The 144179-nt window shown below is 46.7% G+C and overlaps 2 protein-coding genes and 3 pseudogenes across 2 annotated transcripts; 4 read left to right on the top strand and 1 right to left on the bottom strand.

Moving 5' to 3' along the window:
* The first annotated feature begins 16228 nt into the window (after nucleotides 1–16228).
* LOC146186984 (uncharacterized) lies at nucleotides 16229–17143 on the top strand. Its single transcript, XM_084608155.1, has one exon. It carries the CDS (start codon nucleotides 16229–16231, stop codon nucleotides 17141–17143), a length of 915 nt encoding a protein of 304 aa, XP_084464281.1.
* A 10145-nt stretch (nucleotides 17144–27288) lies between these two features.
* On the bottom strand, nucleotides 27289–141397 carry LOC146186980 (uncharacterized). The gene is made up of 5 exons (XM_084607534.1): nucleotides 140954–141397; nucleotides 34816–34851; nucleotides 32204–32385; nucleotides 28917–29076; nucleotides 27289–27493 (listed from the first exon to the last, which is right to left on the bottom strand). The coding sequence occupies exons 3-5, from the start codon at nucleotides 32354–32356 to the stop codon at nucleotides 27351–27353; spliced, it is 456 nt and encodes a 151-aa protein (XP_084463660.1). The 5' UTR covers nucleotides 32357–32385; nucleotides 34816–34851; nucleotides 140954–141397; the 3' UTR covers nucleotides 27289–27350.
* Nucleotides 42570–43349, top strand: LOC146186983 (uncharacterized; annotated as a pseudogene).
* On the top strand, nucleotides 104942–132667 carry LOC146186982 (uncharacterized; annotated as a pseudogene).
* On the top strand, nucleotides 132687–136736 carry LOC146186981 (uncharacterized; annotated as a pseudogene).
* Nucleotides 141398–144179: the final 2782 nt, after the last annotated feature.

The raw sequence follows: 144179 nt of genomic DNA, 5'->3' as shown, positions 1-144179 counted from the left end.
TGAAAGGTACCTTTTTTTTTTGCAGAAGAGAGGTAAGTGGACGAGCGATGTCTGCGAAGTTCCGAATTAAGCGGCGGAAGTAGGAACAAAGGCCAAGGAAGCTTCGCACGTCACTTGAGCTACGTGGGCTAGGGAAGTTGCGCACGGCTCGAACTTTGTCAGGGTCGGGCTGCACACCATTTGCGTCAACCAAATGACCCAGGACTTCGATTTGGCGCCGGCCGAAGCTGCATATTTTGGCGTTCAGTTGTAGACCGGCGCGGCGGAAAACTGCCAGGACCGTAGAAAGTCGATCAAGGTGGGTTGCGAACGTGGAAAAGAAAACGACAACGTCATTCAAGTAGCATAAACATGTTGTCCATTTGAAGCCACGGAGGAGTGAGTCCATCATGCGCTCGAATGTCGCAGGAGTGTTACAGAGTCCAAATGGCATCACCTTGAATTGATAGAGTCCGTCGGGGGTGACAAATGCGGTTTTCTCGCGATCGCGGTAGTCGACAGCAGTTTGCCAGTAGCCTGAACGCATGTCGATGGAAGAAAAATTGCTGGCACCATGCAAGCAGTCGAGCGCGTCATCAATTCGCGGAAGAGGGTAAACATCCTTCTTTGTTATTTGATTAAGGTGGCGTAGTCGACACAAAATCTCCAACTTTGCTCTTTCTTTTTGACCAATACGACAGGAGACGCCCAGGGACTGCAGGAAGGCTCAACAATATTTTGCGCCAGCATGTTGTCCACTTCTTTCTGTATAACATGCCGCTCAGTAAGGGAAACACGATAAAGCCGTCTGTGCATGGGGTTGGCGTCACCCGTATTGATTCGATGGGCCACAACGGATGTCTGGCCCAATGGTCGGTCCCCGAAATAAAATATGTCACTGTACGACAGCAAAAGCTCGGAGAGAGCTCTGGCTTGGTCATCTGGCAGATCCACGGCTATCATATCTGAAAAGAGGTTAGAATGAGAATAAGCCGATATATGCTGCTCCGAAAGATCCTGAGGGGTTAGAGCAGCAACTTCGCAGTCCGCCAAAGGAAACAGATCAGCGAGTGCGATACCATGGGTTAAAACTTGAGTCGAACGGCTGAAGTTCAGTACGGGAAGATAGGTGCGGTTAGCAGTGACAGTCACGACGGTATGAGGGAGTATAACGTTGTGACGGAGAACAACATCGGTAATTGGGCAAGTGATGTATGTGCCGTCAGGAACTGCGGGGATCGGTGCCAGCGGGACATAAATAGCAGCTTCGGGTGGTAGACGAACGAATTCGGCGGATCGGAGGCGGGGCTTGACATTGGTGTTTTCGGAGCAGCAGGGCAGGTCTAAGCGAAGAAGACCAGTTGAGCAATCAATATGGGCAGAATGGGCCGTTAAAATGTCGATGCCGAGGATCACGTCGTGAGGGCAGCGGTTGATAACAGTGAAGAGGACAGGGGTAGTGCGACCGGAAATACTCACGCGCGCAGTGCACAGTCCCACGACGGCAGCGGCGCTTTCATCGGCAACACGAACGGCGGATGAAGCGGCGGGTGTGACAACCTTTTTGAGACGGCGGTGAAAGGATGAGCTGAGGACTGAAATTTGGACACTAGTGTCAATGAGGGCAGTAACAGGGGCACCATCCACATAGATGTCTAGAAGGTTGCGGCGATGAGCGAGGGTCAGCAGAGGATTTTCGGGCCGGGTCGTCAATGCAGCGTCACCTCCGGGAGCTGCATTGGTTAGTTTTCCGGATGAGAGCCGGAGAAGTGGGGAGATGAGGAACGGCGAGATTGGGGCGAGCGGGACCGCCGGGTCTGAGGAGACGGTGAGCGGCTGGACATGCGCGGGGCTGGGGACTTAAAGTCACGAGTGCGCGTATCACGGACATAGGTTGGGTGTGGAACATAGTCGGCACTGCGATCAGAATAGTAGCGAGGTCGAGGTGTCGGAACCCAACGGCTGTGGCAATGGCGAGAAATGTGGCCGACACGTGAGCAGTTGAAGCAGATGGGTCGGTCATCCGAGGTTCGCCATTCGTCCGGGTTGCGGTAGTGGTAGCGCGTCTGAAAGGGCGGGGTAGGAGCCGCAGCAGCTACGACTGGAACGTTAGGTTGGAGCGAGGGCTGTGCAGAAGGTTGGCCGGAGTTGATGCCCACGTTCGCGGTGAGGCCCACATTTGCGAACTCCTGGCGAACGACAGATTGGATTAAGGCTACAGTAGCATCCGCTGGCTGAGGAGCGAGCGCAACGGGTGTCATAGCTTCTATCTCTCAAAGAACAATCCTGGTCAAGTTGGAGGGATGAGATGGCTGCTGTAAGGTTCGACTATCTTCGCACGAGGACGTAGCAGCTGTGTTTGGCAAGCGTTCAAATCGGTGAGTAATACGGCGGTGTTTTGCTTGTTCAAACTGGCGGCAAACTTGGATAACTGTGTCGACCGTCGGACAATCTTTGCAAAGCAGCAGATTATAAACCTCGTCTGCAATTCCCTTTATGTGGCCCACCTTGTCTAATTCGGACATGGCGCTGTCCACCTTTCGGCAGAGGGCTAGAATGTCTTGAATATAAGACAAGTACGATTCCGTCGAAGACTGGGCACGGGATGCGAGGTCTTTTTGTGCGCCAAGCTTGCGTCCGATCGGCTTGCCAAATAGGTCTCGAAGCTTCCCCTTGCACATCTCCCACGATGTGATATCGTCTTCATGCGTCTCGAACCAGACGCGCGCCGTACCTGCCAGATAGAAGATTACGTTGGCGAGCATGAGGGTCGCGTCCCAAAGCTTGTGCTTGCTGACCCGCTCGTACATGGCGAGCCAGTCTTCTACGTCGACGTGGTCGGTGCCGCAAAAGGTGCCTGGATCGCGAGGCTGCGTCATGACGACGGTGGGAGCTGATGGTGCCGCTGAAGGTGTCGCGTCGGATGGCGTAGTGATAGTACCAATCTGGTGGCCACTACGGAGATCCAGGTTTGGCGACTTAGGTACTTCCAGCAATCCTCCACCAAATGTTAAGGAAAAGTACCAGCGGTAAACGCTAGCTCACTGTTAGACGCAAACGAACACCGCACATCACGGAACGAAGTCAGCTAGGCCTGAGCGCCGTCTTCTTCCCAACTTCACATCAGCACGTCGTCGTCGTCTCGATATACTGTGCTCCGTAACATTATTATTTGGCTCTGATTAAAATGTAGCTGTAGCCGAAAGACCTGCCACGTGGAGTTATGCGATTTATATTATCTCTTAGGTGCGTTACCATATAAATATGTCCAATTATGCTGATGCCCCATAATTTTAATATAGTTAGCTGACATTACTCTCCCCCAAATTTGATATGTTCATCGTCAACACAGGGAAGCGCTCAAAATCACAAAGGACGAGGAGGGGACAGGACAATAGCGCTCCTCGTCCTTTGTGATTTTGAGCGCTTCGCTGTGTTGATGATGAACCAACACGCCCAAACATTTTCCCTTGATATGTTAAACCTAGCAACATAAAATTAGCATAGCTCGACAGTTCAGTTATTCCTGAATGCAACGGTGTAAGACTTATTAAAATTGTACCATAAGAACGTATTGAAAAGTTCCATAGGCTAGTCATGTTGGCAAAAAATATGAAGTTGAGAAAATCGCATTTGAACTTCTGACTCTGACTGCAGAAAATTTAGGGAGGAATCTTCAAGTGCAGATTTTATTTCAGTGTTTCCTATCTGTCCCCCTGCAAAACAAAACAAAAAGTGTCTTATTCCATCCAACGAAACATTTCCTAAAAATGTTGATGTGTACATGACGAAATTGTAAAAAACAAAATCAGGAAGTTATGGGTTTACTTTTTTTTTTCGAAGCTGACGAGAGCACGGGCCTAGGATGTCCAGCTCCAAGGACAATATCCTGAGCCCTGCAAACGGTTTCTGGAGAGAACTAGCGGTCCCGTGCCAAGGGGGCCTGTGGCAAACAGATGGGTGGCCCTGAAAAGCTCCGTTGTGACGCTCGTGCGATTGACCGCTCGCACCTTCGCGATCTCGCCGCAGGTTCCGCGCTTCGTGTGCGCAATAAAGTTGTTAACGCTTTCATATCCGCAATCGCGAACTCTGTACTGGCATCGCATTCCGCACCGAGGCCGTGCTGAAACTCGCGTTGGGTCGCCTACTTTCCCGACAAAACGGACTTTGCGCCGACCGCTCAACACAGTGCGTCGGCTCCGTCGTAGAGTAGTACGCGGGATCCGGGATGCAGTTCGCACTGTAATTTGAACCCGCGGTGTCGTAACGCAAGTCCCGACAGCACTCATTTCAGCACGCTTGCGACCGGCGCCTTCTGGCTTTTGTTCCACGCCTGTTTCGATCGCAAGGGGAAAAAAGGAAAAAACAATCGGCACCAAAACGGTGCTTCGAGAAACGCGAGCGCAAACGCAGACGCACGCGAAGAGGCAGCAACGACGGCAAACGGAAAACAGAAAGAAAAAAAAATGACGCGCTGGTCACGCCAGCCAATAGGAGACGCGGAACGGCGCGCTTGAAAAGCGCGTGTGTGACCGCCAATCAGAGACATAAACGGCCTTCGGAAAACCGGCGCTCGCATCCATACCGCTTGAGCGATGCCATGTTGAGATAGCGCAAATTGCGCACAAAGAAAACAGCTTCAAACCAAGCCCAAGATGGCGGCGATCGGCCGGCCGTAACGCCCGTGGCGCGCGCTGGAGTTTCGAACAAATTTTTTCTTCTCGGGGGGCATGTCGCTGCTGCCGTGATGTTTTGAAAACCGATTTTACAGCATTTCCTGACCGACTTCAGCGTTAATAATTTGAGTGCAGGTGCTCGAAAGGTTAAACCTTCAGAAAATGGGTGTTTCTCAAAATCGATTCTTTAACCATTATCGGCCGTTCTAAGACCCGCGTCTCCCCTTAAGGTGTAGTGAAAGGAGCCAACAGTCTGAGCTTAAGGTAAACGCAGCAGATATTTTTTATCACTCTTGTAGTTGATATTCACCAGAATAAGCCCTGTAATTATTTTAGGGAGAAAAATGATTAAATACAAAGTGGAAAAAACAGTGCATGTTTTTTCTCTTTCGGCACATTGTTTTTCCTTTCACTTTGTGAAAGAGAAGAAAAAGGTATCCCTTGCATATATCTTGGACTCGTAGACTGCTGGCTGCTTTCAGTGTATCATAACAAAGCCGCTTCAATTTTCTGCTTGAGGTGTAGTGTAACTCATTCAGTGTCCTTTCTTATTGTTCTGACATAAACCCATGACTAGAATGTATTTTATTTAGATGAAATCAGGCTGTTACTAGTACTTGCAATGATTCACTAGTATTTTGAGCTGTTCTTTTCCTTTTCTGTTGAACAATACCTCAGTTTTCCTTCATATTGATTGTCTTGTTCACCGTTGTGTTTTGTTTATATAGGCTCATGAGCACATCTCACAGTTCCTCATTTGAGTTGCTTTTCTCGGCCATATATTGTTATACAACTACTATCTATTCTGAAGATGAAATGGCCAGCCCTGTGGGAAATGCATAAGCAATGGTTGTACATGGTAGAAGATTTATAAATACTATTTTTAGCTTACGATGGAAAGAAAGAGAAGGAAAACCGGGTTATATTTAGAGTATCAAGGATAATATAAAGGTATTATTAAGTGAAAATGGTTTGGTTTATGGGGTTTACAGTCCTAAAGTGACTCAGGTTATAAGAGACATCATATAATGGATGGCTTCAGAAATTTCTACCACATGGGGTCCTTTTCACTGACAATATACAGCACACAGGCACCTTGCTTTTCACCTCCAGCGAAAAGCAGCTGCCACTGCCTGGATTTTATCCCACATCCCTCGGCACAGTAGTTAATTGCCTTAACCCCTTCACCACCATGGCTAAGTGTTACCAGCAGTGACGGGAAGTAGTACATATGTGTAGCAAACTTTCAATTTTAATTATACCTACTGGTAAGTGCAGGTTGTTCAAATAAAAAGGAGAATGTTTCTTGTATTCGTGTTGTCATTACACTATTCATTGCACTTTTAGCTGACTGGGGCTGCTTAAGAAAGCAGTTTTATTCAAATGGTTGTTGAAATTACTTGTGGCTTCTGTTGAGACAAAATTGCAAACAGATTTTCAAAAAGGCCAGGTATAACACCTCCAAGTATATGTTATGACTGTGACTTGAACTCTCTAATGGTCTTTGAGAAGTGTTAGGGGACAGTGCCAACAATAAAAAGAAAGACGGCTGGCTTAAAAGCTGGCATATGTTTGTTTACTTATTTTGGCATGTTTGGTTATGAGGTTTTATTTATTTGTTATACCCTCAGGGCCCAGGAGGGCCCGTTACAGAGGGGAGTGGTATACAAGACAAAATTTGAGGAATGAGAGAAAAACATAAACAGTATATAAGGTTACAAATTGAAAAATATTAAACAGTGCAAAATTATCAATTGGGAACACTGTAATGTGCAGTAAGAACTTTTTAAACAATTTTTTATCAGTTAAAGATATGAGCACCACAGGAAGGTAGTTCCGATAATAAGTTGAATGCGTGAAGAATGAATTGTAAAAAGCAGTTGTGCGACATGTTGAGGATCCAATTTTATGGTGATGGGCCACATTAGGTGATGTATAAGAGGGGCGCTGAATGAAATGACCATGAAGTGTACTGCAATAATGTATTTTGTGTAGCATAGTCAGAGCATCTGATGTCTCAGTGAGAGAACAAGGAGGTGTGAGGCGCTTTCATGATAGTTGTGCTGGGGGTGTGGTGGTAATTACTGAGTGTTTAATGAGCAGATTGATTCTGAATGGCTCAACAGAGAATATTAGAAAATCAAGGCCAAGATTCCATACAGAGGCTGCATGTACAAGTTTGGGGTGGATGAATGTTTTGTAAGTTGAAGTTTAAGGAACGAAGGACTGTTTAGAAATTGCTTTTCAAACAGCCTAACGAATGATTAGCATTGTTAGTAATATTGTTGATGTCCACTTCTCAGGAGTGGTTAGAACAGGTAAATTAGATACCTAAATTTTTATAGGCTGTTACCTGATCTAGCAATGAATTCTGTAGGTGATTCAAATTCAATAGTTTTGATTTCTTCAGATTTGTCAATAAGGTGCTTTTGGCTTCTGCATTGTTGCAGCACATTCTAATCAGGGAAGCGAGTTCTCTGCATTTAAGCACATTTAAACTGTTTCATTGCTGTGAACTTGTTACTTATCACTTGTGAGTGTTGCAATACAATTAGCATGTATCAGCCTTGGCTGCTGAGATAAGTGTTTTTGTTTTTAGACCTTTGAGAATAATTTTGTAGATTAGCACTCATTCATGCATATGGTACTGCAAGGCCAAAAGGCATTGTATTCAAAGGGTTACAAGCTTGACTAGTACAGTGTCTTGAGCTTAAATATAGTTTCATCACATTGTTCCTTTTGTTTCAGTCATTATTGATTCTACCTATGCCCTTTCTCTCCAGTTAAAACCATGTCTCTTGTTTATTTTTCGTGTTATATATGTTTACATCTGTGCCATGATCATTTGCACTATAAATAAGAATATGATAATCACAGCCTTATACATCTTGAGGCATGAAGAAGTGTTCCTTTTATAAATATTTCTATAAGGTACAAAAGAAGAGGCAGCAAAACTTTTTGTCAGTGATTTCTACCGATATCTGTAAATAACATGGCAAATAGAGCTAGTAGCCTTCTGAGCTCATTTTGTTTTACTAATACTTGCATAGTTAGAGCCTTATGTGAATGTTAACATGCTGTACAAAGGAGCTTGTAGTGCCACTTTTTGCCATACATTTCTTGTACTTTCTCTGATGTGTACATAACGGGAACATTGCATAATAAGTGCTATGAAGGTAGCAGGGTAAAAAATGTTAAATAAAGCCTCAGATACCCGCTGAATATAAAGAAGATGGTTTTGTATGTGGATATAGTCTATAAAGCTGAAGTTCATGTTTATATTTTGTCTAGCTAATTTTTGTAGTGCTGCTCACTCAGCTGATTGCTGCACTGCTGTGTAAAGCTACATGACCTCTCACACAGCTGCATGCCTTTTCCACAACTTGTAGAAGATGCTGCTCTATCTGTATACACTCAAACACTCAGAAGAATTTCTCTGAACTTGTGAAAGGCGTTTCCTTGCAGGATGCTTCTGCAACATCAAGATTGAATAGATCATCCCATAATAAGATATTTGGTTTTGTGCATATTTTCTCCAGTTTATGCAGCAGACATAAAAGCCTTTTTATTAAGAAACAGCACAAAATCAATCTGTGAAAGATGCATTTCGGCAAAAAGTATTATTTCGGAGTAATGGGGTAGAAAAAGGGCATTTCATAGCTTCCATTAACTTCAAGGTGGCTATGGATGGAGGTGTACGAGTGACCGAATCAAAACATTGTATTCAGAGATTTAGTCAGCCTTCCATGTTTCCTTTTTACCATTTTCAAGTGCATGTACATCAATGACATACCTATTGTTTGGAAGCTGGTTTGGCTTATGGGCTACAGCTCTTAATTTGCATTCTGCCCATCACATTTGACTAAATTTAATTGTGTCCCTGGTTATATGCAAACCTTCAGAGTTATTCAATTGTGTTGATTCCACTAGACTGCAACAGAAATGGTTGCATTGCTTCTTATTTTGAAATGTGATTCATTTAAATGAAGGGCAAAACCATTTCATCATGAATGCATGCCCTTTATCATGCACATGACGGCATATGTCTAGCTTGCAGAAATAGTTATGTGTGAAGTATAAACTCAAATTGCACTAACTCAATCGCTTTTGGAATCCTTTCATGGCAAACACACTGTTCACATGTTCCTGTTAATACAGCCTGAATGTTTTGCATACATCTAGGCACCTGCAAAATGAAAGGAAGGAAAAGTAATTGTTGACTGAGGGCTGAAACTGTTCTCTTTTACATTTGAGAGACCCGTAGGGTCTCGACTCCTAAAAGTCATGCTCATGACAATCCACAGCCCCTGAGCATGCATGGCTGAATGTGTATATTTTGTGTTATTGTGTAGTGTGCTCATAATGCACAACATGAATGCGTTCTTACACTGCAATGCAGACGATTGTCTATACAGACTGTGTTTCTATGCACGTTTCCTTGCAAGCTCGCATACAGCACACTAGCACGTTGAGCCTTTATGAGCTCTTGCGATGTCCACGCACAGACTTTACAATTGCCTATACTTCCACACAGGCTCACGTACAGCACGCAATAAACGTGCACAGTATGTGCGAGCTCATCGCACACGGCACATATTTCCACGTACAGCCTCTACGAGGGCACACACATCCTCGCAAACTCACAAACAGTACGTAAATAAACGTACGCAGTCTTTGTGAGCTTTTACGCACTGCATGGATTTCCTCGTACAGTTTCTGCGTGTTCACATGAATTCACTTTTTATCTTCCACACTCTCATACATTCTCACACCGGTTCACATACACTTTTTTTCAGTAGGGTACTGAAATTAACTTTCTATTAGGCTGACTTGCGCCCGCAAAAGAACTAAGCAACTTGGCGGCGGCGATAGCAACAAACGTGCTCGTCGAACAAAGAATGCCCGTCACACTTGTCAACGCTCAATTTAAAGGCTGCTCAGAACAATCTAGATAACGTCGCAAACTGCTAGTAGTACAACATGGAACGTTGTAGAAACATACGCGAGTGATCGGAACCTTCGAGATAGATCTCGGCGCATCATTCACGACCAAAACAAATAATGCGTCGTATCGCGACAACGAGCATGAACAAACACGGGACACAGAATTGATAAGCGCGCCAGAATAACAATGATAAGGCCCCAGTAACACAAAATAGGCTCTCAGTTGGGGGCCCCTCCGGGCCCCTTGTTGGCAGCCCTCACGGGCCCCATGCGGGATTTGCAACTCGTGCCCAGGAGGGGCCCAAATGGGCAGCCCATCGGGCTCCCCTAAAGGCCGCTGTACGGTTGCTTTTTAGACCCGTTCCGCACGCAATCGGCCGCACCGAGACGACCGGTTCGGAGGGGCATACAATAGCACACACCCGCATCCTTCGTCCGCAGAAAAGTTGACTCAATCTCAACTTTTTGCCCGCACGTGCTGATCAGCAAGGCGACCGGATTGCAGCTATTCGTTGCGCTGTAGACGACGTCTCTGGCTCCTCCTCCTCGATCTTGCAGGCAACATGGCCGCCAGCGGTGTGAAGCGAAGCATAGATAGTAGTTGTTGCTCTGCTGCAAAAACCAATATACTTGGCGTGCATTGCTAATACTAGTGTTCCTATCGACTGTGATTTCCCGTCAAGTCGGATCATATGCGCCACTGTTATCTGCACTGAGCTGAAGGCAGTGATCTTCCAACCGGCGAAGTGTACTAGGTCGCACCGGTGTCACGATGTGTTTGTGATTATCGCTAGCCGCGAGGATCTTCACGGCCGACAGCCAGCAACTGTAGTTCACGGTGATTTTCATTCGCACGAATCGGCTCCTCAGCGCATAGAAAAGTGTCCGTGCATGTGTTGCGAAAGTGTTTACGACTTGAGCGACTGCCACCTAGCAAGGAAGAGGATGGTCCATGTTTGCAAAGTTCGTCACGCACTGTGTTTTCCTAATGCTGAAATTAACTTGGGGACAGCTAGTCTGGCACCCGTTCCGCTGGTCGCAGTGACCGCAACAGAAACGAGCACACGACGTTGTTTCCGCGATGTGTCGATCGCCTGTGTTGATCGCGGTCCGTGTATGTGCTGCGCTTGCCGAGCCCTTCCCGTGCGAGCGCCGAGCCCTTCGACGACGTTAGCTGCACGGCTTTCGGGCTACTAATATGTCACTATATTCCGCGATTTGCGCTTTGTGCTGATATGGGTGCTCGACGGCACTGTGCAAACTGTGAAAATATCCTGTACTTTCACGGCAGCTGTCACTTTGAGAGTACCTTCCTGTTTATTTTTATTTCCTGCTAGCTATGTGCACCTATGTCTGCAATAAGCATCTGTGCGATGAATCGGTATGTGATGTACCTCTGTATGTGATGGGCTAAACACTTTATCACCACATCAGGTCTTTAAAAAAAAACATTTAGACGCGATACCAAAAAAAAGAAAAAGAAGTACAGTATGGCGGGAGGTTATGCTTATGAAAAAAAAGCACACCATATGCAACTGTGCCTCATGATATGGACACTTTGGTGTACCTAAGGCATGTTGAGAATGAAAACATATTTGGTTAAAAAGAAAGAAAACAATTGAAGAAATTATTGTGATTACAGTTCCTGCATAACTTGGGTGAGTTAAGTTTATTGGACAACTGCTTAGACAAATGATGTATATAGGCTTTATACTGACATGATGCTGTTATGGAGTTGATCACATTACATCCCATACTTGTTGCTTTGACAGCTCTACTCTCGCCAGACTGCATGCCAACTCAGCTTCATTGGTATTAAGTATCTATTCAGTTGCATTTCTTTGCTAAGGGCGTACCAATTGAGAGATTTCCGATGGCATCAAAATCAGGGCCCGCTTGCAAGAAACGATCTTACGACTGTCTTAGCTAAGTCCAGACTTAACGTGAGTCTAAAGAATTAGGCCGCTAGCATGGCCGCTTAAGACTGAAGTCAAGACTGAGCTTCAGTCCTGACTTGAATAAGTCGCTTGTGCGATTACGACTCTAGGTCGTCTTAGTTAAGACACAAGGACGCCCAATAACTAAGTCGAGAAATTAGGAGAATACAGGTATGCGCTGGCCCGGTCCTGGCGGTAAGATGTAAACATTCGGTCAATCTTGCACTGTGTAAAATACGTGCCATTGCTTTTTGCGGCTTAAGATTGTGTTACGAGGAAAAATGCCCCAAGTGGTTGCTGAGGGCGTTCAGGGAAGTCACTCTGGTGAACACGAGCCGAACCGAAGCCCGCGGCTTATTTATGTCTGGACCGTTCAAGTCTGGACTTAGCTCCAACTTTATCGTGCAAGCCGGCCCTGATATCGTCGATGCTCATGTCCGTGCCTATTTGCTGCTTTCATTTTGCTGTGAAGCCCATGATTACTTTCCTACTGAGTGATATCAATAATGTATGTGTATGAACCTTACAACAACGTAGGATGCATTACAGATTTTTTTAGTCCTTGTTACATTTGCTGCTCGCCTAACCTTTTTTGCACCTTGCAAAGTGATGAACTGGGTTTTCTCACATATCAGTTTACATCTGCTGTATGGACACCACTGTGCATGGTCTCATACCACATTTGCAAAGATTAATTACCTTATCTTTTCATCGTGTGTTAAGCATTATCACATGGGTATTGGTTCTATAATGCTGATGTTGATCCACTATGAAAGCTCTGAGGCATGGATGTAACACCTGACTTGTTGACACTGAGGTCACATGTAACTTAACCTGAATTCATTCCTTTTCTGCTTGGATTGGATATTCTGCTTGCATTCACAGATTCACTACTCTGCTTTGCATCTATGCAGAGTGCTACCTTAGCTTTGCAGGATAAGGTCATAACAGAATGGTTACAATTAAGCGGGCAGCTTAATTCATTTTGTGCAATGACTAGCAAATGAGGTGCCAAGCCTTCAGTGTTGACTGATTGCTGACTATTTCAACATAAGAACGAGTGATTTGGGAAGCAGAGTGTGTGAGCTGAAGGTCTCAGTGTGCTTCACAATTCATGAATTCACAAAAATATTGTACACAGCGCAATGAACGGTATGATGGCAGTTTCACGGAGTATCAGCCATGTAATTCAGTCTGTTTTACTTTCCTACGCAAATGCAAATAACCTTAGAAGCCCTCACACACTATTGCCTACGCCAGTCGTCTCCTGTCATCAGCGGAACAGAACTACTCTATTACGGAACGGGAGTGCCTTGCTCTCGTCTGGGCCATTGGAAAATTCAGACCCTACTTGTTTGGCCGACCATTCACTGTAATTACCGATCACCACGCCCTATGTTGGCTCTCTTCCCTCAAGGATCCTGCTGGCCGCCTCGGCCGCTGGGCACTGCGCTTGCAGGAGTGTACCTTTTCCGCTGTATACAAATCAGGTCGGCTCCACCAGGATGCAGACTGTCTGTCCCGTTATCCCGTCGATCCCCCTTCCTCTACTGACCACGAGTCGGACCCTGTGTGTTCTCTATATCGAACTTTTCTCACATAGCCGACGAACAGCTCTTGGACCCAACCCTCAGTTCTCTTATCGACCGCCTCCGCACACACAGCCGTGACTCTTCCCTCGCCCTGTTCTTCCTTCATGGGAATACGCTATACCGCCGCAACATGCGACCTGATGGCGCTGAGCAGTTGCTCGTCGTTCCCGAACACCTACGCTCTGCCGTTCTAGAACAAATGCACGACGCCCCTACAGCTGGTCATCTTGGCCTCTCACGCACATACGACCGCGTGCGCCGGCGTTTCTTCTGGCCTGGACTCTACCGCTCTGTCCAACGTTATGTAGCCGCTTGCGACCTCTGTCAACGCCGGAAGAAACCCCCTGTGCTGCCACCTGGACACCTGCAGCCGATTGCTATCCCGACTGAGCCATTTTCTCGTGTTGGCCTTGACCTCCTAGGGCCCTTCCCCGAGTCCTTGTCAGGAAACAAATGGATCGCTGTGGCCACCGATTATGCCACGCGGTACGTGATCACTCGCGCCATTCCAACCAGCTGCGCCACAGACGTTGCTGACTTCCTTTTGTACGACGTCATACTACACCATGGTGCTCCCCGTCAACTACTTACCGACCGTGACCGCTGTTTCCTTTCCCGAGTTGCTGAGGAAATACTTCGTTCTTGCTCCGTTCGGCACAAGTTCACCACTGCGTACCACCCTCAGACGAACGGCCTTACGGAACGTATTAACCGCACACTCACCGACATGCTCGCAATGTACGTATCCGACAGTCATCGCGACTGGGATATTAGTCTGCCATTTGTCACCTTCGCATATAACTCTTCGCGTCATGACACTGCTGGGTACTCTCCATTCTATCATCTTTTGGACGAGACCCCTTACTGCCCTTCGACACTTTGCTTCCCGCCGCTGGCCCCGTCACAACCTATGCCCGCGATACCATCGCCCGAGCAGACGCTGCTCGCCAGATTGCTCGTCACAATCTCACCGTCTCTCAAGAAGCTCAAAAACGCCGCTACGACGCTCACCACCGCGATGTGCACTATCCTCCCGGATCTCTGGTGCTGCTCTGGCTTCCGTGCCGTCGTGTGGGATTGTGTCAGAAACTTCTGCCCCACTACACGTGTCCTTACCGTGTACTACGCCCAGTGACCGACGTGACCTATGAGATTGCACCGCTCCACCCAAAGTGACCGACTGCTACACCCACTTCCGAAATTGTACATGTCGCCCGCCTCAAGCCATATTACTCCCCCTCCACACCGCACGCCTAATACGCACCGGGATGGTGCCTTATGCCGAGGGGGGTAGTGTTACCGGGAAACGCGGGACCAAAGTGATGTGCTCACTGACAAAGACGACGATCGAGGAACGCGGGCACGACGAAGCGTTGAAAAAGAGAACGACGCTGAGAGAGAGTATAGTTTCTGCACGGCTACCGAAGTCTTAGCGTCGAGTTCAGCCTATCGCAGTGCCGTCACATTAAGTACATCCCTGTAACAATATAAACCTCGGTACCACAGTGGCAGTTTTGTTTGCAAGCATTGCTGTGCTTACTAATGAAAAATACATGGGTCACAAAAATACATTTTAACGAGGTGTAGCTGTGTATGTGAACTTATTTCTTTTTTAGTTACAGTAATGACACAAACAGCCAGGCTGTGTGTTTTTAAACTGTGGGACTCAAGAAAGACATTTCTCTTTGAAAAATGTGCAAGATAGTTACGACACTGTGTTTCATGGAACAAAAATTTGTTCAGCGGAAAATATGTCGGCTTAACTTGCTCTTAAAACTTTTACACAGCACATTAAAATGGGTCTTGTGGAGCTGGCAAAAACACTGCTAAAGGACAAGAACAGTAGGAAAGGATAAATGCAATTGTACTATGTAGCAATTCTTGTTCTCCTTGTTTCTTCATGCAGTTTCCTCTTTTCCCACAAGCTATCCCCACAGTGCACTGGAATTAAGCCCTTTACAATTTACTCAAAGTCGCGACAGGAGAAAGTACAGGAAGCAGTGTGTATGTGTACTTGTAATGCAAATTATACTTAGCCATCTTATATACATTGGCCTCAAAGTCCCCGCTGGGGTGGCGCAGTGGTTGCGGGGCTCCACTGCTGTTCCCAAGGATGCGGGATCGAACCCCGGCCTTGGCAGCCGCTTTTGGATGGAGGCGAAAAGAATGGCACCCGTGTGCTGGGCAATATCAGTGCACGTTACAGAACCCCAGGTGGTCTCAATCAATTTCCGGAGTCCTCTACGGCATCTCTCATAGCCCAAATTGCTTTGGGGCATTAAACCCCACAAACCAAATCAAACCATGGGCCTCAAAGTGCTGCTTATTCTCATCATGATCCCAGAAGCATGCACCCCCTTCCAATACAAAGCATCTGATAAGAGACTACAAGACAGCTTCCACCATGTCAGTTAAAACCACAGCTGCGTCACAATTGTTTCATTTGAAGCTGACCACAAGATATGCCAGCAAACCATGCATACCAAGTATCCCGGCTAATTTTAATCAAACCTTAAATTAGGTAGAGTGGTCTAGGCTAGCGAAACCAACCGAGAACTATTCAGAGTTGATTGCCCTAGTCTCCAGTGGCTTTCCATTTGAAATGGTTTTTCTGCAGGTAGTAAAAACTAATAAGTGACTTATTTATTGGCCCTAGGAGCAAAGCATTAGTTCTAAAGTTGTAGATAGTGCTGAAAAACAGCTACCCGCAATGTTTGCTTCATGGTATTGTTAACGCCAGCTCTCAAAAACGAGGACGCCCAGCTGAACGGCCGCTCTGCGAGCCAGGCGTACAGAACGGGACAAGCAAGGTAGGTAGGGTTTTCCGCTGTAACCTGAGGCCCCGAGGCGTCCACAAGAGCAGAGAGAGAGGCAAACAGAGGGTGAGGAGGACGCGCTGCCGCGCGCCGCGGGACCTGGGACCAGGAGAGGAAAGAGACGGGGTGCCGGACACGGACGAGGAAAGATCACCGTTGTCGTACAAGCCTATTTTCGTGTAATCAAGAAATTTAATAAACGCAGTTTAATTGGATATAATCCTTTTTTTAACAAAAATCAGAAGTGGGATAGGCAACGTGCGCCCGAACTGTCAAACCCCACCATGCCAGTCACTCGCAACGGAGCATCGTCGACGAACGAAGATGGCGGACGACCGGGCAGCGATGGCGGGAACGACGACTCAGGCCAAGGTGCAGACGACACGGTAACCAGCGGCAACTTACCTCAGGTACCCCACTCAGCGATCAACGTGGCAGAAATCCTGCAAGCCAGCGTTCAGGCAGCAGTGAGAGAAGCTATCAACGGAATCGCCTTGCTTCAGATGCAGCAAGCAGCGGCTACACCCATCATCGGCGCGGCAGAGACTGCTCGGTTGGTGCCTTCGTTCGATCCGGTGTCTTCCAGCTCTCCAACGGCAGACGCGTGGATACGGCGCGTAGACGACTTGGCACAAGTTTACCATTGGTCCGACCGGCTGACATCTGGCAATGTACTGTCAAGGTTGGAAGGTCCTGCGAATATATGGTATGACTCCCTCTCCTCCGTCAACAAAACCTGGCCGGAATGGAAAGAAGCACTCAGGCGCGCCTTCCCCATGACAGCGGGATCGCAACGACTCCATAGGGAGATGGAGGAAAGACGACAAAAGCGAGGTGAGCCCATCCAGTGCTACTATTATGACAAGCTATCGAAAGCTCGCCGCTGCGCCCTCGCAGATGAAGCGTGCATTGAATACCTCATCACGGGGCTCTACGACGAAGAGGTAATCAGAGCAGTGAGCGTACGCACGTACGAGTCACCGGAGGATCTCCTTCACTGCCTCAAACGCCTCGAAGAAAGGCTAGGAAACATCGCCTCTAAATGTTCGAAGTCGGGTGGCCTCCCGAGTGCGCGCTCCTCCGCCATTTCCAACGGCCACACAAACAAAATTGGCGAAGCTCCGGCGGCGACCTTGAACACCAGCCGCGGCCTCAGGGACGCTTCTCCGAGGGCGAGGAGGAAGCCGCCATGGAACTAGAGAGGAGAACCCCTCTGCTTCAACTGCAGCGAGTACGGCCATGTGTCTCTCAACTGCCCCGCACCGCCGCGGAGGGCGAGATGCAGAGCTTGTGGGCGAGTGGATCACGAAGAAAATGACTGCAGGGCAAAGACACAGAGAGGAGCGCGCGTCGCTCAAAACGTCGTGAGATTCGACCTCCGAGCCGCTGAAAAGGCGAACGAAAAGTATTTTATGATGGCAAAAGCAAACGGCTCCGACATAAGATCATACGTCGATCTCGGCAGCCAATGCGTAACTCTGCGGAAAGAGGATGCAGACCGAATTGGAATCGCTTACTCGAAGTTGACTAAGCCGTTCACCATCGGGGGTTACGGATCAGGGCATGTGACACCGTGTGGAGAAGCGCACATCACTCTGACGGTCGACTAAGCTACAGCGGACGTTCCTGTGCTGGTTGTTCCCGACGCGTCACAGACCATACCCTTACTTGTGGGTCAGCCTTTCACCGAGCAACCACACGTCACGGTTGTGAGGCGAAAGAAGACCGTGCGGATATTTGAGGAACACGATAACGTGGACGACGGTGACGACAACCTTCAGTCAATTGAAATATCAGAGCTCCCAGAACGACCCGTATGCCTTTGGGCGAAGGAAACAACGGTGGTGCCCCCACAATACGTTGGTTTCGTTAAAATCCACGCCACAGGCAGCGCACCATGCTCGGATGTGTTCGTTGACGTCCAGCTCAGGTGCCAAGAGGGTCGGGAGCATCGCATACCACGCTGTGTCCTCAGCGTTGACGGGGACAATGAAACATGCGTCCCGATCATGAATATTTCCAATCATGATCTGACGATCAAAGAGAACGAGCGGATCGCACGAGTGGAAATTTGCTACCCGGATGACACGCCACTGCGAGAGTGTGACTCGGAAACCAGTGTTACTCGGCCTTTAATGATGCTGAGCGAGGATATCAAGACAGGTCCAGGTGTTACTCCTCAAGAGCGAGAAAAACTCGAAAAGCTTCTTTGTGAATATCGGGACTGCTTCGCAAACACCGTTTCAGAGATTGGCTGCACGAATGCTGCTGAAATGAACATTGAATTGACATCACCGGAGCCAGTGAAATTTCGTCCCTACCGACTCTCCTACGCCGAACGAGCACAAACAAAGGAAATGATCGAAGAGCTAAAACAAGCCGGCATTGTTGTCGACTCCAAATCGGATTATGCAAGTCCTATCCTGCTGGTGCGAAAAAATACAGGGGAGCAACGACTTTGTGTGGACTACCGAGCCCTCAACCGTGTCACAAAAAGGGATCGGTATCCGCTACCGCTAATTGATGATCAACTCGACCGACTAAGAGGAAAATGCTTCTTCACGAGCCTATACCTCGCGTCAGGCTACTACCAAATCCCGATGACCGAAGAATCGAAACACAAGACTGCGTTCGTTACTCCAGGCGGCCATTATGAATTTGTGCGAATGCCATTTGGCTTGGCCAACGCACCGGCAGTGTTCCAGAGAATGATCAACGCTGTACTGGGTCCCCTGGGATACACCGTGGCTCTCGCCTACATGGACGACATTCTGTTACCCACAACAACCGTGGAAGAGGGACTGGACCACCTACGGGTGCTATTGGATGTCCTCCGGGGAGCGGGATTGACTTCCCGTTTAGGCAAGTGCCGTTTCTTCTACGAGAGAGTTGACTACCTTGGCTATGATATTTTGGCCAGAGGGGTACGACCCGGAAGTTTAAAGATCCAGAGCGTCGCTGACTTCCCGGAACCCGCCAATGTACATCAGATGCGTCAGTTTTTGGGTCTTGCAAGCTACTGTAGAATATTTGTAAAGGGATTCGCCAGCATTGCTATGCCTCTAACGCAGCTCACATCGAAAGATGCAGCTTGGTAATGGACCTCAGAGCACGATGCTGCGTTCAGTGAATTAAAAGTTAGGTTGACGGAAAGATCAGTTCTGGCGCATTTCTCGTTCAACGCAAGAACAGAGGTGCACACGGATGCCAGCAAAGATGGCCCAGGGGCAATTCTTTTGCAAGAGCAAGCGGATGGGCAGCTTCACCCTGTTGCGTACGCAAGCCGCCGAACAACTGACCACGAGGAGAGATACCACTCGTACGAACTCGAAGCGCTGGCTGTTGTTTGGGCGTTAGAGAAGTTTCGAGTGTACCTAATCGGGATGAATTTCAAAGTGGTAACCGACTGCAACTCAGTACGCGCAACGATGAGCAAAAGGAATCTCCTTCCCCGTATAGGCCGATGGTGGTTGCGGATGCAAGAGTTCGACTTTGACATGGAATATCGAAAAGGGACGGCAATGACACATGTTGACGCACTAAGCCGTTCAGCATGCGACCCTCCCGAAGAGACCGACATCGTTCCTGGCCTTCAAGTCCTCGCGACATGCGTAGAGATAGAGGACATCCTCACCGTTGCCCAGATTAACGATCCAAAGGTGCAAGCGTTGAAGGAAAGGATAGAAAAAAAAGAAGACCTCTCCAAAGAAGACAAGCGCGTCAAAAGGGATTACCGGCTGCGTAACGGCATCGTGTTCAAGAAAAACCAAGACACTGACTCGGAGGAAAAGCTACTCTGGGTCGTGCCGAGTCAACTACGCTGGAGAATCGTGAAGTCATGCCACGACGACATTGGCCATTTTGGGGTGGAAAAAACTTTGACCAAATTAAAAGAAAGGTATTGGTTTCCAAGCATGAAGCGTTACGTCAGAAGGTATATCGCTTCCTGCATCGAATGTCTCTTCCACAAGACTCCATCTGGAAAGAGACCAGGCAAGCTCCGCAGCATCGAAAAGGGCAACAAGCCATTTCAGGCAGTACATATTGACCACCTCGGCCCATTTATAAGAAGCAAGTCCGGAAACGCCTACATAATCGTAGTCGTCGATGCCTTCATAAAGTTCGTAATGTTGCGTGCAGTCCGCAACACATCAGCTGCACCAGCGGCGCAGTTTCTACATGATGTGTCAGGAATCTTTGGCCCACCAGCAATGGTGATCACAGATCGAGGGACAGCTTTCACAAGTGCCAAGTTCAGAGCGGCATGCGACTCTTACAAAATCAGGCATGTCAAAAACGCAACCGCCACACCACGGGCTAACGGTCAAGTCGAAAGATACAATCGCATGATAACCCCAGCTGTGGCGAGCATGACGGAAGATGAGAACGGAAGAGATTGGGATGCGGTGTTGCCTCGGGTGATGTGGGGCATCAACAATACGCTTCACAGAGCTACCAAAACTACGCCGTTCGGACTGCTCTTCAGCTTCAGGCCTCGGGGCATTAAAGGCGACAGCGTGGAAATGCCCTCGAAGAAGAATTCCTCAGCGGCTCAAAATATTCGAGAGGACCAGCGTAAGCAACAGGAGCGGTACAACAAGAGGCGGACGGAGGCGCCGACGTACACTCCCGGAGATGTTGTACTGGTGGAACGAGAGCCGGTAGCAAGCGGAGAATCCAGAAAATTGAAAGCAAAATACAAAGGACCGTACATAGTGCGAGAAAGGCTGCCGAACGACCACTACCGCATTGAGAACATGCCTCAGGTTCGGCCGAGGCGAAGAGCATACAGCAGTATTGCGCCTGTTGACAAACTGAAGCTTTGGGACAGAGAATTCAAGGAGACGAGCTCAGAAGAATCTGACTGCGAGAACGATTCCGACCGAGACGGTCGGTGTGACAGGATGGCCGAATGTTAACGCCAGCTCTCAAAAACGAGGACGCCCAGCTGAACGGCCGCTCTGCGAGCCAGGCGTAAAGAACGGGACAAGCAAGGGAGGCAGGGTCTGCCGCTGTAACCCGAGGCCCCGAGACGTCCACAAGAGCAGAGAGGCAAACAGAGGGTTAGAAGGACGCGCTCCCGCGCACCGCGGGACCGGGGACCAGGAGAGGAAAGAGACGGGGTGCCGGACACGGACGAGGAAAGATCACCGTTGTCGTACAAGCCTATTTTCGTGTAATCAAGAAATTTAATAAACGCAGTATAATTGGATATACTCCATCCTTTTTTTTAACAGTATGATTTCCATAGCTGGCTTCCAAATCGAGCTACCATATGACTAGCTGCTCAAACATATCTCTCACCCACATCATGCAAAGTCACACCATGGAGAGCACTTCAGACAAAAGCCGATTTCATTGTCTGAGCCACGTTTTGGGACATTGAAGAGGAATTGCTGTCATGCAGAAACTTTATTTATTGAGTTTGTTGCCGTGCAAGACAGAAAAAAAAAGCAAAATAGAAGGCACCTTTGTGCAAACATTTCTGTCAGCTGTTTTGGAAGACAGTTTACTACTTGCTTATTGATACTAATTGTTCTTGAAGCCAATAATTGAAATGTTAACTATATAGCCTTAATCATTATAAGGTTAAATAATGAAACACCAGCCTAGGCCAGGCAACTCTCAACAGCCCGCAGCTGGATTAATTCACTAGGCTAGGGCACATCGATTTTCTGAAAGCTAGGACACCTGTTATATAACACACTGCATGATGATCTTTTCTTACTTTTAGTTGTTTTAATGTCATAGCCACCTTCTGTTTTAAGTACATCACACAATATGCTAAGTACTGATTTCAGGAACTGTAGGATTAAAATAATGAGTTTTATTGCACAAACATTTCTCAAATGAAAATAAATTACATTCACCCAACATCAATGCTTTCATAAAGCAGCAGCACAAAGAGAGCCCTGTGGAACAAACATGTAGTAACATTGCAAACTGCAGCTAATGTAAATACTTGCGTCCTGGGCACTAATTACCCTGGCATTCTATACCCACATAGCAATCGCCAATAGCTCTACATGTTTCGTGCCGAAATCCTCATGATTTAGCTTGCATGTTACTGCACTGAACTGCATCCAAGAAATCAGTTGGTTGTGAGCGAGCTGTTTTTCCCTTCAGGCAACGCCTTGAGGCTCCATTTGCTTTTCACACATCTGTCCCATATTTCATTTTAATTTTCCTTTAGAGGAATGTGGTGGAAGGCAAAAGAGAGCTTGCATTTGTTTGAGGCTAATCATTAGTAGATCCTCTTCCATAATTGTTCTTTCCCGTGTTGCGCTAATTCAGGCTCCACTAGATTTTTTTAGCCTTTTTTCATATTGTATACATGCCCAAACCGTCATATCATTCCTTTTTGAATGTTTCTTTCTGCATTCCTGACTAACGCCTGGTGAATGTTGCCATTGCAGATTCTCGTCTTTTATCCTCACTGCACACATATACCCTGGCATCAAAGGGACCGGTGCGTGCTACTTTTGCAACTAATAGCTCTTTATTGGGCTGACTTGCGCCCACAAACAATAAAGCAAAACTGCGTCGTCAATAGTAGCAATCGTGCTCATCCGTCATCGAACCATAAATGCACGTTCATTCGGCAGTGCTCAATTTAAATTGGGCGTAGAAACATCTAAATAAATCAGCGAAGGCATACTAGAAACGTCAGAAAAGTGGACAGACGATGTGGCGGCAGCTACGAACCGTGCGAGCAATGGCCAATTCAAATTTACTGTGGTGGCCATGTAAGCACTCAAGAACTCTACTGAAGCGCTACTCATTTTGTAGCTGACGAGACCCCATGAGCACAACAAAAACCACGCCGTAGTGATCCCGAGGCAAGCGAACTGTGCCTAGGTGAGAAGTGATTCGGGAGCCAGACAGTGTAATTGCAAGGATTCAGTGTGCCTCACAGTTCATGGGTTCACAAAAATATTTTCCATAGTGGAACGGTATGATGGCAGTTTCACAGAGTAACAGCCAATGTGATTCATTCTGTTTTACTTTCCTACTGAAACAAAAGGCCTTGAAAGACCTCACACTCTACAATATAAACCTCGCTCGCTACCACAGTGCCGATTTTATTTGCAAGCATTGCCGTGCATATTGATGAAGAATACATGGGTCACAGGGCTCCAATAGGCTCTTGTTTATTGTCCAAGTACCAAACTTCCATGTCAATGAAGTGTAAAGGCATTGCAAGGCTCATCTGCAGAAAATGTTTTTGTAATATGAGTCGTACATGTCCATACTATTAACAGGGTCAATATTAACGAGGCATTGCTGTATATGTTAACCTATTTATTTTTTAGTCATGGTAATGCCACAAACAGCCAGGCTGTGTGTTTTTAAACTGTGGGACTCAAGAAGGACATTTCTGTCTGGAAAGTGTGTGCAAGATAATTACATCACTGTGTTTCATGGAACAAAAAATTTGATGAGCGGAAAATATGTCGGCTTAACCTGCTTTTAAAACTTTTAACATTAAAACGGGTTTTGTGGAGCTTGAAAAAACACTGCTAAAGGACAAGGACAGTAGGAAAGAATAAATGCCATTGTACTAGGTAGCAATTCTTGTTCTTGTTTCTTCATGCAGTTTCCTCTTTTCTTTTTCCCCAAGCTATCCCTACAGTGCACTCGGGTCAAGCTTTTTAGAGTTTACGCAAAGTGGCGACAGGACAAATTACAGGAAGCATGCGTATGTGTACTTGTTATGAACACTGTAGTTACCCACCTCATATACATTGCCCTCAAAGTGCTGCTTATTCTCATCATGACATCAAAAGCATGCACCCCCTTCCAATACAAAGCATCTGATAAGAGACTACACGACTATTTTAGCATTGCATATGGCACACACGTCATTTATACTGACTCTAGTTATGTAGTCTCAATGCATTACCAACCTGCATAAAGAATATATTACATTGGCAGTTAAGGATGGCACTTCGTTTCACATTGGGCACAATGTATGTTGTGCAGTAGATTTCTAGAGATAGCTTGTATCCATGTAACAGCAATGACAAATGCAATATACATTCTTCACATCACTGAAGAGGCATATTGAACACAATTCTAAACAGTAATGTTGATGAAGGCAGTTTTTGAGGCCTCTCTCTAGAGTGGAAGCAGATGCCGGAAGCAAAGGTTCTGTCGTAGATGAAAAGGTTGCAGAATTTCTGCTAGTTTGTTCAGGAGAACATTGTTACATGTTGTTGTATGTGTTTCTAATGTTCAATGTGACCAAAGTGGACATCTGTTTTCCTTGCATAGCAACCTTAAAGCTACACCTCAAGTAACTATGACCTGGCAGAGCATGACATGGTCCATGACACGCAGAACATGTAATATAATATGTGCGGAGTAATCGATCTTTTGCATATCACGTGGTGGCAGCCCCAGGGTTTGGTTCTAGGGGAGTAACCAAAAAAGAATAGCAACACTTTCCTTGTTTACTTTTTATTTGTCAAACAACACCATGCGCTTTGTTGTTGAGCAATAAATGGCAAAGTAAATGTTTTTACCTTACTCATGCTTTGCATACAATGGTTCTGTGAGCAATATTCATATATAATCATTTTTATATTAACCTTACAATATTATAGCTTGAATAATAGTGTTCTGCCTCCAAGGTCTTTATATCTTGATTTGAAAAATGACCAGTGGAATATTTTACTTGCTAGAAGGCTTCAGGGGGGGGGGGGCATCTCATTTAGCTTCCACAGCAGCATCATGACTGTTTCACTTGAAGCTGGCCCCAAGAGGAAAGCTTACCAGTCCTTATGCCAGCAAACCATGCATATCAATTTAATCAAACTTTAAATTAGGTAGAGTGGTCTAAGCTTGTGAAACCAACAAAGAACTATTCAGAGTTGATTGCCCTAGTCTCCAGTGGCTTTTCATTTGCCGTAGTTTGTCTGCAGTTAGCAAAAACTAATTAGTGACTTCCTTATTTATTGGCCCCAAGAGCAAAGCATCAGTTCTAAAGTTGTAGATGGTGTTGAAAAACAGCTACCCACAATTTTTGCATCACAATATGATTTCCATAGATTTATTCACTGCCTTCCAAATCGAGCTATCATGTGACTAGCTGCTCACACATATCTCTCACCCACATTATGTAGAGCCACACCATGGAGAGCATTTTGAAAAAAGCTGATTTTGTTCTCTGAGCCATGTTTTGGGACATTGAAGTGAAATTGCTGTCATGCAGACGCATCCTTTATTGGGCTCGTTGCCATTTAAGATAATGAAAAAAAAAATGCAAAATAGATGCAACCTTGGTGCAAAATTTCTGTCAGCTGTGTTGGAAGACAGTTTACTACTTGCTTATTGATACAAATTGTTCTTGAAGCCAAGAGTTTAAATGTTAACTATATAGCCTTAATCATTATAGGGCTAAACAATGAAACACCAGCCTAGGCCAGGAAACTCTCAACAGCCCGCAGCTGGATTAATACACTGGGCTAGGGCACATCGATTTTCTGAAAGCTAGGACATCTGGTATATAACACACTGCATGGTCTTCTTTTAGTTGTTTTAATGTCACAGCCACCTTTAGTTTTAAGTACATAACACAATATGCTAGGATCTGGTTTCTGGAACTCTATGATTAAAAGAATTTATTCTATTGCACACATCAATGCTGTCATAAAGCAGCAGCACTAAGAGAACCCTTTGGAACAAACATCTAGTAACAAGTAGTAACAACAGGGCGAACTGCAGCTAATGTAAATACATTAACTGCCATCCTGGGAAACAATTACCCTGGCTTTAGTCCCGCATAGCAATAGCTGCACATGTTCCATGCCGAAATCAATCAGTTGTGAGTGCGCTGTTTTTCTCTTCAAGTAATGCCGTTGAGTCTCCATTTCCTTTTCACACCTGTGTCCCATATTTTATTTTAATTTTCCTTTAGGAGGATGGGGTGGGAGTCGTAAGAAAGCTTGCATTTGTTCATACTAGAGGCTATTCAATGTTAGATCCTATTCCATAATTGGTATCTTTCCTGGGTTGCACTGGTTCAGTCTTCACTACATGTTTTTTTTAGCTGTATGCTGGAACCGTCGACCATATCATTCCTTTTTGAATGTTTCAGCATTTGTGATTTTAACGCCTAGTGAATGTCACCATAGCAGATTCTCGTCTTTTATTCCTACTGCACACATATACATTGGCATATATATATCTTTACTGGGCTGACTTGGGCCCACAAAACAAAACGGCTTCATCAATAGTAGCAATCGTGCTCATTGGTCGTCGAACTATGAATGCACGTTCATTCGACAGTGGTCAATTTAAATTCGGCGTAGAAACCTCTAAAGAGATAAGCGAAGGCATACTAGAAAAGTCAGAAAAATGGACAGGCGATGCGGCTGCTATGAACCGTGCGAGCAAAGGTCAATTCAAATTTACAGTGGTGGCCATGTAAGCACTCAAGAACTGTAGTGAAGCGGCACTCATTTGGCAGCTGACGAGAGCCCATGATCACAGAAAAAAGCATGCCATGGTGATCCTGAGGCAAGCGAATAGCGCCGAGGTACCGAAATCGATAGCACCCCGCAACACGGGTTGCGCGCCAGCTTTGAATGTCATTTGAGGGAGCATGCTATTGGACCGAAGGCGATGCCCGGGCGCGCCAATCGAGACACTGGAACCGTCCGGCTGAACGGCAGTCAGCAAAACGATCGTACAACACCCCTTCCGCACCACGTCTGCAAGCGGACAGAAAACGTGCGCCCGCACACGTGCGGAGCGGGTCTAAAAAGCAACCGTACAGCGGCCTTAAAGGGGCCAGAGAAGACCCAGCTTGGGCAACCCATCAACTGACAGAAGTTAGGCTTACCTAATAGAGCCCACTTCTCACCCTTGTGGGCTGCTCCTTTTCGGTGCCTTGGTGCAGCCCTTTTTGAGCCTGAGTGGGCAGCCCAATTTCGATGCCCTGGTGGAGCCCTGTTTGGGCCAGAGTGGGCATACATTTTTAATTACCTGATGAAGCCCTGGTAGGGCCCAAGTGGGCAGCCCGTTTTCAATGCCCTGGTAGTACCCTGACTGGGCCCAAGTGGATAGCCCATTTTCAATGCCCTGGTGGAACTCTGGCTGGGCCCTAGTGGGAAGCCCTTCTTGGTTGCCTTGATAGAGCCCAGCTTGGGCCCATTTTGGTTGCCCTAATACAGCCCAGTCTGGGCCAAAAAGGGCAGCACAATATTGCCCATAATGGGCTACAGACATGCAGGTAGCCCACATTGGCAGCCCTGCATAGCCCTGGCTGCACTCACATTATTCTGCATAATCAGTTGAAATTATAGAAAATCAACAATATTGAATACTAAGCAGGTTTATTACACTTTTCAAATTGCAATAAAGGCAGCTTTATTGTGTATCCAAGTCACGGAGCCTTGGATTTTAGCGAGCTTGCTGCAAGGCTTGCCCGAGGTTCATCCTGGCCTTCCGGCCCCCATCCCGATCTCTCGCACCACATAAAAAGTTTGCAATGCGAGAGTTTATCCTGGCGACATCGGCGTCAGGCACTCTCCGTTGGACAGCAGCTGCAATTAGACAATTGGTAATTGAGCTTACAGCTATGTAGGTAAACTTTGTAACAACAAAGTGAAGACTGAAGCAAAACCACAATCAGTATGCAAAGATTCATCTTAAAAGTAGACAAAAATTGGGTGAAAATATATGCCAGCACGCTACTAGTACTTTGTTTATACTTGAGCTGTGTATCTTTGTCAGCCTTATAGTTGTGGTTTCTGTTGTGCAGCTCAGCAACGGCTGAGTGCTTTGCAAATAGACTACATAACCACGTGTAATAAATACTATGTCAGAAAAAAATAGTGCTTTCCGATCTGGGGCATGGTGCAGTAGTAAAGCGCTGGGCTGGGGATCCAAGGGATGGAGGTTTGAATCCCCGGTGGGAGACAAGCTTTATTAATTTATTTTTTAAGTATCAGAGCCGCCACAAAAGCGTGACATTTTTTGCTGACAACAATAAGCCATTAAAGGATTTCGCCTTAAAAGTTTATGACATAAGGAGAGCTCAGATTGCATTTATTGCTATGTAAACTGCAGTATCTGTTTCTATAGTGCTGATAATAAAGAGTAGCACCTGGTGCAGTCATTGACATCAACATATTATGGAGAAAACCCATCAATGTAGTGGGTGCTTGATGGTGTGCAATCACTTTAAGTCCTCCCTTGACAAATTTCAGAGAATATCTGAACAAGCAACCAAAAAAAGCACCAAGCAGAGATCAAAATAAACACTATGGGAGCCATATTAGTAGCACGGTGTGAAGTTGCGGGTGGGGCAAAGTGAAAACAGCAAAGATTATAGGCTGATGGGGACAGCAAAGCATTGCTGTCTTGGCAACTGTCTACTGCCAGGCTGCTTTGATCATGAAGATGGGGTGCCATCGCCACCATATGCTGACAATCAGCATGCTACAACCATCACTGGAGTGGAACAAGCTCAAGGAGAGCACACAAATGGATTTACTTAGTCTGCCAACAGAAATAACTTTAGTGTGAGCATGTCTTAAGTGTAGTAATCACGCACCAAATATTGACCATGAATTGCAGTGACATTTACACTTGAATACTCCACATTTTTAGGTCAGAAATAGTAATGTAGGCAAAAAAAAGCAAATGGCATTGCAGTTAGAAAATTTTGAGCTTTTAAAATACAAGGCAGCTAGCTTCAGTTAACTTGCACCAGCAAGACATCCATACATTATTTCCACTGTCCCATCTCACAACTGCTTCATGGGAAGTGAAAATGTCATTTGGAAACTACATGCTAGAACACACTTTAATATCAACTCAGACAATTCTGAAAACTTTTAAGCACTTAAATGTAAATACAAAACTTAATCGGACAACCGGTTAAAGCAATGCTAAAAGAGAACAAGGGAACCGAAACATCACAAGGTGTAAACAAGGCCAAACAAATGGCATGTAGAAACTCACCTACGATCACTCGATACAGCCTCAGCTGCTTGAAGGCACGCCTGTGCCCCCGCCCTTTAAGGGTAAAAGCCAAGACAACCGCAGTTTTTATTAATGTTTTTAGAATCAGGCGTGTGGCCTCATCAGCATTTTGGCCCCCAATCAATGCGAGCCGCTTGATCTGAAAACCAATATGGCACAAATGATAAGACTTTGATAGGAAAAAATTATGACAGAGCTTTTTATAAGCACATAGACATGTCATGTTTATTATGTACAAGGCTCAACAATCAGAACTTTGTCTATGCTCAACACCCTGGAATTGTTTACGACCAATTTTTGTAAAATGAACAGCGATTTCAGCACATGATGAAATAAAAGAAACATGTGAAACCAAAATAAATGCAGTGACGCACCTGTGTTCATTTCATTGCAGCACAATGACTAACATATCAGCTCTCCAAAATGACCTTAACTGCATTCTGCAATGGCGCGACCAGTGGCTCATGAAGCTAAACACTAACAAATGCAAACAGGTCTCCTTTCTCCGTTGCCAACACCCCTCGTATTTAACAACACTGTCATTGCTTCCACGTGCAATCCTATAAATACCTTGACGTAACCTTAAGCAGTGATCTTACCTGGCACGCTCATATCTCTAATCGTGATATCATCTGCTAACAAGTCTCTTGGTTTTCTAAAACGTCATTTAAGGCATGCACCACAGCACATAAAGTAACTTGCATATAAATCGCTGATCAGGTTACTCTCATTACTCATTTAATACCAGCGTAACCGCATTAAAACTTTAATCCATCCAGTCTGATGAGCCTTAATGCCCGTCATTGCAGTGCTAGCCTTTGCCTGTTTCATAAGCTATGTCGTAGTTCGCTCAATCCTCCCCCTCACATAACTCCATCATCATGCATATCCCACCGCACCGCGCATTCTTTTATAATGCACGACCAATGTGTATAACTGCCATATTTGCGTGCTCATTTTTTTCCCCGAACAGCCATAGACTTCCAGGGATGACCTTCCCCACGTCATTGCTGTCATGACATGCCCATGAATGTTTGCGACAACTCTAACTTCACATATTCAAACATTAAAAATCTCACTTATTTGTTAATCTAACCCTTATGTAATACCCCGAAAGGACTCTTTAAAGTAATGTAATGCAAAAAAGAAGACAATTCCGATGTCCAACTGATCAAAACATGCTAAAGCTATGAGTGATAGCGGTTCAGTGTGAGATGCTGCATGGCCTTTTAGCTTTTTAAAACGTGCCCTTTTGAATCATTGACACCAAATATTTATTCACTGTATCAAAACAGCAAGGATGATTTCAAGCATTTCAAGCAAGCAAACAGCGCGTGCAACTAAAACACTGATAAACTAAGCTAAAAACACAGTACGGATTGTAAAGAATATAGCCCAAGCTATTTACTCCAGAAAGTGATAAAAGAATGCAATACAACTGCATTTATCATGCACTCCATTTCGCTTTTACCACTGCAGTGACTTCACATACCTGCACGCTACCTGAAAAAATGGAGGACATTTAACCTTACATAAACCTCATTAAAACGAGTAAAACTTTGACAAGTTTACCAGCGCTGCGACACGAGACAAAGTAGAGAAGGAAGAAACCATTTAGCAATGCTGGTAAAGTTTTAGAAAATATACCAACTCTCTCAAATGTCCGTTTTGCTAGAATAAAACTTTTGTTATACATAGTGGGTTTTTCAAAGCCGCTTTTGTCTTGACATGCTTTCACGAATAGTAAGCCCCCCGTGGCAAGCCATCAATCTAGCTTTTCGCCGCTCAGGTGTTTAGTAACCTTTCTAGCATAGCCTCGTTCCTTGCCTTGATGTCTCTCAGCACAGCACACGATGCCTTTGCATTTCATTGGAGGCGAAACGGAAAGGTGTCCATGTGCTGTGCGATGTCAGTGCATGTTAAAGATGCCCAGGTGGACGAAATTATTTCGTAGCCTTCCATTACGGCACCTCTTCTTTCACTCACACCCTCCATCCTTCCCTTACTTTGCTATTTAGATGCCGACCCAGAAGTGTGGAAGATGGTGCACCTTTTCTTTCTATTTACATGGCATACATGGCAGAACATACATTTTGCATATTTTTGCAGTAGGGCACCCTCTACACTCTTCCCCTTGTCTCAGATAGCTCTGAAAATAAAGCTTAAGCCATACAACAACTTTAAACATTTTATAGCTTTAAGTTTTAAAGTTTAGTAAAGTTGATTAGCATGATAGCATGATAGATTAGCATGATTAGCAGGTATGATTAGCATGATAAGCAAGTCAAAATAGCATTCTGCAAACCTGAACTGCGCGTTGCTAAGTTGAAGACACACCTCTTACATGCATGCCAATGAAAAGCATAATGACACACAAATGGCCTCATCTCCGATAACAGGCCGACTACTTTAGTTTCAATTTCGCTTTTAGGAGCTTTGTGCCATTTGCACTACCGACGATGATGGTGGCTACTGGCTCCATATCAGGCAGAAAACCAGCTGCAGTTGTTTCATCATCTTCCACTGCTCCAAAAATGTGCACTCGTCAAGTACTGTTCAAGCTGCTTGTGAGGAGACTCACCACTACTGCATTGCAACACGAAGGATACTAGGGAGTGCCTTAACATCTCAAGCAGTTCTGCTCCCTCTCTCCCTGCCTTTCCTCCTCTTACTCTGCTTTGGTGCTCCCGACGGTGTGCAAGTAATACATCATTGATTAGAATGCAAGAAATAGTCATTGGTATGGTGTTCTTTTTCAACAGGCAGATGATCATAGCCTAATTTGTTTTCATATAAATGTACTGCAACACAAGCGGTTCTGTCAGCATGTTAAGGCCATTCGATAATTCATATTTTTTTCCAGTTCTGTTAGGTTCAAAAAATAATCTTTTACTGTACACTGAAACATATTTATTAAAATACTTATAATAAAGAAAGACAGAGTACAAATAAAAGAAAAAGAGAAGCCAAACATAACTCTAAATGAGGTGGCGACGGTGTCGTTCATCTTATCAATTTCCACCTCTGCATGCTGCCTGCTTTTAAATTCTAAACATAAGTCTGTACCCACTACTGCACTGCACTACTTGCAGCAAGCTCCATGTAACCCAAAAATATTAAATTAACAGACGAACCGAGGAAGCAGCAGGTAATGATCATTGCTGATTTCACAACCATGCAATGTTTACAAAAGAGAATAGAAAAACTTGCAAGGGAAGAAACATCGCTTGTGCTACATGGCACAAGCAGTCCAAAGCTTGGATTACCATGAAAACTTTTTTGCTGTCATCCTCGAGGCTGTCCTCCAGGTTTTCCAGCTCTTCCATGGAATGCAGGGGGGCCAGCTCATCTTTGAGGCAGTCCTGAAGTGTAGCGGCATGATTGCCCTTCAACTCTTTTATGTCGGCTCTAATCTCCATCAGGAGCTTAACGAGGCGTGTGTTGATCCCTGAAATAAATATTCAAAATCCATGATTACAGAACAACAACATGCATCTTTTTCAGTGCACTGGTAAGTCTAAAGGTATCATACTTTGGTTTAAATCTAAAGCTGGTTACGCAACAGAGAAGCAAGCTTTTGTTAACTTTGTTCCAACGACCGGACTGTTACTGTTGTTTCTCATTCAGGCCATGCATTTATTACATCCATTTGTATCCAGCTTAAAGCAATGAAGCTTTGTTGTCTGTAAAGAGCTGTCTATATATATTACAGGCCGCAAAGCTTCATTACTTTAAGCTGGATGCATGTAAACGCATGCATGTAAACGTGTTGTCATGCTGAAAAAAAAATGCTTTGCTACCTGCGGGTAGCATGACTATCTCAAGAAAATGGCCAGGGTTCAATTCTCATCCCTTGTCAAAATTAGTTGAAATATTTTAGCTCAATTTCTTTTCCTTGATGGCAGCAACTAAACACAAATATGGCACCAAGTCAAATATTTTTGACCTGATCAAATTATATTATACCCTGTTTCAGAGGGATTTTTTTGCCTCGTGGAAAACACTGATACTGCCAGATTTTCTGTGACAAAAGACCAGTAAGGACACCATGATAAGGTATCTTCTAATAAAATGTGCACAAACAAACAATGCAACAGTTCTTAAACTAGCTGACACTCCCATCACAGAAGATATGAGTGATAGAAATGATGCTCTCACTCTTACCCTCTCAACTCGGACCTTGCCTGCATGCGAATGTAGAACCTCGATATATGACGTTCTACCTGCAGCTGAAAATTTCGTTCAATCACGAGTTTCTTTACGTTGAGGCTCCCTTGTTCTAGCCACCCAAATAAAGTAACAGGTTAGTAGAACACTGCTAGTAGATGGGAACTTGCCAATAACGAATTCAGGCAATAAGCAAGAAATTCTAGCAATAATAACGCTTGTTCTGTATATCAAGAGGACAATGGGCGATAGCAAACAGACGCGAACACGTCATTTTTCTTAATGTGAGCAAAGAGCGAGTGCAGCGCCCATGCCAGCGCGGCAACCTTTGCGCGGCAATTTTTTGTTCCGGCCTCATGTACCAACGTACCTATTTACCCGCATAATGAACTTGCCTCCCATTTTCGCCCTGACAACTTAAAAAAAAGAACGCCAGTCGTTATGCTTCCCTTCATTGTGCACCTGCGCGCCCAATCCAGTTTTTTTTTTAGATTCCGCGCAGCGACAACTTCACGGTGTGCGTTATATCTCCAGTGGTGGAGTGAAAAGGGGGGGGGGGGGGGGGGGGGGGGGACTTGGCGTAGTTGCAGCGATTTTTGAAGCGCGGGATGCTAAAAGAAGATGATCGCGACAGACCGCGATTTGATGTCTGATAGGTGGAAGGATGGACGACTGTCGTAAAAAAAAAATCTACTTCTTGCGTATTTAACCCTCCCCTCAAACTGACGTGGATGCCGGGCAAATGCAAAACGCGATATCTCGGCTAAAGTTTGTTCTTATCCGATTGTCAATTAAGGTGGCTGCAATGCGCGGCGGCGACATCGTTAAATTGAAAGTGCGGCAGAAAATTATTTCGTTTAAATCTCGAAAAAAATACAGGATTTTAATGCGGCAGAGATTGGAAAATTTATAAAATTATTACATCGCGAATTACGTTACATTGAGGTTCGTTATATCAAGGTTGGACGAGAAGAAAATAGGTTGCTACGGCACTCCACTACATCTCGTACTTCCTGTGTCGCTTGGGACACCCAGTGAGAAGGTGCACCTGAAAAGGCTAGTTGACATCTATTGAAAGATTGCTACTACAAATGTATGTTGACCTAGCTGTTGCCCGCATTGGCTTCGAGCTGTTGCAGAGAGTGATTTTTAAAATTATTTGCAAAAGATAGTCTATGCAAAGCTTCTAAATTTCACTCAAATACTCACAAAGGCCAATTATAGAAATTTGTTGCATTACAATATTGACACTGTAGTGTTAAAATTAAGAAAGAAGTGGGACTGTACAGTGATAAGTGGGGTCACTACTTCCACTTGTAGTGTCGCATGCGTTTAGGCTTATTTTGCAACAAAGCCCCAGGCATCATGGACTTGGAGCCTCACCTCATAAAATAATGGTATTACATTACTGAGACCATGCAATGGGTTTAAAGACTGTAAGTGAATAAGCTCAATGCATCTAACAAATGTTTTGAGCATTTGCACAATGTACAATAAATCCTAGGGATGGAGGTTTCAAGTCATTAATTTAAAAATCCGTATATGATATTAAATTTGCAAGACTGCAAAATTCCCCCATATTCACAGTTTTTGAAACTATTTTCTGGAACTGCAATATCATGACTAAGGGTGATTCACAGCAGCCACAACAATTGTGAATTCCACCTGAATATAAAACCAGCATTATACGAAATTCAAGTGGTCTACTCACGTTGCTGCGAGCGCGAAATGTCAATGTCTTGCCGATCTGAAAAATTAATTCAATAGTAAATGTGTAACAATCATTCAGGTTACCAACGATGTCTAACTGCCCTGCCCCTGTCACTTTTTGAAAGCAAGCAATATTGAAGAAATATATATAATAGGTGTTTCAGCAAAGATGAAGCAGAATTTTAAAAATATTCAACAGACACACTTAGGCCACCTATGTGTATAAAGGCAGAAGTTTGATTGGCAATGCAATAGTACTTCTATGCCTGATTCCCATGCTTCCTTCTCCAATAGTATGTGCCACCATGCAAGCAGTAGTGTGATGCCCCCCCCCCCCCCCCACTCTTTCTCCTCTGCCTGTTGAAATAGGTCATGTGCAAGCTGTCATCCCACTCACAGTTTCAGTGGTTTGACAATGGCTGGTGCCATATTTGCTGTAGTGACCAGCAAGACACGGTAGAACTTTACTGGTACTCACTGCGGACACTTCGTGTCCAATGCAAAAGATAAGACTCTCACCTTTGAAATAGCATTTTTGAATTAGGAAAAAAACTTGTGCATACATTTGCCCCAATTTTGCAAACATCAGGAAACAGGTGGGTAATGTTATACTAAGCGGGTTGACTCATTTCTGATGTCTCTTATTTAGACATCTAGTTGCAGTGCAGGATCATAGCTGCAATTAGTAAACCTGATTACCCTCGATGCTGTGGATCAACAAAATTTAGCTCTTGCACAGAACAGGCCCACTCTAGAAAAAGCTATGCTCTGAATGACACCATGAGAGCTGTCCCTCCACAATGCAAGTGTGATGTGGATTCTCTCTCATGTAGGCTGGAGCACCAAGTAGTGGTGTGCACAACAGTGCAGCTAGGATGAGGCTTAGTGTGCTGCTTTCTTACGAAAGTATGCCGCATGTGTCTTTTGCTATGAGGTAAATAAGGTTTTTTAAGGCACAACACGAAAGGTAATCAGGCTTTAATTATTCTTTAAACTGATATAGCTACTACTAAGAGAGGGCTACAAATACAAGGTGGCTAACTGTAAACTGATTATCAGAAAGGCATAAACCAACTTACTAATTAACAGTATCCACCTAATTTCTGATGTGCACCAACACTGACATGCTTAACTAGGCCGCAGAAACTATCCTCTTATCTCAAAAAGCCTATTTAAAAAACATTCTTGTTCTCCTTCGGCTGGTGTGGCTTGGAGGGCAAGTAACCCTACTGTACCACCTTGCCAATGCTTATTTATACAAAGAGGCAAGTACTACTGATGATGCTGAAGCCAACACTCTATTCAGTCAAGTAGTGCTCTCAGTCCCTTTCTCATAACAAGACTATGAAGCAGTATTGGGCGCGAGGACATACCGTGACGCCACCTCTGGGAAGCGCCCGCATGACGAAGTGGGATAACGCACGTTGAACTGCTGCTGTAGGATGCTTTCCTAGGCAGTTCGGTTGCGCACTAGCATTACATTCATTTATTTATTTAATATACACCTCGGTCTGGGCCTCCATAAGCTTATTATGAGGTATGATAACCACTAATTCAGCAGAAAAGCACATCTCCGAATCAGAGTTATCAAAGTTGGCGAGCTTTACTGCTACTACGACGCGCACCGGCTGCAGCTATTCTGCCGTTATGAAAAAAAAAACTGAAACCACCACACAACCAGTCAGATGTAAGCAATCAGTGCAGAGGTAATGGCAGTTATCTGCAAGAGCAGAGGGCTGTCAGGAGCCTGACAGATGCTGAGCACATTTGCATAGCGCTGGCGGAAGCAGCACCGTTCGTCTACGCCCTTGAACGCAATAGAGCAAACAAGTTTGACTGTGGGCATAATATTGGATTAACCTTTTAGCAAGTGTGAAGACGTGCGTTCCACGCAGTGAATTCTTGCGCATGAACTATCTTCATTGACACTCTAGGTTAGAGTGGATATTTGTTTTCCCCCTTTTTTACGCATATTTCGATCAGCACATCACAACGTGCATGCGACGCTCTATCTTTCGTGTATTCACGGATCTGTCATTTGAAATTACTACAGTACTGAACACGATGTCTGAGACAACTTCACCATGCATCCGCTGCCCGAGGCGGCAGATTCTCCTAGTTCACTTCAGTGAAACTTCCGTGTCAAAGTGTTCATTTAGAATAATTTGAGACCTTCTGGCCTTCGCATGATCGCTCCTTTCTTTGGGAGGGTACTGCTTCATGAAGAAGCCAGTATCTTTTCCATCCTTCCAGCAGAAGTATCGTTAGCTTCCAAGTGATAAGCACCAATTAAAACGAGCGCGCCGTTTCTTCTGCCGTTCACCTAACATTTGGCACCAAGTGTACGGACGAAATCTCGCTCACTGAAATGTCTGCTGAGCACATCATGATAATGATCACTCGCTTCTTTGTCCATTCAAATTTTGCAAAATTTGAGGAAGGTTCTGTCGTAATGGAAACTTGTGACGACTTCCCTAGCTTACGTCCGGGTACAGAGCAGTAACGGACCGTTGCAACAGCTTAAATAAAATTCAGCCGCCTCAGTAACGATGCAAGATCAAGAAGTGCAAGGCTGGCACTCTATATCAACTCAAACTACAGAAATAAATGTGACTATTAGCTTTTAAAATGCACAAATTCAATCGAGCATCCACTTCAGCAGCAGTAAAAGGGGAGCTACTTCAGCAGCAGTAGCTCCCCTAGGTCGACACTAGCGCCATTCGCTCCAGTGGTGGCACTCGTGCCCAATATGAAAATGTGACTACTTGATACAACTGCCTTGAGACGATCACTAAAGAGCAAGATGGAGATCACTCCTCCTTAAGTGGTGAGTGTGCAGAGCAGTGGCAGGGGGAGTGCTGGAGAGTGCACCTAGAGATACAGTTGTGATTCTGCAGCACCACATTGAGCATAAAAAGCATGCCAAAATTTTCCCAAGCCTTTCAAGACATGCATATTTACTTCACTAAATGATGCGAAGTAGACCAGCAGTCTTTCTGTGTTCCCACATTGTAATAATTATAAGAGGCAGTACAAAAAGACAAGGACTAACACAACACAACAGCACTGGTACTGAACTACCAACATTTTACAGAAAGCAGGGAGCAGCATTTAAATACAATTCACAATCAACGTGGCATCAAGAGGCAAAGAGCAACAAAATTTATGTACCAAAACCCCATCCTTCCATTGCCCTAAAAAACTTATCTGCGAAATTTTAAGTTGCTGCACAGCCATACTAACCGAATCCAATTAATCGAAGAATGCAAATAATAAAAAAAGGCAACAAAAACTAAACAAAAGCCAAACAGCAATGAAAGCAGATCCATTAACATCGAAGCAAAAGCAATGTCAAAAGGAATGGTCAGCAGCAATATTACCAAACAAAAGAAAACAATTCGGAGCAAAAGCCAAGTCAGGTATACGGGCACTGGATCAAATGCCACGTGGCAGATTTAAACCATAAAATCAATGATTACCCAAAAGCAGCGTTATTACATCTAAGCAGAAGTAGGACCCCATTTAAACCACTTTAGAGAAACCTCGTTTCTTGTCAGTCGGTAAACGAGAAGGGGTGCTGACACACAGGTCTCCAGCTTTAGTAGTCAGCAGGGTCTTTGTGATGACCCTTTAGACTTCAGTCTGCACCCATGCTTGTTTTCATATATAATTTACTGACAGCGGCTCACACGACGTTTTGGTTGCTTTGCAAGTTATCCATATGGCAGCCGGTTTTGTTAGATACAAACTGTTGGTGGTCAAGCAGTCTGTCATTGAAGTATCTGCCAGTTTGGCCAATGTACGCATGGCAGGACTTCATAAATCACACAAGTACCACATTCAGTGAAATGATTGATGTGTCTAACAAGGCAGTGGTATTTCCTTGGCTTTGTCAGAGGCGATACTTCACTCAGGAGAACTGCGTTTCCGGAACAGCTGCTGTATTACCAGCGATCAGTTTTGACTCCTGGATTTCAAGTATTTAGAGTCGACGGTTATTCATTTCAATGACTGATATTAAGTGCAAAAGAATGGAATTTGCATAGGGTCATCAATTGCCCCAGTTCTGTGTGACATCTGCCTGGCTTCTATGAACAAACTTATATGCGAGACTTCTGGGGAATTGAAGTTCTGCCCATAGGTATGTGGAAGATTTCTATGCTGTCCTAATAGTCACTCTCATGAATCCATTGACAGAGTTAATTCTGAGCTTCTCGCTCCTAAATGCCAATCCGGAGGGCTTAACTTGATGTGGGAACCGCCGACTAGCAATTCTGTGTAGTTTCTTGAGTTTTTAACCAGTTTTGAATCTGATCACCCATGTTGAATGTACCATTGTTATTTCAAGAAATGCCTGCTTCTCTTTGATAGTGTCCACTCGAAACTGATCAAGTGTGACATTGTGTCATCAGTTATCTAAGCTGCACTGACCAAAAGTTATCTGCTCTCCATGCGGAGTAGCATTGAAACACAGGCTCAACACTTTCACAGTGCAGGTTGCCATTCAGAACTGCTGTGCAGTGCCTTAAAGATGGTGCTGCAGAAGGTCAACGGGAAAGGTGGCAACAAGCAAAGGCGATCCAAAGGAGACCTCCGGCTGTACTAGCATACATCCATGAGTTGTCTCACAACTTAAAGAACGTTACAAAGCATAGTGTTGCGAATGGTTTTCAGCCCCTTGCAAACTGCTAGGATTTGTACCCTGCTGACTATGTCAAAGAAAAACCACTGCCTTGTTAGAGACATCGATCCTTTCACTTAATGTTGTACTTGTGTGATTTATGGCATCTCGCTGCAATCCAGACTTCTTGAGTGCTAATGGCTTGTACATAACAAAGCCGGCAGCTATCTGGGTAGCATGCAAAGCAACCTAAACAGTCTTACCCACTGTTTGTAAAAATGATAATCAAAGCACGGGCTCAGACTGAAGTTTAAAGGGTCATCACTGAGGCCCTGCTCACTACTAAAGTGGACCAGTGTGTCAGCACACGGTCCACTTTATTGACTGACAAGGAACAAGGTTAATTTAAATCGGCTTCAAATGTGAATCTGCTTCTTCTCCTATGTATTCACACTGTACTTGGGTTAATGGTTGATTTTATGGTTTAATCTGCCATGTGGCCATTAATTCAGTGCCCATAATGACAGCCGAAATAAGGCCGCATGCCAGCGCCTCCACCAGTTCGCGGCATTACCCCCCCCCCCCCCTTAAAAACCATCACCTCGCTGTTTCAAAATAAACCGACATGAATTACCATAAACATTGCAAAGCAAATATGAATAGTCTTTAGCGCGCATAATATGGCAAGCCGTACAACATGCACAATTTCTGGATGCACTCCGCGCCGCTGCGATGCTGCAGCGCCGTCGGGAACGACCTCGTAGTTCAATTGTCCTAGGTCGCTTGTTCACGTCCTAGTATTGCACGTTGGCTTCGGTGTTCGATCTCTGCTTCGTCTTGTGCTGGAGGTGGCGGACTGGGCACACCGTCGTAATGTCGCTGGGCGGCGATGTCAACTTGAAGTCTGGTCATGATCTCGTCGATGTTGTCGTCTTCTGGATCGGCGATTTAATGGCTGCGTCGTCGTCGCTCATCATCGGCGATGGTGGATCTTCCTGTTTTCGCCGTGATCAACCTCACCTCCAAAGGTTGATCTATTTAAATTCCCCTGCGTGGGCTTGAGGACCTTGCGCGCACACTCTCACCGTAGTTACGGCCTGGCGACGCAAAGCGGGCCCTGTACGGCGATGGGGACCTGAACCGACGGCGACGGCTTGGTGGCGCAATCTCTCCGTGAAGTCATCTTATTTAAGCTTATAGCATGGATTCAATGTTAGCCTACGTAAGTAAACGGGCAAGTGATATGATGCACACGACTTCATTTAAGTTGTCGCAGCTTCTGTGAGAAGCATATTGTGCACTCGTAAAGCAGAGATTGTCCATAACAAATTATAAATGAAAGCACAGTCTATACGTTCCCATTTCATTGTAATATATAGCGTAAGGAATCGAGCGCTAAGCAGCAGTTAACTCCACCAAAAAGCATTTTTCCTCTACATATGGTGCCGTATCTTTACCGCGTGCAATGGAAGTTACAGTTGTTCGCAAAATAATAGCCTCCAAGACTCTGATGCGTTGTATTCCTTCTTGTAAATGCCATTTCAGGTGCCTCGAATGAACGCAGCTACCACATGGATGATTCACAGTCCAGTCTAAGTGGAACTTCGTTGCTGCATCACAGTGAAAGGTCAGGTGGGAATGTTTGAAATCATTGTGGTTACCTATCTGGGAAATTGCGATATTACAGATAGAATTAGTCTTTGTTTAATAGGTGCCATGCTCAGTTAAGCAGTTGCAAAGCAATGCATGCACAGCCAGCGTTCCCAATTGCTGCAACCCATCACAGAGTTATTTCCACTCTATTTAGAACAGTGCAAGAAGGGATGGTGCCTAAATAAGCTGCAGTGTGTTGACTGTGTGCTTTGCAGATGCCAGCAGCCAGAGGTCTTCGCCGAGTCAAGTGCGGATCTATGGCAATGCCTTGGTAGAACTTCATTGTAAGTGTTGATTTTGCTTTAGGGGCTTAGGTAAATGTTTAGTGCATTGTTTGGTTTCTGCCTGCGCTTTCGGCACTGTGCTATAGCTGTACTTTTTCGTGCATCACTTTTGGTGTCGCAGCGGATCACACGTATGCTCGGACCACCATGTCGCCTGCACAGGCCAACACGGCTGGAGAAAATGGCAGTGATGCATCGCCACCAGAAACTTCGAACAGCGGTACATCGTTTCCTTGTGAAGGTTGGTGTTGCAAAAATGGCGGCATTTTCACACTGACATTCATTTCTTGGCTCTGTAACATATGCACATATACTCACTCTGGTAGCTGCTAATTGTTCTGCTCCTTATTCCTTACCTGGCAGGATCTTTCACAAGCACCACAAATGTAACGCGGCCACTGCACAAGTTCAGAGCAAAGCTTCGACATCTCCGTGACCGCCACAAGAGACTGCAAAGACGCCTTCTCCAGCGCCGACGCATGAAGACTGCCGCCAAAGTAGTTGAGACTCTACGTGAACATGTGACTCCAGCTGTAGCTGCTCTTGTAGAGACTTTCATTGAAGATGAGTAACACCGCCAGGTTTGGTCGTCGGTGGTGAAGCCAGAGCAGAGCGTTAGCTTTGGGTCTGCACTTTCATAGCCCGAAAGGTTATAGGTACTGGCGCAACTGCTAAAGCTTCCACCGGTTAGGTACCTGCAGCTCTGGCTTTCGCGTATACCGCTGAGGGTGGCATTTTATCCCGACATTTTTTTTAGTTGATTGAGACGAGCAGCGTCTTTTCAGCAGAAAGACAGGCCTCGCACTATAATGTTTGATGAGATGCATGTTGTAAAGAAACTGTCATCAGACAGATTTGAAGGCCTTGAAGAATATAATACAGCACAAGGGCGGAATCTTGCAATAAGGATCTTGTGTTCATGGCGAAAGGATGATGCACACCCTGGAAGCAGCCTCTTGGCTACTTCTTTGCAGATAAAGCATCACCTGCAAGCGTTCTGCGTGGACGTCTTTTCCAGTGCTGCAAAATACTGGTTGAAGCTGGCTTAAAACCTGTAGCTGTAGTTTGAGATCTGGGAAATCAAAATGTATCTGTGTTTTCGAATCTCATAGTACCTCAGAACCCATACCTAAACATCAATCGTGTACCACTTTTCTTCATTTTTGATGCTCTGCATTGCTGAAGTGCTTGAGCGATATGGTTTCCAAGTATGACTTCCGAATTGGCACTGACACAATCAAAAGTTCCTACATACGACAGGCCTACGAGAGGGATAAGAAATGTAAATTCGGTGTATTCCAAAGTTGAGCGACCGGAAATTTAATTTGACTTTTACTTCAAAGATATGTGCGAATCTGCAGCGGAGGCATTCAGCAACCACTGTGCTGCTGCCACTTTGGCTACATTTGATCAGTTGCCAGCAGACGCTATCCAAACAGCGATGTTTGTTGAGAGGATAGATAGACTCTTTGACTGCCTAAACATATCTCGAATGTATGGAAAGTCACCTTGCGCCTCTGCGATGTGTGCAGGGTCTAACGACAAAGAGTTCTTGGAAGACTGTATTGCAGTTTTTTAGAATACTGAAGCTGTAGGCTGAGCATGGCAGCCTCCTTGCTTCCGTGGCTTCTCTCATACTATGAGGGATTTGTTGATGTTGTGGAACCTTTTGGCTTCTCAGTATTGTTTGGAATACCTCCTAACCAGACATCTGAACCAGGATGCGCTTGAAAATACATTTGTAATTGTTTGGTCAAAGTCGGGAGCGAACAGCAATTCGTCTTGCCAACAGTTTCAAGCAGCATTTAGGTACCTTTTAGTCAGCAACCTTTTCAAATTGTCAGAAAGCAGCAACTGTGCCGAAGACATGTCAACTCATTTGATGACTCTCCCAGCTTCTTTTTCTACTCCTGCTTCTCCACTTTTTACACCTGCTGCATCTATGCGCTTGCCGTAGAAGTGTCGCCCAATGATTATCTATCTGCAATAACTGAGAACAACATTGTCTACTTCGCTGGATGGCTTGCTTCTAAATATATGAATGGCCACATGTGTACTACAGAGTCTGACAAGTATGCATTAAGGCAAGAGAATGCAGTATTTTCCAGTCAGAGCTAGCTGCTCTTGTACTGATGTGTGAAAAAACGTGGTGAAGATGACTTTGGCAGCCTGTCAGTTCCTGCACCTTCTTTTGTAGCATTCATCAATGTCTGTGAACAGGTTTTCTTTGAATCAACTTCTGGTAATTTAGGAAAGAGTATGTTGGGCATGGTCTGTGTATGTTTCACGCCAAGGGGGAAAAATCTCTTGACTGTATGTGGTGATGACGTTTATGATGATTTCTTTGCCCTACTCATCAGGGTGAGACTTCACTAGTACACACGCAGAAGGAATGTTGAACTTCATAATGAAGCCAATAAGCGCGAAGCAACAAAACAAGCACAGCAGAATACTTGAAAACAAACATTCCAAACTATTGGCGGAATTTGTCGACAGGTTGTGAGATATTTTGCAGTGTCTGCTACGCATCTTTCAGGCTGGTATTTGGGTTTGCAGCTGGTCACATTCAAACCTATTGAACTACTTTAGAGTGTATGCTATGTATTGTTAAGGCTGGTGTTTTGGCTAGCAGCTGGTAACATTACGTAGTACCGTATAACATAGCAGCTGCTGCTTTTCTTTTATGGAGCCATAATCCATTAGCCGACTCTTATACGTCTGGCCCAAGGAAGCGCGGATCATCTGTCTTGTGTGTTATAACCAGTCTTAAGAGCGAAGTTATCGTGCAATTTCTTTGTTCTATTCTTGTTTGAGATTTCAATTTATCTTAAGTTCTGTGGTACGTCTTACAGGCCTACTTTTGCATAAATCTGAAACAGCATATTTGATATTTCAATAAATTTTCGGTTCAGTGGTAAGAAAGTTTTATTAGATAGTGAAGGAGCGGACGTTTAATCTCCCATGTTCTAATTTATCTCCTCGTATGACACTTATCACATATGCCTTTCCCACGTCCAGGTACAGTAACAGGCGGCGGGTGATTCATACACCACCTGTGCAAATCAACTAGCACTCACAGGACATTGATACTTAATCCATTATATGGAACCTTTTCCTGGTGTTTGTGGCAGCTCTTACTCGTTCATCATGAATGGAAAGGCGCTGGTAACTAGTACCAAGAGTGCTACATGTCAAATAGAAATTTTCACAATCTTCCATCAATTAGTTCTCTGCAGCTTTGGCATGCAGGCTCCCTACAAGGGGTTGAATTTTATCCTGAAGGTTTAAATTTGATCATGAGACGGTCATCGTCTTTTCCAGACAGGATTTCCCGTAACTTTCAATGCAATAACATACCAAGCAGCTCTAATACAGCCCAGTGTACAAGAGTGCTCACTACTTTTCTAAAAAAACAGTACACAACAAAAAAAAAAGGCAGGAGGTTACAGGACACAGATCAGCATGCACATAGACAGCACCACAAGCATGTGACCTTAGGAATCGTGATAAGTGGTCCTTATTAGCCTTTTCAGTCATGAAAGGAAACAAACAAATACAATGTGAAAATTTTCCATCAGCATAATTATTAAACGCGATGGTGTTTTGGGATGTCAATCGAGATGGCCTCGGTGAGGTCTTCAGAGCATAGCCGAAGGGACAGCTCGAAAATTCAAAACGCGGCTCGGGCACGCGAGCCCCGGAGGGCAACCTTGATGTTTTTTCTGCACCAGGTGTACAGGTCTAACTCCCTTGTGTACACCCGTACGTGCCGCGTTGCACTGTAGCAGGTGTGGCAGGAATTATAAATCATTTACTGCCATTCTATGGCAGCTGATTTCATCAAACTTGTTAGCCAAACAAATGAGATTGCTAACTTCAATTTTCCTTCAACAGAATGCATTTTTTTACACGGTATGGAAGGTGTAGTTGTTTGGAAACTGCTAACCACAAAAATGCTAATCCCTCTTTTCTCCTCTCGAAAATGCCATTTCAATGCCTTGAATAAACGCAGGCAGGCTAGGAAATTGTGACAAGTGGTCATTATTAATCTTCTGAGGCCTGAAGGGAAACGAATAAATATTGTGTATAAGTGTTCTATCAATACTCGTCTTATCAGCGATGCTGCTAAGGGGTGTCGTATGAGATGATGTTTTTGAGGGCTTCGGAGATAGCCAAAGGGTCAACGCGACAGTTTGAATAGCGTAAGCCCAGGCGGGTAGCCTTAGATATTTTATTCTGTTCCAGGTGTAAGACTATACGAGATGATGAGATGGCTGTATCTTAAGGTACCATGCTGTGGTGAGAAATGTTCATAAGACTTTTTACTGCTGCATTAACGTCATTCAGCCTCACTGTAAGCTGTACTCTGTGCATCCTTTAGGTGGATCACAATTCCCTCAAATTCTGGTTGCTGCGCAGATGCAGGTCTGGAGGTTGCACACAGTCACAATGTATGCTCTGCGGCTCCTGTGCATGTTTGTTGATGCGAAAGCTGCCTGGACCATTGCATTGAAAATCTTTCTGCCCAATATTTGAAATGTGAAGAGTAATCCCAGTGCTCTATGCTTCATGTGTGTCTTGATGCACCTACTTTCATGACATTTTTATTTCAATTTTCAGCTGCCATAGCTTTGTTTTCTGTACATGTTTCTTATCTGGTGATGTTTTGTGGTAGGCATTTCAAGCCGTTTCCATGCCTCTGCTGTGACCATTGAGATGATCAGCCCGCTTAAAAGCGCTACTCTTTGTGCTGTCTGCGACATGCATTTTTATTGTTGTGCTTTGTTGATGTATTTGCTTGGTTGATACACTAAACCATGAATATGAAAACCATAATTGTTCACTTGGTACACTCGATCTGTTCCGAACTGGGAACGACTTCACTGTTGCACCAGTGTTTCTGGAACACACCTTACTGTTCCGAGGGACAAAATACATTGCCAAAGTACTTGCATTACTTGCAGCAGTATTTGCATTATGAATTTGCATGCGTGGTCTATATTCGGAAGTGTTGCTGCTTTTCTACACCGCCCTTTTGCCAACCACTTTCATTGTACTGAATGAACTGCCGGCCATTAAAGAAAAGTCATGTCCAGTTCATAATTCGTAATCGATGAAGTACAGTTCGAAGTATTGAACGAGAAAAAGTACGTGTTCTATATAGCATTTAACACACACCCGCTTTTTTCTATGTACGTATACGACATTTGTGGTGTTGGTTTAACATCCAAAGTAGGCTAAAAGGCTATAATAGGGTGCTCTGAATTTATTTCAGGAAGCATGAATCGCTCTGCATTTCACGTACAGTCTTTGCCAAAAATAACCAGGCTGCATGATTTGCTTCTAACTTACATTATAAAGCCAACGTGGCTTCCCAAATGATCATAACGTGTTGAGAAGGGAGAACAGGAGCTCGTCTTTACTTTGCACAGATTTACAGCTTCAGAAGTGTTACGAATTCTCTGCTACCCGACTGAGAAGCGCAACACGCAGCCTGGTTCCTTTTGGCAAAGACGCTGCATTATTGGACGGCCCACGCGGTCCTGGGTATATTCTTGGAGAATAGCCTCAACCGGCCATGCATAATAAATTATTATACATATTTAAATACAATCTTTCTTATCCCGTTTTCTTGCTGTGTTTTATTGTCGTAAATCATCAATACAGCATTTTTCCCACCTCTGGCTTGCAAAACTATCACATTGCCTTATACATCAGTGAAACTGCACTTGCTTTTTCTTTCTCTTTTTGTTTATCTCGGAAGATGATGATGGCCAAGACTTTGTGCTGCCAGAGATCAGTTTCTTGGACTCATCGATGATGGGAGAAAGCCGGCTTGGATCATATGTGACTATCAGGGTTGTTGATATCCTCTTTCAAGAAAGGGTGAAGCACACAGTACGAGTTTAATTTTACTCTGTTATTCATATGTGCTTTCTTAAACATGACACCAACTACATGGCCAGCAGTCTGCTCAAAGTTCGAGCATTGTTCCGTGCCTTAGATATTGATAAGTGGCAATTTTAGTGCACGAAGGTTAGTCCAGGATAACACAGCACACAAGCACAGCAGAGTCAACCTTCTTCTAGAAAACGTTGCTACCACTTTGTCTTCTATGTCATTGTTGTTGATCGTTGCTTCTTTAACGTCCAGCGATGCAGGGTATATATTTCACAATATACTGATACTTAAACCTAGCACTTTAAAAAATAGACAGGAGTGCAATTTAGGAGTGGATTCTAAGGTTTTATTATGTCATTCGAAAAGAAGGCTGTTCAAATAGGCGACTGTTGTACCATTATAATGTCACATTTAGAGCCTAGTTGTTTAGCTGCAATACCAGTTAGCTCCTTTCTTATATTGAGTACTGTATTTTTATGTGCAAAACCCTTTCAACAGCTACCAATCAAGAAAACTGTATCAGAAAGTTGGGATGGAACTAATCAAGCGCTGCCCACAAATTCGTGACAACTGTGGAAGTGGACATGTAAGTTTTCAAAAGGAAACTGGCTGCTACCAGTTATGGTGATGAGAGCACTTTACCAGGAGGAGAGCACTTTACCAGATGATATCATACACAGTGTAAGAGTACTTTGCTTTGATTCAAATTTCCAGGATTCATGGGCTGTCCTTCTCAGGCAAATATTTAAGAACGAACGACGCAAGCTGACAACAGACCGGGTAACGCTCAGCAGGAAGAAGTTTGGACGAACAGAGCAGCGCAAGAGTGCAGAAGATGACGTGACATAACATGCGGCGAGGAACTGTTGGCAAAGTTTTGATATGTCTCTGTGATACTTGCCAAATTGGTTTATTTTCTATTACATTAATTTCAATTTTACAGGCACAGGGCCTTGTCGTGAGCACAGAAGGCGAGTACAGTATCACTCAACATGAGGCTTGCCTGTCCGCGCACTGAACACGACCAAACATCGACCGGTTAGAAATGCAATGCCGGCTGCAACTAACCCACGCTGCCCGAATAAAAGGCTTCGCACATATACCAGTATTCACCGCTGTGGAGAAATTACCATATATTCAGGAGGTTGAATGGGTGCGTACTTTAGTAGATTTTTCTTAGTGTGTGGGTTGTAGTCACGTTTCCCTAATTTTCAATGGCAACATTGTTTTGAAAAAATAACAATGTCTTGCACAGGTATATTCAGTTCATATATGGAGCATTTTGTATTAGACGTGTGATCTGCTTTATGAGACAATACTCGTCATGCTTTCATTGTAGTGTAATTCTTTTTTAAAGTGTAAGAGCATTTGCTGCAGTTAGTATATTTATACAAAAGTAGCAAAATCATACTGGTGATAGCAGCATACTGGGTAATCTTTTCTGTTTCACATATGCCTGCCTGGCCTGTCCTGGTAGGTTTTACACCAAGGCAGACATGCTCTGCATGACATGAGCTTGATAATTAATCAGTTACCTAAAATCACCTAGCCAATTTTATTTTTCGTTTTGAAAAACAATACTGGGAAACATTATTATATTAACATCAAAGGTGAGCCCTGTTTCAATTTTTTTTTATTGGCAGCGCGGTTCAAGAAACCAACAGTCAAAAATCTACATTTAAAGATTCTTGAATTGGCTCTGCCGCAGTGGATATTTATATAATGTTGATATATGTAATGTAAGCAAAACCATAATAAATAAATTTAAATTCATCAAATATGCGAAAGGAATGCATAACCGATACATATACAGGTGCCATTTCATGAACGCACAATACTGGCTAGCTGACTCATTCAGCTGTCAAAAGAGTATTTTTCGTTTTCAGTGATTCGAAGCAGACTGCCAATTAAGAAAACTTAAAAATGGAGCTTAGGTTTTCTTTTAACAGCCTTCAATAATGCAATAGTTTTGCTTAAAAAATAAATGTTGATCAGTTAATTTAATTGTCTAAGCATATCAAGGTAAAGTATTTACATTATCGGTCTTTCTGCAAAAACTGTGCACAGACTGCATAGAAATATTGTCTTTCATAGTAATTGAAGCACTTTTCACAATATCTAAAATAAACCCATGCGCTAGACACAGCTCTAAAGACTGCAAGAACAGATGAGGTGAAAGAGCAGGTAGCATGTAAGCTCCGCCTTCAAGTGTTCAGTTCAGTTCAGTCTTGTCCGACTATTCGTCCTACCATCACATAACTTCATCTGCAGCGCCTCGAGGATGCCATCTAACCATCGCGTTCGCTGCCTACCCCTTCTCCGGTGACCCTCAACCTTTCCAAACATCAAATCTTTCTCCGGCGACTCCTCTCTTCTCATCAGATGACCAAAGTAGCTGAGCTTTAACTTTAGAGTTTGACCCTCCAATGAGCAGTCAGGGTCTATGGTCGACAATATCGACTGATTTGATCTTCTGGCAGTCCAAGCAACTCTCAAGAGTCTCCGCCAGCACCACAATTCAAACGCGTCAATTCTTCGGCGGTCAGCCTTCTTCACAGTGCAACTCTCGCATCCATACATCACAACTGGAAAGACCATAGAACGAGTTATACGGATCTTGGTTGGCAGTGTAATGTCTCTGCTATTTACTAGGCGGTCAAGGCTAGCCATGGCTCTCTTTCCCAGAAGCAGGCGTCTCCTTCAAGAGTACGATGCAATATTTTTAATGCCTTCACAGTCCTCGGCTTTCTTGGATCCTCATTTGCATATGTCCATTTAGCTGTTTGCTTAATCTCTCGTCTTTTAAATATTTCCGTTGTTGCACATATTTATCATCATGCAGGCGTCCTATGACATGAAAGACAATCCAACATAGATATCTATAAAGCCTCCATTTACCTAAGCCTTATGGATGTTCCTGTGTGGCCCATTAGTATCGTGTTTTACTCACCCCTCGAGGGTTCTGCAAGGCTCGATTTCCATACCGCCTTCACATCTTGAAGGCGAAGCACCTAGTTTGTAGCTCATGATATGTTGCGTGGTCTCGTGATGACCCACAACCCACCAACTAACCAATGCGGCCATGTGACCTGCCAGCTACCACCTGCTAGCGCCATGCCCGTGTTTTTTTCAATAACATTGCTGACAACACTGGATTTTGTCCAGAACAGCATCTTTCTTGCGATCATGTTAAAATCACCCAGTACACGAGGCACTGGGCTTTATTAATTTGTCTGAATTTTTTACCATCAGTACGTGTCCTTTACCATGCTGTGAACAGATATGCTCACATAAGGTAGACTGGTACGTTCATGTGAGCAAAACGCTGATACAGTTCTTTCACAATTTATATACTGTGCTACAATGAACGAGTAGATGCATCATAACATAATTTTGTTTCATAATTGTATAATTAGAGTTCTTGCCTACCAATATCCATAACGCTGCGATTTTATAAGAATAAGAATAAGAAGAATAAGAATAATGTTTATTTAACATTGAGGATGTTGGGTGCGCCGGCAAAAAGCCAGTAAAAAGGCTTGACGAGGCCGACGCACCCTACAGAGGCTTTGCAGTTCTACATAGTATAATACCAATTTTAGAAACAAGAACAAGCATAAAACAACCGATTTTTCATTATCTATACATTTGTTCAGACTGTTTATTTAATTGATGTGCGAGAGTGTAGCTCAGCATTTTGTAGCCATAATTTGTGCGGATCTTAGGTACAAGCCATTTGGGTGTCGTTGGTGCTGTGTATATTGACTCTCTGCGTTGCAATCCTGAGAGTTTTATCACCAGGCAGTTGTTATTGTGAACACCGATTTCATACCGCTGCAAGAGCAAAGTTTCGTATAATTGTGGCAAGCGGATAATTCGAAGTTCATTGAAAATTGGTTCAGTGTGTCCAAGTCGGGGAGCATTCATAACATTTCGAACAGCTTTCTTTTGAAGGAAGTATAAGCGGTTAATATTAGTAAACATCGTGGTACCCCACACCAAATAGCAATACTTAACAATAGAAGAAAACAAAGCATTATACAATATGGCTTACCAAGATACTTTGTTGGGCGAGTTGGTACTTATTCATTATTGGTATAAACAGCGCGAACACGAAAACAAGGGACAAGAAACAAGAAAGCCACAGTACATGCGCTGACTCACAACTAAGCCTAAGCTGTTTACTCCAAGGCCCAGAAAAACAAACATGAAGAAAACAAAACAGTCACGTGGAAAAACCCCTGGGTTCACCTGCTGCATAAAAATTACTTTAAAAAATCACTTAAAAAAGACACCTCTCTGCTTGAAAGAGCAAGAGACGTCTTGCTGTAACACTGTAACAACTTGAAAATTGGAAAGGACAAAACGTTTCTGGTATCCCATTGCCAGTCATGTGAAATAATGAAGAAGGAGAAGAAGAAGTGCACTCCTAAGTTTGACAGTGTTAAGATTTTATATCGCCACAAAGATAAGGTAAGAAGAGAGATAGTGGAAGCGTATTTTATTTCAACGGACAATAAGTGTGTCAGCAAGACGTCTCTTGCTCTTTCAAGCAAAGAGGTGTCTTTTTTAAGCGATTTTTTAAAGTAATTTTTATGCAGCAGGTGAACCCAGGGGTTTTTTCACGTGACTGTTTCGTTTTCTTCATGTTTGTTTTTCTGGGCCTTGGAGTAAACAGCTTAGGCTTAGTTGTGAGTCAGCGCATGTACTGTGGCTTTCTTGTTTCTTGTCCCTTGTTTTCGTGTTCGCGCTGTTTATATCAATAATGCATTATACAATATTTCCTTAATACGCTTCGGCATAAAATATTTCAATCGACACAAGATACCGACAACTTTTGACAGCTTGTTGACCGCCATATCAACATGATCATTCCAACTCAAATTCTCGTTGAAAATAACGCCCAAGCATTTTACCGCCGATACCGTTTGGATGCGTGACGCACCGATCTTTAAACAGAGTGGTGGCATGTTTGTCAACTTGTTTCGAGGCCTGAACAGCACAGCTTCGGTTTTTTCAGTGTTTATGTTTAAAAGATTGTTTTGAGACCATTCTAGAAGCGACTGTAGGCATTTTGAGGCTTGTTTCTCAAGATCTACCAATTGGGCAGCTTTGAAAAATAAACTGGTGTCGTCAGCATAAATAACAAAAGTTGGCAGATTATTGATACGGACAACGTCATTGATGTAAAGAAGAAACAGCAACGGTCCCAAGATACTACCTTGCGGAACACCAGAAACCACGTGCTTGACATCTGATAAGTCATTGTTTATTTTGACTTGTTGTGATCGAGAACTTAAATAGGACTGTAATATATGAAGAAACTGTCCGAGGAAACCACAGTGTTCGAGTGTAGCCAACATTATTTTGTGATTGATGCGATCGAATGCTTTTGAAAAATCGACGAATATGCGAAGAGTCAGAATTTTGTGCTCAAAAGACTCTAAAATTAGCTCTTTTTGTGTTAGCAATGCAGTTTCTGTTGAAAATATATTTCTAAAACCATGCTGACTCGGCATGATTATGTTGTGGCTGTCACAAATGATCACATCAGCTGTAAAACATTCACATTATTTCAAACTGCACATTGTAAAAACATTTGTCCCATTAATACTAAAATTACAAGCAATCGACTATGTTTGCGTTCTTATTTTGCCTTGTCACATCTGATGTTCTTGTTTTATGCTTTTGGCTCATTGAGACTAGGGATCAGTTATAAATAAATGAGGCGTGTTAGTAGCCTCCAACTACACTCTAAGAAAAAAGGGTGTGCGAAAGGGGTAAAAAGGGCATAGCATGGTCATTTACCCCCTTTAGAAGGCCTTGGGGGTAACTTTGCACCTGCTGGAAGCAGGTCCTTATTCACTTACCCCCTCTTAGAAAACTTGCACCCTACTGTAACCCTACTTACCCTCTCTACCAGCATTTGTGTGTTTGTGTGTGTGTTCGTGCCCCTTAGACGGCCGTGTGATTAGTTTGGGCACATGTCACGATGGGGCGCTCGTGCAGCATTCTGTCCCATCATGTCTCGTTCCTGCACGGTCGCTTTCAGAGAGAGACGCCTTTCGTGCCACCTTCGCCACCGTTTTTCTCGCGCGCGGTTTGGGTCCCTCTCCATGTTTACCTCTCCCCGGTCACTAAATGCAAGCTGCAGGTGTGTCGTGGTTTCTGTGGGGTGACGTCATGACTGCAAAACTGCTTCTAAATTGTAATGAAACAGCAGATACTTTTTGTTTTGCTTGTGGGAGTAATGCTCTGGCAGTACACAGCCTGTTTCAGGCTTAGTGGAGCCGCTCCGACTGCACAGCGAACAGTCACGGGCCGTTGTGCAAACGTATTTTCTAAGCTTCTTAAAAAAAAGAAAAGGCAACAGTATCTGTCACATTTCTTGGTAGAATCCTGAACCACACCGTAAGGGGAAGAAGGAAGGTGGATTAAAAGAAAAGAGAGAAAGAAATGCTGGGGAGGGGGGAGGGGAGTGTTTAGCAACAAAATTATGCACACATTCGATTTTACCTGAAACGCATAAAGCTCGTTCGGTCGAAAAGGCATCGCCATTGCCATGGTCGCCGCCGAAACTCGCAACTCGTGGAAAAATATATGCTCTGATTTATATTGAAATCGTGATAAAACCGATTCTTTATACAGCTTTCAGTGTGGTGTCATACCCTTTTCGCGTCACATTTAGCATCTATTTTCTAGTCATGTTGAAGGTTAGTTTGCGTCGGAGATTCGAACCGACGACATATGTACAGCTGCCAAAATCTGAACTGACTTTTGTGACGGCCGCACTTTCTGTGATTCTGAGCGTTACAGAGCAGCTAACCTGCGAAAAGTCCAAGTATATAAGAAAGCGCTCACCAAGCTCTTGCGTAATCTTGATCTTCTGGCAAGTATTGTCCGCATTAAGGCGCAGGAGCACAGAAAAGGAGGTCGTCATGCGCACGCCAGTTAAATATTTGGGCGGCTTTACCTCCGGTTTTATGATTTTCATTTTTAAGTTCTGCGTTCACCGAGTGAGACATATACAGCGCCTACCGTTCCCCCAAATCAAGCCAACTAAAGGCGTTAATCACACTGCCAAACTCTGCGTCTCTTAACGGCAAGCATTCGCAGAATGAAAACTCCGTTTTAAAGGCGACATCGCGTCTACAGCTTTGGTGTCATCCTGGCTTTAGATTATTTATTTTATAGCGTTAACTAGAGGCAGGCTGATGGGCAGCTGAAAGCTGGGTCACTCGAGGACAAATTTCATCAGAAGTTGTTGTTTTCTACTCGTTTTTTTTTTGTTAAATGCGACCAGCTACACTTAAAATAAGGTTTTCTTCACCCTCATTTACCGTACCGCAGAAGGCATGTCAGTCGGATATTCTTAGTTTACAAATGGACGCACACACACACGTATGCATGTGTATATATATATATATATATATGCACACACACACACCTCGTCCGTTCCTTTCCTTCTACAAAATGATGACACGCTCGAACGTCGGTACGTTTTTTTTTTTTTTTTTCATCTCGTTGCTCCTGCTGCAATGAACTGCCAAATAGAGCGCGTTGCACAATTACCGGCGTGCCGTAGAATGCTTCTCTCAGCTAAACCATGGAATCCTCGCAGCTCAAATTTCGGGCAGAAATGGCATTTTGTCGATGGTACGGTTCTTGCCTGATTCGATCAGAATTCGGATGTTCCCATCGTATGCGGCGGCGATGCCGGTGCTATCGCTGAGGCAGTGGCTTGTCTTGCATCCCCGCCGCCGCATATAATGGGAATATTCCACTTCATCTGACCGAAGCAAGCAAGTTCTTCAAAAAAAATTTAGTATTAAAAATACTAACGGCGAAATGCCATTTCTGCGCGAAGTTTGAGCTGCGAGGATTTTGCGGTTTAGCTGGGAGGAGCATCTACAGCGCGCTGGTAATTGTACAACGCCCTGTATATTCCTGGGTCTCTTCTTTTAGAGAGTTCTTATGTTTCTGCAAACGCAGTTAAGGCACCTACCTGCCTGTCTGTCCTATAAACGCACTTTTCTACGGGTCTTCTGAATGCGGTAAATAACTCGTCTTGCCTCGACCAAGGTTTTCATTTGCTTGATTTTACTGTTCTACACAATGCTCCCTTCTTCATTCCTTTTTTTTTCAATTTTCAAGGATACGCTAATCAGTTTGGAAGGCGAAGAAAAGAGAATGCGTACACCGTGTCGTCGTGCTCTTTATTAATATTGCAGGAGACGTTATTTTGGCATGCCATCATTCATAATTTTTTTATTCGCTCCGACTTCAGCAGGTTCTATATCCGTCCTTTGCGTCTTTTGTTTCAGCTGGTACCCCTATTTTGTTACAATTTTAAGGTGCACAAACTGCCCCAAAAGCTATCTCTATTGTTCCTAGTTTACCAGGGCTCTTTCTTTTCGCAGTGCTTCTACGTGTTTCGTACTTGCTGCACCACACTGTCGGGTGGTTGCAATCATCGCTTCTCGGGCGCTTTTGTGATGAAACACGACGCATGCATGTTTCCCGCCACGCCGCACACCATGCGCTTCGCGTTTTTCAATGCAGCACACACGTGCTTGCAGCAGCATTGTGCGACACGATACCTTCGAGCATAAGTTGAGTGGAAAACTTACAAAAGACCTGCGGAGCCACGTACAGCCTGCGACACTTGCACGCGGTCACTTATCCTTTCTAGTTCCGAGAATTCAGGAAACTGGGCATTGATTCCTTCGCTCGCCATATGACACAGCGCAAAGGTGACGCACGCTCTTCTGTCCATATAAGCTTGCCCCTCCAGTGAATATTGGAATTTTGGACACTGAATCTCAGCGCCAATGACGGAGGCAGGGTAAGGAACAATCAGAAGAACCTGCTGCTCCCCGGAACTCTTTTCTTCACAGCGTGAAGTCATTTTTCGCCGGACTTTCGGAAACCAGTTTGGCTGTAGCTTCCACAGTGCCTAAGCGGGGTACACAAGACTGTTCATTGTGAACAATATGGCAGGGCCCAGTGAGCCCAAAATGCGTGCCTCTTTTCGACGGCGAGCACGTGGTGGCTGTGGACACACCTCCTCTCAAGGCTCCGTGGGGTCACGAGTCATTCCAGCAGAAGCGATGTCCTGTTCGGACGCGGAAGCATCGAGCGGTCTCAGTCTTATGCCTATGTACTGCACTGCCCTTGAGTTGTAAATATTTGCATCATACTCAACATGCAAATAGATATGTGCGAGCAAAGTCCTTTGTTGTCACTGCAAGGAACTACCTCCTGTAAAGACGTAATCTTAAATTAACTGACGCGGCAGAATGCTGTTAAGGGCACCGCTCACGAAGACTCTGCAATCAGCGACGACATGGAGCTTGGATAAAGCAAGAGGTACGCATCTTCTAGTGCTGCAACAGTCTTGGGCTGCCCAAAAGCAGCAGCGGAGGAGAGGGCACGATAAAAGATTCCCTGGGTCAGCGGTGAGAACAAGTATGAACTTGAAAGGTTGCTGCTGCGGTGGCGCCGTGTCACGAAGACCAGCTTCGGACTCCATGACGCATGCCAATGATGGTCGACCGCAGCAGGTTCGGCGGCAGCGGTCAACGTAAAACGGCGCATGGTGCTTGTAAGTTTCATTTTTCAAACTTCTTGCTGCCCTTATTGTGGGTTTAAGCCGGTACTCATTTATTCAGCATGCGTCGCAATAGTGAGCACAGTGCTGAGTCCGAGGTTCGAGTGGTCCCAATCTCTATGATCAGCAGGTGTGACTGCATTTGAGTGACCCCCCATACGTATACCATGTGTTTCAGCGAAGGTGAGCCAGAAGTTTTAAAACAGCTTTTTGTATTATTGAGATGGTTTCAAGTTGCAGTTGCTTAGATCAGGATACAGGTTAATCGGTTAATCAAGCTAATTTGGTGGTCAACTAAACTCGCAACAATTTACTTCTTATTGCACTTACGTAATCAATATTCGTGGTTATCTAAGTTTGCAAGTGCGAGATGCCGGGCTAGTCGGTACTGCATTCTTAAAGAACAGCGCAAGGAACAACACGGAAACACACAGAATGGATGGACACTGGCGCTGACTACTTCGTCTCACAAGATGCTTGCAGCAGGATCACGCGCACTACAATAGGCAAATTGTGCTCCTACGCGGCTCTCGCCACCAAATTGGCGGGAATAACAGTATAGGAGCACAATTCTAGGGTTCCTCTGCTTTTTTCAGTGTTACAGATAACTTGTGAGACGAAGAACAACTGAAATTTTATTACCGAGCAAAACATAAACACGCATAAAGAGGTGGAGCCAGGGCGATTCCTTGGCTTCACACCTTTATGCATGTTAATATATGTTAAAATTTCGGTTGTTAGCGCCTGTGTCCGTCCATTCTTCTGCGTGTTTCCTTGTTCATTGCACTGTTATTTAGGCACACCTAAGTTTGGTCTAGTTTTGGGACATGTCCTCCAAGATTTATCTGGCCATATCCTCTCTCCTGCAGTAAAACCGCTTAACAGAATAATGCGCACAGCTTTGCACTTTAGGCCAGTTCGTGCAGGTTAATTTCATGTCTCATAATGGACATTTTTGCAGTAGCTTCCTGCGATTGCACAAAGCCCCCTCATCTACCATGTTTGATGACCATGCTTGCGAAAATGGAGATTTCTGAGCGTGATTTTCCACGATTTTCCAGTTATCGACGCCCTGGCCTGCTGCACAATAACGGTCTTTTTCTCAGTGGCGCACCCCTCTTGTGACCACCAGGTGAAGTATCTTTGACGGGACGGCTTTCCGATGTTCCCGAGAATATTTCCAGCAAATTTTTTTCACTATAGTTGAGTGGGCTTATTTTCTGAGCAGTAGTGCAGTAGTTGAATGCAGGGCTGTCATGGATGGTCAAGTGCAGGTGGAAGGTCAAGTGCAGGTGGAAGGTACATCAGGGTGCGTCCACAGATGCCTCAAGCATCCCTACACATGCTAGCTGAAAGTAGCCCCGCGCTTAACTATACTACTTGGAAAATAGGCCGGCACCACTATTGCGAAAGAATTTGTGCAGAAAAAATAGGAGCGATCCTCGGTAACCCGCCCCGTCAGACGTTCCTCGCTTGGCGGACACAAGAGTGCGGTGCTGGAAAAATGTTTCCCATGCAAGAGAAAGCGCTTGCTGTATCTGCAGCCGCGACGCGGTTTCAACACGCTTCCATTTTCTTTTTTTTTGCCACGTCGCCGCAGTTTAGTCGCCGAGGTGTTTCCATCGCTTGCATGTGTATCCATTTTGAATGTGTGTACTCCCTCACCATCTCATTTTTCTCTCACAAAGGTTCCTTCGGAGTATGGATTCAACCACGACGATGACAAAAGACTGCTCGGTTATCCTGCCATTTTCAAACGCAATAAAAAGTAAAACCCTGCCTTCCGTCCTCATGCACTAATATCGGTGTGCAAACTGCACCCTCAATGGCTATATGGCCCGTCACAATATGTCGCTCTGGCACGAAGAAACCAACATTGCAGAAGCGAGGGCGTCTTTGACCGGCTGACGAAGACATCATACACCTTTTCACCAAACGTTTTTCTTTTGTATAGGGCGTATGTTAAGGCTGTCTAATATTTCAGCGGAGGCAGCATTACCACACATATGCCAAACGGGGTCGCTTGCATTGCAAATAAAAAAAAATGAATGTCTCGTATCGCTTCGATAGCGGCGACGTCTTGTGATTGCACAATCAGTCGAAGTGTGGTAGTTTTCAAATTACTAGCGTACCAGTGTGCACCTAGAGTATATTTAAAAGGGCGCAAATGTGCCCTTTGATGGAAAACTACGTTACCCTAAAAGGGTGTAAAAACATACTATTGTACGGATTTATTTTATTCCTCTGGGTGGTAATATTACCCTTCCAAACGAAGCATACATATGAACGTAAAAGTGCAAAGTTACGCCTATTCATAGGGTGCAAAGATGCACTCACGGGGTGCTGTAGTAAGCTCATTACGCTGGCATAAATACAGACCCTGTGAAAGTAAGTTTACGCCTTAGGATTAAGCATAAGCTTATTCCAGCTGGGGGCAAACATGCACCAGATTTTAGAGCATATTTTTGCACTTTCATGGCCTAACCTTTAGTCCTTCTGAGAGAGGGCAACGTTACTCCCCAGAAGCATATACTTGCACTTAACCACATGGCATAACGTTACCCTCTTTGCAGGGTAAACTTTACACCACCTACACTTAAGCCCCCGTCGAGGGTGTAACTTTGCACCCAAAGGGGCTCCCCAGTGCGTCAGTGGACTTACCCCCCTAAAGGGGTAAGATCACACCTTTTTTTCTTAGAGTGTAAGGACCCATGGTAGAACAAGAGAATTAAGATGGACACCCAGTATTAAAGAGCACTGAACAAGGCTGTGTCTGAGTTTGGAAGTCAAGCCAATGTTTCGACAAAGGGTCCTCGTCTGGGAAGCTTGATCATCTCTGGTGGCGACAATTGTCCATTTATTCTCGGCTGTGGACGTCGGAAATGGTCCCAGGAGGTCCATGCCAATTTGCTTAAAAGGTGTCGTTGGTACTTGAAGAGGGTGGAGTAGGCCAGCTGGTTTTACAGGGGGTGATTTACGGCGCTGGCAGTCGATGCACGTACGTACATAGTGTTTCACTGTCGCCAGCAGTTTTGGCCAGCAGTATCCGTGCTGGACTCTAGTCAACGTGCGGGTGTAGCCTACGTGACCGGCGGTTGGTTCGTCGCGACACGCTTGCAAAACGTCACTGCGGAGAGCAGATGGGACGACGAGTAGACTGTTCCGCCAGGGCAGAAGTTAATAAAGAATGAAGAGATTACTCAGGCGAAACTCTTAGGCACAACCGTAGTTCGCTTCTGCAAGACATGAGTAAGAGGGAGCAATTCCTGGTCTTCTCGCTGCTGTTGGGAAAGCGTTGCGTCATCTTTGACACCTAAAAACGCAGTGTCTTCATCGGTCATAAAGGCAGTCAGCATCTGTGTGCTTCTTTCCAGATTTGTAAATAACTGCAATATCGAATTCCTGCAATCGAAGGCTCCAACACGCGAGTCTCCCTGAGGGGTCCTTTAGATTCTTCAGCCAACAGAGAGAGTGATGGTCGCTAATGACTTGATAGGGGCGAGCGTACAAATAAGGGCGGAACTTAATAACCGCCCATACCACTGCAAGGCAATCTTTTTCGGTTGCCGAGTAGTTCGGTTCTGCTTTAGATAGGGTCCGGCTGGCATAAGCTATTACTTTTTCCACACCATCCTGGCACTGCACCAGCACAGCACCTAAGCCCACTTTGCTGGCATCCATATGAAGCAGTGTAGGGGCTTCGTCATCGAAGTGCGCCAGGACAGGTGGTGTCTGTAAATGCCTCCGAAGCTCATTAAAAGCTTGTTGCTATTCTTCACCCCAGCGAAAGACAGCATTGTCACGCGTCAGTGAAGTTAATGGCCAGGCAATTCGTTAGAAGCGAGCAATAAGCCGGCGGTAATAGGCGCAAAGACCCAGGAAGCACCGCAATGTCCTTTTGTGCATAGGTGTTGGGAACTTGGTGACTGCGGAAAGCTTTTCAGAATCAGGCCTGTCACCTTCTCGGCTAACGACGTGACCTAAGAACCGCAGCTCCTCGTAACCGAAGTGGCACTTCTCGGGTTTTAGTGTGAGGCCCGCAGTTCGTATTGCCTGAAACAGCTAGCAAACGGCGTAGATGCTCTTCAAATTTGAAATGTGGCCGAAAACACAATTACGTCGTCGAGGTACACCAGACATGTTTGCCACCTAAGTCCCGAGAGCACAGTGTCCATCAGCCTCTGAAATGTTGCTGGTGCCGAGCATAAACCGAACGGAGCGACCTTAAACACGTACAATCCGTCGGGAGTGACGAATGCTGTCTTCTCCCTATCTCTCTCGTCTACTTCTATCTGCCAATATTCGCTTCTCAAGTCCATTGATGAGAAGTAACGTGCATTTCGTAGGCGATCAAGGGAATCGTCGATGCGAGGAAGGGGTACACGTCTTTTTCAGTTACTTGATTGAGCTTGCGGTAGTCTATGCAAAATAGTATGCTGCCGTCCTTCTTTTTAACGAGTACTACGGTAAGCCCAGGAGCTCTGTGACGGCTGGATAACGTCTCTAAAGCATTTTGGGCCTCCTGGCGCTGAATGGCTTCAGGTTCTATCGGAGCTACACGGTAAGGATTTTGTCGAATCGGGCGAATCGAGTCATCCTTGATGATTCGATGTCTTGTCAAGGGCGTTTGGCCGATCCGCGATTCGGAAGCAAAGCAGTCTCGAAATTGATTTGTGAGGTCGAAAAGACGGTCCCCTTCTGAAGACAAACTCAGACTCACAAGGACGATGGTTACGGGCGTCTTGCACATTGATCCTTCCTGTTGCAGTCAGCGCCGCCGCAGCCGTCGGGGCACAGCTGACAGGTCGGTGTACTGGCGGCACCGATCTTGGAGGGCTCGATAATAGCCGTAGCGTCTTAATGAACTCACTCAGTTTTAGGTGGGTTGCGTACCAAGCCGGCAAACACCTGCTCTTTGACACTGTGCATGGGATGCCGTAGTTTTCTTGGCTCACTCATATCAGGGTCGGCACGGCGAAAAAGGCGAGCCACGCCTTCTGCAAACATAGCCTTCGCTCTCATTCGGCTTCTGGACGCGCACTTCAAGCAGGCGCAGTTCATTGTCTCGTCGATCAGTTTTTGCAAAGGTGTCTACGAGCTGGCGGTGGAGGTTATTCCATGTGGATAATATAGCCTTGTGGTTTTCAAACCACGTTCTAGCATTATCCTGAAGGGCAAAATAAACATTGCAAAGCTTGTGACCTGCGCTCCAATGATTAATCTTGGACCCTCGCTCAAACTGGTCAAGCCAGTCCTCCACATCTTCAACACACATCTCCGCGACAACACTCTGGCACCTTGGTGTTCTGAAGAGTTACCGGCGTAAGGCTGGGATGTGCCATGGCTTGGGAGACCTGATGAACTTCGGCGTTTTAAGAGTCGCTCGACAGACAGTTGTACTACGGGTCTAGGCCTCTACCCAGCACCTCCACCAGTGTCCCTCAAACTTCCTTCTCTTCCAGGCTCGCGCTTGTGAGACCAGTTATCATCTTTGGCGTCGTCTTTTAAAAGTCATATTGCCGCAATGTTATCCTACTGGCGCCGCCATGTGGCGAGCTCGGGAGACTGGCACGCGCTCGTCTTCTTCGCTCACGGTGCTCGCCCGCCAGTCGGTTCCGTGCCTGATCTTGCCGGTGCTTTCGCTTAGTACTAGTAAACCTGCTGAACCAGTTTCACTGGCTTCTGTGACATTTTTGGTGGAGCTTCTGGGTAGATCCCATGTACGAAGAGCCTCTGGCTGCCCCCTACGCCCATCTACACACCGTGGACACGACACCTGTGCACAAGGCGAGCCGTCGCTTGCGAGGCTTAGCACCCGAGTGTGGTCCTCTTGTTTCCCCACCGCGAACCACGATGACTACAGTGGCCATTCAGACCACCACACAGCTTCCCGTGAGTGCCCAGCAGCTGATCTGCCATACTCCACGTATGATCACGCCGTTTCATGACGACAAGTTCGAAGACGTTGAGGACTGGCTGACCAGCTACGACCGGGTCGCTGTGTTTAATGCGTGGGACGAGGAAAGAAAATTGCACAATCACTAGAAGACGCCGCCAAGATGTGGTTCGAAAACCATGAGGCTACCATTTCCACCTGGCAGGATTTCCGGCGGCAGCTGCTCGCAACATTCGGCAACGATACAAGAAAAGAGATGGCCGAACTCGCTCTACAGACCCGAGCACAGCGGCCTAATGAAAGCGTCGCCTTGTTTGTGGAAGAAATGACTCGCCTTTTCAACCGGGCGGATCCGTCCATGTCGGAGGTAAAGAAGGTGCGCTACTTTATGCAAGGCGTCAAGGAGCAGCTGTTCGTTGGCCTTGTACGTGACCCTCCACGTACTGTTGCTGATTTTACGAAAGAAGCAACAAGCATCGAGCGTGCCTTGAATCAGCGATTTGTACATTTTGATTGCTCTGCGAACATCGCTGCCGTAGACTTCCGCTTACCAATGGTCGGAAACGACAGGGAAGCCCTTCGCGAACTTATCCGAAGCATCGTGCGCGAAGAGCTGCAAAAGCTGCCCTCTGTCGAACAACATCCACGTGTTGGGGGCATCTCGGATATTGTGCGCGAAGAGCTCCGCCAAGCAGTACCATCAGTACCGTCGCCCCAGCCGCCTGCGCCACAGATCATGACGTACAGCGACGTGTTGCGTACCCCTGCGCCTGAACCATTTGCACCCTGCAACCCTGCTCCTCCCGCTCGTCCTTCACCCCAATATCCAGTTTCGACTGGTGTTCCTGAAGCTCGACCACCCGTTCGCAAAGCACACGCGTGGCGCACGCCGAACAATCTGCCTTTGTGCTTTCACTGCGGCGAAGCCGGTCACGTTCTGCGCCACTGCCCGTACCGTCGAATGGGCTTGCGCGGATTTTCCCCGGATGCCCCTCGGCCGCGCTATGGCGAACGACCTCGGGACATCGACCAATACCTCAGCGACCACGTCCCACCTGCGTCCCTCCAGCGACGCCAGTCCAGGTCACCACCGCCGAGACAGTTTTCCACCAGCCGCCGTTCTTTCCTCAGGCAGTCCGCACCGGGAAAACTGAAGACGGCGACCCTCGCGGGTAGGGCCGCCGTCGATGGACACTACGACCAACATCCTCCGCTCACCGATTCGATCACACAGACCGACCTCCGACCCTTCGCTCCGACGAACAATCCGACCACTTTTCGACGATCGCCGAAGCTTTCTTCCGACGCCCCCAATCGACGCACCGCACCACCAACGAGTCCCACGAGCTCCCGACGATCACAGAAGCTTACCTTCGACGCCGTAATTCGACGCAACGAACGACCCGTCAGCCCGACGATCCCTGACACGCCGCACTTTGTTGACGGTGAGCTGCATTCCGCCGAGATACCGATCGTCGTTGATAACCACAACATGACTGCCCTTGTAGATACCGGTGCTGATTTTTGTGTTATGAGTCATGGCCTTGCTACCATTCTGCGAAAAGTCTTGACTCCTTGGCACGGAGCCCCGATAAGGACAGCCGGAGGGCATGTGGTAACGCCGCTCGGAGTGTGCACCGCTCGCGTCGAGATTCACCACGTAACTTTCTCGTGTTGCTTTGTTGTGCTAGCAGAGTGCTCCAAGGACCTGATTCTCGGCCTTGATTTTCTTAGAGAAAACGACGCAGTTATCGACCTCCGTGACTTCATGGTGACTTTCTCCACTCACCGCCAATTTCCGACGAGTACAGACAGCACAGCGACGACTACACAGACAGGCCAATTTGAGTGTGCGACGACCATGTCACTCTACCTCCACGCACCAGCTTGTTTGTTACAGTGCAGTGCGACAACCCCCCCGCCTTGCAAGGCCTCGCATAAACGAACGTGAATTTATTGTTGAGCCTACAAGTCTGCGTCGCTCGGAGGATCTTTGCCTTGAGAAATAAACGAACTGAACTACTTTTAACGAACTTTAGTGCCGAATACCGCCATTTACCACAAGGTACAGCTATCGCTTATTTTGACGAAGTCAGTGCGCCATCCGCCCATTGCGCCCTTTCGCTGGCCAACGAGAAGCATCCCGAGAGCACTGGACATACTGTTCAAACTGACGTGAACCCAGCTTTGTCTCTTACCCAGAAACGCCGCCTTCAAGCAATTCAGGACACTTACCGTGACTGCTTTGCCGTCACTTCCAAAGTGAAACAGACGTCAGTAACCAAACATCGAATTATAGTTGATCCCACCGAGCGCCCTATCCGCCAACACCCCTACCGAGTATCACCGAAAGAACGAGAGGCTATTCGGGCGCAAGTTGATGAAATGCTCCGCGATGATGTGATCCAGCCGTCCACAAGTCCATGGGCCTCACCAGTTATGCTGGTCGCTAAAAAGGACGGAGCACTAAGATTCTGCGTCGACTATAGGAGGCTTTACAAAATTACGAAAAAGGACGTCTATCCATTGCCTCGAATCGATGACTCGTTCGACCGACTTCACCACGCCCGATACTTTTCATCGCTCTATCTACGCAGTGGGTACTGGCAGATCGAAGTCGATGAACGTGATCGAGAGAAAACCGCATTCATTACTCCTGGCGGACTGTACGAATTTAAGGTGCTTCCCTTCGGTTTGTGTTCCGCTCCCGCAACCTTTCAAAGAATGATGGACACTGTCCTAGCCGGCCTGAAATGGCAGACGTGCCTCGTCTACCTTGACGACATTGTCATTTTCTCTGCGACCTACGAAGAGCACCTCAAACGATTGACGGCCGTGCTAAATGCCATCCGCGGGGCCGGACTCTCACTAAAACCAGAAAAATGCCACTTTGCATTCCAACAGCTCAAGTTCCTGGGTCACGTCGTGAGTGCTGAGGGAATTAGCCCTGATCCAGAGAAGACGGCTGCCGTAGCTGCTTTCCCGACCCCCACTGATAAAAGTTCCGTGCGTCGATTTTTGGGCCTCTGTGCATATTACAGGAGATTTGTGCACGACTTATCCCGAATAGCGGAACCATTGACTCGTCTAACAAAGGACGACCAGCCTTTCATCTGGGCCGACGAGCAGCGAAGGGCCTTCGAGGAGCTTCGCAAGCGCCTTCAAACAACGCCCGTACTTGGCCACTTCGACGAGGAGGCCGACACAGAATTGCATACCGACGCCAGTAAGGTTGGCCTCGGTGCAGTTCTCGTTCAGTGGCAAGAAGGCGTTGAGCGGGTGATTGCTTACGCCAGCCGCCCCCTGTCTCGTTCCTAAGCGAATTATTCTACGACCGAAAAGGAGTGTCTTGCAGTTGTGTGGGCGGCAACAAAATTTCGGCCGTATTTGTATGGTCGGCCGCTTAGAGTGGTCAGCGACCACCACTCACTCTGTTGGTTAGCGAACCTTAAAGATTCTTCAGGCAGGTTAGCCCGCTGGAGTCTCCGCTTACAGGAGTTCGACGTCACTATTGTGTACAAGTCCGGCAAGAAACACAGTGACGCTGACTGCCTATCCCGAGACCCTATCCCGTGTTCTTCAAGTGAAACAGATTACTCCGTCTTTCTCGGCGCTCTCTCGACGCCAGATCTCGCTCAACAGCAGCGAGACAAAACCGAACTGCGGCCCCTCATCGATTACCTCGAAGGAATGCCTCATCGCCGCCTCGCCTTTTCACGCGTGGCCTGTCGTCGTTCTGCTTGCGTGACGGCGTCCTCTACAAGAAAAACTACGCTTCCACAGACATTCAGTATCTGCTGGTTGTCTCAACGCCGCTCCGTACCGACGTTTTGCAGGCATGCCACGACGAGCTTTCTGCCGGACATCTCGGTTTTTCGCGCACCTTGGCACGAGTATGACAAAAGTACTACTGGCCCAAGCTTGCCGCTATGGTTCAGCGCTATGTTAGGACGTGCCGTGATTGCCAACGTCGGAAGATACCACCTGTCAAGCCGGTCGGCCTGCTGCAGCCTATTGTTCCTCCGCGAGTACCTTTTCACCAAGTCGGTATGGACTTGCTCGGGTCATTTCCTACGTCATCATTTGGCAACAGGTACATTATAGTTGCCACAAATTATCTGACCCGCTATTGTGAGACGAAAGCTCTTCCCAGCGGCACGTCTACTGATATTGCGAACTTTTTCATCTTTAATCTGGTCCTTCGTCGCGGTGCCCCTGCGATCGTTTTAACTGATAGAGACACGGCATTTACTTCAGCTCTAACCCAGGAAGTGATGCGGCTCAGTGGCACTTGTCATCGCAGAACAACAGCTTACCACCCTCAGACGAATGGCCTTACTGAGCGACTCAATAAGACGATCGCCGATATGCTTTCTATGTACGTCGACGAAGATCATAAGAACTGGGACCAGATACTACCGTATGCAACATTTGCGTATAACACCGCAGTCCAGGAAACGACCCGCTTTACACCGTTTCGTTTGGTGTACGGTCGCGAAGCTGTCACCATGCTGGATGCAATGCTACTGCCAGATGTTGCCCACCCATCGATTGCCGGTGCCGACCAATTCGTCCAGCATGCTGAGGCCACTCGCCAGCTGGCTAGACTGAGAATCCGGACACAGCAAGTTAAAGATGCTCGATGGTATAACCTTCGTCACAGGGAGGTAATTTACAACCCTGGCGATCAGGTTTGGGTGTGGACACCTGTTCGCCAGCGGGGTCGCTCCGAGAAGCTTCTGCGCCGCTACTTCGGCCCGTACGAAGTACAACGCAAACTCAGCGACGTCACCTACGAAGTGACCCCGCAAGGAACTGTTCACTCATCCCGACGGCAAGCACAATCGGAAGTCGTACATGCCGCCAGGATGAAGCCCTTCTACTCCCGCTAGGTCAAGCTACATATGTTTTTTTTCTTTGCTTCCTTTAAAACTTGATGTGAGCGCGCATCCTCACCGACTACGGTTATCCTCGACCTCGCCACTCTGCATCGGGACGATGCCTTTTCCACCGGGAGGGGCAATGCCGCAATGTTATCGTACTGGCGCCGCCATGTGGCGAGCTCGGGAGACTGGCACGCGCTCGTCTTCTTCGCTCTCGGTGCTCGCCCGCCAGTCGGTTGCGTGCCTGATCTTGCCGGTGCTTTTGCTCAGTCCTAGTAAACCTGCTGAACCAGTTTCACTGGCTTCTGTGACAATATTGTCGCGTAAACCTGATAAAGTCATGTTGTCGCGTAAGCAGCGACCCTTACAGTTGCGTCCGAGGTCTGTCAGGCCGTTTGTTTGCGGGTGGTATGCAGTCGTGCGACGATGATTGGTGCGACTAAGAACAAGGATATGCTGGATGAGCTCTGCAGAAAATGCAGCTCCTCTGTCAGTAATGAGTACGTCTGGTGCGCCATGTCTCAGGACAATTTGAAGAACGAAAAATTTCGCAACTTCAAAAGCGGTAGCACAAGGAAGGGAAGCGGTTTCTGCGTAGTGGGTCAGGTAGTCAGTAGCTACTATAATACACCTGTTCCCACAGGTGAAGTAGGGAACGGTCCGAGCAAGTCCATCCCTATTAGCTGGAATGGTCTGGACGGTGGCGTAATGGGCTTTAAAAGACCGGCTGGCCTCAGAGGCGGAACCTTTCGACGTTGGCAGTCACGGCAAGGTCGAACATAATGCGTTACATCGCTTGACAAACGAGGCCAGTAATACCGTTCTTTAATTCTTGATATCGTCCGAGTGACTCCCAGGTGGCCGGATGTGGGTTCGTCGTGGCAGGCTTGAAAAATCTCATCCCTTAAGCTTGCTGGTACAACGAGGGGGTATTGGCTGTAAAATTCTTGACGAGAACGCCATCACGGAGACACAGAGAAGACAAAGTACGACGGAAAGGGCTAGGGACCATGCTGCCGGCACCTTGAAGAAAGTCGATTACCTGGCGAAGTTCGGGATCATTCCTTTGGTCATCGGCAAAATTGTCTGAACTAATTGCACTCAGAAATGCGTCGTCGTCACCTGAGACGTCTGAAGCTGGTTGTACAGGAGCACGAGACAGGCAGTCAGCGCCTAAATGCTTACGACCTGACTTGTAGGTTACAGTGATGTCGTATTCTTGAAGTCGTAAGCTCCACCTGGCGAGACCCGCAGAATGGTCTTTAAGGCTTGTCAGCCAACAAAGCGCGTGATGGTCGGTCACCACTTTGAAAGGTCTGCCGTACAGGTATGGTCGAAACTTCGAAATAGACCACACGACGGCCAGGCATTCCTTTTCAGTGGCAGAGTAGTTTGTCTCAGCCCTAGACAAAGCACGACTAGCATAGGCGATCACACGTTCACTGTTCCGTATCTGTACTAGGACAGCACCCAAACCGACATTGCTTGCATCCGTGTGGAGTTCGGTGTCTGCGGTTTCATCGAAATGTGCTAGAACTGGAGGTGACTGCAGGCGACGTTGAAGCTCCTGAAACGCGTCCATTTGCTGGTCGCCCCATGTAAACGGCATATCAGCCTTAGTAAGAAGTGTAAGTGGGTCGGCAATTTTAGAAAAGTTTTTCACGAAACGTCGATAATATGCACATAGCCCAAGAAAGCGTCGCACCTCTCTGGTCCCGCGGCGTCGGAAAATTGGCGATGGCAACTGTTTTTTCAGGATCCGGCAGAACTCCCGCTTGGTTCACGACATGGCCCAAAAACTTCAGCTCTTCATAAGCAAAATGGCATTTTTCGGCTTTCAGAGTGAGGCCCGACGTTTGGATGGCGTCTAGTACTGCGTCTAGGCGACGGAGGTGCTCCTCGAAATTCGGGGCAAATACAATTACGTCGTCCAAGTATACAAGACATGTCGTCCACTTCAGATCTCCAAGAACGCTGTCCATGAGTCTCTGAAATGTTGCGGGGGCGCGGAGCAAAGGCCGAAGGGCATGACCTGGAATTCGTATAGCCCGTCAGGTGTAATGAAAGAAGTCTTTTCGCGGTCCCTGTCATCGACCTCTATCTGCCAGTATCCAGACTTGAGATCCATGGAGGAGAAGTATCTTGTGTTGCACAGACGATCTAAGGCGTCATCTATTCTGGGCAAAGGGTAAACATCTTTTTTCGTAACGTTGTTCAGTCGGCGATAGTCTACGCAGAAACGAAGTGTGCCATCTTTTTTCTTCACAAGTACCACAGGTGCAGCCCAGGGGCTGCGGGAAGGGCGAATGGCATCGTTATCGAGCATTTCCTTCACTTGGTCTCAGATCGCAGTACGTTCTTTAGGGGAAACTCGATAAGGCGACTGGCGGAGTGGTCGAACAGCTTCCTCTGTAATGACGCGGTGCTTTGCAAGGTGGGTTCGACCGACGCGTTATGATCTGGCAAATGCATTAGAGTAGCGACGGAGCAGGTGCCGTAGTTTCTCTTGATACTTTCGAGGTAAGGCAGGGTTTATATCGTACAGAGGTTCAGTGTTGTCGAAGGGTTCTGTTGCTGAAGCGATGGTGAAATTGCATTCATAACTAGTGTCAGTTATGGCGTTGAGATATGCGACAGTTGTCCCTCTGTTCAGATGTTGATGTTCATTGCTGAAGTTCTTGAGAAGAACACCAACTTTGCCATTTTCAACAAAAACAACTGCCCTGGCAACGGCGATGCCTCTTTCAATAAGCAGTTTCTGTTTTGTCTCGACGACACCTTCTGTATCTTGCACTGGGAGGGAACCCACGGAGACCATGATGCTTGAACGTGGGGGCCCACTAACATGGTCATCAATAATGTGGAGTGCAGCGGGGAGCATGCCGTTGGATTCGATAGCATTCTCAACTGAAAATCTTACGGACTTATCTGCAGATCGATAATGGCGCCATGTTCGGTTAAAAAGTCCATACCGAGGATGACGTCACGGGAACACTGAGCCAATACGATGAACGTCGCCAGAAAAGTTTGTCCTTGTACAGTGATCCTCGACGTGCACACTCCCGTGGGCATACTTAAATGTCCACCAGCTGTGCGTATTTGCGGGCCACCCCATGATGTTGTGACCTTTCTGAGAGCTTTGGCGAAGTGTGCACTTAGAATTGAATAATCAGCGCCAGTGTCGACCAGAGCAGTGACGTCTACGCCATCAACGGAGATCTGCAGGTCGGCAGTTTGTTTTGTCGGGCGGCGACAGCTTCGTGGGGTTCGGTCTCGACTTTGATGCTCTGAAGGAGTGGTGGGGCGAATGTCGGCGTCGTGGTTACGTTGAGGATCAGCGGAATTTTGTAGCGGCGTCGATTCTGCTGGTGGCCGTATGTAACGAACTGTACTTTGCAGTGAAGAACTGTCGTGGGTCTGTGGAGGATCTTGAAATTTTCGCACTGTAGCAGCCGCACCTCCAGAGGCTGCTGCATCTAGTCTCCCCTATGGGGACTTTGGAGCTGCTCCTGGCGTCCAGGAGAGCTGTAACGGCGAGGCGACGGCGATCGGAGGCGGCTTGGGCCTGTGTTGGAACGCGGAATGGATTCTGCGATTACGCGTGGCTGCTGACCAGGCAACTGATGACGGACATCAAAAGAAAACCCACGGAGGCCGAGTTCCCTGTAGGGGCAGCGGCGACACAGGTGTCCAGCTTCGCCGCAATAGTAGCACAACGGTTGGTGATCGGGCGTTCGCCAAATATCGGTCCTTCGGCGGCGTACGCTCGGCCGTGAAGACACATGGGCGACCGGTGCGCGAGGCTCGTAGGATGCTGTCGAAGGCGGCAGGCAGCGGCTGGTGACCGCGGCGTAGCTCAGGGTCTGGGGCAGCGGTGTAGCTACTACGGGTTCAGGCGCGGCGACGGGTGCGGGCCCGGTGACGGGTGCGGGCACGGTGACGGGTGCGGGAACACCCAGCGCCTGTTGTACTTCCTCACGGGTGATATCGGAAACTGTGACAACCTGTGGCTGTGGAGGAATCCGCAGGTATTTGGCCACCTCTTCCTGGACTATCGCCCGAATCGTATCACGCAACGATTCTGACGAAAACTGTATGGCTTCACCTGCATTCGCGGCGTTCATAGACACTGTAGTGCGCTGGTATTGCCGGGCGCGCATGTCAAGTGCCTTCCCGATGGTACACGCCTCTCTTATGAATTCGGCGACAGTTGTTGGTGGACTTCGCACCAGGCCTGCAAATAACTGCTCTTTAACACCTTGCATCAAAAAGCGCACTTTTTTCTCTCCCGACATGGTTGGGTCCGCTCGCCGAAAGAGTCGCTTCATCTCTTCGGCGTAGGCCGTAACAGTTTCATTCGGATGTTGTATACGGCTATTTAAAAGCAGTTGCGCTTTTTCCTTGCGAAGCGTGTTGGTAAACATACGCAAGAATTCTGCCTTGAATGTGTCCCACGTTCGGAGTCCGGCTTCTTGATTTTAGAACCATGTCCTCGCAGAATCCTCCAGTGCGAAGTAGACATGGCGAAGCTTCGAGTCAGCGTTCCAGGCGTTGAAGGCAGCCACCCGGTCGAACTGCTCCAGCCAGTCTTCAGCGTCCTCATGGGGCAGGCCGTGGAAATGTGGTGGATCCCGCTGGTGGTTGAGCAGGACAGGAGTTGTCGATACCGGAATATTCATCGCACTGACAGAAACGCTCCTTGTTGGTCTGTGGTCAGGGAGAGGACCACACTCGGGAGGCAGACCTTGCAGTCGGCGGCTGCTCTGCTGTACTGGGGTCTCCACCTTAGGGGTGCGTCCTGGGCTTGTAGGGGGCGTCCGGCTCATGAAAATCGTACCCCGCAGCTCCATCAGATGTCGCGTAAACAGCGACCCTTACAGTTGCGTCCGAGGTCCAAGGCGTGGCAAAAGTTCTACGAACGGCGTCAGAGTTCAGGCTCGAGGTTAGCACACTTCTTCTTCCTCTCACACTTCTGCGCTTCTTTGTCGTCAACGCATGCTACAATATGTCACATTTTCAGACTTTCACGCATCTTTGAAAATAAGCTAATGAACTTAAGTTCTCTGTCCTTCACCTAGGTGAGCAGGATCCGGGCACACTTCGCAGTCAATTATTCTGTTACTTTCGTTTCTACGGAACGCAAGATAAGCAAATATTCTACCGCCTGCCTCTAACATCGGCCTACATTGAACCGATCTTTAACTCTCCTGTTTTTTTTTAAAGCAAACTTTCACTTGCTCAATAAATGACGCGAGGAGGAAGTTGTAGTAAGAAGAGGTTATTTATTAGAAGTAACAAAAGGAACTCAAAAGATTTTGACGCCATGGCATCTGCTACCGAAATTTTCAATCATCTGAACTGGTTTGGCAGCAATAGGGATATCGAAGACTAACGGGGAATCAAAGAAGTGAGCTACAAAAAAAAAAGGTGGGGGCAGAATAAATTAAAATATTGTTACTTAGCTGTATTCGCTGTTCGTGATGAGGATGAAGAAGTGCAACAGACTCCGAGAAGACGACGACGCTGAGTGTTGTGAAATCGGCGCCCTCATCAACGTTAGTTGTGCGGACAGCTTTGGGACTGTAAATCTTCCACGTAACATCTCTTGGTGGAGGTGCTGGGTAGAAGGGAGGCCCATATTCGCAACCTCTTGGCGAACAACAGCCTTAATAAGTGATATAGTAGCCAGGGTGTTGTCCGGTGTATGCGACAGTGAGGCCGCGGGAGTCATTGCCTCAAGCTCTTGGCGGACAATGCGTGTCAAAGTGCTGTCGTTACCAGGCGGTCGAGGAGTCGGGATATTGATACAGGAGGAGCTAGCAGCCGTGTTCGGCAGCCGGTCGAAACAGTGAGATATGCGCCTCTGTTTTGCCTGCTCGGAACGTCGGCACACCTGCAGCACAGAGTCCACGGTGGAGCAATCCCTGCACAACAGGAGGTTGAAGGCATCGTCGGCAATGCCTTTTACTATACGGCCGACTTTATCCTCCTTGACATGCCTTGGTCGACTTTGCGGCATAGAGACAGGACGTCTTGGATGTAAGTGAGATAAGACTCCGTAGACGTTTGGGCGCGAGAGGCGAGCGCTTTTTTGGCGGCAATGTGGCGGCCAATAGGCTTTCCGAATAGGTCGTGGAGCTTGTTTGCAAATATCCCAAGATGTTAGCTCGTCTTCGTGGGTTTCAAACCACACCCGCGCGGTCCCAGCCAAGTAAAATATTACATTCGCGAGCATGAGTGTGGCATCCCACCTGTTGTGCTTGCTCACGCGCTCGTATAGGGCTAGCCAGCGATCTACGTCGACGTCGTCGGTCCCGCAGAAGGTTCCAGGGTCACGGGGGTGGGCCATTACAACAGCAGGTGCGGCGGCTGTAGAGGTAGAGGCGTCTGTAGTCATTGTGGTGGCTGCGATGTGGCGGCCGCTGCGGAGATCCAGCTTGTGACAGGGGATCGATAGATTCACCTCCACCAAGAGATGTTACGTGGAAATTATTACACTACACGTGGAAATTATTACAGAAATTATTACACTATAATAGTCAATGGTGGTTAGAATGTTTGAGGTCCGCCAGCGATTATCTAGGTTCACTGCAGCACTGGGCGCTGCACGAGAGCCTCCACAATGTGTGTTGCGCCATGACTGGCCTGTTGACGTTGTGCTAGTGTGTCAGTGAGGGCCACAACAAAAAATACCGAAATGTCTTATCAAGCAAGTGGCGAAGCCCTTGTTTCTCCAGTGTTCATGATGGTCTCGCATCATTTGCTTCCCGTTTATTACCCACCTTCTGTCACCTCAGAGGCTACAGTTTATAGCAGGAATACGAAACGACGACATTCGTGCATCTATTTGCGCACCGTCGATTGTAACTGTAGTTTTCAACGACATGTGGAAAGTTCATGTGCCTATCTTATCCCGTATGACCAAACCAACAGCATAAATTTACAAATCTGCAAAATTATCCGTTGTGTGGCAGCCTAAAAGTGAGAAACCGCCCAACAAATACACGCAAACAATATTTTTGTATATCTTAATGTGAGGAGAATATCCGGAATATTTTTACTGCGATACAAATACTACGACAGCCAAAGCGAGATTCCGGGTGGCCGCAGCCACGCCGTGAAGAGGCGTAGCTACGGGCTCGTAAAGAAAAAAAAAAAGAATTAGCTGCCATGACATCGGAATTCACGTTACCCCTATGCCATGGGCAGGAGCTGCCAACTCAGGGCGCTCCTTTCATATGGGAGGGTGATATCAGAATCAGCCTGCCAGAACCAATAGCATTGTCGTTACCCCTACGACACGCAGGCACGTCCATACGGCTTGGTTGAAGCGTGACCTTATATGTGGGCTGGTAGCTTACGCTCTCGCGTCATACCCTTAAAGGATGAACTTTAGTGTCTCCAATAATGTAACACTTTACAGATAGGGCGTGACAGGGAATAATGCAGCAGCTAAACGAAGCTTCCGCCGTTGCTTTCGCAATTAAACTAGTGTTAACTAGAGCAAAACCACAACCTATTTTTTTTTTAATTTCTGAATAGGTTTTGTTCCCATATAGCCTGTTCTTATAGTAGTCGCAGAAAAGGCTCCATTATACTATAGAAACACACTGGCAAGACGCTGATGCGATCACGGCATGGGGGTCAAAGTAAAAAAAATTGTAGCAGTCCACGCAGACTTCGTAATTTACGACAGGTGCTTCCTCCGCCTCGACGTCTTTACTGTAGCATAGGTTGCACGAGTGGTACTCGTAAAAATACCTCGCAGGCTCATTTCCTGCACACCACGGCTTTAATGAAGCGCCCCAAACTCTCACCCATCGATCTAAAGTAATTAGGCATTGTAACTAACGGTTGCGGCACTAATAAATATATGGGGTCGTATGTTCCACATCGTACAACTTACATGATAAAAAGAACGACTTGTCCGCTTTAGAAAAAGAAGTAAAAAGACGCGCAGTACTCAATAGCGCGTTGCTGTATTAATTCGCTGCGTGCGTTATTCACTACTATTTCTTTTAAACTGTGACAAAACAATATCTCATAATGGTGAGAGAAAAGTACTCAATAGCGTGTTGCTGTAAGAATTCGCTCCGTGCGTTATTCACTACTATCGATTTGAAAACTGACACGGCAATATCACCGAATGTCGAGAGAAAAGCGCGCACTAGGACAACACACCGCAGTGCGTCAACAAGTACGGGGTGCACTAAAAGTAACGAGAATTTGCCACGGCAAGCAACGGCATTGCAGCGAGTCTGTCTAGACTAATTTCACAAATCCACTCCGCAACATCTAACTGGCTGCTGCGCTTAGTGACGACTTCAAACACATTCCATTGCGCAACACGCTTGACAGCTTGAACTGAATAACTCACCTTAATATACCTGCTGTTGCGATCTCAGACACGCAGTGTAAACTTCGACAAGGGCATCCGTCAAGCAGAACGAGGCTACTCTGAAGAAAGATTACTGCTACTATTTCAGAGCACATGTGATCCACCTTGTCGCGAACGGTAACATTCGGATTAAAAACGACAATGCATAGCGCGAACAAGAAGCCAGAAAGCGAGCAACCTCACGTCAGCACCAGCCTGCGCCAACAGAATCGTTCCTTGCCTTACGGGCCCGCACAAACGTTTTGGTTGCGAGATAACGACGCCTGGCGGCCTATAGAAGAGCAACGCTGCGAGACGGTGGAGAAAACGAGGCACTGATTCGCCAAAACAGTAGGGCCACTGTAGCACAGATGCGTCGCTGCCTCTTTCTGCGTCGGCTCTCTTCGTCGTTTGCTCATAGAGAAAGGGATAGGGTAAAGAGCGGACACTTCCATAAGACCCAGCGTTACAGTGGTTAGAATACAAGCGGCGCAATTGACTGTAGCGCCCCAAGCGGCTGATGCTTGACGCACATCCACTTTCGGTTGAAGGCGCGCAGTTTGAGTGATGAAACGTGGTGACCCATGGCGCGCCGTCTGAATGCTAGGAAGCGCTTGTCATAGTGCCCCGCCCCATTGGCACATTATTTCTATTTTGTACGGTGTGGTATTATTTTTCTACTTGTTTTCAGCAATGAAATATAAAATTAGGTCACAATTACTGCTGACTGGCCGTCAACAACGCTGCGTCAATGCCTTTGCCAAACAGCAGTATTGGAGGAAGGATGCCAAGAGCTCTGTGAAATGAACATTTATTTTGCTTCATACAATAACAAAACAGATACAATTCTGTCACAGTTTGCTGCACGAAAGCAACCAGGAAGAGAGACAAAACGTAGGATACATCAGCCAGCGTGTACATTATAGAAAAGTAAAAAAAGAAACAACGCATAGGTAGACAAATGTAGCATTACATGCAGATATACATAGTATGGAAAAACATACACAAGAAAATAGACATACACTATGCTCAAAATATATTCGCCGCTCCCTCACAATACCCTGTATTTTTTTAAACACAAAATTCAAGCAAATATACTTCAAGTAGTCTTGGGTATTATGCCACAGACACATTGCTTTTAGCTTAAATGCGCACCCTACCCCATACAATCATGTGCTTTTGGATACCACCTTGGCAGTAAATTCCAGCAGACGGTTACGTCTTTCATCCTCGGCATCACCTTTTTAGAAAGTTTGAAGGGTTTCTAATCGCAAATATTCTGTAAGCCCGAAATAAGCTGGAAAACATTGCCTAATGTTACAAAGTGCCTTGTATTCATTTTACAATGACAGTGTAACTAGCACTCGTTAAATACATAGCCAGAATGCTCAACAGTGTAAATATAAGAATAGTTCCTCTATTATGCGCGTCTTTATAGCCTGGGTCTCTTTGGGACAGTAAATAGAAACCTATTAAGCTTAGCTTGCAATATTCTCAGATGGTCAATTTGTTGAAATGTGAAAATATATACTGATATCAATTTTTCCGGAAACAATTGGGATATTTATTTCATACCTATTAATACATTTTTCATGTTAAATACTTATATCATTGTAGAAATACCTGATGTGCCCATTAAATCACGTGAAATGGCTAGCCGAAAGTGAAAGCTCGAACCTACCGACTCGTGGAAAGCGGGATATTGCTCCGGACCTCTTGCATGTATGCTTCAATTGTCTCACCAAGGCACACAGCGGAGACTGCCGAATCCTGACAACAGCTGGAAAATTTACAGTACAAATGTATGTCATCGTGATACACATTGCACTGACACTGTTCGCAGCGAAAATAAGCGTCAACGAAAAGAAGCGTGCTCTGCATTTGGCTCGTTGTTTGTAACCCATCGACACGAGGCTACCAGAATGCTCTTTCGGCTTTTAGACAGTTTATTATCAAAAACATAACCGGACACAGCAAATGTTCGTACTGGTGCTCTTGTTAAATATTGGTATGATTCTTTCAGAAATACCCCTGCCGCGTTAAATATTAGTAAGTTTCTTTCAGAAATACCCCTGCCGCCTTAAACATGCAGGCAGGTGGATTGGCAGCTTAGAGGAAAAAAATGTGTTGGGTTTGTTGACGTTAGCTACGCAGAAACAACTGAGGCTAAATACAAGGTTAAGTGTCTTCCTTTTATAAGCACCCTGCATCTGCTAGGCGCCGCCACCGTCAAGGCCAGACTTCGCAGTAATTGAATCACAGTAATGAAATTACTGTAAATTTAATTATTTTTTTCGGTAATTTGCAATGTAATGGATTTCTTTATCGGTTTGGCAATTTAGTAATGTAATGAATTACTTTTTGGTCGTAATTTCGCAGCGAAACAAGAACCACGTGCTGCAATCCGAAGCCAACGTAACGGATCGGCAAAAGGAGGTAGAATTGAGCAGAACAGTGCGTCTGAGATCTCGTGTGTAGCAGGAGGCATTCCATGGCAACCTTCTCCAAGCAGCAGGATACAAGGCGTCAAGTGAAAGCCGAAGGGAGAGATAGTGCAAGGAGTCCGGTTGAAAACTAGTTGGGGGCGCGGCGCAGTGGCACTCCTTGTTGCGTCGGCTAGGGCACAGTGGTGCCTTGTTACACTCGTCACCACGGGGCGAAGGAGGATTGGGGTTGGGGGAGATAGGCGGAAGGGTCCTTGGAGTGAGCTACCGTGGCTTGAGCATTACTGAACAGGGAGCACAAGATGCCGACGTCGTTTCTTGGAACTGCGGAAGCAATAAATAACATAGCCTCTTCGGGCTGTTCAAACGGCGGAGACAGCTCCCAGCCAGCAAGACGCTGGGTTCGCCGGTCATTTCACGATCGTTCGACCATGCTTCTGCTTTTGTTGTTTTTGCTGTTTTATTCTTTTTGTAATGGTAAGTGCTGTAGAAAAGAGGGAAGGGATAGCTCTCTGGGACGGAATTTGGCGGGAAGGCGAAAGAATGCGTGCGTTTCGCGTCTAGAGAACAAGTTGTTTTGTTTCAGAGCGTTACTTAGTTTTTGCATGGATGGAAACTAGAAAGTATTTTAAAAGTAATTGAATTACTCAGTAGAAGTAATTGTAATGTAATGTCATTACTTTTAGGGAGCAGTAATGAGTAACAGTAATAGAGTCAAACGATGAGTGTGCGTGTGTGTGCCTCTTGTGCTTTGTGTTGGTGTTATCTGCTCTGCTGCCTTCTTACAAGAGAGTAATGAGTAATGTAATTTAATTACTTTTCTGTCATTTTCAGCAAAGTAATTAGTAATGTAATTTAATTCTTTTTCAAAAGTAATTTTGCCATGTATGGTCAAGGCAACCTTGACGGTGGCGGCGCCTAGCAGCGCACCACGCGGCTGGTTCCTCTTCACTGTCATGAAGGCTCCTCCGCGTCACCACAGCGATGTCGTCTTCTAGAGGTGTGCCATTGATTGTAGAGGCGGGAATTGGAGCTATTATTGGGGCTTAAAAATTCTTTCGGTGCGGAAACATCAGAAAAGGAACGAGGGTTTTGAAACAGGGCATGTGCATGGTGTGAAAGATAACTTGTAATGAGGTCGGAGTAACAGCCTGGCTGGTTGCGTTTGCGATGGCGCTCAAACTTCAGTGCGCAAACGGAGACCATAAAATTAGAGGCGAGCAATAGCTTTTTAGCATCGTGACTCTTGCGCTGCTTGATTTATGCAATATACCGACCGGTCCGGAATACCGCTACATTCTTGTAACATACAATTCCTGGTATAGTGACCGGGACAACAACTTTCACTGTCTTTTTTAGGTTTAGGGGAAAACACTTGGGACGTAGAACGGAAGTCCTTTTTCGTTCAATTTTGCAGCTCTCATGCAATGACCGCTACGTATCTTGGATTTCGACGAAAGCAACCAATCCGTGTCATCTTAGCGGCAGAGTTAAACATAAAAATAAAGAGCATCCCAGGTAGCAAAGAATGTAGGGCCCCAGTAGGTCCGATGTAGGCAAGTGGGGCTTGGGCACCATCATAAAACCTGCATCGGTCCCCGATGAGGCAAAAGTGGGCTAGCCCCGGCCATTTGGGCTTGCCCCTGTTCCTCCTGCATGGGTCCCGTAGAGGCGTTGCTCGGGCCAATGCAGAGCATATTCCTGCATCCAGACTACAAGTGTCCCTTGTCGGATATTTGAGGGCAATTCAACCTAAATGTGGGCTCTTTGTGGGAAAGCCCTCATAGATCCGAAATGAGGCCGCCTCCATTAAATCTTTGTGGGACCAACATCGGCCATAGTGGGACAAAAAAAAACGTACATATACCCACATGCTGCCCCAATCGGCCCCTTGTAGGTTACTTGAGGGTAGGTGAAATAGGATCGAATAAAAGCTCAGTTTCGGCAAGCCCTCGTGAAGCCCAAATGAGGCAGCCTTAGCTAAACCGCTTTAGGTCCCACGTAGGCTGCAATGGGGCTGCAAGGCGGGCGTGCCCGCATGGTGCCAAAATCGGTCCCTGGAGGTGACTTTGAAGGCACGTGCGACAGCAGGTGGGCTGTAGGTTAAAAAACAACACCCAGCCCAATTGGGGCTGCCCACACAAAACTGCTTTATATCCCACATGGGCCGTAATGGGGCTGGAATGCAGGAGGGCCCACGTAATACTATCATCGGTCCCTTGGGAATTTGAAGGCCCATACAACAGCAAGTGGGCTTTAGGTTTAAAAACAACGCCCAGCCCAATTGGGGCTGCCCACACAAAACCGCTGTAGGCCCCACATCGGCCGTAATGGGGGTCGAAATCGTGCGTGCAATTGTGTAATCATTCTTTCCAACCTTTATTTGTATTAGATGTAGCCCTAAATTACTATTCTAGATAATTTGTTTAACAGTTGTTGCCATGTTTAGTCGGTTAGAAATATTACATGGCTTCAGTTCTCGCTGATTGCTAACTCTTGCTCCTTAGGTGGTTGGTGTGGACAGCCTGCAACACTCGGCACAATATTGCTATTTAGAACACACATCTCCATAGCCTGAACAAGAAGTCATTTAGGCTAGAATAAAGTTATAAATTATTGTAAAATCTAATACTGTGGCTGTTTAGAAAGGGCAGACATGTATAAAATAATTACCTAATAATGTGCACAAATATTGATTGGGAAAACTTGGGCTTCCCATCAATTTCCGGCGTCGGACCCCTATGAGAATAATGTGGGCAAACCCAAGTGCGGCTTGCGCTATAGAACCCGCATCGGTCCTATGTCATTATCTGAGGGGCTGCCCGAAATAAAACAAAATGTTCATTCAGAGCGGCTGCCAGAATCTGTCCAAAGTAGGACTATCGGGGGGAGTTGGCGGGATGTACCCTTTTGGCATGCAATGCGGGAAAAGTGTGGGCAGCCCCCCAATGGCTGCCTGCATCGGTCCCTAGTAAGGCCCATCGGGGCTTTGTCGACAGCCCCCTTCAGGCCTACGTCGGCCCTTCTTGCAGTACCCACATTGAGCCCACCGGGGCCCACCATTCATAGCCCACTTTGTGCTACCTGGGATACTCTACTACGCGTATGCAATAACGACCTAGGGCGCTGTCGTGACCCAGGTTGCGTGTGGTAGGCCCGGTTGAGTTTCTCGCGGCAGAAACAAGGACGAGGCTGCTGGAAAGGGACTTGAAATTAGATGTAAAACTTTATATGCAGTAATTACATGGTAACGATTGGTCAGTCGCAGACTGACTAGAGGGGCAGTCTTCATTTTACCCCTTCTCCCCCCCACCCCCGAAACACACTTGTCGAAAGTTTATACAGGGTTCATACCATATCGTCCTTAGACAAGGGCCGGGCAAGATTACGAAGCAGTGTTTTCCGTCACCTCACTCGCCGCACTCTCACATGCTCGCATGCTCGCATGAACACTGCTCGTACTCGTTGACACGCCCCTCCGATTGGTCCTGGTTTGAGGGTGAGGAGGAGGTCGTCAAGACGACGTAGATGGCGTCAGCTGGCGGTCGCCGGGCGTGCTTGCACCTGGGCTCATCAGTCCTGACGTAGGCGAGCAACACTCAGGCAACCTAGCCGATAGCTGTTCCTTTGGTCCACCACGGGTCGAAAGGGAACAATGCACGCCTGCTCGCCGTAGCGGTGCTCGACACTTGAAGATACCGGAAATCGGTTGTGTGCTCTCCTTTGTCCGGTCGCCACTTGTTTGCGGGACCCAGCACAGTAATTTCCGCCGGGTGACGAACTGCTCCATTCGGCTTGCCCGTGTCTAATGCATCCAAGGGCGTCTCACCGTCGCCGATGTTAGGCTATCACAGCCGGACGATCCCCATCTCTTGCTAGAGTGTTCCGAGGCGCCTGCTTCCAGGCTCGATCCGTTGTCGCCGTTCTTAAGTTCGGACACGGCGATCTCCGCCGCTTGTCCGATCACAATAGCGCCTTTAATCTACGCAATGTATGTGCAGCATGCAAGGCAGATGCCAAAAAACTTCCCTCTTTCGCAATTTAAGACTTGAACAAGAGCCTGCTTCCACAGCATGATGTGCGCAAAAAACGGTGCTTAAACTTCCTTTTCGCGGCGATCAGGGCGAGTCAAACACTCCGTCGTTCCGTTTCTCAATGCCGCGTTGAGAAAGTAAAATATTTTGTTCCAGCAGGTGAATGCAGTAAGTGTTGCTGCAGCCTACAACAAAGCTGTTTGTCCGGCTCTTTTGATGCGGCATTTGTTATCGAGAAAGAGGCACAGGGCTCATTAATGACGACGCTCACAACACGACACAGGACTGCGGACACCGTCGTCTACTGTAGCCTTCATAACAGGGACGCGCTCGCTGCTGCGATTGGCGCGCCGTCTCTCCGGAGTTAAATGCGCAGGGTGCCTATAGGTTGTGGTCAATATTTCTATATTTTCATTCAGATATTTGTTTCTGTTAAGTATCAAAAATACACAACCAACCAGAGAGAGTGTTTTCACTTAAGGAGTGAATCTGGTTGGGAAGGAAAGTGTTCTTCACGGGGCAGCGCAAATACTTTTTCCTGGTGCTTCATGTTGTCTGCATGTTTGTCTGCATTGTTTTCTCATGCCTGCGTGCATGCCATAGCGGGTTGCCTTTTCGTAGTATGAAAAAATGTCATAAGATCACATCCTTGTACGTACTGTTCCTGGGGGGGCTCAACTTCCACTCTTCTCTCACAAACTTTGTGAGGTGCAGCTTACTAACTCAAGTGTTTTGCAAGGGGTTTGCAACTATCTCACCGATGCCAGCAGTTGCAAGAGGTTCGAAAAGCCCAAAGTGCAGCGTGGTCCCGCGGGCTCGGGTTACCGCGGAAGCATCAGCTGTTCTGACCAAAAAGCGAGACGGCGCCAACCAAAATGAACGTTTAATGTTGCATCACGCAGAACCATCGGAGAGGCAGGCCCAACAGAGGAGACATGATTACACAGCAGGCGTTTCGACGGCTTATCAAAATCGGCGGAAGCACCACCCCTTTTATACTTACCGCACTCCCAAAGAAGAGAGGGAAGTGTTTTAAAAGAACGTCTAGGTCGTCGGCACATGATCAGACATTTCGCGCCGAAGCAGGCTTCCACGACCTACAGGCCCAACAAGACTTAGGCACGCCCAGCCGGCGGCTGCCGCCACTGGGGGCCGTAACTGAGGACATCACCAAGCACACTTAAAGACAAATTCGGGTTATTCACACAGCATGGACTGAAATTAACACGCCCTATTTCATTGGGTCCCAACTAGAAGCTTGAACTCTGTGCTTGTAAAAGTTCGCATTTGCTGAAAAGAGCAATTCGCGTTTTAAAGGCGAATGGCTTTAACGGCTCAAAACTCGCCAGTGTGTCCATGCGTGCGTCCACCAGAAGTGTTCCACTTTTTCAGGATATTCCGCGGAACCCCACTGGATTCCACTTGCCAATCATCCTGATTTTGATATTAGAAAAATAAAAATCCCGTCTCCACTGGGAATTGACCTCCACCCCTGGGATCACTAGCCGACCTCTTTAACCAATGGTGCCATGCCCGGAATCGTGAAACGCACATCATAATTCTCCTTGTCTGCCGTGCGGATTAGTGGTATGATTCCGTGAGGGCTCGAGGCTGCTCCTTTCGATTAACTTTGGTGCGTTCAACGGAACCCTTGTTGCGGTCGACAAGGGGCGCGCGAGGTACCATGTGCAGCGGCAATGCTCAGATGTTCGCATTTCTCCACTGCAGATTACGTACTGCTCTCGGAAGTTTCGTGTTACAAGTACTACCTGTCTCCGACCGCATGTTTGCCGATTATTCACTGTCAGGACGGTGTAAATGAATTATCACCTTATCTCTCTAGCACACATGAACTCAATATTGTCACGGACAACAGGGCTAGATGTGACTAAAACGACGGGACGAAGCTGTACCAGCAGGCAAAGTTCGGCGCACAGCACGCGAGTCAATTTCAGTGTCCTCTTCTTTCAGGCGCAGCAAGAACATGGGGACACCAGGTGGCATTACTCCCCCTCTTAAAAAAAGAAATAAGGGACGGAGCGCGAGCGATGGCCAATGTAAGCGAAAAGAAAGATCCGCGCATGGACAGCATAGATAACGGAGGCGGGGTAAGGTGTCCTACGCGACAACGAAACAAGCGCATAGCGCTCTACCGCGTGAAATAGGCCTTCATGCGGACAACGTGCACGACCTCGGAGCGTAGTTGCCGACGCGAGGGCTGCACAGTACCCACTCGAAGAACTTCGTAAGTCACTTCCGTGACTCGGCGCAGAACTTCGTAAGGTCCGAAGTAACGGGAAATCAGTTTATGATACAAGCCGGGCCGACGCACCAGGGTCCACACCCAAACTTTCTCTCCAGGATGGTATGCGACGTGTCGATGACGGAGGTTGTAGCGGCGCGCATCCGTGCACTGCTAGCTGTTGTTGAATGTGAATGCGTGCAAGTTGACGTGCTTCCTCAGCGCGCTGAGCAAACTGTTCGGCGTCTGGCGTGAGTGGATAGATGATCATCTGTGCAGATCAGAAGCATGGTATCGAACATCGTCTGAACGTCACGTCCGTAGACATACGAAATGGTGTAAAACGCGTCGTCTCTTCGGTGGCCGTGTTGTAGGCATATGTGATGTAGGGGAGAATTTCATCCCAGTTTTTGTGCGACGAGTCTATGTACATTGCGATCATGTCGGCAATGGTTTTGTTGAGTCCCTCCGTGAGGCCATTCGTCTGAGGGTGGTATGCAGTAGTTTTTCGGTGACTGGTATGACTAAGCTCGAGCACGTCGTGCATGAGCTGTGCCGTAAACGCGGTGCCTCAAACGGTTACGACCAGGGACGGTGCGCCATGACGCAACACAATTTGCTGTATAAAGAATTGAGCGATCTCAATTGATGTGCCCCGCTGCATTGCCTTGGTTTCCGCATAACGTGCGAGATAGTCGGTCGCGACTATAATCCATTTGTCACCCATCGATGACAGCGGAAATGGGCCCAGTAGGTCGATGCCGACTTGGCCAAACGGCGTCCGAGGTGGAATAATAGGTTGGAGCAAACCCGCGGGCTTCAGAGGAGGCACCTTTCGACGTTGACACTCGTGGCAGCCTCTGACGTAGCGATGGACGGCGTCAGAAAGTTTAGGCCAATAATAGGCTTGACGAACTCGAGCGAGTGTGCGTGCAAAGCCCAAGTGGCCTGAGGTGGGCTCATCGTGACAAGCAAAAAGGATGTCGTCGCGAAGGTTGGTCGCCACGACAAGGAGGTGCGTTCGATCAACAGGGCTGGAGTTTTTCTTGAATAAAAGGCCGTTCCGAAGACAGAATGCAGACAGGTACCTTCCAAACTGGCGGGGGACGTCAGCAGCGCGACCCTCCAGGTGGTCAATGACAGGTCGAAGGTCTGGGTCAGCTCGCTGTCGGGTCATTATATCTGAGGCATTCAGTAGTCCAAGAAAACTTCTGTCATCCGTGGCGTTATCGACAAATCCAACGGGTGCCCGCGACAGCGCGTCAGCATCTTCGTGCTTCTGACCAGATTTGTACACAATGGAGTAATGAAATTCTTGGAGGCGAAGGCTCCATCGTGCTAGGCGCCTCGATGGGTCACGGAGATTGGCCAGCCAGCACAAAGAATGGTGGTCAGTAACGACTTTAAACGCACGATAGAGGTAAGGAGGCAAGGCCTAAATTTTATAGTTGCCTACACAACCGCTAGGCATTCCTTTTCCGTAGTGGAATAATTTGTTTCAGCGCGGGAAAGCGTGCGGCTGGCATACGCAATGACCCTTTCCACGCCAGCTTGGTGTTAAACGAGTACAGCGCCAAGGCCGATCTTGCTGGCGTCGGTGTCGACTTCAGTGGCAGCGTCTTCATCAAAGTGCGCAAGAACAGGGGTAGTTTGCAGTCATCTGCGCAGCTCCGCAAAAGCCTCCTGTTGCTCGGCGGCCCACACGAACTGTGTATCATCCCGCGTGAGGCGGGTGAGGGGTGCGGCTATCTTGGAAAAGTTGGCGATGAAGCGGGGGTAGTACGCACACAAACCCAGGAAACATTTTAAACTCCTCTTCGTGGCAGGAACAGGAAATTTGGCGACAGCGGCAGTTTTGTCGGGGTCTGGCCTAACGCCTGCGGCACTCACAAGATGACCGAGAAACTTCAACTCTTTGTAGCCAAAGTGGCACTTCTCGGGCTTGAGCGTCAAGTCAGCTGACCGGAGGGCATCTAATACTGCGCGAAGGCGTTCGAGGTGTTCTCCAAAGGTTTCAGAGAACACGACAACGTCGTCGAGATAAACTAAACAGATTTGCCATTTGAGGCCGGCGAGAACGGTGTCCATCATGCGCTGAAAAGTAGCCGGCGCTGAACACAGGCCGAATGGCAGCACTTTAAACTCATACAGTCCATCTGGGGTGTCAAAAGCTGTTTTTTCGCGGTCCCGCTCATCGACCTCAATCTGCCAGTACCCGCCCTTCAAGTCAATGGAGGAGAAGTACTGGGCGCGACGAAGTTTGTGGAGCGATTCGTCGATACGGGGCAGCGGGTAGACGTCTTTTTTAGTGATGTCGTTCAACTTTTGATAATCAACACAGAAGAGAAGGGTGCCATCCTTTTTTTTCACCAGCAAGACAGGGGACGACCACGGACTGTTGGAGAGTTGGATGACGCCATCGCGAAGCATCTCCTGAACCTGTGTCTGAATCGCTTCATGTTCCGTCGTTGAGATGCGGTACGGCTGCTGGCGTATAGGGCGGGCATCGTCGGGAGTAATTATACGGTGCTTCACAAGAGGCGTTTGCCGAATTTTCGATGACGTCGCGAAACAAGCACTGTATTGTAGAAGGAGAGAACGCAGGTCGTGCTGCTGTGTTTCCGAGAGATCTGTACTAATACAGGTGATGCTTCAGTAGAAACCACGATCTCAAATCCTCGTCTAGCTTTTCGTACGCGCCGTAATTTGCTCATCGTGCTCGTGGATGGCACAGCCGTTCAAGCCCTCATTGGCACCGGTGCGCAAATTTCTGTCATGAGCCCAGAACACCGCTCTCGCTTGCGAAAAGTGCTGACCCCTGCCCCTATACAGGTTGTGCGTGTTGCAGATGAAGCAACGTCAAAGGTCTTGTGCTCTGGGCTTGTGCTCTGCCCGCGTAACGATTTCTGGCCGCCTACTAATGTCCTCTTCACAGTTCTGCAGCATTGTCCTCACGACATCATTCTTCTCGACTTTATTTCTGACCACGCAGCCATCATAGACTGTGCTACAAGCGTTGTTGAACTTGACCTCCCCTCTCCTTTCGACCCACGCTCTCCTGTTCTGCACCGCCTTTGTAGTGTCGACTTTGTCTGCCTGCCACCTGAAGCCACAACTTATATTACATTCTGCTCTGTACCCTCCATTCCCGATAGACACTATATCGTTACCCCAACCCTTGATGATCCCCTACCCGAAGCGTTGCCCTTGCTCATACCGTCATCACAATGACCGCGAACCAAAAATGCCTCCCTGTGTTGAACTTTGCGTCGCAAATCCAGCCCCTCCCGCAAGGCATCTCGCTCGCCACTCTGAGCCCTGTGAATGAATGTGATATCTCCGTTGTGGTCACCGGTTTAACGCCCTCCTCTGACTGCTCTTTATCTGAAGCTTCCAGTCTCCAAAACTATGCCAAGATGATCAATCCGGACATTTCTCCTCCACAAGCTCATGTACTCTTTCGTCTGCTGGCATCTCTCAGAGACATTTCTGATTTCGATCAACGCCAATTGTCTCGAACCACTCTTGTGCAACATTGCATGAACACCGGCGGTGCTGCTCCTGTCCATCGCCGCCCTTATCGCGTATCCGGTGCAGAACGCCAGGTAATTCAAAAGGAGGTTGATAAGATGCTCGCTCAAAATATCATCGAACCCTCGACGAGCCCGTGGGCATCTCCAGTCGTTCTGGTTAAAATGAAAGACGGCAGCTGGCGCTTTTGCGTCGATTATCGCCATCTCAATAGTATCACTAAAAAAGACGCCTACCCTCTTCCCATAATCGATGATGCCTTAGATTGCCTCCATGGAGCTAAATACTTTTCTTCCATCGATTTACGGTCCGGGTATTGGCAGATCGCTGTTGATGAGCAGGACCGTGAAAAAACCGCCTTTGGCACACCAGACGGCTTGTACCATTTTAAAGTCATGCCGTTTGGTCTCTGGAATGCGCTGGCGACCTTTGAACGAATGATGGACTCCATTCTACGCGGATTTTGAGTGGACAACCTGCCTGTGCTACCTCGACGACATCGTCGTTTTCTCGCCGTGCTTTTCTTCGCACCTTGAACGCCTCACCAATATTCTCAACGTGTTCCGTACGGCCGGCCTCCAGCTCAATTCATCGAAATGCCAGTTTGGTCGCAGCCAACTCGCCATTCTTGGACACATGGTTGACGTCTCCGGAGTGCGACCTGATCCGGCAGAAATTCACGCCATCGAAGACTTTCCGCGTCCCCAGTCTTCGAAGGATGTGCGCAGCTTTGTCGGCCTCTGCTCTTACTTTCGCCGCTTTATCAAAGATTTCGCCCGTATCGCTCGTTCTCTCACCGACCTAGTTAAGGAAGGCACAGCTTTCACGTGGGGCCCTGACCAGCAAGTTGCGTTTTCAACGCTTATAAGCTTACTGACGTCTCCCCCTGTCTTGGCTCATTTCGATCCCTCAGCTTCCACTGAAGTTCGTACAGATGCCTGGGGATATGAGATCGCTGCAGTGCTGGCTCAACGCCAACAGCGTCAGCGCATATGCTAGCCGCCTTTTCTCCAACGCCGAACGCAATTATACGATTACTGAGCGCGAGTGTCCCGCCCTTGTATGGAATATGGCTAAATTCCGACTTTACTTATTCGGCCGTCCATTCTCAGTTGTAACCGACCATCATGCGGTTTTTGGTTGTCATCTCCAAGAGATCCCTCCGGCCGTCATGGTCGTTGGGCTTTGCGCCTTCAAGAATACTCCTACAACGTCGTCTACAAGTCTGGGCGTCTTCATCAAGATGCTGATTGTTTGTCTCGCTATCCTGTAGAGCCCCCTGACCTCAGTGACACAGAGGCAATTTCCTGCGTCTTCGCCCTCTCCAATCTCGCCAACATAGCAGGTGAGCAGCGCAACGATTCATCTTTAAGATCCTTCATTGATGGCCTGACATCAGGAAGAACAGATTCTTCTCTGCAACGTTTTGTTGTACAGGATGGAGTGCTCTACCGCCGTAACGTTCATAATGACGCTCCTCCCCTCCTCTTGGTGATTCCCAAAAGGCTCAGCTGCTCTGTTATTGAAGAACTCCACGACCTACACACAACTGGCCATCTCGGCGTGTCTCGCACTTACCACCGGGTACGGCGTCGTTTTTTTGGCCAGGAGTATACCGCAGCATCCGGCACTACATCGCAGCCTGCGACAAGTGTCAGCGTAGGAAAAAACTATCGCGGTCACCAGCTGGCCTTCTCCAACCTATTGACGTGCCCCTGGAACCATTTTATCGTGTTGGGCTTGACCTTCTTGGCCCCTTCCCGACGTCACGGTCGGGTCACAAATTGATCGCAGTGGCAACCGATTATACAACACGTTATGCCATCACACGAGCTTTACACACGAGCTGCGCTACGGATGTCGCTGACTTTCTTCTACACAGCGTCATTCTCCATCACGGCGCTCCTCGTCAATTATTCACCGACCGCGGCCGCTACTTGTATCGAGTTGTTGAAGACATCCTGCGCTCATGTTCTATGAAGCATAAGCTCGCGATCGCGTACCATCCCCAAACCAACAGCCTTACCGAGAGCTTCAACCGCACACTTATGGACATGCTATCCATGTATGTATCACCTGATAACCAAGACTGGGACCTCGCTCTTCCATATGTGACCTTTGCTTACAATTCTTCCAAGCACGACACGACTGGGTATTCACTCTTCTTTCTGCTCTTTGGCAGGCACACCGCTTTACCTTTGGACACGCTGGTTCCTCCTGCTGGCCGCCCCATAACTACCTACGCAAGCGACGCCATTGCGCAAGCCATTGAAGCAACTGAAGCGCGCCAAGTATCCCGTAGTCAGCTCCTCACCTCTCAGACTTCTCAGAGGTCTGCCTACGATAGGCGACATCGCCATGTAACCTATGACCCTGTGTCCTTGGTTCTTTTATGGTCTCCTGCACGCCGCATCGGTCTCTCCGAGAAACTTTTGCCCCCTATAGTGGCCCTCATCGGATGGTGCGCCAAGTCACGGACGTGACTTATGAACTTGCCCCTCTTGTGCCCGTGTCTTCCTGCTCTCGCCCCACTACTGACATTGTCCATGTTTCGCGCCTGAAGCCATACGAACTGATGCCTTCTTTGTCTGATTAGCGCCGGGAGGACGCTTACACAGCCGGCGGTCATGTTACGCGATACGGAAGACGAAGTGTTTCCTTCTCTTGCCTCGCGGTAGGGACAAGGTGATGACGGAGAAGTGGGACTGGTTCCGTGTTGCTGCTTGCTGCTATGCCACTTGAGGCTGTTGAAAAAACGCTGTAAATATATAGAGGTTCCACGTAACAATAATAAACGGGGAGTTTTAGATAGTTAATATGGCAGCAGTCATGTCCTACTGAAAATCTGATCACAATTCTTAGTATCACTCAATGCAAAAAACAATGTCGCTGGAAGATATAATAGACGAATGAGCAATGCTTCAAGAAAGGACTACTTGAAAAGTATTTGTTTTATAGTTTTACTGTCGATGAACTGAGTGAATTTTTCAATGCCTGCCTGCTTGCTGCCAGGCGTCTTCCCGCTCCTCAGTGGTTGGGAGTGGCGAAGCGAAAATTACAAATATTGGTACACACAGGAATGCACAGCAGCCAAGAGCAACAAAATAAAGCGGGGGGTGTCTTTCGGAGAACATAAGTTGTATTCATTAGTCAAGGTGATAAAAAAAATTAAAATGTAAATACGCATCATCAATAGCTCCAAACATCGAAGGAAATGTGGAAGCAGGTTAAAACTTTAATGACACCTACTTTAAAGCCCTGTCGTGAATAAGGGCAACGAGAGAGCGGGCGTGTTGGCTTCGGAAATTCATGAAAAGAAATAAATAGTGCAGATATGGTAGAGAAAATTCATGATGCTGGGGAACCACAAACTGAAGAAAAATGGCAGTCTTCATGAAATAGTGAAGTAAATGATAAAATGCACTCGCTAAGCCGTCTCAGCACCGTCCAAACATACGTGACGCATAACATACGTGTTGAGGCTTTATATGATGGTCTTAGATCTCTTCCTGATGTTTCAATTTGCCACTTCTCGCATGGAGCGCTTCTAATTTCGGCATCGAATGTACACCGATGTTATGTTATGCGAAGAGCAAAGAGCGCGGGCAGCCGATCGGGAAAGGTCGGTGCGCTAGGTGACGTTTTTAATCGCTCTTTTTTCTGATAAGTCTCTTTCGCCAGATACACCGCGCTGCGGCAACACAATATTCGCAGTGGGTTGGTGAAAAATGGGAGCAAAATGTAGCTTTGCTGTTTAAGCGCCGATGACCCCTCACGTTCACTTACCAGCGGCTTTTAAATACAGGAACTAAACGTTTGATGACTTGGTCGTAAACAGAAGGAATCGACAGATATCCAAAGTAGCTCCAGCACTGACGAAGAGGCGCCGCCGCAGCTACCGGCATGGTCCACGTCTGAGGACAATGCTCACACGGTTAGGTACTTGCTGTCCTGCCCACCTTTTTTGAAAAGCCGCGTTATGATCACCAGCTACCGTCAGGTCATCAAGTCTGCTTAAGTTTCTAACATATTGTGTCGGATTGAGTTATGTAGAGCACGGATAGTAGCGCATAGAGAGAGTCTTCCACACTCACACAAACACGAAGTGGAAGGCATACGCTGGGCCTTACACCTAGTCGGTTAAATTTTTATGCGCTGCATGCGAAAAGCTCTTGCGAAACACAAAAGATGTCCGAGAAAGAGAAAGAAACAGAAGAACGGAAAAGCAGGGAGGTTAATTTGGCGATGCCCAGTACTGTACACGTGCAGAGGGGGATAATAAATGGAGAATGAGGAAAGAAAGCAAAATATGACTGGGGAAATCGTGGTATGAAGTTAGGGCAGCGCCGCGAGCTCATATTCCTTAGTGTCGAAACGGCAAAATGCAAATCAATAAAGGGAGATTATTTTCCGGCTGTATAAAACATGCAATCAACACAAAATGTCACTCAACTACATCATATGATTAGAGCGTGTACTTATTTTATTTTCTAAAAAATAAGCAAATGGTGAGCCCACAAGCATAATAAAACAGAACTTTATTTATGAAATACGTCACATGTGGTAAGCAAACATATGCCATGTACATGGAACATACATTCCCTTACTAGAAAAGAAGCTGTGAGCATTTTTACTTGCTTTTCTCATCGTGGAAACGCTGTTCAATTCTCTAACACACTGCTCATGTGTCATCTTGTTAAATTTCTAATTGTAGCTGCGTGTTCTAAGACACTCTGATCTAGCTTCAACACGTAGAGCAATGTCTATTGAGGTATCAAAGAAAGCTTTCTTCCTCATTTGCGCAAAAGCGAGCGCGATCTGCCGGGAAAGCCGGAAAGCTTCTCCGGAAGTTTTGGTAGGAAAGGGCGTCTCAAACCAACACGTGCAAGGCAGCGGTCAGCAGTTCGCATGCGCGTGCTTCATTGTTTTAGTGTTGCTGCTTGACCAGAAATGTGGGCATACTGACGTAAGACGATGTTCGAGGAGTACGAAATTTCATTTCCTCTCTCGGATACGGGGTGGAGGCTGGAGCGAGCATTTTTCTCGTTGTAGTCTCAAGAACGACTGCGTGTGGCGGTGCTTGCATTCCACTACATCTGCTGTTCGCCAAGCTCATCGCGGCTGGTCTTCCATGGAGGAAGATCACGTAAGGAACTTGAAGATAATTCTTGAAACTGCCGACGAAGAACTGATTTGGTGACAACGGCATGCGCACCGTCTATGGAGTCTAGTATTTACATGACAACGGCATGGTTCTTCACTGCCACGGGCCGCATCTTGGAGCACACTATGAATGTGGCTGGGTGAGACATTTTAATATATAGATATGTGTGTGTGTGTGTGTGTGTTTCTAGTGCAAAACGTAAATATGCGTATATATGAGCTGGCGATGCAGCACTACAAATCAGACACTTTTATTGGATTCAAGGCCAGATGGTAATCACAGGCCATCTTATGCACTTGGCGGCTACTGGGGAGTGGCTGTGTAAGGAATAATATGAGAAAAGAGAAAAAAAAGGAAGTTAAGGATGTGAAGAAAAAAATAATACAAACCACTTACAGCAGTGGTGACGCCACAATTCTAGGTTCGAAAGGGCGCCTGTAATGCCTTTGCAAATTAGCAAGGCCTGGGAATAGGTAAAGCTTTCACTACTGAAAAGAGCAGCAGCTTTCTGAAAATGCTACATGTGGCAATGCCACTTAGAAAAGAGACAAACAGAAAGAGAGATGTAATAAAAATAATATATTAAAAACCAAAAAAGTAAATTATGGAGGATGCCAACAAACTCACACACCAATAGATGAATCACACACACACATTAGTTGTGAACCGAGCAGAAAACAATCATTAAAATATGTATATGAAATACTAAGAACAATAAAATAAAGAAGAATAGCTAGAAGCAGTATGAAAGGGAACACGGGAGCGCATGGCCTCCACGCATTCAAATGTGCTGTCACCAATACGTGACATAAATCAGTGGTAAAGATGCATCCAAAGTAATCTTGGTCGCCTCCACTTTCCGAGCGTACCGTACCCTTGGCGCCAACTATGCTCGTCTTGTGTTGGTGGAAGCGCTTTGCAAAGCGCGGAGGCCAAGCGCTCCCGTGTTCCCTTTCATTTTGCTTCCAGCTGTACAGGCACGCCTGTGTATCTGCGACCCCATATATTCGCATATATGAGGCCGCACACGCACACACAGCTGTTCCCTAAACTTAAAAAGAAAAAAGTGACTATGATATGAGCTGGGTAAAAGGGCAGCAATGTTATATGAGCCGAACAAATCTGCGAAGAATAATTTGTGTGCCAACCAAGACACGTATGCTTAGTCAAATTGAATCCCTAACGCATAACCCCATTTCCTTTGCTGTCTTCCTAGTACCAGGAAGAAGCCCACGTCATCCAAACGAGAGACCCAAAACCTTGCACGCGGTTTCCCCTTGGAAAGGACCTCGATTAAGGGGGCGTACATCTCTCCCTTTATGCGGCACATGGGCTCCAATGTCTTGGTGTTGTGATCCCAGGGGACTGCCACATCTAAAATATATGTGCGATGGGGCAGGCTCAAAATATGTGTGGTCTGAATCTCGTCCCATCGCTATCAGTGAAAAGTTTTTCTCGTGTCACCGCTGCACCGGACTGAATCTCTGTTTATTAGCAATGGTATTTGCGATCAAGTTATGGCGTGTAACTCGAGGGAGATTAACGGCATCACATATGCCTGTGATATGGGATACTGTGTCAGGTCCTTTTTGAAACGCCGGCAAATGCTTGTCGTTCGGTCACCAGACCCTTTGTTCGACATGTACCTGCAGGGGTACATATCTGCCCGCAATCTCAAGGCTTTGAATTTGTCCCGTTCACTTAGATATACCGCCCCTGGCTTAAGCCATTTGTTGCCAAGCGGTTCTTCTCAGGGGCCCGCTTATGTCTTCACAAACATAACGTTCCTGCCAAGATGCCAGAGACCGGCATCTGGACTCCTTCAGGGCCTTCACTTCATCTGTTATGTAGGTCACACAATTCGGGACATTGAGGAAGTTGTACAGTTGTTCCTCCTTGTTTTGACGACACGTATTGACGCCGGAGTCTCGCAAAAGCCTTCAGCTGCACCTCCGGTGTCAGGCTTTTCAAGTTTTACAAGCCTAAATCACCTTCGTTGTATAATAAACGAACGAGAAGGTTTTGGAATGACAGTGGTAAATGTAGCAGCCTTTTTACCTCTTTGTGGCTATGGCAGTCGAGATATGTTCCGCGTGCCTTGCCTGCTAGAATACTGGATGTTGCGTAAAGCAATTTTGAGACCAGCACACAGGTTAGGCAATACAGTTTTTGTGTGGGTACCCTGTCGGTCCCTGTCGAACAAACAGTCTAGTAACCAACGACACTCTTTTGCCGGCGTTGCCAAAAAATGGCCTGAAACAGTACAGCAATGTACAGGCAAATGTGATGCTGTTAATCTTCCCAAATTACACGTCATACCTTCATCGCAGAAGCCATATCTAATAAGCTGAGTGAGATTCATTCTGCTGCTTAGGTGACAAGAGAAAAACTTTACACTGATCGCGATGGGACGAGGTTCTGACCAGGCATTATTTTCAGCCTGCCCGATCGCACATATATTTTAGTTGTGGCAGCCACCTCTGATTACACACCGAGACATTAGAACGCATGTGTCGAATCAACAGAGATAAGTACATCCCTTGATCGAGGTCCTTGCCAGAGGGAAACCGTGCAAGGCTTTGGCTCTCTCGTTTGGATGATGTGGGTTCCATTGTGCCAATACTAGCAATTCAGCAAAGAAAATAGGGTTATCTGTTAGGGATTTAATTTGGCTAAGCACGCTTGTCTTGATCGGCACAGTTGTTATTCTTAGCACATTTGCTCAGCTAGTATACATTTGCTGCCCTGTTAACCAGCTCATTTCATATATACTTTTTCCTTTTTGTTTTGGGTTCAGTGCACAGGTTTGTGTGTGCGGCCTCATGTGTGCGACTATAAGAGGTCGTAGATATAGAGGTGGGCATGTATTCCTTCTTATTTTAATTTTAATATTACTTTAATTCACAATTTTTATTTATTTTTTCCTCCTCGTTTCACAACTACTATGTGTGTGGGATTCAGCTTTTGACATGAGAGTTGGTTGGCATCCTCCATAATGTACTTTCTGGGCTTCCTTTTATATTGTTACTTTCTACCGCTCTCTCTTTATCGCCTTTCTAAGTGACGTTGCCATAAGTAGATTTTACAAAGAGCTGCTCCTCTTTTCAGTAGTGAAACCTTTACCTATTCCCAGGCCTTACTAATTTTATACGGTATTACAGGCACCCTTTCGAACCTGGAGTTGTGGCGTCACCACTACATATTTATCTTTTATTTCTTTTTTCATTACTTCCTTAACCCTCTGTATCTTCTTTTCTCCCAAATTATTCCTTACCAGCCACTCACTAACCGCCGCCATGGTCATAATGTATTTGCCTTGCTTTATGTATTAAAATAATAAAAAGCCCCATTCCTGCAGAAGACAACTGCAGGAATTTTCTAACTGTGTAATCGACAACTGGCCGGTGGTGACTCTGTGCCGGGTTTTTACGTTGCACTGTACCTGCCTTTTTTTACGTTTCTGAACATGTGCTTCTTAAAATAAAATGTTTCTAGCCAAATGCCTCGTATAATTAGTAATACGAATGACTGGATTAAGGAGATTCCTACTGCTCCTATCTATATTTAGCGAAATCACGTCCAAAGGAACGGGCTTGGCAAAATGAACGGAGAAAGAGGACCCCGTTGAGCTTGACTCTAGCCTAACTCTTTGAAGAGACATGAGGGGATATAAAGTGACTAGTGAGATTAGAATTGGATTTAGTCAGTTCCGATCCGAAGGTGCTTTGTATGTATTTACCAGGCCGAACTCGTACAGCAATTGCTGAGCAATGTGGCGCCTCTTGTAGGTATGAATGCGCTGTTCGGCAGGTTTTAACTGGCACGTTGCTCTCTTCGGGCTCCGTGTGCCCCCTTCCCGCCGTCCACTCCGCAATTCAGTTCAGTAGAGGCTTGCTTGACTATTCTTCTTCACATGATTCCGACCGAGGGGCTGACGCGAGAGGGCTGTGGCTCCTAATGTAGAAATAATGTTACCGCGGCCAGTCCTTGGGCTTTATCGTCTGGACAACAGGCCCTTAGCGGCGATAGCTCAGGTTCTGCCCCCTGTGCAGTCGAGACGGTGCTATGCACTTTATCTCTGCATCTGTAGAGGATAATCGTGAGCATGTACGATTGATTTTTGACATTCCGTCCCCTCTGCATGCTACTTTGGCGCCTAAAGAGCCTAACAATGATTCAAGCTGTGTCTTGGATACCTCACCAGATAATAAAAATGAATCTGAATCTCCTTTTAGGATTTAGCCCAAAAAGCACTCCTGCGCATTCCACTGGCTTCGACCAACGTGGGCTTTTCGACAATCCCGTCTCGACGACTGGCCTTGGGCCAGTTAGCGATAGGGTACCCTCCTCTTTCTGTGAGGACGGGTTAAGCCCTCGCTTTGATCTCCGCAACTATTTCCAGTGCGAGACACAGGGGGAGCCCGAACCCTTCGCTACTCTCATTAGAGCTGATCACGGACTCTGCCGAGTCTAGTAACAAGCATAATATTTGATTCCTTTTTTTTAAATTAGTCAAACGTTTTCAGCTGCCCGACTGCCGGGCATCCTTAAAAGCACACCGGATTCGATGGAGCGGCAAAGTCTCTCCTACTCTGATTTTCGTTTGGTCGGCGGGCGCGGTGGGGGTCCGTAGACGGTTTCGACTGCGCTCCCAGTGCTTCATAGTAACATGCAATCCTAGAGTGATGAAACGATTATAGCATAGCTATATCTCTGAGGCGTTAAGCCTGTTTACATGCCCGATAGACGGAGGCCGAAGTTCGTAGGGCATAGACTGAACTTGAACTTCCGCCTGGCGAGCGATTCGTAAATACGGCCATAGCGGATAAGCATCACACCAGATCGGTTGATGCCATCCGCGGTTCTCGGCACAATGACAGTTACCGCCATGAATTGGAAGTAGAGCGTAAACGATGTGGGATGCATGGTGTAAGGCCATCTGTGGATATGCGTGGTCAGTTGCGGCTTTGCCGTGCGTTCCATCAGCTTGTTTATCCCGCCCTCGATACGCGGAAGAAGAGCCAGAGACACCCATTCTGGAGTTTCAGGATGTTTTTGAACTTCTCTCCAACTACAAGCTTGAATCCTCCCGCCTGGCTTAAAACCTACGCAACAGTACCGGGCTGCCTGTGACCTTGCACTTCTATATGACAAGTTTGGGATGACTCACAAAACGAATAAGGGGGGTAAGCGCAAGGCTGTTAAGGTTATAAAACTTCCGAGTGCGGCTAGAAAAATTAGAAGAGTTCCGCGCTGCTGACCCGAATATGGAGCGAAAGCATTAGCTGCGGGTGACCGAGCGTTCTTATTTTGGGCGCAGTGCCGGCTCGGCGATGACGGACACGGCCACGGACTTTAAGATGGACACGGGACAAAGCGACGAGGGGTTAAAGCCGTCATAGAGTGCTCTCGCAATAAAAGATTTCATAGGAGACTGTGCTCATATCACCAGCAAGTTTTCATTAGGGTACAGACCTGCCCGCAATCCTATGGCTGATTTTGTCTTGTTCACCTAGATATGTCGTCCCTTGGTTAAGTCATTTATTGGCAAAGGGTTCCTTCCGGGAACCAGCTTTCATGCCAGGTTACTAGAGACCGGCGCCTAGACTCTTTGATTGCCTTCACGGAGATTGTAGAAGTTGTACACTTTTTCCCCTCCGTGTCTCTAAGACACTCCTCAATAACCGTGTCGACCCTTTCAGAGCCCGGACGCCGGAGTCTTGCGAAAGCCTTCAGCTGCACCTCCGGGGCCAGGCAGGTCAAGTTTAACAAGCCTGATCCCGCATTGTATGATAAATGAATGCGAAAGTGCGGCAATGAGAACCGTACATGAAGCAGCTTTTTTACCTCTTTGCCGATGAGGCGGTCAAGGTATGTCCCGCATACCATTCCTGCAAGATTATTGAATGTTGCGTAAAGCAATTTTGATACCAAAACACTGATTTGACAATAGCGTTTTTGTGTGGGTTTCAATCGAGCCAATCGAAGTGCATCACGCTGCTTGTGAATTAAGTAAATTGAAACCCAGGGTGACCTGTTGACGAAGAATTCCACGCCTAAGTACTTTACAGGCTCACTTGGAGCCCTTGGTTTGACACTGCATCTCCGATGATGACGTCGCGGATGCGGTAGTCAAACCACTTTAGGTCGTGTGCATCATAGCGGAACACAAAAACTCGATTTTGACTGGGCTCATCGAAAGGCACGGTTGTGAAAAAAAACTGGCTTGTAACATCAAGGTTTCTGTAGAGGTCAGCGAGGCTGCTGGCGACGAGAACGACGTCGTCAGCATATGCAAAAGCTGCAATGTTAGTGTGATTGATCTGTAACCCCCGACCGGATCCGTTTTACTCATGCGTCAAGGGATAAAGCATCAGATTGAATAGGTAGGGTGACAGAGGGTCAGCCTGCTTGATCCTCCGCTGCACGAGCACCTGAATTACATTCGAGCTCCTAATAATGAGAATATGGTGTGCTGAAAAAAAAGTAAAGCTTGCGGATCACACCGATGAGAACAGCGATTGCCCCTCTCATCTCCAAAGCCTGAAATAGTGAACGGTGACTTACATTATCAAAGACCTTCCAAAGATCCAATGATGCCATATACAGGTGAGTTTTATTAACCTTGCTCCATTTCATCATACCTTGCAATAAGAGGTGGTTGGATTGTGCTGATATATCGCCCGAAAAACCGCTCTGCTGCAGATTAAAAAAAATGAGATGACTGATTCGTCCCAACAAGATTCGCGAAAATAGCCTAATCTACACCGAGCTGATAGTTATGGGCCGCAAGGCGCCTGCGGAAAGTGGCACTTCACACTTCGGAATAAAAACAGTCCGTGAAGGGCGAAGTTTAATTAGAAGTCTGTATGTGATAACGAAGCTGTTAAATACCAGAGCTTTATTTCCATAGGTATTTTTCAACGTGTTGGACCACCCACTCGACCTGTGCTGAGGGGCTCTGAAAAAGACTGTCCTATTGGCTTTGCATGTCAGTGAGTGAAATGTCAAAACCATGTGTCCCAGTTTTGCATACCTCATCTATAAGATCCTTCGTACTCTTATGGAAAAGTTGGTGGTGTTATGAGTACAGGCTTCCTAGAAAATGTTTATTGCGAAAGCAATACTACGACAGGTCTAACCGCTCATCGCTGTTTGCCGTGTCCGCGTCCAAGTCCGTGTCCGTGATCCCTGAGCCGGCGCTGCGCCTAACCGAAGAAGAGGAACGCTCGGTCATCAAGAGGCCAACAACAACACGGCATAGCTAACTCCTTATTCCGCAACTTAGAAGGGACTGTTTTGCAGACCCTGCTTGATACATTCAACGACGTGTGGCATTCTGGTATCATGCCGGACGAGTGGAAGCATTCTATTGTTGCAATATCGAAGTCGGGTCATCCTCCAGTATATCTCTCGGACCTTCGTCCCATTTCCCTGACGCGTAAAATCTGCAAGATTTCCGCAAATGTTCTCACCGCTCGCTTATCGTGGTGGTTGGAATTGCATTATTGTAATCCAGAATTACAAACCTGCTTCCGCCCGCAAATAGGAACGGAGGTCGGCCCTGCTACTTCGGCTGCTGCTGTGGTTCACCACTCTCCGCAGAGTCATCTTGTTAGAACCATGATAGCTACAGACATAACAAAGGCATATGATAACATCATTCATTCAGCCATTCTTTTCTCCCTACAAAATCTTGGTCTCCCGCACAGGTTTCTCCTCTCCATTCACGCCTTTCTAAGAAATCGAATGTTCAGTGTGCGTGTCCATGGAAAGCCCTTTGGTCACTTCCCCTCAAACAGAGGAATGCCTCAAGGCTCCGTTCTCACCCCTAGGTGTTTTCTTGCAGCCTTTATTCCACCCGTTCGAGCCCTAGAAACCATCCGTTCTATCCGCGTGTTTGCGTACGCCAATGATATAACCTTATGGTGCGGTCACCCAGATACGGCTATCCAGCAGGCGGCCCTCAAGCATGTGCTAGATGTCAAGATTTCGCCTCCTTCCTTTGGGTCTAACTCGCATACTAAATCATGTTTCATTCGCATTGGAAATAAAGCTGGCTTAGGGAAAGCTCCCACTATAGAGTTTATGAGAGATAATTCCCCTATTCCTAAGGCACAAACTGCTCGCATTCTTGGTCTTCTTCATTACTCTGAGACAGGCACGCCGTGGCTGACAGCCGTCCGTAAGTCCGCTCGCGCTACTGTAGGTCTGTTTTGTCGCATAGCTGTGCGTTCTGGCGGCGCGCGTGCTCACACGGCCCGCCAGCATGTTAGCTCTGTCCTTCAGCCGCGGTTAATCTACAAGGCACAGACAGTGGGACTCCTTTGAAGCTATCCATCGGAAGGCTTTGCGTGCCATTACATGTCTCCCCCGACCAACACCCATACCAGTACTTCAGGAGTACGCCTAGCTAAATACTCTGAGTGAGCTCATTGATCAGCGGATGGCAAACAGAGCTCGCAAATAGTCTTTACAACTCCATCGTTTAAGGATACTACCTCCATGGTCGCATTGCCAGCTCACTGACAATCGCCGCACTGCTTCCCAGTCGGTATCATCTGCACATCTGCCTGAAGGGTGCATATTATATACCGATGCGTCACATACTGCAGAGCGAGGAGTTACTTCTGTGTATAGTCCCTCTCATCGGCATCTAAACTCTTACGTGATATATACCGCGGATACGTGCACCCCTCTGGAACTGGAACTTCAAGCCATTTCCAATGCCATTTATTCCCTCCCGTTCCTACATTCAATGCAGTTAATATTTACACCGACTCTCTCAATGGCCGTAAACAGCTTAAGGCCGTTCTACGCACATTTCAAATAACACAGTCCATACACTTGCTCTGTTCAAAGTACCCATGTCCTATTCGCGTACACTGGATTCGCGGCCATGCTCGCGATCCACATAATATTCAACCGGATGTTATGACGCACATAAACACATCAGGCAATCCACCACCTTCCCCTCTTCCCCCAGATCCTTTCCTGTTCCACGTTTCCGATTCTCAAGCTCTGCGCCAGCGAGTCCGCGCTCTCATTCCTGCGTAGTCTTACTCGGCAGGAGGAGGCATCAGCGTGCCGGATTCGGGCAGCGACGGCTCTGACCCCATCTGTACGTCATCGGTGGCGTGAAAACGATCTTCCCGTGACTAACAGGTGCCCTCACTGTGACACTGCACCTGGAACCTGTGATGTGCGTCACTTGTGGACGTGGCCAGCAACGGCTCCAGTTAGACAACGGCTACTCATGAAGGTGGGCCTGTGGTGGAACCGGGATTGTGATTACGAGAACTGGACAATCTACAACCACTACACCACCAACCTCTGCGACTACCTTAGTGAAACTAGACTTAACTCCTTCTTTTATCCCATTCCCCTCTCTCTCATCTTATGCCTTGTGGCAAACTTCGAATAAAAAACATCCCCAGGACTCAGCACTTTTGAGTCATTAGACACTAATCATGGTCATGACTAACTTGCACAAGTCATGGACTCCAAGTCATGCACATTGCATCTTCGATCTGTCTGACTGATGACCAGTGACTACGACTCATGACTAAACTATGATAACTCGCTCGACATAATTAGTCACATTATGACATTTATGTACCACTTGTCATTACATACAGAATCATGACTACCAGTCTCATCTTACTGCGTCGTCATAGCACATTACATTTTGCTTCCACTTTTTGCTTGCACGCTTTGCTGACGCGTTTTCGTAAAGAGCCAAGTAAGCTATTCGCCTTAAAATCACGTCCCGCATTCCATAATGTTCCATTTCGTAATTTAATATCGTATCCATTTGATGAGTTCGCACCGATGACTGAAGAAGCCACTGGTTTCAAGCGTCTGCGGGAAGCGACACAACGCGGACACGGCCGACCACATCTCAAAACTGCTGGCATGACGCAGCCAGTGGCATATACGGTGCGTGTTGCAAGTGCCGATGATTATCTTTGGCGGCAGGGACGCCTATCTTGAAATTTCGGTCACTGGAAGCTCGCGCCATTCATCTAATGCTGCGGTCATGCTGACGCCCAGCCGTATAAAACAAAAAAAATGGAAGCTATGGAATACGGCTCCTGGCAAATGGCTGCGCCAATCACCGACTTCCTCCTTGTAGAAGAGTATGCCAGACTTACGAACTGTGAACGCCATTCTAGCCTGAAACCTTATCTTACCCGGCCGTTGCCTTTCCAGGAACAAGCTATCTCGGCGCGCATTCGACTGGGCCTTCTCCCGATTAAATTGTGATACGCCATGACGGCCGAGAGGGTTGTGACTTGCGCGCCCAGGTGTGCAATTTTCGATACAGTGTATTCACGTTTCAATGCAGGCGGGAATTTAAGAGAAAGGCTTTGCATGAGTTTTCAAGATACCACTTGGTATGCCGGAGAACGACAGATTATTAATCTGTCCGTACAGGGAATGTCAATGCGGGAGATCCGGAAATTGACAGGCTCATCAATGACGGCAATTATTCGCATTGTCCATGCGTACCGACATGACCAGGGGCAAATCGAATAGGCCCAGCATCCTGGTCGCCCAAGGAGGGACACCAGAGGGGGTCAACCAACTTATAATCACTGCTGCGGTGGTTGAAAAGTTTGTAAGTGCGGCCGAGATCAAGGAAGCTTCTGATTTTCAGTTGAGCGAGAGAACTATACGCCGGCGGTTGAATACAGCAGGGCTTCACGACTACATCGCTGCCCAAAAACATCAACTGACCACGAAGTAGAAGCTCGATCGATTTGCGTTTGCACGGCAGTATTAAGACTGGACAGCGGACGACTGGAGAGAGGTCGTGTTCACTGATGAAAGCACGTTTTCCTGTCGATGTGACCAGCAGTGCCGCGTCTGGAGGTCCCAGAACAGCAGGCATTTCTACAGAGCATACGATCATCTTGGCGAAACTGGCAGGACACGCATGAAAATGAATATAACACACCAGTGATGACTTGCTTCCCTGACGAAGACAAGTCCTCTTGTCGAACCTTTGGCTTCGCTTGCGAACTAAGGCTTTCCTCAACGCTTGTTCAGAGCTCTTTCCTGATCTATCATCAATGTTGCTGTGGTAATAAGTCGCCATAAGGATTAGAGCTTTTCAATTGCTCTCTAGGAAGTTTTTTCCTCAATCAGACAGGCATCAACAGCTCACGCCTCCACCTTTCTCTTTACTTGACCAGGGATGATCCCGAGCCCATCTCGGAGGTCCTCAGCAGTGGGCGTTGCTCAGTGAATGTGTGGGGCGAAGTCTGCGAAGATGGCCTTGGCCCTCTAGTTAGGCTGCCAACGCCTTTCACTGCTACAGACTACTGCGACCTGATCGACTTGCACCTGCTGCCGTACCTGCTAGATGGCTCCATCGGGGATGGAGTCTTCCTTTTCCAGCAGCATATCAGTCCTATCCACACATCTGGAGGGGTATGACACCCCCTTGACAAGCGGGCAGTGCGCACCCTGCGCTGGGGGCTGATGGGGGCGCACATGAACATGATCGAGAACGTCTGTGGAGCGCTCAAACGTCAGATGTCGCGTATGAACCTTGCAATAGCTACTGCTGACGAACTATGGGCAGCTATCGAACAAGAATGGGATCATCTCCGCCAGAGAGAGGATTTCGTTCATGACCTCTTTGAGTCCATTACCAATCGCCTGCATGAAGTAATCGGCACGACGGAGCGTTTTCGCACAACCGAGTCCACTTTGCCGTCCGTACTTCCGGTGATGTCGCAGCTGACGGAGCCCCGATCCTCTCACACGAAAACTCTTTTTGAGACATGTGAAGTTATTCTCTCCGTCGTGAGCGCATTGTGCCCTAGTGTTGTGAACATACCGACTCATGTTTTTTATCTGTGCGCATTACTGGCCCCTCGCATGGCCAGTCCGCTTCTAAGTAGCGTCCATACAGTCCTTCGCCGCACGTACAAAGAATGGGTAAGTATACAAATTTTGGGGGATGGCCTACCTACATTCGGAAATCACTACCAAGTTAGAAATAGCAACATTAGGTTCGAAACTAATTATTGTCCAATTCAAAAGAATCGAAATCAGGGTGTCTAGTGGGCCAAATTTGGGGGTAGCGCACCTAACCTTCGACAGCGCCACTGATTTGGCCATTGTTAAAGCAGGTTTGACATAGAAACTTGAAGTTGTCCGAACTTCATAAAATTTCAACACCAGTTTGTCAAATATTCGGGGCGGCCACCTAAGTGTGAGAGTCATCACTGTGCGGGCCACAACTATTAATAAACATAAACAATATTGGCTGTCGATTAAATCCATAAAAAATATTTTTGGCATGCTGACACCTGCGTATTCTGTAGGCAGGTGCTATCCCCGATGATCGCTTTATTTTGTAAGTAGAGAGACACAATTTCAAATTCAAGACAACTTTAATGCTGTCAATGTAGAGCCCCCTCCGCTCCCTCATCCCAGGTATTTTTCTCCCCGATTCCATCAATATGTCCGGGAGAATCGTGGCATTCCAATTTACATGATTCTGATTTGCTATTATCCCGTATTTAGTGCAGAACTTTGGAGGTTCCTCTTCGTCCCCGTATAGATAAAATGGATAAGATGAAAATAATTGATTTCTTGCTCATTTTCTCCAGTCTCTGCACTCGTTATGTGTGAGCGACCGATCTGGAGGTGGGAGGTCTAATCTTTGATTCCTGTGTGCAGGCGTGACTTCCGTGTACGTGAAGAGCGGATCCTTCGCCCCGGGTAAGACTGATTTCACGGCCGACAGGGTGTAGATATCTCGGGCGAGATATCCAGGAAACCTTCCAGCAAACTGGACAATAAATAAACTTAACTGAACTGACTGTTAGTAGCCTCATTGCCTGGAATGCCCTCTTGAGCCGGGACCCACATGATGATGTCTCTATCCAATGCCGATTGTCAAAGTATCCTTACTGCTGCTTTCGAAACGATTCCTTTAATAAAGTTTCTTACTGCTATCTTGAGGTCGCAAAGTACGAATTTGGCTTTGGTATTCCTGTGGGTTAACGCCAGAGCAGCCTCTTCCGCTATGAGTGAGTTTCTAGCATTGAGGGATCCGGTGACCACTGTCTAGTAGTCTCCATCGATTACTGCCACCCCAGCCGCCCCTTCTAGGCCGCAACGCAGTACGCTCTTTGAGTAGAGTTGACCCCTCGTAGTTTTTTTTTACAACTTCGAATCTATGCGCCCGGCGCTCCTTGTTGTTTGTCGGGTACATATTCTTGGAAATTGGAGTGATCTTCAGTCTTTTTCGAACCTGAATATCTATTTCTGCCGCCACGTATGAAAGCTCCCTCCGGTTTTCCCCTATGCTGGCCAGGACCTTCCTGCCCTCGTGGAACTCAAGTCTCCAGAGTAGCGCCTCCCCCATCACAGTTGCTATTTCACGCCACGTAATATGCACCGCCCTTTTCAACAGCTTCTCAGTTGAGACGCTAGTGGGAATTCCTAGTGCTATTTTATACGCCCTTATAATTATATCTAGTTTTGTCAGTCGCTCTGGCTTAGATTCAGGAATGGGGGTGTATACACGATCTTTCTGATACTAAACGCGTGTGTTAGGCGCAAAAGGCAGTGCTCCCGCAAACCCTTATCTTTGAGTGAGATTCTACAGAATTTTCCAATTACCCGAGACACATATTTAGCTAACTTGTTTGACTATATTGTTTTATTTCCATTCTGTTGGAGAAGGATGCCTAGAACTGATTACTGGCACCCTAGGTACCCTATTACACCCCAAAAGCACCTCTACCGGCGGGTAGAGTTTTAGTAGGAGTCTTTTCTTTTTGTTCCTTCGATGAGAGTAAAAATTTCATACTTTAGCGGAGAGTAGTACAGTCCTCTGGCAATGACTTAATCTTCTACCGACTCCGCCGCTATCTGAAGTCTATGCGAGATATCGGCATTGGAGCCCCTACTCGTCCAATTAGTGATATTGTCAGCATATACCATCATCATCATCAGCATGACTATACCCACTGCAGGGCAAAGGCCTGTCCCACATTTGTCCAATTAACCCGGTTCTGTGCTAGCTGCATCCACTTGACCCCGGCGAAATTCTTAATCTCATCCGCCCACCTACCTTTCTGCCGCCCCCTGCTACGCTTTTCTTCCTTCGGAATCCAGTTTGTTACCCTAAGCGACCATCGGTTATCCTATCTTCGCACTACATGTCCTGCCCATGTCCATTTCTTATTAATTTCCACTAGAATATCAGTAACGTCAGTTATTTCTCTGACAAACTCTACACGCTTCCTATCTCTTAATGTTACTCCTACCATTTTTCGTTCCATAGCCCTCTGGGTTGTCCTCAACTTAAGTAGAACTCTCTTGGTTAGCCTCCACGTTTCAGCCCCATAGGTGAGTACAGGTAAGATGCAACTGTTGTATATACTTTCCTCTTGAGCGATACCGGTAAGATGCTAGTCATAATCTGCGAGTGCTAGCCAAATGCGCTCCATCCCAATCTTATTCTTGTTATTACCTTTTCATGGTCCGGATCTGCGGTTACTACCTGTCCTAAGTAGACATATTCGCCTACCACATCCAGTACTTCGCTACCTAATGTAAACTGCTGTTCCTTTCCGAGGCTGTTGAATATTACCTTAGTCTTCTGCATATTGATTTTCAAGCCTACCTTTCTACTTTTCCTGTCTAGGTCATCAATCATTTGCAGTTCATCCCCCGAGTTGCTTAGCAAGGCGATGTCATCACCAAATCGCAGATTACTGAGGTATTCTCCATCTACCCTTATCCCGAACTGCTCCCATTCCAAGTCTCTGAATACTTCCTTTAAGCAAGCTGTGAATAGTACTGGGGAGATTGTGTCTCCTTGCCTAACACCTTTCTTTGGGGGAATTTTGTTACTTTCTTTATGCAGAACTATGGTTGCTGTGCAGCCACTATATATATCTTCCAGCACGTTCACGTACGGCTCGTCTACCCCCTGATTTCGCAATGCCTGCATCACCGCCGAGGTTTCAACTGAGTCAAATGCTTTTTCGTAATCAATGAATGCTATGTATAAGGGCTGGTTATATTTCGAGCATTTTTCTATCACCTCATTGATGGTATGGATATGATAGATAGTAGAATAACGTTTCCGAAACCCTGCTTGATCCTTTGCTTGATTGCAGTCTAAGGGTGTCCTGATATTTTTAGCGATTTCCTTAGTAAATACCTTATACGTAACAGACAGTAAGCTGATTGGTCTGTAATTGTTAAGGTCCTTAGAGTCCCCTTTCTGATGAATGAGGATAATGCTTGCATTCTTCCATGATTCCGGTACCGTCAATGGCAGCATATACGCTATGTTTTATCCCCTCTATTTATCGTAAGAGATGGTAGAGTTTCTTCCGAGAGAAGTTGAAAAACATGACGGAGAGAATAGATGCTTGCGGCGTTTCGCTTATCCCCATCGCCAAATATTCCTACATTAGATCTAAGAATTCTATGATTCTGCCCGAAAGAAAGCATTTCACTCCTATGTTGGAAACATTCTGACCTTAGAGTGCTGCCTTGTGCTCCAGACCAGCTTACAATGTCCATATTCCAGGGGCTCCTCAAGTGTGGCGAAGTACAGTAATGCGAATAAATAATGATAATAATATTAATATAATTGGTGCAGATCATCCTGTAGTTCTTCACTATTGCGACTCGTATGAATGGCGCGTGTAGCCTGTATTGAATCAGCGCATATGGTATATCCTGAAGGGTAGGGGATGCTTGTGCAAGTTTCTGAATACTGGCGACTATTGGCAGGGTCGCGAGAGTCGCGTAGGCGGAATATTTATGTGAGGATCGAGGGTATGTATCACTGCATCGGTACAGCTCCCAGTTGAGTAAGCAGCCACCCCAGAGTTAGTGCGGGGTGCATCTGTGTAGCCGATCGTGGAATCTGTAGGGTGAATGAAATGGGGGTTATTCTGAGGTTGTCTGGGAGCGAAGGCGGGGTAATTATAGGGAGGTCTATAGGTTTAAGTGCAATCAGCTGTAGTACCCAATGTCCTTGTTCGGTGCTAGAAAGACGTGTAATTTACTGGTCTCGATGTTGTTGTCTGAGGTCTCCCAGGGACATGAACGGCCCTGTTGAGTAGGCGCTCTGTGCACCTATGTACAGGGACGTTAAGTGCAGCCCTCTCACCAAACAACGTCCCGACACTGTCACACTAAGGTGGATTCCTGGCCACACTGGAATCCCAGGCAACAAGGCAGTGCATTGCGTCGCCCGCGAACTTCAACACCGGACGCCTACGATTTCCTGGCCTTGTCCACCCACGTGGGACAATACTCTTCATTACAAAAAAAAAAAATCAACGTTCACTATGACAGCATTAGAGAAACTCTTCGTAGACGTCCTCTTCCTGATAGATCTCTCATCACCACGCAAATACGTATTTGTAGACGCGTACAACTGAATACACTGCTTACTTCTGCCAGATTGTTTCTATACTGAATCAGACATTCCCCCGCATGCCCGAATCGTTCTGAACAGTATGCAAATTTAGAACATTGCATGTTTTCATGCCCTATTGCAATCAATCACCCCACTTTCCACACCCTCCTTTTCCAACTTGGCAGGCTTGGCTAGCATCTGACGAGCTGAAAGATCAGTCGGCCTTGAGGACTCTGGCCAGGACATTCTTGTCGCTTAGTAAGGCGTTAAATAAAGTTGTTTCCTCCTACTCCTCCATTTTAATTGGTTCACAGGAAAGTAAGGACGCAGTATCGGATACACTTGTTCTGTGGACACCTGAATCGCGCCGTAAGGGAAGGGAGGAAGGTGGGAATGAGAGCGGAAAGTGGTGGCATAGTGGAGGGCTCCGGAGTAATTTCGACCATCTGCGGATCTTCAATGTTTACTGACATCAAGCGAGGAGGCGGCTGTTCCTGGCCCTACGGGGCTGGGACGTTAAGTCAACACCGCTTGCGGCGGGAGCTAACAGCCACCGAATTATTATGTATTGTTGGCCGTTACTGCACCCGCCACCGTTCCGGCGGAGGACGACGGCTGTTTTTGTTGCGCGGGTCTCTCTCCCCCTCTTTTTGTTTCTTTGATTTTTCTTCTGTCCGCACAAGGCAGCAGCGGTAGCTCAGCCATAGAGCCAGTAGCAGGCCCGGGCATTTTCTTTTCCTCTTCCTACAGTCCCAACAGCACAAACAACTGACATCGGACAGCACACGGACGCCACTTCGTTTAGCCTCCTTCGAAGCATAGCCGCCGGCTGTCGGGATCAGTAATGCGAAAGCAATTGCCCGCCCCCCCCCCCCCCTTTTTTTTGACCACTTGACCACTTTGTATCACTTGAAGAAATTTATTCACTTTCAATATGTTCTCCAGTAGGTAATAGGAATATTGTTGGGCTAGTTGGTTCATTATAGAAGAACGGCTGATTGGGCGAGTTGGTGAACCATGATGGACAGTAATATACGTGCGCAAAAAGACGAGACAAAGAGGAGAAGTGGACAACAACGGCGCAGAACTGACAACTGATTTAATCGAAGAACGGAAGAGCATATATATTTGTACACACACTTGTTGTACCCACGTGCGCATAGTCAAAATTTATAAAAATATATATCAGCACATGTAAAACTCCCCCATAACACGCGCGCGGTGAAAACTGCCGACGCACTATCGATTGTGCAGCATGTCATCTCTTTTTCTGTCAATGCGGCGGACGTTTTACTAACACAAACATTTTGCTTTCGGTTAATATGGAAAGCCTCGGCAATTTCTCGGGTAGTCTAGCCTTTATGAAGAAACAATATATTAGTATCAACAAAGAAAGGTACACACTCAGACGCGTAACAATGTTTTTCTAAGTTTATTTCATTCTTTTTTAAGGACTGCGCATGCTCCATCAGCCTAATGTTGATGCAACGGCCTGTCTGCCCAATATACGTACGGCCACAGGACAATGGTATTTGATATACTACACCCATCCTACAACTAATGAAACTCTTGGCGTGATTAACCTGGCATCTGTTCTTCTTGTGCCCCCGAATTTTCTTTGAACTGCTGCACCTACCTTGCCAATCTTATTTGGGGCTGAAAACAACACCTGTACGCCATATTGTGCGCCGCCTACTTTTTTAAACCGATGTCACAATGCATGTATATAAGGCACGACTGCAATTTTGTTTCTTTCATTTTTTCTTTCTATAAGTTCGGAACACTTCAGAGAACGCAGACCTTTATCAGCACTAGCGACAAGCACTGAGTCAGGATAACCAGCCTCCCTACATCTATTAGCTTGGATTTCAAGGCCATTAAACATTAGATGTGCAAGAGACTTATTGACAGCCATCCTAAAACAAGCTGCTACTCTTCCAGATGTAAGAAGTATGGAGTGACATGACTTGTAGTTTAAAAGAAGCTTTAAAATCCTAGGAGAGTACTGCCAACACACATGATTCATATTAAAATCAACTTTAAATCTATAAATTGCAATACATTTTTCTGAGGAACCTCGAAGGTGAACTTCAGTCCCGTGCCATTCCGAGCAAAAATGTCAACGATCTGAAGCACACTTACAGGATCCAAGGATCTAACTAAAACAAGGAAATCATCTACGTATAGGAATATAGGAATGATCTTTCCTTTTAGGTCGCTCTGTATTTTTCGATCGACACAAATAAGATAACTATTGCTGAGAACGGGGGATACTTTAGCACCTGTACACACGCCAGACGTCTGCACGATAGCAATATTTCTCTGCAATATTTATCTTAGTTATGTCGACCGAAAAATAGAGAGCGACCTAGCAGGAAAGATCATTCTTATATTCCGATACGTTGATGATTTCTTTGTTTTAGTTAGATCCTTGGATCCTGTAAGTGTGCCTCAGATCTTTGACATTTTTGCTCGGAATGGTACGGGACTGAAGTTCACCTTCGAGGTTCCTCAGAAAAATGTATTGCAATTTACAGATTTAAAGTTGACTTTTAATATGAATCATGTGTGTTGGCAGTATTCTCCTAGGATTTTAAAGCCTCTTTTAAACTGCAACTCATGTCACTCCATACTTCTTCAGTCTGGAAGAGTAACAGCTTGTTTTGGATGGCTGTCTATAAGTCTCGTGCACATCAAATGTTTAATGGCCTTGAAATCCAAGCTAATAGATGTAGGGAGGCTGGTTATCCAGACTCAGTGCTTGTAGCTAGTGCTGGAAAAGTTCTGCGTTCTCTGAAGTGTTCCGAACATATAGAAAGAAAAAATGAAAGAAATAAAATTACAGTTGTGCCTTATATACATGCATTGTGACATCGGTTTAAAAAAGTAGGCGGCGCACAATATGGCGTACAGGTGTTGTTTTCAGCCCCTAATAAGATTGGCAAGGTAGGTGCAGCAGTTCAAAGAAAGCTGGGGGGCACACGAAGTAAGAACAGATGCCAGGATAATCACGCCAAGAGTTTTAGTTGTAGGATGGGTGTAGTATATCAAATATCATTGTCCTGTGGCCGTACGTATATTGGGCAGACAGGCCGTTGCATCAACATTAGGCTGATGGAGCATGCGCAGTCCTTAAAAAAGAATAAAACAAACTTAGAAAAACATTGTAACGCGTGTGAGTGTGTACCTTTCTTTGTTGATACTAATATATTGTTTCTTCATAAAGGCCAGACTACCCGAGAAATTGCCGAGGCTTTCCATATTAACCGAAAGCAAAATGTTCGTGTTAGTAAAACGTCCGTCGCATTGACAGAAAAAGAGATGACATGCTGCACAATCGATAGTGCGTCGGCGGTTTTCACCGCGTGCGTGTGATGGAGGGAGTTTTACATGTGTTATATATATTTTTATAAATTTTGACTAGGCGCATTTGGGTACAACAAGTGTGTGTTTTTTTATTATTATAATTTCCATCTTCCATATCTGACATCCCTGATTTAGAAGCATAAATCAGTCTGTAAAATAACTCTCGGGAGCGATGGCTTAAGAATTCTTCGATCTATCGATACGTAATTATGCTCTTCCGTTCTTCGATTAAATCAATTGTCCGTTCTGCGCCGTCGTTGTCCACTTCTCTTTGTCTCGTCTTTTTGCGCACGTATATTACTGTCCATCATAGTTGGTTCATGACATAGAACAGAACAACGCAAAACCACGGGACGACAGGAAAGAAGCGCAGGCACAAGGTCTGACTTACAACTGTGTTTGTGCTTCTTCCCGGTCGTCCCGTGGTTTCGCTTTGTTCTGTTCTAACTCCAGTAGGAGTCTGGGGCTACATTTTATGCAGCAGAAGAATATGATAGGGCAGATAGTCACGCGACAGAGAGAGAGCCACGAAAGCTCACGGTCCTTTCCAACTTCTTGCGTCACGACACTGAGGAGCAACGCGAATGCCGGGGAAGGTGCTACAGGAGGCGGCGCGGTGGCGCAATAAACAGTGGGGGCGTGAGTGCCATGATACTCAACCCCAAAACCCCTAGTACTTGGCACTCTTGGCTGGGGAAAGAAATGAAGTGGTTTCGATTAGTGAAAAATGTGTTCTGATACAATTTTGCAAAGTGTCACTTCATGTCAGCATGCTCTGATGACTTTGTCCTCACATCTCAATTATGCACGCTTTTGCAATAATAATAATTTAACGTGCGAATCCTATGCTCTGCGTTGCACATTTCCATGTGCAATGCATTGCATGTCCTCCTTTCCAAATGTAACGAACATGCAAGTAATGTGACCTAGAAATTTCCTGATACCCTTGTAACATCTCTACCTCTTTAATAAGTGCCGAAACTGGTGACTAAAATTACAAGCAATAATGAGGACTATCTTCATTGTCCTATTAGCCGCTGTGCAGTACATTTTGTGTACGATTTATTGAGGCGTATACATTTGCTGCCAATGCTATCGCAGATAATTTGTTTTGCTGCTGCATATCCAAATGTACGAAATGCGGCTAAATAAGGCTGCACACTGACTGCATGTCAACCAGGCATTGCAAGCAGTCTGCTTCAGTCTGATTCGTTCCTCATTTATTGAACCTCTCTCATTCACCACAGATACGCTTTGCACCAGCACGGGCAACACCGAAGGAGGTGCATAAAGAACAGCATATTTCGACGCACGTTACAACTCGAAAAGGAGACAGTGCACTGCCTGTACAACAAACTCGGCGATAAAATGGGAGGTTTGCGGGAGAGTACACTGTCAGTGAAGCAGCGGCTCGCTTTGGCACGTACTTCTTCGCAGTAGCAGGCTTCCTGGCATACATACAAGTGTGAGGCAAAGCTGACACGTGGCTGCCTACGACGACTTGGCCACTTACAGGATGTAGATAACCGCCTGGCTCTAACGCTGTTCTAGGCGTCGCAGTTGTACAGCACCATGCTCAGGTGGCAAACCTTTTGCGAGGGGTTCTAGCGAACAGGCTCACAACATCACTGCGCATGGCTTTCACTTGAAGGTACGCCTGATGCGATAGTAGTCGGCACACAGTTGTGGCCCGTTGTCATCGAAGCCAGCTGCATCGTCCGCGTCCAAAGGCTCGGGGCAATTTAGGCGAAGGTTACACAGCGTGGCACAAGCTGAAATGATGTATGCCGCACGCTCAGGCTGATAGTGGAGCGCTCAGTATCTTTACAGGCACCGAAACCGGCTTTTCGGCACGCCTATGTAACTATCCACTACTGACAGCATGCAGCCGTGTGCCGCGTTGTGTAACCCCTCGGAAGACTTCGGACGTCGATGCCTTGGTACTGGAGGGGACAGCCACGGTTGTAACAGGTAGCCGCTGTCTCCTGCATATCGAAATACGGCACGCAGTTAAGTACATACTTCACTCAGTATTAAACCATGCTCCACTATACAACGCAAGATTCATACAAGGTATCCTACTGTGAGGAATCCCCAAACAGGACATTCAAGGGTATGCAGACAATGCACGAATGTCATATATAAGCAACCACTGCGGCAAGGGAAGCCTGGCAAGTTTAACTGGCTATAAGCGATGCGGGACGTTCCTACTCAAAACAAGTACCACACACAAGTTTCTACCTTTTTTAAACTAGAAATACCATGCATTTTTAAAACGTTATGTGTCCTATTTTTAAACTGCAATATAAGCAATCCAAAGATGTCGATGCATGTGAGACATGCTGCTCTTAATTTAGCATATCTTTCCTTATTGTAGCTTCACAAGAGGTGAGTTACTGTTCACATTTACGAATGCATCGCCCGAGTACCGACAAATTCTTTCACTATACTTACCCAAAAGAAATTCCCCGTCCCGCAGCAGTCCACAGCAAGGATCTTCATGTTGGCGTCATAGACCTGAAACAGCATCAACACAAGCGTAATCCTCGTTAACGTTTGCTATCGGGGACTTGTACCCGAGCAATGCAGTCAAGACAAGTGCACTCACTATGATGGTGTTGAGGGCATAGTATCCCTTGCGGATGCAGAAAGCGGCTTTGTGTGCAGCATTGCCCCGGGGCACTCGAAGGAAGGCTTTCTTCACCGCCGCCTTTTCGCTAGATACGGGGAACCGCACCCAATTCCTCGGTGCGCCAACCTTACAAATAGCCTTCGACACCTGTCGCACACACTTTCTCACGGTTGGCTGCGCGAGACCATGTATGCTTCATTGCCAATGGCGGCTCGGGCACCCCCTGTCCCGAAGAAACGCAGCGCACACAGACCCTGCCGCCGCACTGACAGCGCACCTAACCGCACACGTATCAGTTCATCGGCGAGTTCGTCGCACGGCCATTGTACTATATCCTTTTAGAGTCGGAAAATTCATAGAAACAATTCGGAGGGCAGGTCGAACAGGTCCTTGTACACCCTCTTATGTCGCTGCTCGCGTCGACGCCTCCACAACAGCCTCACTAGCAGGCCGGCCAACGCATATGGTATGGCGTCCATTTTCGCTTTGTGAGCACTCACTGCGGCTCGCGTCGATCACAATTACCGCTCACATTCAGCCCGTTGCTACCGCATAACTTAAAATGTATTTATGATGTAAACCGCCACCGGTGATGACTTATCAAAACACTTTTTCCGCCGTGTCATCGTTGGCCAATAAGGTGATTGTGAGTGTGAGCCGTCCGTAATTCGACATCAGGCCTTGCGCAGCATAACAACAGAGCAGCTAGTAAACGGGTGCTGCTTCTGTTTGTATTTGCATCCAGCGGAACTGGCGCTGATTGAACACCAAGCACGTAGATGCCGGTGCTTAAATGACATGAAAATTAATTTCTGGCTTGAGATAAAAGCTACTCCTATTAAATTTTCAGGAAAAAAAAACAATAATCGATGCTTTGATATTTACCATATTTCACATTTTTACTAGAACAAATTAAGCAACAGGCGCCTGAATATAGCTGAGAACATACATGAAATCTACTTAACTTATGCAACTGACATTTCTTGATCTCTGCAGTAATTTGATAACCTTCCTTGATATGTGGTCAATAAGAAAAATAATCAAAATTTTGGCAGAAAGTTTTCAAAAATGCACCTTTTTTGTTGTTGTTTTTTAATCTTGTTTTAAAAAAAAGCGCCACGTGTTTTAATTGCGTGAAAAAGTGTTTCGTAAACATATAAGGGTGTTACATGTTTCTTTCGGCAGCTGCGATTTGGAACTACTTGAAACTACATGGTGGCTACGACATAATTACCTTCCCAAAAATTAAGCTGGGATGATAGATCGCCAAACGTGTTTCTAAAGAAATTGAAAATGGGCGTGTGCAAAACCAGGATCAGTTCACGGGGATCGGCACACATAAATTGTTGCTATGTGCCGGTATTGGCCATATCTGAACCATGTTTCAGCCAGCCATACAGTTGATAAGTATAATTCTCTAAAGCAGAGAAACCTTCAGGAAAGCCTGCTTACTTCTTTGGTTGACTGAGGTCTGATGTTTCCCCTTGAACTGGTAAACACATAACGTATGCATGCAAATCAGCTAGGAATTTTCATCGACAATACGTCTCGTTCTTTTATGAAATAAGTAAGGTTTATACTCAGTCACACCAAAAGCGAGAGGTGATTGAAATCTGCGCAGTCTGTCACTACTTCAGACGTGTGTGTCCGATCTCTCCACTTCTCATTTACGACGCAGATGAGGTGCATGCTAGATGTTGAGAGATATATGTGTGTGCTTTCGAGATGGGTTTTGTAGTAACTACTTTTACGAAAACAATTCGAATGCAGCGGTATACTTGGCTATTTAATAAAATACATTAGCGTGCTAGGGAAACAAATCAAAGAAGTAGTGAACAATAAAAGTTTTTAGCCGAATATAATTTGAAGACATTGTTACGCTGAAACAATAAATGAGTGTTTATTACACTGCTGACGGAAGGGTAACGAGGTGAGGCTATAGTTACAAACACTATCGCCTCTTCTCTTCTGCCCCCTAATACGTCGTCGTCGTCATCAGCATTACTTTCCCCCTCCTCAGCCGAAGCCCTCTGGGCGTGTTCATGCGTCATAACGCAGCTTTAAATGCGCAACGGCAACATTGTTCGGTTTTAGGAGATCGACAACCCAATGCTGTTAGGCGTGCTATTTCATAGGTTAAATCAGTAATATTTTTGACGACCACATATGGACCATCATAGTGGGTTAAGTTATTGACGCAGGCTACGGCGCCGTATTCGACACCACGGCCAGACTAAACCACCTATAGAGTATGTGATACGATGACTGCCGATGACTGGCATCATATTGTGCTTTGGAGCGTTCCTGTGAAACACCAGATCGTAAGCGGGCAATTGTTTGCTCTTCTTCGGCGAGGCAGAGGGTCTCAGCCAGGCAGGGATCTTCACAGCTTTAGAAGGACCGGATATTATTCAGAGAATATCGTGGTGGTCTGTCATACAGCATGATTAATGGGCTCTACCAATTCGCCTCATGCGTGGTGGTATTATCCGTCTTAGTAATCAAGGGTATAGGACATACGTGTTTTTCAGTAACAGAATTAAGATATCGGTATTCCACAAAAAATCTCACGAACCATCTTTCTTGCACACGAAGAGGACAGGAGCTGCCCAAGGACAAGATTACTTCAGTGTCACCTTCTTTCGTAGCATGTCCTTGATGATGACGGCGGGTTTTGGTGGTGCAAGGGCATCACAGGCCAAAGAGCGCCGTACGCAAGTCGAAAGGTCAACTCAACTTACTACAATGTGCGGCTGTGACGTTTTGTGAAGAAAAAAAAGAATAGTCTATAGGGCCTAAAATATCATTTGCTGTAAACAATTTGTAAAAACAATGATGTATAGGGCCTAAAAATATATTTGCAATGTATAATGAGCTGTAGAAAAATTAAAAGTAGACATGAACATGCTTTAAAAGGCTAACGTCTCAGCCCTCTTATGAAAGAGACGAGCCGGGCTGAGGCCTAGGTCGATAAGTAAGTTTTATGCAAAAAGCCTACTTTTATTAGAAATTTCAAAACACTTTTCAATGCAAATATTGGGTAGTGGTCAAGAAAATTGCATGGGTGTGCAGGTATTTGGTTCATAAGAATGCGGAAAAGTGACGCCTCCTCTAGTTCAAGGTACGAACATACAAATAAAACACGAACACCAGTAAGCTGGTCACCATATCTCAAACAATGCGGTGCAGGAGGTATTGTTCAATATTGAAATCTTGTCGCCTCTCATATTCCTGTGATGTAAATAGTTGGGCACCCAAACAAAACATATAACATCACTCTATACAGGAAATATGTTTCGCCTAATAGATTGAATATTTTCAGTCCCGAATGTCATTCGCTTTTGGTGCCGTATATCCATGGCTTCACCCACAAGATGATGAAGATAGGGAAGTACGGCGTTCGTATAATTCCTACGGCTCCCAACAAAGCTAGAAGTATGTGTGCGCGTGTAAATGGGAATGACAATCGATCGAGATGCAAAACAGAGCATCGAACAAGATGCTCTGAGTGCATCCAACTTTATCGCATCTTCTTGTCCTGTGGTAAGAATTATATCGGCCAGACCGGAAGATGCATAAATGATAGGATTAGAGAACATGCCTCTACGATGTTCGAAAAGTCCGGGACTAACCTTGCGATACACTGCAAGGACTGCACTCTTTGTGAAAAAGAAATGTCTTCAACAGAACTTAATTAGGTAGCAGTTTTGAGGAAGAACAAGGACAGATTAACCAGATAGATTCTGGAAGCTTGGGAGAAATATTTTGCTGGTGAAGACTTCGTTAGAATGCCTTCTGTTCTCCTGTCAAAGAAAGAGGAAGACCTTTCACATCATTGGGAGGACCGTCAAAGAATTGGTGCGCGTTCTTAGAAGTGGAGAAGGAAGTGGATGTTGGTGTTAGATTTAATCAGTTTTCAGTGCACCATTGTCCTTGTTTATGTGTATTTGTGTATGTGTGCCTCTCCTGTGTGTCGTCGCCTACTCTGCTGCGTGGTGCATCATGTTAATAACCGAAGATATATTAGAGGTACCTTTAATGGGGCCATGTTCCCAGGTAGCACAGAATGTGGGGCCCCGTAGGCCTGATGTAGGCAAGTGGGGCTGGGGCAACCATCATAAAACCTGCATCGGTCCCCGATGGGGCAAACGTGGGCAAGCCCCATTTGGCCCTGCCCCTGTTCCTTCTGCATAGGTCCCATAGCGACGTTGCTTGGACTAATGCAGAGCACATTCCTGCATCCAGACTACAAGGTCCCTTGTCGGATATTGAAGGGCAATCCAACCTAAATGTGGGCTCTTTATGGGAAAGCCCTCATATATCCGAAATGAGGCCGCCCTATTAAATCTTTGTGGGACCAACATCGGCCTTAGTGGGGCAAAAAAAAAACGGACATATACCACATGCTGCCCCGATTGGCCGCTTGTAGATTACTTGAGAGCAGGTGAAATAGTAATAAGAACCCAATTTGGGCAAGCCCTCGTGAAGCCCAAATGAGGCAGCCTTAGCTAAACCGCTTTAGGTCCCACATAGGCTGTAATGGGGCTGGAAGACGGGCGTGCTCGCATGGTACCAAAATCGGCCATTTGTGGGGACTTTGAAGGCACCTGCAACAGCAGGTGGGCTCTAGGATCAAAAACAACACCCACCCCAATTGGGGCTGCCCACACAAAACCGCTGCAGGTCTCACATCGGCCGTAATGGGGCTAGAAGGCGTGCGTGCAATTGTGTAATAATTTTTTCAAACCTTTATTTGTATTAGATGTTGCCGTAAATTACTATTAACGGTGATTTGTATAACAGTTGTTGCCATATTTAGTCGGTTATAAATATTACATGGCTTTAGTTTTCGCGCTCATGCAAATTGCGCTACAAATACGAAAACACACTGATTGCTAACTGTTGCTCCTTATGTAGTTGCAGTGGACCGCCTGCAACTCTTGGCACAAAATTACTTTTCAAAACACACATCTCCATAGCCTGAGAAAGACGTATATGAAGTCATTTAGGCTAGAATAATGTTATGAATTATTGCAAAATTTAATATTGTGGCTGTTTAGAAAGTGCAGACATGTATAAAGTAATAACTTAATTATGTGCATAAATATTGATTGGGAAAACTTGGACTAGGGCTTCCCATCAATTTCTTGCGTTGGACCCCTATGGGAATAATGTGGGCAAACCCAAGTGCGGCTTGCGCTATAGAACCCGCATCGCTCCTATGTCATTATCTGAGGGGCTTACCGAAATAAAAAAATGTTCATCCAGAGCTGCTGCCCGAATCTGTCCAAAGTAGGACTATCGGGGGGAGCTGGCGGATGTGTCCTTTTGGCAATGCGGGAAAAAGGTGGGCAGCCCCGCAAGGGCTGCCTGCATCGGTCCCTAGTGGGGCCCATCAGGGCTTTGTCGACAGCCCCCTTCAGGCCTACGTCGGCCCCTCTTGCAGCACCCACATTGAGCCCACCGGGGCTGTCCTGCATTGCCTACATCGGACCCACCGGGGCCCACCCTTCGAAGCCCAGTTTGTGCTACTTGGGTTAGTAAAGAGCTTTCAATAAAATGTGTATGATAGTTTATTATTCATTCTACAACTGTATCGTAGAATAACCTTGCCACTGTCCAAATATGCCCCAGCTGTCGGTAGGATGCTCACTGCCCGAGTCTCGGATGCTTGTTTCTTACGGAGCGTTTGCTCTTCACGTAGTTTGTGCACTGAAACATAATAGTCAGCTTAACTAAACACTTCTCGGCAAATAAATTCTCAAAAAAATGACTATCATTTCCGCATGTCAAGAGCATCTATCAGTTCAGTCGTGTCTGACTCTTCGTGACCCTGCGGAACATGTCAGGCCACGCTTTCCGGTCTCTCACTATCTTCCTAACATCACATAACTTCATCTGCAGTGCCTCGAGGATGCCATCTAACCATCGCGTTCGCTGCCTAACCCTTCTCTGGCGACCCTCAACCTTCCCCAACATCAAATCGTTCTCCAGCGACTCCTTTCTTCTCATCAGATGACCAAAGCAGCCGTGCTTTAACTTTAGAATTTGACCCTCCAATGAGCAGTCAGGGTTTATGGTCGACAATATCGACTGATTTGATCTGGCAGTCCAAGGAACTCTCAAGAGTCTCCGCCAGCATCACAATTCAAACGCGTCAATTCTTCGGCGGTCAGCCTTCTTCACAGTCCAACTCTCGCATCCATACATCACAACTGGAAAGACCATAGCACGAGTTACACGGATCTTGGTTTGCTAACTAATGTCTCTGCTCTTTACTGGGCGGTCAAGGCTAACCATGGCTCTCTTTCGCATAAGCAGGCGTCTCGTAATTTCATGGCTGCAGTATCCTACCGGGGTAATCTTGGAGCCTAAGAAGAGAAACTCTGTCACAGCTTCTACTTCTTGTCCATTGATGCTCCAGGACTTGATAGGGCAAGACGCTATGATCTTTATCTTTTTAATGTTCAGTTTAAGTCCAAATGTCTCACTCTCTTCTTGTACGCGCATCAGAAGTCTCTTGAGCTTCACTTCACTTTCTGCCATTCAAGTGGTATCATCCGCAAATCTAAGGTTGTTGATACGTTTTCCAGCAATCTTCACTCCAGCTGAAAACTCGTCCAGACCGGCCTTCCTCATGATGCATTCTGCATATAGGTTAAATAGGCAGGGCGACAGTATGCAGCCTTGCCTCACTCCTTTCTCAGTCGGAAACCAAACCATTCAGTAAGACCATGCCCAGTTCTGACTGTGGCTTCTTTCCCTTCATACAGGTTCCTAAGAAGACAGATGAGGTGAATTGGAACTTCCATCTCTTGAAGAGCTTGCCACAATATGCTGTGATCTACGCAGTCAAATGCTATCGCATAATCAATAAAGCAGAAGTAGTTGGGTTTCTGGAACTCTTGCTTTTTCCATGATCCAGCGAAGATTGGCAATTTGGTCTCTAGTTCCTCTGCCCTTGTGAAACCCACTTTGCACGTCCAGAAGCTGCCGATCGACATACTGCTGCAGCCTACCTTGGAGGATTTTCAACATCACCTTGCTAGGATGCGAAATAAGCGCTATCGTGCGGTAGTTGGAACAATATTTAGCACTGCCTTTCTTTATAATGGGGATGTAAACTGACTTCCTCCAATCCTGGGGCCATTGCAGGGTTGTCCAAATCTTCTAACATGATGTATGCAGAATTTTGCGGCGTCATGGTTGAGGATTTGAAGCAACTCAGCTGGAATGCCATCAATTGCGCTAGCTTTGGTCTTAGCAAGGCTGCCTAATTCCCATTCAACTTCACTCTCCAGCATGCCAAGCACGAGATCAGCAATCACAACCGTCTTATGTTGGGTTTGCAAAATCCGGGTCCTTATTGTACAGTTCTGTGTATTCCTGCCACCTCTTTATCTCTGAGGCTTCAGTGAGGTCCTTGCCTACTTTGTCTTTTATCACGCCCAGCTTAGCACAGAAGCTTCCTTTGATATATTTGATTCTCTTATACAGAGCTCTTGTGTTCCTTAATTGTCTGTTGTCCTCAACTGCTTGGCACTGTATGTTTAGGAAGGCATTCTTATCTCTCCTTGCTATATTCTGAAAATCAGCATTGAGAACCTTGTATCTTTCTCTTTCCCCAATAACTTTTGCCATCCTCCTTTCCTCAGCTATTTGCAAAGCCTCTTCAGATACCCAGTTTGCTTTCTTACATTTCTATTGCTTTGGAACTACCTTAGTAGCAACTTCTTGTATTATATTACGAACATCAGTCCACATCTCTTCAGGCTCTCTGTCTTCTAGATCTAATTCTTGAAATCGATTCCTCACTTCCACAGCATAATCTGATGATATTTGATCCAGATCATACCTGAAAGGCCTTCTAGTTTTCTGCGTTTTCCTCAATCGAAGCTTAATTTTGGCTACATGAAGCTGATGATCGGTGCCACAATCAGCCCCAGGTCTTTTTTTTACTGCTTATATAGCGCTTCTCTATCTCTGCCGGCAAAGAATACAATCGATCTGATTCCTGTACAGACCGTCCGTTGAAGTCGATATGTACAGGCGCCTCTTGTGCTGTTGAAAATGAGTATTTGCTATGGTCAGGTGGTTTTCTTGACAAAACTCTACTAGCCTCTGCCCAGCTTCATTTGGCTCACCAAGACCGAAGTTGCCTGTAATTCCTGATATTTCTTAACTCCCGACCTTAGCATTCCAGTCTCCTATGAGAAAAACGACGTCTGATGATGGAGTGCGGTCTAAAAGGCATTGCAGGTCCGCATAAAATCTCTCAACGTCATCTTCTTCAGCTGTAGTGGTTGGTGCATAGACTTGGATAACTTACGTTGAAAGGGTGACCTTGGATCCGAAGTCAAATCATTCGGTCGTTTTTGAGGTTGTACCCTAGCACTGCTTTGCCCATTGTTCTGTTCGCTATGAGAGCAGCCCCATTCCTTCTCTTGGATTCGTGCCCAAAATAAAAGACAATGGTTGCCGGAGGTAAATTCTCCCATTCTAGTCCACTTGAGCTCGCTGATACCCAAGATATCAGTTCAATCTGTCCATTTCTCGCTTGACGACATCCAGTTTACCTTGCGTCATAGATATATGATATATCTTCTTGCAACATCGGACTTTCTGGTCGCTTTCCGACACATCCTCAACTGAGCGTCCTTTTGGCTTTAGCCCAGCCGCTTCATTCGTCCTTCAGCTACTAGGAATCGCCCTTCGTGCATCCCCAGTAACATGTGAGACGCCTTCCAACCTGGGGGGCTCATCTTCCGGCGCCATATCATTATTGCTATTGTGACTGGCCATAGGGTTTTCTTGGCAGGAAATACTGGAGTGGGTTGCCATTACCTTCAGTGAATCACATTTTTCAGAACTCTCTGCCGTGACCTGTCTATCTTGGGTGGCCCTACACAGCAGAGCTCACGACTTCATCGAGTTTTGCAAGCCCCTCCGCCACGACAAGGCAGTGATCCATGAAGGGGAAGAGCATTTATAATTTATCCCAAACCATGAAGCCACTTTACAGCAATCTAGCAAGATACTGTTACCATACTTGTGAACAGCGTCCATCAATTCAGTCTTGTGGTGATTTAATTTTTCCAAGGAGCTTTTCGTTGTCTTCACACTTCTCATATCGCTCTTCTTACATCGCTAGCCGCAGTGCCTTGCGTTCTGCTTCTTGGACTCTGCCACAACGCATTCGTCAATGTCGCTGCTGGATGTAGATTCGTGCCGTTTCTTTCGCGCCTGAAAAAAAAAAAAAAACTTACCACAAGTTATGAAATTTTTTGCCGGATGCCCTTACAGCGGGACAGCTGGATGTTTCCTTCTGTTTTCTTTTGGAATTTTCAAGCTGCTGCTTCAAAATGCGGTCACATGCTTGGCTCTTTGTAGCCACCTGCTGATCTTTATTTTGTCCTGAAATGCAGTGAATCTCTATTAAATCTATCTGCTACCTAAATTGCGTTACAAACATACCCGCTTTGCCTTCTGCAACAGTGGTGTGCGATCGCTGTCACTGGCGTCCACTTCATGTTCTGATACCGGAATGTTTGTCTTCCGAACACTTTTTGACTGCTGCTTTTTTTCCAGTCCTTCAGTCTCTGCGAAAAATCGACACGGTTCAGTTAATATTCGCCTTTAGGTGCGTATAGAAAGAGAAATGATTTTAAGAAAACAAGTCTACTAACCTGTCAACATCAGTACTTGTGCTGTATAGTTTTCGTTTTCCGGGTCAAGCCAATAGGCAAAGTACACGAACTTGGATCGAAGTCCGGGCCATCTACTGGTTTGAACTCTTTGATATCAATAGCGGGGACACGGTGAACTTTCCCGTCGGGACCGTTCAAAAAACGCACCAGGGCACACATTTTGATAGCGGCAAGCACAATTAGGCCCGAGATAGATAACAACAAAAAGAAACACGTTCGTGACAGCCGCTTGGCTTGGATTGGCTGCGCTTTCAAATATTCGGCCAGTTTAAACAGTTTAAATTAAAGTAGCCAATGCATGATATTGTTATTCATATTTTACATTGGGCTAGCATAAAAAGTATACTTTTAAAAACTAATCTTAGACAATGTATAGAAAAAAAAAGACATACTGGGTTTCACAAATATTTTTTTCTATTATGGCTACTTGAATCCAATCGAATCTGTGGTTCCCTCTTTAGTCTCTTCAAGGCCCATTTATCTTGTAATTGCTTCTTTTGTTGTCTCGTGGTTTGGAGGCGGCCGGTGAGAAATTAGAATGATTCCTGCAAAAAAACACGAAGCTCGCAAGCGATATTCAGAGCCAGATGCCGCAGATTATGAGGTCATCCCGAGGTCGACGGCGCACAGGATTATGACGGAAGATTGCACCAGTGTAACAATGTCGAGCACGCAATCTTCGGCTTCTGATTCATACAACAAACTCTGCTGTGAACTAGATGATCCCGTGGAGTGCTCAGATGAAGTTTTGACTTTACAGATGAAGTTCCGAACTGCACAGATGAAGATCGCAACACCGGAAATATTTTTCGATCCGGCCATTCGCAAACGGTCTCCAACAGGCAGTTCATTGAATTTGTGACACCACTAGAAAGCGGAACATCGCTCTCTGCACTCTCGTTCTCATCATGGATTATGCTATTGAAGAAGGTCTGGCATGGACAAGCATAGAAAGGTTGTTGAAACTGCAGAACAAGCTTCTCGGAAGGAACAATCTTCTAGAGAGCAAATATCTTTTGCGGAAATTTGCTCGTGCATTTCATGATGACATTGCATTTCATTTTTAATGCCCAACATGTCAAACGCTGCTCAAAACTACACCGGGAAACATACAAGCCAGACAGGAAATCTCGCCGGCGTGTTCGGTGTGTGAACAGTATTCCCGAAGGAATTTAACGTCGAAGGGCAGCTACTTCGTTGGTCTACCGCTGGCAACTAAGCTAGCCTCGGTACGCGCGGACGAAGCGGGAAAAGCTAGTAGAATCCCTGGAAAACCTGAATTCAACCAGCGAGACAGGAAAATCTGACTTGACTGACGGGCAATTCTATAGCAAGTATCGTGCTAGAATAAATTGTGGTCATCACGTTTTGCAGTTTCGTTAAATGCAGGTGCCAGTCCAATTTTTAAATCGGCAAAATATGCAATTTGGCTAGAGCAGCTAACAATCAACGAGCTGCCATCTGTCCTGCGATGGCGATCCATCATTCTCCCAATTTTGTGGCATGGCAGCAAACACCAAAATATGACGCTACTCCTTCAAGCCTTCTGCGTTCGAATTGAGAGAGTAGCCCAGGAAGGCACTACTTGGAAAGCCAGAGATATAGCAGTAAGATCCAAGGTGAGTTTCTTAAATTTTCTTTTCCTTATGAGATATCAAATTATTGTTATCTAAAAATGCAAAACGATACTGCTCGCCGTTCCTTAATTCAGATACTACTAAGGACTTGAACAATCTCTGTCTTGACTAGCAAAATTTTTCAGGCAACGTTTTTATTGAAAACAAGTTTTACATAAACTGCATGACAGTTCGAACTCTTCTGGATGATCGCGCAAATCTATACTTTGACTAACATCATACCAATAAATGTGTGCGATAAGCTGATGATGGCAGTTACATGCTTTTAGGCAAAGGTTTTCCTGTGTCGTCATTCCATCCTGTCTGATACGCTGTTCACCCACTATAATTTCTCTTCTAGGTGTACTGCATTAGCTGCGTCGCAGATGTTCCTGCAAGGGCTGCAATGCAGAATGTCGTGCAGTACAATGGCTATTATGGTTGTTCATGGTTTCTTCACACAGATGTTTGCATTACCTGTAAGCTAAAATTTATGATCTTTTTAACATATTGTTACGTACTCAGTACGCAACGGGGGTGCTTATTTGTCGTCTAAAGAGCTGCGAGTCCCCCAAGGAACATCAGCACACACCACTGTGGCTTCTGTTTCTTCTTCTCCCCAGCTTCTTCCTTTCTGACGCCCCGAAGCACGTGACACTTCCCCCTCGAAGACGAAGCCCCAGGGCAAACAGTTTAAGGAAGGTGCCGGGGATGAAACCTTTTTAGCCGAGCCACATGCACCACCTGAGTCCAGCGTGAGCATCGGCCACTTTCGGTGCGGCGTGAAATTACATAGTTCACGTCACTCAGGCACTCCAAAACGACAAAAGGGCCACTATAGCGAAACAGCAGCTTCTGTGCTAAACCACGCTTGCGCAGCGGCGTCTACAGCAGCACTAAATCACCGGGCACGTAAGAGACATGTGGGCACCGGTTGTCATAACGCTCCTTCGAACGTTCCTGTGAGTCAGGATGCGAAGGCGGGCAACGCGGCGAGCTTCTTCGGCTCGACATAAAGTGGTGGCGATATAAGGCTCGTTGTGGAGGGAGAAAGGAAGGATGGTATCAAGACAGCTGCGGGGAACTCGAGCATACAGGAGGTAAAACGGACTGTAGCTAGTTGTCTCATGCAGTGCAGTGTTATACGCGTATGCAATGAAAGGGAGGATGTCATCCGAGTCCTTGTGATCAGAGTGCACGTACATCGCCAGCATAGAGGTCAGAGTGCGGTTGGTCCGTTCAACAAGTTCATTCGATTGCGGGTGATACGGCGTTGTATGACGGTAATCGCAGGTGCATAGACGAAGGAGTTCTTCGATAACTTCAGCTGTAAATTGGTGCCCATGGTCACTGATCAGAACTCGAGGAGGGCCATGGCGCAGGACGAGAAATCGCAGAAGACATAGGGATACTTCGTAAGCAGTGGCTGAGGGTATTGCGGCTGTTTCTGAATATCGCGTGAGATGGCCAACACATACCACTATCCACCGGTTACCTTTCGAAGATCGCGGAAAAGGACCCAAGAGATCGATGCCCACCTGCTCAAAGGGTGCGGTCGGAGGCGCAATAGGGTGCAACGGTCCCGGTGAATGGGAAGGAGGGAGCTTGTACTGCTCGCACTTGACACAAGTAGCTACATAGCGCTGAATGGCTTGACGCATTTTGGGCCAGCGTGCACCTCCGGGGTTGAAATTCTTCTTGTAAAGCAGGCCGGCACGAACGCAGAAACGCACATCTCTTGAACCTTGAGCGGCAGAGAAGAGAGGTGCCAAAGTGTGATCGTTGCGTTGTTTTGTCTGGAACAGTTGAGGGTCAGGAAACGTTGCTGAGATAGACGCCAGGTAGTCATCGAAGTTACCATCACTACCAGTTGACGAAAGCGGCAAGCGTGACAGACAGTCAGCGTCGGCATGTTGACGGCGGCTTTTGTATGCCACAGTGAACTCTTGTAACCGAAATGCCCATCGAGCGACCCGGCCGCAAGGGTCACGACAATTTATGAGCCAACAGAGCGAATGGTGGTCAGTGACGATGGTAACAACATTGCCATATAGGTAGGAACGAAATCGTTGCACCGCAAAAACCACTGCGAGGCATTCTTGTTCAGTAACGGTGTAGTTAAGCTCCGCCTTGCTCAACGAACGACTAGCATAAGCTATCACGTGCTGATCGGTGCCATGACGCTGGATGAGCACTGCGCCAACGCCCACGCCACTAGCATCGGTGTGAACTTCGGTGGGGCAGAAGGACAGAAGTGACGTAGGATAGGTCCTGATGTCAGAAGAAATTTGAGGTGGTGGAAGGCAGGGTCGCAGTCAGTAGTCCAATTGAACGGTGCATTTTTGTGCAAAAGGCACGTGAGCGGGTATGCGATGCCAGCGAATCTGGGCACAAAACGACGAAAAATAGGAACACAGTCCTAAAAAGCTCCGAAGCTGCTTCACTGATTTCGGTGCTGTAAAGCTGGTTACAACCGCAATCTTCTGAGGATCCGGCCAAACAACATCCTTATCGACCGTGTGACCAAGAACAATTGTTTGGCGTTCGTCAAAGTGGCACTTCTTACAGTTGAGGACAAGGCCTGCTCTCTCAATGCAATCAAGAACGATGGCGAGGCAGCTATTGTGTTCCTGAAATGTCTTCCCCAAGGTCACAACGTCGTCCAAATAGCACAAACAATTTTTCCACTTGAGTCCGCGCAGAATGGTGTCCATGAATCGTTCGAAATTGGAAGGCGCATTGCACAATACAAAGGGCATCACGTTGAACTCAGAAAACCATCGGGTGTCACAAATGCGGTCTTTTCTTTGTCGCTTGGGTTCATCAGTATCTGCCAGTACCCCGATCTCAAGTCTACCGAAGAGAAGTATGACGCCGAATGAAGACAGTCGATTGCATCGTCAATACGTGGAAGTGGATGTACTGTACATCTTTTTTGGTGACGGCGTTAAGGCGACGATAGTCCACACAGAAACGCCATGTGTTGTCTTTCTTTTTAACGAGAATAACTGTAGCCGCCCAAGGATTTGAAGATTCCTGGATAACGGCAGTTTGGAGCATGTCATGAACTTGCTCGTCAATAAGCTGACGTTTGGTCGGAGACACACGATAGAGCTTCTGTCTGATAAGGCGAGAGATTACAGTATCAATCGAATGATGGATGCGAGAATTTGGCATCGGTGGCTGATGATCTCTGGCGAAGTCGAAACCCGAAACATGCTTGGAAAGCAGATCAGTCCCAATTCGGCTCTCCTGTGCACCCAAAGATGTGTTTATCATTGCCTGAATTCGAGACTCTGCAAAATGGGATGTTTTCTCTTCAGGAGCGCGGTTACTTAGTGCCGCCATGTAATTCGACACGCCTTCCTCGTAATGAGCGAGCCTCATGCCACGAGGAAACACGGCTGGCTCGTCTAAATAGTTTACACTTCACAGCAAGGTGTGGCCTCTGGTGACTGAAAGTATGCAACGAGGCACCAAGACACTTTTCTTTGCACAGGCCAGTGCTGTAGGTTCCACTACAGCATCGAAATCCTCGCATAAAGTCGTAGATGAAATAACTTGAATGAATTCTCCGGACATCGCAGGTACAACTGTATCTTCAGACACAGAAAATGCTCCTAAATCGAGCGACGAGGTTTCTTCAAGAGCCGGCATCAACGCAGCATTAAGCGAAATCTGTCCACTACGGCAGTTTAACGTTGCACCACACTATTGCAAAAAGTGTATACCTAGAATTACTTCATGCGTGGAACGAGGCAGCCCTGTGAATTCGGCTCGAAACGCTTGGCCACCAATCACAACTTTCGCATAGCACACACCCAGAGGCACCAATGATTCACCGCCAACACCACGGAATACCACAGCTTGATTCACGCTAAACATCACTTTATGTCCTAATCAATTCTTGAATGCTAAACGCATAACAGAGACTATTGCTCCAGTGTCAATTAGTGCCATAGTGTGGATGCCGTCAATGGATACTTCGAGTTTGTTCTTTAACATAAACACAGGCAGATGTATTGGGAACGTTGATTTTCCGGCGACATCACGACCATCGGCCGCGTCTTCTAGTTTCCCGAAGGGGAAGAACGGCGCCGAGGTGACGGTGATTGTCGCTGTCTTTGGGTTGGCGGCGTCAAGCTGCGGTTCGAAACAGGCGATCCGCTTCGCATCTGTGCCGGGCTGTATGTATCCAGAGCCGGTGTCGGACAAAATTCTGTGTCGAAATGATCAGGAACGTTGGGCAGCGGGCGATGATCTTGTGGTAGCAGGCCGGCGGCAATACCGGGAGATGTATGCAATGTATGTCCGGTCATACCACAGCTATAACACACAGGTGGCGCCACCGGTCCGAGTAAATGCGGGTGGAAACTCTTTCTGATTGCCGGTAGTAATCTGGACGGCGTTGCTGACGAACCACCTGGCGTGTGTAGGTGGTCCTTCGGCCCATCAGTGGCTGAGAAGTGCTTAAATTGTTATGCTCTCTGCTCTCGCCAAAGGGTGACGCATTTAAAGCCGCAGTCTGGGAAGTTGATGGGGGTGCGGGTTTGCTTGCAGCGGGCAACCGTCATACTGGTATTCTTCCCGGCACGCAGAATCTTTGTCACGCAGTATTTCTTCCCGCACGATCCGGCGTATCAGATCAGCCATGGACTCCGGATCACTGACATCAACGCTCGCAACAGATGTGACGTTGGCCAGTCGCCCAAATTTAGGCGTGATGCGACGCAACTTCAAAGTTTCAAAGTGCGGCAGTGCTTGATGAAGTCAGCTGTAGAGTTCAAATTGTCTTTGTTAATAAGAAAATTATACCCATCTACAGCGATACCTTTAAGCAAGTGCCCCACTTTATCTTCCTAAGACATTCGAGGGTTTGCAATCTTGCGCAATTTCATAATATCCTCGATATATGCGGTGCCAGTCTCGCCAGGTACCTGGCATCAACGTTTGCTCTGCGCGTTTCTTCTTCGCGGATCCGTCGCCAAAGCACTCCTTTATCTCTTCTGTGAAACAATCACAGCTGGTAAGTGAGTCGTCATGATTATCAAACCAAACTAGGGCAGTGCCTTCCAAGAACACTACGTTCGCTAGTTTCACGGTCGCATCCCAATGATTGTACCGGCTCACCCGTTCGTTGTTGATTAGCCACTCGTCGATGTCCTCGTCAGATTTTCCGCCAAATGTGCGCGGCTCGCGGTAGTGCTGCCATTTGCTCGCCGCAGGTGTTGTTCGATCAGCGTCGCCGTCTTGAGCCCTGTTACATGGTAGGGGTGGCAAACCAGCGAGTCGGCGGCTTCGTCGAAGACAACGGAGATCCGTGTTGATCTACACCACAAACTCCACCACAACTGTTACGTACTCAGTACATAATGGGGGTGTTTATTTGTCGTCTAAAGCGCTGCGAGTCCCCAAGGAACATCAGCACACACCACTTTGGCTTATGTTTCTTCTTCTCCCCAGCTTCTTCTTCCTTTATGACGCCCCGAAGCACGTGACAATATTTTAACTAATGATTTTTTGCATAAACTATTCAGTCAGTTTGGGTACCACTGACGACAGCACAGAGCTGCAAATGCTGAAAGATATGAAAGAAGCAAGACCCAAGCGTACAATTCGTAGCGTAAAGGGTACCTCGTCTCTCCTTAATGTGCCAGGATTTGATGTTTTCTGGAATTTTATTCCCGACTACATGCATTGTGCAGTGCTCGGCGCGGCTCGTCAATTTACTGAGATGTGGCTGTCAGGTGTTGGTGAACATTATTACATTGAAAATCCCATACGGCAAGCCATAGTTAGTGGACGGCTCTGCCATCTTAAGCCACCACAGTGTTTCAATAGACCACCACGTGCCCTTAATCTACGCAAATACTGGAAGGTAGCTGAGTGACAGTGCTGGATATTTTATTAATGCTTGCCTTGCTTGAAAGATGTGCTGCGAGAGCAGTATTACAAACATTTCAAACTTTTTAGTTCAGCTTTGTATATGTTGGGCAGAACATCTGTAACTGCTGAGGATGTTGATGTCAGCACTTTAAAACTTACAGGATTCGTAGTGATGACTGAATTGCTCTACAGTAAGGCACAGATGACCTCAAATGTACACAAACTTCTGCAGCTCTCGAAAGGTGTGCTCCTTCAGGGGCCGCTGTGGGCACTCTCATGCTTTTCGTATGAGTTATATGGGCCATCTCCTGAAGCTTGTATAATTTTCAAATGGAGTGTCTCTCCAAATTTTATCACCTGGTTTACTTCGGAGCACATTTTCTAACTCATTAGTATGGCCTTAGAAGAAGTTCAACTGGTGTTGTCGAAAAACGGAGAGAAACCGAACACTTTGCAAACCCTTGGTAAAGCGAAAGCAATACCCAAGTATGTTTGTAATTTGGTGAGAGGGCTCACTGCTGGGGCAGTTGACCGCATTTTTGAGCATGCCCGGGTCAGAATTACTGGTAAAATTATTCACAGCTTGCAGTACACAGTTTCATCGTAGCGGGATTCAACGGAATTAAAACTGGAAAATGCCTACATTAGTAGTAGTTGTAGTTGACGGAAGCTGCAATGTGTACAGTCGTGATCAAAAGTGGTATACAAAAGTCAGCCGGTGATGGAGCTCAGGAAAACTGCCTCGAAATGCCATCTACCAACAGCTACATGGACAGCGTAAGCGACATATGCATTAGGATAAAATTGGGCACCGCCACAATTGTCTCGATGCCTGATAGCTGTCGCTAGATGATGTTAGAATGCAGCTTTCCCGGTCTCACCCACCGGCTTTAGTGTTATATACCAAGTTTGCTCACTACTGTACATCATGTCATAAAGGTACGATGTAATTGAATTTGCATACTAAAGTCACCTAAAATATGTCCGTAAGCACTCCACACAGTTTCTATATAAACTTTGTGAGTGTGTGCACCCATGTATGTACTTAGAGGTTAACAACGAAGTCATATTTGCTGAATTATGCAACAAGTACGAGTGGTCAAGACAAGGTTTTTATTCTGTACAAAAATTATATTAGTTTGTCTGTTGATCCATTTTTGTGTTTACAGGGCATAAATGCCATGGCATTTATCTCTCTCCCCGTGTCGTTGTTAAGCTTATGCATATCATTGTGTACACCTTACATTTTATGTAGTTCTTTCTGTATATTTATTTAAAGGAGTAATTAAGATGAGCATGTTGTGCCCTATACGTGTTCATAATTGGTTGTGTAATTATCTTATTCAGCTTGTTTGGAATAGAGTTCCTAATCTATAGCTAAAAACAAATCTGAGGTTCTGGTTACACAATCTGCCGGCACAGTACTCATCCAGATTAGAATAGAAATATGCAGGGGTTTCAAAACTTGACCACTTGATCTTAAGTGCTCTTTTCTTACTGACCACTTAAAGGGCCAGTGGAACCACTTGGCACACCAACTCTTACCACTTACTCCAAACTTGTTTTCAAGGGGGACCACACTGAAGACCATATATGACCACTTGCGTTAAAGTGGTTCCTGAGTAGAACCACTTATCTCGCCAAGTGGTACACTTATATTGAAGCGGTTCTCGAATGGTACAACCTAATTGGAAGCGCTACCACTTGTAATACCACTCTGGGTGCCTACGCCAGTCGATCACTTAGTAGGCGACCGGAACGGGATTACGCCGTACAGAGGAGGAACGCTTAGCCGTCGTCTTTGCTACGCAGCGTTTTCATCCTATCTTTATGGACGCGGCTCACCGTTTTCACCGACCACCACGCGCTCTGTTGGTTGATTAACCTCAGGGATTCGTGCGGCCGCTTTGCACGACGGGCCCTGCGGCTACAAGAATATGATTTCGCAATCGTGTACAAAAGTGGTCGTGCGCACGCTGATGCAGACTGTGGCACGGGCAGAGGCTCTTTATTTTTCTTTCCTTTTGCATGCCTCAGCATAATATATATGTCTTTCTCGCCTAGTGGCACGGGCAGAGGTACTTTATTTTCATTTACTTTTGTTTGCCTCACCATAGAATGTCTTTCACTCCTGCCCCTTGCTACGAAGGAGCCTTAAGCCGATAATTTCGACAGTTGCGTTGCGTCGGTGTCACGGCTCTTCTCGACGAGACGTAGTTCAAGACGGAGCAACCCAAAGGTCTAACCCTACAGTCTCTTCGCAGAAGCTCAAGACCCATCAAGTGGAAGCACATTTTGTGTCCGTGATGGTCTGCTGTGAAATAACTGTTCTTCTACGGGCCCCCGCTTCTTCCTAGTTGTTCCGAAGAGCCTGTATACCTCTGTTTTGTAGGCCATGCGCGATGACCCTTGTTGACACTTGCAAAGCGTTTGGCGTGCAGCAGAAGAAGACTATACCCTACCACCCTCAAGCTAACATCACAGAACGTGTGGACAGAAATCTAAGGACTATGTTGGTGGCGCTCACAGAGGGCCATAAGGATTGGGTCGCACGGCTGCAGGAAGTGGCCTTCGCTACGACAACCACGGTAAACCGGTCCACTGGGTTTATGCCGGCATCATTCTTCCTCGGTCGTGAACTTCACTTTCCCATTGAGAGTCATTTGGCGTACAGTTCTGATTTACCAGATCACAATTATTCTAGGTACGCTCAGGATCTAGCCAGAACCCTGAAAGAATCAAGAGAGAATCTGGATCTCGCCCGCCCAGAACACTGTAATGAATACAACAAAGGCAAGCGACAACTGGAGTTCGCGGTAGGTGACAAAGTGCTGCGGTGCGCACAACCCCTCTGCGACGCATCAAAGGGTTTTGCGGCTTCACTCGCTCCGCGATGGATTTGCCCTTACGTGGTAACGAAGCAGGTTTCTAGGATTTCCTACGTACTTCGTGAAACGCATGGTGGCCGAGATACCGGTCCAGTCAATGTCGCAGACCTCAGGACATAGCACGAACGTCAAAACGAATTGTAACCACAGAAGTGTCGTTTCACATTTTGTTTTGCCGGCTATCGTACGCTGCTATACGCAGCAATACATGTGAATCTTTGTCGCCTTGTCGGCTTTCCGCAGGATGCCCCGCCACTCCAGTTCGTGTCAGCAACCCTATTACCGAGATCCCCCTCGGCACTAAGGTGGGGCGCCCACAGGCCAAAGAAGTCAGCGACACGTCGCCACGTGGTGCCACATTGGAGGCAGTACAGAGGCCTCCTCCTCCTCGGCCGCCGCCTGGGAGACCCAGCTCCGCCCGGAGAGGGGCACCCTGCCGGTGCCGGTGCCCTTTTTCTGGCCGTACTTTGGATGGCATGTGCAGTGCGGTCCCCATCCCACCCCTCCCCGAAAAAGCAAACGTAGGGTGGTGTGCACTGTGCGACTCATGTGTGATATCGGAGGACACACACAACCGCAGCACACAACATCAGGAGCAACGGCGGCTATACAATACTCTTCGAGAAGCGTTAGAACCGGGAGCAATGAACAGCGCCGGGTAATGTATGCTGATTCAGTTTACCACGGCTCTCCACCAGGGCCAGCAGGCGCCATATGACCCTTCTGCCCGGGACACCTCGGCCGCCGGCAACCTCACTGACATTGATGAGATCTAAAACTTTTGTCGGTGTTTTTTTTCTTTTTCCTTCTTCCATGGTGTGTTATTCGACACTGCCGGTTCTCCCTGCCTTTTTTGTCTTTGTTGTTTTTCTGCTCTTTTCAAACCCCCAGGAGGGGTTTGAAAGGGGGGAATGTGGGCCTTGTGAAGGGGGGAATGTGGGCCGCGTAACTTCGAGCGCGCGCGCCCGGCGAGACAGAGCCGGCGGCGACCTTCTGCGCATGTCACGCCAGCCGGTCATGTGCACAGGTGTGTGCACATGACTCTTACCCGAGACTAGATAAGCGGGGAGCGATCGGCGCCGGTGGCCTTTTTGACTCGGTCGGGTGTTGTAATGGTGTTGTCAGGTGTGTTTCGGTCGGAGTCAATGGCGCGGCCATTTCCCGCCGGAGGAACAATCTACGTGAGTGAATTCGCCTCGGGGGCGTTTATTTTCGCTCGCGCGCGCTTTAACGTCCCCCGTGTGTATCCGCCAGTGGTGTGTTTCTTTTTATTTTCGAGAGCACGGATACTTTGTTGACTCGCCGGTGCAATGTCTGCAGTACCAGTAGACCCCGCTTTTGCATCTATCCATTGATATACTCTAACCCAGTTGATTTCTTCTGTTTATTTTTTCCTAACCTAATTAAAGCTTTTTTCCTGAGGCAGCATTCTTTTGTGGTCATTCGTCGCTCGGTGTGCGGCTCCCGAGCCCCCTGAGAGAAGGCGGAGGCCTTCAATATTTAAGCCCAAAATTTTTTTTTGCCAGCAGGTCCATACTAGGGCAGAGCCAGCCAGTATGGCTCAACATTGTTCACGCGTCCACCTTTCCCACTTCTAAGTGGTCATCAAAACTCTAAAGTTTGTGATCATGTTATTCCCTATTTGATATGAATGCCGTAAAAACGTTCATTCATCTGGGCGGACTTCGGGGAGGACTGTTCATATAAGCGCCGAGATGGAAGATTTAAAAACTAGCAGGCAGCTAAATATTCCTACCCCTTACAAGACAAATATTTGAACAAGGGTACATTTTAGTTATTATTACTGCAACTTTACTACACATCCCAAACACACGTTAGTCAGTATTACGCAATTGTGCGCGACCACTAGGTAGGTGCCTGTGTAACAAGCTTGGCACCAACTTCTCTTCGTGTCCTATGTATTGCGTATACACTTTGAATGCATCGGTTGGGCTGTAACCATAACGGCGACAAAGCTATTTTCACGAAGCCCTTATTGGTCAAAAACGTCATCGTGAGCCAAATTGGTAAACACAGTGTTAAACCGAACATCTACGCGATCTTGTATCAGCCCTCTGACATAACCGTTCCTTCTGCTGTGTTCATGCTGTCGTAGCAATTCCGCTTCATATTTAGCATCCACCTCCTTGTGAAGTTGGGGGATGGTTTATGACAAGGATTCGAAAAGACGGCATATGTAGCCTTGATAAGTTTAGATGTATGCACTTATTATGCCTGCTTTTTTCCGCAAAAGGCCTAAAATAATCGAAATATATTTGCAGAATAAAAAGGTGGCGTTAAATGCGCTAGGGCAGACAATGCATCTTCCTTTCCCAAAAGGCCGACATAAAAATTGGGAGTATTCCCGAAAAGAAAATGCGTTATTAAGCGCACTATTGCTCACCTTCAGGTAAAGGTCAAGCGGCTCCCTATGTTTAAAAAATGGTGTTTTACTCCGATGGCGCAGAACGCGATGGAAGGCAGGCAGAGGCAAACATTACTGTCCTGAAAGCACGCAAGTAAGGCCTCCGCACACGCCTGGCATTTAAAATAATGCACCGACATCGAAGACCCGAAAGAGGCCTTTTTCAAAACCTTCCACAAAACATGTTTGCCGTGGCTAGGATTCCATCTCCTAGGTAGAATTTTCTGATTTTTACAAAAAAAAATATATTTCTTTTAGACAACCTGGGAGACTACAGAATAGCCTTATCCATCTTTAAAAGAATAACCTAATCAATTTCTCTGTCCTTAATCCAGGTGAGTAGGCTCCAGGCGCACTTCGGATTCAATTATGTCGTTGCGTTTGTTTCTATGGAACTCATTACAAGCAAATATCCTACCACGTGCCTCTACCTTTGGCCTATATTGAACCGACCCTTAAGCGGTCTGTTTTTTTTTTAAGTGCACACTTATTTACTCAATAAATGACGTGATAAGGAAGTTGTAGTAATATAAGTGGTTATTTAGTAGCAGATGCCACCCTAGCATCTGCTACAGCAATTTTGAATAATCTAAACTGTTTCGGTAGGTATAGAGAGAGATATCGAGACAAACGGAGATGCATTTAAAGAGGTGAGCTACAAGACGAAATGGGGAGGGGGGGGGGGGGAGGGGCAGAATAAATTAAAATATAAATTATTACAATGTATTAGTCAATGATAGTAAGAATGTTGCAGGTCCCCTAGCGATTGTCTTGGTTCACTGTAGCATTGGGCGCGGCAGCAGGGCCTCCGCAATACGTTGTTGTGATCGGAACGACTTCACTGGCTTTCAACAAGGCGCTCGACGCCGCCACGACGGGAAGGAGCGACCGCGCAGCGGCCCGCGATGCGCACGGAAAAGACGCCGCGGCGAGGAAAAGAGGGAGCAAGAATTATGTTTCAGGTGGCCGAGCAGGGATGACCGCCCGCTGGGCTGCGCGTTCTCCGCGGTCCCTTTGAAGCCTTCGACGCTTCACGCGGGACCGCTTGGTTTCCTGTAAACTGCTGTGTGCCAGTGTCGGCGTTACGGTGGCAGTTCGCCGAAAGACAAACGGGCCTTTGGAAGCAGCCGTGCCTATGTGTTTTGTACTTTTTGTTGCTATATTTCGCACTCTCTCTAAACGAGCTACGCGCCCTCATTATTGTACAGTTGGTTAAAGCAGTCTCTCTCCAGAAATAAACGGAGATGGTCGAGCTTTGAGTCTCTTCCTCGAGGCCCCAGGCAGCGCACGGAAGCCCCAGCTCCTTGAAGCTACGATCCCGCTCGGGCACAACAATCTGGTGGCAAAACAACGTGCTGCGCATTGCCTCGACTGCGGACGCTGTGCTGGTGCCTTTCCCCCCTCTCTCGCAATGTTCAACGGCTTTTTATGAGAGAGATCCGCAACAAAATATACCAAAATGTCTTATCAACCAAGTGGCGAAGCCGTTCTTTCTCCAGAGTTCAGGGTGATCTGGCATCATATGCTTCCCGTTTATTACCAACCTGCTGTCCCTTTAGGGGCTGGTTTATATTAGGGATTCAAAATTATGACATTCGTGAATCCAATTACACGCCGTCAATTGTAACTGGAGGCATTCAACGACATGTGGAACAGTTTCTGTGGCTATATTTTCCCTTAAGACCAAGCCAACTGCACAAAGTTACTATTCGGCCAAATTATCCGCTCTGTGGCACTCGCGCAGTAAGAAACGGTGAAAAAAATACATGCAAGTAATATTTTAGCACGCATTAATGTGAAAGGAGTTCCCAGAATATTTTTTTTAAGCTCCTGAATAGGTTTTTTCTATATAGACTGTTCTTAAACTAGTCGCAGACAAGATTACTTTATACTGTAGAAACACACTAGGAAGAGAGCGATCACGGCATGGAGGTAAAATAGAAAAATATTCTAACAGTCCACACAGTCCTCGTAGTGCACTACAGTTGTTCCCTCTGTCTCGACGTCTTTACGACCGCGTAGGTTGTGCTAGCAGTACTCCTAGAAATACCTCTCAGGCTCATTTACTACACACTACGCCTTTAATGGAGCGCCCCGAACCGTCACCCGTAGATCTAAAGTAATTCAGCATCATAACTAATGGTGGCGATACTGATAAACATTCGGTGTCGTATACTCCACAAGGTACAACGTAAACGAAAAAAAAACTATTTGACCTCACTAAGATTTAGAAAAAGTAATAAGAAAACGCGCAGTCCTCAATAGCGCGTTGCTGCATCAATTCGTTGCGTGATATATTCACTACTGTCTCTTTGAAAACTTTGACACGACAATATCGCCGACTTTTGAGAGAAAAGAGAAAAGCGCGCACTAGAGCAACACACTGCAGAGCGTCAAACAAGTACGAGGTGAGCAAACAGATTTTGCCACTGCGAGCGACGTACGCGCAGCGAGTCCGTTTTGACTAATTACGCAAATCCCCCCCCGGAACATCCAACTGGCCGCTGCGCTTAGTGACGATATTATGCATTACGCAACGCGCTTGACAGCTGAAACTGAAAAACTCACCTCAATATACCGGCTGTTGCGACCTCAGACACACGGTGCAAAACCCAACGGCATCCGTCAAGCAGAAAACGATACTCTGCAGAAATATTACCACTACTGCTATTTCAATGACACTTTGTCGCGAACGGTAAAACTCGATTTAAGAACGACAATGCATAGCGGAAGCACGAAGGCACCAAGCGAGCAACCTGACGCCGCCACCAGCCTGCGTCAACTGAGTTTTTTCTTGCCATACGGGCGCTTGGTGGCTTGATGACGACGCCTGGCGGCCTATAGAAGAACGACACTGCGAAACGGTGCAGAAAACGAGGCACTGATACGCCAGAACAGTAGCACAGAGCCACTATAGTACAGATGCATCGCTGCCTCTTTCTGCGTCTTCTGTTTTTTCGTTTGCTCCTCTGTCTCGCCTGGTCTCAACGAATGAACCGGCGGATGTTTCAGCTGTTTCACCAGGTCCCTAATCGCTGTCCGTTATCAGGGGAGGGGGGGGGGTGTCTTCTGCTTCCGAACGTCGCTTCGTGCGTTGTTTCCTGCCTTGTCACGTTCTTTTGCGGCCGTGGCGTGTTGCAATTTTAAACGAAGACAAGGGCGGATAGGTGACGAAACAAGAAAGACCACACGCGTTTAGCTGGCAGCCCGCAGCAGCGATCGCCGCTGGCGAAAAGAAGCGTGATCTGCATTCGGCGCACTGCTGGTAACCCATCAACCCAACGCTGCCAGAACGTTCGTTCACCCTTTGGACCTTTTATAGGCAAACATATAACCGGACACCGCAGCAGTTCCTACTGGTGCTCTAGTTAAATATTAGTAAGTTAATTGTCTTCACTAATACCCCTGTCACGAGACCACTTTCGATCCTCATTGAACTTGATTTGCTTTAAACATTGCAGATCGAAATTGTCACATTGCAACTTTCAAGGGCAATCGAGCTCGAGCCTGCTTGACTTTAAGCTGCTTCCTCAATCTCTTTTGAGATTTAAAACACATTCGAAAGTGGTCGTCGACACCGTTGTCATCAGTGAGCTCTAAACTTTTAAAACTAATCAATTTAACAGAAGCGCAAATAACGTATAAGCGTAGTAAAAGGCATGATAGAACATTTTTAGAACATTCGTAGAACATTAGGCATGTTTATATTGAGCTAATTTTATAATCTCACACAACACGGTCCACCGCTTGCAAATATGGCGCCCTCTTCGACTGCGTCGGCGCGGAAACTGTGAGCGAAATAGAAACTGCAGCACTCATCGACTACTGGGAAGATAGGTTAGGGACCTGAGGCGCCAAAAGCGAAATGCTGCTCTCAGCGCCGAAATCGCGCAATCAATACCTGCATATCGTGTTTCTTTTTGAAACTCCTTGCCACTGACAGCAGACAACAGACCACCGTGCTTTTGCTGTCGGCAGAACGTTTTTCGTCACCTAGCACACACGAAGGAAATTTCTCAATGCTCATTGCAAACGCCCGTGTAGCACCGGGTGCTTCAATCCTTCTTGAAAGCCTCAATGCAGATCGAGTTGAATAAGGATCGGAAGTTTTCCTCTGACAGAGGTATAAGAAATACCCTGCCGCTTTACCCAAGGCATACAGCGAGCATGATTGGCAGCTTAGAATATATATATATATATATATTGTACTGTGATAGTCAGCACTTCAGCCATCGACATGCGCCAGTGCGTTGTGCGACGAAGACAAAGAAGAAGTAAGCTGGGCTCGCCGTTGCAAGGTCCTCTCCTCACAGCTCTCCATCTGAGCGTCAATAAACGCCCTATTGCAATTGGCGGAGGTGCCGGAAACGATCCCATCCAAACTGGAACTGCGAAGCCGTACGCTGAACTCCACGACCGCCATGCAAGACGAGTCCACTTCGACGCTGCCGGCCGTTCCACCCACGATCATGTGTTCTGGCGTCGTGCGCCAGCGGGACCCTTGCCTCTTCAGTGGCACGGCCGATCAAGATGTCGACGACTGGCTGTCATCGTATGAAAGAGTAAGCAGCTACAACAAGTGGGATGACTCTTACAAGCTCAGTAACGTCATATTCTATCTGACGGACGTGGCGAACCTCTGGTTTCGCAACCATGAGGCTGACCTGTCTTCTTGGTTGGAATTTAAAAAGAATTTCGCGGAAGTGTTCGGCCGCTCGGCAGTGCGTAAGCTTCAGGCCGAACAACGTTTACACGATCGTGTTCAGCGCGCTGATGAGACCTTTACCAGCTACATAGAAGACATCGTTGATCTCTGCAAACGAGTCGACCCGGCCATGCCGGAAGCGAATAAAATCCGCTACATCCTCGAGGGCATTACTGAGGACGCCTTCCACATGCTGGTAGCAAAAGATCCCGCCAGCGTTAGTGAAATCGTGAAGCTTTGCCAGAGCTACGACGAGCTCCGCAAGCGGCGCTCTTCTGGGCGCCGCTCCAGTGTGTGCGACGAAGGCGTATTCACATTAGCCCTGAGTGGTTCGCCAACTTCTGAAGGGAGCCCGCTGAATCAGCAGATCAAAGATTTTATTCGTGAAGAAGTCGCACGTCAACTCTCACCCCTTCCCCATTTTCAAGACTCGGGCCGCCTAGTTCCTGAACTGGCTCCATCTTTGGCCCCTACTATACGCCGTGTCGTGCAAGAACACGTCGCCGATGTCTTGCCGCCCAACCCCGTGCTGCCGCCTGTGACGGCACCTCTCACGTATGCCCAAGCAACGGCTAGGCCACCAACTTCGCCCACGTCTGGCTCCTATGTGCAGGTCCCTGCCTACCGTTCACCGGACAACCTTCCGATTTGCTATGCCTGCGGTCGGCCGGGCCATGTTGCACGCCTTTGTCGCCAGCGCCTCCAACCTTCACCGCCTCACATTCGACTTTACCCGTACGATACCGACTCACGTTCGCAAATGATTCCGCCCGGTTCTCAATTTGTCTCACAAGATCGCCAAACCTATGCGACTCGTCGATCACATTCTCCTCCGCGCCGATCGCTTTCTCCAATGCTGCGACGTCCTGCCAGCACCGTTGAGGGAAACTAACAGTCGCAGTTCCGGGGGCAAGAACTGCGCTTGTTTCGAATTCCTCAAGTCCTCCGTGTCGTCCCGCTAATGTTATCAAAGTTTCTGTAGAAGGCACCACAGTTCTCGCTCTCATCGATACCGGTGCAGCCGTCTCCGTCATCAGTGAAGCGCTCTGCAGTCGAATTCGCAAAGTGACCACTCCGATTTCCGACTTT

This window comes from Amblyomma maculatum, chromosome 6 (genome assembly GCF_055883805.1).
Source record: "Amblyomma maculatum isolate TAMU_Amacu chromosome 6, ASM5588380v1, whole genome shotgun sequence".
NCBI lineage: Eukaryota > Metazoa > Arthropoda > Arachnida > Ixodida > Ixodidae > Amblyomma > Amblyomma maculatum.
Note: the sequence above shows the minus strand (reverse complement) of the source record. Positions and strands in the feature narration are given on the sequence as shown.

What these genes read in the sequence shown, in the direction of transcription:
- LOC146186984 (XM_084608155.1), top strand. Translation starts at nt 16,229, where the DNA reads ATGCCAGTCACTCGCAACGGAGCATCGTCGACGAACGAAGATGGCGGA.
- LOC146186980 (XM_084607534.1), bottom strand. Translation starts at nt 32,356, where the DNA reads ATGGAGATTAGAGCCGACATAAAAGAGTTGAAGGGCAATCATGCCGCT. An exon ending in ACAGCAAAAAAGTTTTCATG is followed by an intron (nt 29,077 to 32,203) that starts GTAATCCAAGCT and finishes ATTGGTTTTCAG; the next exon opens with ATCAAGCGGCTCGCATTGAT. An exon ending in GCTGTATCGAGTGATCGTAG is followed by an intron (nt 27,494 to 28,916) that starts GTGAGTTTCTAC and finishes GTCTAATTGCAG; the next exon opens with CTGCTGTCCAACGGAGAGTG.